A 144179-nucleotide genomic window follows, 5' to 3' on the forward strand; every position below is an offset into this window, starting at 1 on the left:
GCTCAGGAAAAAAAAAAAGAAAGAAAGAAAACCAAGTCCACAGGCAATGCATATATTGAAGGACTGATATAATTAACATAAAGGGGTCAGTACAACATGGAAGTAAGTAAAATTCTTATATGTAGAAAAGATAGGAATAATATAATCTGGAGTAGTCAACAGTTTTTAAAGAAATTGGAGGATGTAAAGAAACATTGTGTCTGAACTTATACATACATATGTAAGAATACATTTTAAAAGATTGAGGGAATTCCCTGGTGGTCCAGTAGTTAGAACTCCATGCTTCCACTTCCGCTGGCACCTTTTCCATTCTTTATCAGGAAACTAAGATCCCCTGGGCTGTGTTGTGACTAAAAAAAAGAAAAGATTAATTGAAGTAAAGTGACACAATATTTTTCCTTAAGATGTTTGTTTTTGTCATGTTTTCATTTGTTTATTTACCATATATAAGATATGCAGATGACACCACCCTTATGGCAGAAAGTGAAGTGGAACTAAAAAGCCTCTTGATGAAGGTGAAAGAGGAGAGTGAAAAAGTTGGCTGAAAACTCAACATTCAGAAAACGAAGATCATGGCATCTGGTCCCATCACTTCATGGCAAATAGATGGGGAAACAGTGTCAGACTTTATTTTTTTGGGCTCCAAAATCACTGCAGATGGTGACTGCAGTCATGAAATTAAAAGACGCTTACTCCTTGGAAGGAAAGTTATGTCCAACCTAGATAGCATATTGAAACAGAGACATTACTTTGCCAACAAAGATCCGTCTAGTCAGGGCTATGGTTTTTCCTGTGGTCATATACGGATGTGAGAGTTGGACTGTGAAGAAAGCTGAGCGCCTAAGAATTGATGTTTTTGAGCTGTGGTGTTGGAGAAGACTCTTGAGAGTCCCTTGGACTGCAAGGAGATCCAACCATTCCATTCTGAAGGAGATCAGCCCTGGGATTTCTTTGGAAGGAATGATGCTAAAGCTGAAACTCCAATACTTTGGCCACCTCATGCAAAGAGTTGACTCATTGGAAAAGAATCTGATGCTGCGAGGTATTGGGGGCAGGAGGAGAAGGGGATGACAGAGGATGAGATGGCTGGATGTCATCACCAACTCGATCGATGCACATGAGTCTGAGTGAACTCGGGAGTTGGTGATGGACGGGGAGGCCTGGCATGCTGTGATTCACGGGGTCGCAAAGAGTCGGACACGACTGAGCGACTGAACTGAAACTGAACTGAACTAATAACAATTTTTGAGTATAGCAGAGCCAGTCAAGAAAATTGATAGCAATAATGGTATACTTTCAGTGCAAAGGAAATGCAAAAAAAAAAAAAAAAACCTGTAAGCAGGATCTTCAAGTACTAGAAATCAATACTGCTATAGTCATTGATCATCACAGGAATCATACTGTAACTCTAAAATCCGGTTTTGAAAAATCATCGTAATACTCATTCTACAAAGACAAACCAACTCAGTGCATTTGCACAGGTTAAATAAATATGAAAGGGAAATACATTTAAAATAACTGATATTCTTTTAATTAAATTATACATCCAGAATAGTTCCCACTTGGGAAAGATGACTATATATGCATATTAACACAAATATTCAAGTTCCAGGGGGGAAATTGTGAGGAATATTAGAATGAAGAGATCTAATGTATGAGAGAGAATTTAGAATTGACTATAGTATGTAATTATGTGTCACTGGCAATTTTTGAAGATACAACCTGTGAATAGTTAGAGAATATATACCAATCTCTGCCTTAGGTTAATATATATGTGCATATATATGCTAATGAATATTTAGTTAAAATACATTTTCATTTTATACATATTCATTTAGGTTAATTTATATACATTTAGGCTAATTTATAAATATTAAAGTTATATATTTATACATACAATGGTTAATACCTGTAAGTTAATTTATATTGCTCTATTCATATGTTTTAAGTTCAATTATTTTGTTTTTGTTTCATATGTAGATTTGACAAGGCTCACAGAGAGTAAGGGCTTCCCTGGTGGCTCAGCTGGTAAAGAATCTCCTGGCAATATGGGAGACTTGGTTTCCATCGCTGGGTTGGGAAGATTCCCTGGAGAAAGGAAAGGCTACCAACCCCAGCATTCTGGCCTGGAGAATTCCATGGACTATATAGTCCATGGGGTTACAAAGGGTGACCTCAGACAAGACTGAGCGACTCCCACTTTTCACAAGAGTAATGAGGAACCAGTCAAGGGAAATAGAATTCATCCTCTTGGGATTGACCCACAATTACAAGTTGTGATTTTCCTGTTTCTCTTTTTCAGTTACACATTGAGCCTGATGGGGAATGTAATCATTATCCTCCTCACCCTGCTGGATATTTGCCCCAAACTCCAATGCATTTCTTTCTTTGTAGTTTCTTGTTTTAGAAATCATATTCATAACAGTATGTATTCCCAGATACCTGGTCATCATGGTGACTAAAGAAAAAAACATTTCATATAATTGTGCAGCTCAATTGTTCTTCTTCCTTTTATTGTGAGTTGCAGACTATTACTTTCTGGCTGCCATGTCCTATGACTGCTATGCTGCCATCTGCAAACCACTTCATTACCCAGTCATCATGAACAGCAAAGTTTGTTATCAGCTTGTATTCAGATCTTGAGTAACTGGATTCCTCATTATCTTTCCTCCGTTTATCATGGGACTCGAGCTGGATTTCTGTGCTTCCAAAGTAATTGATCACTTTATGTGTGAAATGTCTCCTATCCTGCAGATATCCTGCACAGATACACATGTTCTGGAATTGATGTCTTTTAGCTTAGCTATGGTAACACTTGGGGTCACATTGGTATCAGTGATTCTTTCTTACATTTACATCATTAAGACCATTCTGAAATTCCCTTCAGCACAGCCAAGAGCCAATGTTTTTTCCGCCTGTACTTCCCACCTGACTGTTGTCTTTCTGACATATGGAAGCTGTATCTTTATGTATGTTAAACCATCTACAAGAGAACAGGTAACTGTATCCAAAGGTGTAGCTTTGTTGTGCACTTCAGTTATCCCTTTACTAAATTCCTTCATTTACACCCTAAGGAACCAATAGGTGAAAGAAGTCTTCTGGGACAGGTTACAAAAGATCCTGCGTTGCTCAAAAAAACAGTTATTTAAAGGCCACAAGGCATAATATTATCACAACAACAACAAAAATATGTTTCATGCATTTGTTCTGGTCACGTTTTCCTACTTGAATACTTATTTCATAGAGGACATTCTCATCAAGAATCTTATAGCTCAGCTTCACCCTTATACTTTATTCTTTCTAAGGAAAACATTCCATCCTGCTATAATAATTTACTCTCTCAAGTCTGTAATTTAAGTGTTAAATATCATCTCCTTATGGCTTATCAGTGTCTAAAAATCATGACTGAGTAAAATATGCTTTGTGTAAGTGTGAGGCTCTGAGAGTGGCTCAGATGATAAAGAACCTGCCTGCAATGCAGGAGATGCAGGTTTGATCCCTGGATTGGTAAGATCTCCTGGAGAAGGCATCTGGTCCCATCACTTCATGGGAAATAGATGAGGAAACAGTGGAAACAGTGTCAGACTTTATTTTTTTGGGCTCTACAATCACTGCAGATGGTGACTGCAGCCATGAAATTAAAAGACACTTACTCCTTGGAAGGAAAGTTATGTCCAACCTAGATAGCATATTCAAAAGCAGAGACATTACTTTGCCAACAAAGGTCCGTCTAGTCAAGGCTATGGTTTTTCCAGTGGTCATGTATGGATGTGAGAGTTGGACTATGAAGAAAGCTGAGCGCCTAAGAATTGATGCTTTTGCACTGTGGTGTTGGAGAAGATTCTTGAGAGTCCCTTGGCCTGCAAGGAGGTCCAACCAGTCCATTCTGAAGGAGATCAGCCCTGGGATTTCTTTGGAAGGAATGATGCTAAAGCTGAAGCTCCAGTACTTTGGTCACCTCATGCGAAGAGTTGACTCATTGGAAAAGACTCTGATTCTGGGAGGGATTGGGGGCAGGAGGAGAAGGGGATGACAGAGGATAAAATGGTTGGATGGCATCACTGACTCAATGGACGTGAGTTTGAATGAACTCCGGGAGTTAGTGATGTATAGGGAGGCCTGGCGTGCTGCGATTTATGGGGTCGCAAAGAGTGGGACACGACTGAGCAACTGAACTGAACTGAACTGGAAAAGGAATGGCTGCCCATTCAGATATTCTTGCCTAGGAAATCCAATGGACAGGGGAGCCTAGCAGGCTATAGTCTTTGGGGTCACAATTAGTCAGACATCACTGAGCGACTAACACTACCCCACCTTTTTTTCCTGTTTATGTGTATCTTGCTGTGTGTAATTTATTTTATATTTATTTATTTATTTATTATTTTTTAACTTTCAATATTGTATTGGTTTAATTAAATATATATTTATCATGTATCTATCTTATTCCCAATACTGTGAGGGGCTCATTCCTTACTTTAAGAAGCTTGCATTATATAAAACAAAACAAATCAAAACTGTTCTGTATTGCTATCCAGTATATAACTAGTGTTGCAACAAATATTGACAAAAGTATTAAGGGACATATTGGGTGGCTTCTGAGTAATCTTGGAGTTCAGGAAGGGATTTCAGGAGACAGTGAAAATTATGCTAATTATGCTGTCCCTAAACATATATAGAAGGACAGTATACTGAGACAGAAGTATATGCAGATACCAGAGAAGTGTTAGAGAACCACATGCATTTAGAGAATTATTACATGCAATGCTTAGACCAGGATTTTGAGATATTCACCCTGTTCAATAAAGGCTTAAGCACATACACCACATGGAACATTGCACAGAGTATTTTTATGCCTCTAATTCTCTACATGTAAGGTAGTAGTAACGTAACCAACATCTCACGGTTCAGTAAATATATAGTATTAGAAATACCTAGCACTCAGTAAAAGAAAAGGGTTTTTCTTAAACAATTCAAAACACACACACACACACACACACACACACACACAATATTGTAAGGCAATCATCATCCAATTAAAAATAAATTTAATAAAACTGTTTAAGCTATTACTTGTATGTTTTTAAAAAATGGTAGTAACAACATGAAGGGTCTTGTTTGCTGGAATAGTCTTCTGGACTGAAAGTTGATGTAACAATTAATTTAAAATGATTGTATATAAGAACCACTTAGATAGTCTCATAATATGATTTCAAGGTTTTATTCCTAGTGAGTCCAAGGCATTATGTATAGGAAACCATCCATACAACCTCAATTAATATACACTCAGGACATTTTGAGGTGCGTTTCATTAACTGATATTTCCACAAAAAAAAAAGAGAAAGAATCATCGAAATTACATGTAAGATGTAAGATGTAAAATATTGACATTTCTTGCTTTGGGGAAGTTACTCCTGAAAATGATGTTGTATATGACTAATATTAAGGCAAAAGGAGCAAGTGAGGGAAATATTTCTCTTAACTCTGGAAAAGTTTTGAAGTTTAGTATATAAATATGACAGTGGCTCTACAACACAGTCAGAGATACTTAGGGAAAAAACAATGAGAAATTTTATTAAACTTATTATTTGAGGGGTAATGGTGCAGGGGGAATATAAATCCTCCTTGTTCATTCCCCATTTCCACTCTCAGACAATATATATTGAATAAATTTAAAGAAGCATTTTGTAATCATCTCATAAAGTGTTAATCACACAGAAATTATGAAAAAAAGGCATATTTATCCATGAAGGATCAGATTTCCCAATTGAACGAAGATGAATTAACTGAAAGATATTTTAGATGTTTTACTGTAATAATTCCTATTTTCTATGTTCCTCCCTAAGTAGATATGGGTTTTGCCTTTGGTCTAATTGTTAAAAATATTGTTAATAGTTAATTAAGTCATCCGATTATAATGTAGGGAAATGATATATTACCATGTTTTCCATCACCCACAACTCCTCTTTCTAACAAGCCACTACTCCCCTCAGAAGTTATGGTTTTATGTGGTCTTATTTTAGTGTGTGCATATGTGTGTGTGACCTGTCAGTAAATTTCCTCTCAAAAAGCCAAAGCAAGGAGAATAATATTTTATTTTATATGTTTGGGAGTACTGTCATAGGTTTTAACCAGGAGCTAAATTATAACTGTTTACTCTATTGCTTCTTAATATTGTACTGAGAATCAGAGCTGTCTTATCCCCAGATATTGAAAGTTTCTCTCCAAAAGACAGAACCTTCACTGTTGAGAATGTAACATGGGAAAGTTGACATTCTCATATCTCACGCCCCAGAATTTCCTCCACCCACTTTCCCAATAACCCAACCAAAGAGACTTTCTTAGTTAAATCATATCAGCGAACTACATTGTCATTTCATCCTAAAGTGGACTCCTTACTTTACATTTTCCACCAGACCTCTTATGAGCATGTTTCACATGGAAAAGTTGAAGTGTGAGATATCAGATCAATAGCTTTGACCTGATCATATCACTCTACAGTTACAGTAATTTTGATAATTAAACTTAGCTTTTCAGATGGAATAACAAAGAAATAGACAATTAAGATTACCGTTAAAGTGAGATATACCAAGATATACAAGTTGAAGAATAAAAATCTATTTTTCATCTCAATAGACACAGAAAAAGTTTTTCCACATATTCTTTAGATCCATCCATGTTGCTGCAAATGGCAGAATATCACTATTTTTTCATGGTTACATAATACACCATTTGTAGCAACATTGAATGGACTAGAGATTATTATACTTAGTGAAATAAGTCAGATAAAGATAAACTTGTATGATATCACTTATGTGGGCAATCTAAAAATCAAATTATACAAAGTACATAGCAAAACACAGATATAGAAAACAAACTACTGGTTATCAATAGGGGGCAGGAAGAGGGTAGTGGCAAGATATGATTATGTTATGGATATTAAGAGATACAAATTTCTATGCATAAAATACATAGGCAGCAAGGATATTTTGTACAGCAAAGAGTTTTATAGCTATCTTGTAAATCTTTTAAAGAACTATAATTTGTAAAAACTAAATTATCACACTGTATACAATAGAGTAATATAATATTGTAAATCCATTGTATTTCAATATAAATATTTTCACTTTTTAGTTAAGATAATTCTCTCATTTCCTTACAGAAAAAAAAAATTGACCCTCCAATATTAATTTTATTATACTGTGATGATTATGCCCCTGGGGCAAAAGAGCATAGAGAAAGAAAAGGTGAAAAAGAGACACAGAAACAGAGAGTGAGACAGAAGAAAAAGAGAGAGATTGGACTGGAGGACCAGATGAGAGAGATTAGATTTTAGCCAGATGAAATTCTATTTTTCTGAGAATTTCTTAATCAGCTTCATCCTTATACAGACTTCATTATCTGAGGGCCTGCATTGTATCTTTATATGTATAAATATAGCTTCTCTTGATCTTTATTATATAAATATTTTATCATATATATGGATTTATTTTATCTCTGAGAAAAGTAACCCCATTAATCTCAGATTACTTTCCTTGGACCATGTAGACAATTTGTGATAAAAGACTTCCATTACAAGGACAACAAACTTACCTTCATTTTTATTATTATCATTGACTTCATCATTAACATTACCACATTTCTAAAATATTCAAGTGTATGTATAAAATAAATTTAAATTTCATACTAACAAACAGAAATATCTATATATTTTTCCAGTTTTTAATGTATCATTAAAATGAAAAAAAATATTTGTTATAGACAGCACTATATTCTCACTTTATATTCAACTCCTTTACCCTACTGTGTAGGATACAAAGGATAGATACCTGAAAAGTTTATTTTGAAGATTCAAAATCAAACATATCCATTGAAAACTGCCAGTGACTAATGTGTGGTGAAATGAGATATTTTCCAGATGAGATAAAACTCTAGGTATGAGATGAAAAATTATGGGGCTCTAATATATAACCTTGTGTTGTTGGAAGAGGGTGTTTGCTATGACCAGTGCTTTCTCTTGGCAAAATTCTATTAGCCTTTGCCCTGCTTCATTCCGTACTCCAAGGCCAAATTTGCCTTGGATAATTCTGTCGTTTTTCAAATTGCATCCAAGTACTGCATTTCAGACTCTTTTGTTGACCCTGATGGCTACTACATTTCTTCTAAGGGATTCCTGCCCACAGTAGTAGATATAATGGTCATCTGAGTTAAATTCACCCATTCCAGTCCATTTTAGTTTGCTGATTCCTAGAATGGCGACGTTCACTCTTGCCATCTCCTGTTTGACCACTTCCAATTTGCCTTGATTCATGACCTAATATTCCAGGTTCCTATGCAATATTGCTCTTTACAGCATTGGACCTTGCTTCTATCACCAGTCACATCCACAACTGGGTATTATTTGTGCTTTGGCTCCATCCCTTCATTCTTTCTGGAGTTATTTCTCCACTGATCTCCAGTAGCATATTTGGCACCTACCTACCTGGGGAGTTCCTCTTTCAGTATCCTTTCATTTTTCCTTTTCATACTGTTCATGGGGTTCTCAAGGCAAGAATACTGAAGTGGTTTGCCATTCCCTTCTCCAATGGACCATATTCTGTCAGACCTTTCCACCATGACACGTCTGTCTTGGGTGGCCCCACATGGCATGGCTTACTTTCATTGAGTTAGACAAGGCTGTGGTCCATGTGGTCAGATTGGCTAGTTTTCTGTGATTATAGTTTCAGTGTGTCTGCCCTCTGATCCCTCTCACAATACCTACCAACTTACTTGGATGTCTCTTACCTTGGACATGGGGTATCTCTTTATGGCTGCTCCAGCAAAGTGCAGCCACTGCTCCTTACCTTGAACGAGGTCGCCCCTCCTGACACTGAACATGGAGTAGCTCCTCTCGACACTCCTGCGGCCATGCAGCCACCACTCCTTGGACTTGGGATGGCTCGTCTCAGCCGCCACCCCTGACCTCAAGCGTGGGGTAGCTCCTACAGGCAAAAACAAGACCAGGAGCGACTGTGGCTCAGATCATGAACTAAGGAGGTGCCAAATTCAGACTTAAATTGAAGAAAGTAGGGAAAACCACTAGACCATTCAGGTCTGATCTATATCAAATCCCTTATGATTATACAGTGGAAGTGAGAGATAGATTTAAGGGACTAGATCTGATAGACAGAGTACCTGATACCATCAATGGAGGTTCATGACATTGTACAGGAGGCAGGGATCCAGACCATCCCCATGGAAAAGAAATGCAAAAAAGCAAAATGGCTCTCTGAGGAGGCTTTACAAATAGCTGTGAATAGAAGAGAAGTGAAAAGCAAAGGAGAAAAGGAAAGATATTCCCATTTGAATGCAAAGTTCCTAAGAATAGCAAGGACAGATAAGAAAGCCTTCCTCATGGATTAATGCAAAAAAATAGATGAAAACAACAGAATGGGAAAGACTAGAGATCTCTTCAAGAAAATTAGAGAGACCAAGGGAACATTTCCTGCAAAGATGGGCTTGATAAAGGACAGAAATTGTATGGACCTAACAGAAGCAGAAGATATTAATAAGAGGTGGCAAGAATACAAGCAAAAACTGTATAAAAAAATCTTCATGATCAAGATAATCACAATGGTGTGATCACTCACCTAGAGCCAGACATCCTGGAATGTGAAGTCAAGTGCGCCTTAGAAAGCATCGCTACAAGCAAAGCTAGTGGAGGTGATGGAATTCCAGTTGAGCTATTTCAAATCCTAAAAGATGATGCTGTGAAAAGTGCTGCACTCAAAATGCCAGCACATTTGGAAAACTCAGCAGTGGCCACAGAACTGGAAAAGGTCAGTTTTCATTCCAATCCCAAAAAAAGGCAATGGCAAAGAATGCTTGAGCTACCACACAATTGCATTCATCTCACACGCTAGTAAAGTAATGCTTAATTCTCCAAACCAGGCTTCAGCAATACATAAACTGTGAAATTCCTGATGTTCAAGCAGGTTTTAGAAAAGGCAGAGGAACCAGAGTACAAATTGCCAACATCCTCTGAATCATCAAAAAAAGATGTGAGTTCCAGAAAAACATCTGTTTCTGCTTTATTGACTATGCCAAAGCCTTTGACTGTGTGGATCACAATAAACTGTGGAAAATTCTGAAAGAGATGGGAATACCAGACCACCTTACCAGCCTCTTGAGAAACCTATATGCAGGTCAGGAAGCAACAGTTAGAACTGGACATGGAACAACAGACTGGTTCCAAATAGGAAAAGGAGTACGTCAAGCTTGTATACTGTCACCCTGCTTATTTAACTTATATGCAGAGTACATTATGAGAAAGGCTGGGCTGAAAGAAGCACAATCTGGAATCAAGATTGCCAGGAGAAATATCAATAACCTCAGATATGCACATGACTCCACCATTATGGCATAAAGTGAAGAACTAAAAAGCCTCTTGATGAAAGTGAAAGAGGAGAGTGAAAAAGTTGGCTTAAATCTCAACATTCAGAAAACGAAGATCATGGCATCTGGTCCCATCACTTCATGGCAAATAGATGGGGAAACAGTGGAAGCAGTGAATTTATTTTTCTGGGGTCGAAAATCACTGCAGATGGTGATTGCAGCCATGGAATTAAAAGATGCTTCCTCCTTGGAAGCAAAGTTATGACCAACCTAGACAGCATATTCAAGAGCAGAGACATTACTTTGCCAACAAAGGTCCGTCTAGTCAAGGCTATGGTTTTTCCAGTGGCCATGTATGGATGTGAGAGTTGGACTATAAAGAAGGCTGAGCACAGAAGAATTGATGCTCTTGAACTGTGGTGTTGGAGAAGACTCTTGAGAGTCCTTTGGACTGCAAGGATATCCAACCAGTCCATCCTAAAGGAGATCAGTCCTGAGTGTTCATTAGAAGGAGTGATATTGAAGCTGAAACTCCAATACTTTGGCAACCTGATGCAAAGAGCTGACTCATTGGAAAAGACCCTTATGCTGGGAACGATTGAGGGGACAAGGAGAAGGGGACAGCAGAGAATGAGATGGTTGGATGGCATCACTCACTTGATAGACATGGGTTTGGGTGAATTCCAGGAGTTGGTGATGGACACGGAGGCTTGGAGTGCTGCGGTTCATGGGTTCACAAAGAGCCGGACACGACTGAGCAACTGAACTGATACATATATCATCAGAACAATTTTGAGGATACCTTCTACCACTCAGAGGACAAAGGCCTTTCCACATGTTCTTCCCACATGATTGCCATCTCCATCTCTTATGCCAGCTGCATTTTCATGTACATGAATCCATTAGCAAAGGACGGGGTCTCTTTGAGAAGGGAGTAGCTGTGCAAAATATCTCAGTTGCCCTCGTGCTAAACCTATTCATCTGTACCCTAGGAGTCAGCATGTCAAGAGAGCCTTCATGGACATGGCAAGGAAGAATGTACTTTTCTCAAGGAAATTAAAAAATAAAAGTCCTATTTCATAAATTAGAGGCATAATGAAATGCAATTAAATAAACTCAGAACTTTTCAAAATCTATTAATTTTCATATTGTCTCCAGAGTTATTTTTCATTACTCACAAATTCATTGACAGCAGCTTTGCAAGCATGTTATATACATTTTTTTTTTCTTTTCAAATTCCCATCCTTCTCTCATTCACTTACCTTCTTTTGGACTCAGCTTTTCATTCTGTGCTTCCTAATTAGTGCCAGGGGTAAAGTGTCCACTGCCAATGCAGGAGACTCAGGAGACACAGGTTTGATTCCTGGCTGGGGAAGACACTTTGGAGTAGGAAATGGCAGCACACTCCAGTATTCTTGCCTGGAAAATTCTATGAACAGAGGATCCTGATGGGCTACAGCCCATGCTGTCACAAAGACCTGGCATGACTGTGCAGCTGCACACATGTGTTCCACTCTGTAACTATGAAACTGCCATTTCCTTCTTTGAAACTTTTAAAATCCCATTTCTTCCACAATATATTTTGGGAAATTGAATTCAGACAGAAAGAGGCAGAGCAAGAATGCACAAGAGAGATTTCTTTCTAGAAATTCAGGAGACAGTAAATCATTCTAAATACTATTTTTAATTTACTATAGAAGATCATAAGCAAAATCTGACCATCTTATTAGAGTATTACATATATTATTCTCTCCCTACAATGGCCTACTTTGAAATTATGTGAAAAATAGCACAACTGAAAAATTAATGGAAATATAGATTCTTGAGAAATCAAAAATCTTTCATTACCCAACTTAAAATCTTCTCTGCCACGTAAGTTATCAATTTGAGAACAATTATGAATATATACTTTCAAGAAAACTGTGAAATTGTCCCTCTTTTGGGGAACACTTTAAGTAACACATAATTTCTAATAAAAGCCTGAAGAATTAAAAATTGTTGGAAATCATATATGATTATATTTGCTATAATTAGTTTTGTATTTAAATTAATGCTTGAAGTTAAGCTTTTTTTTAATCAATAGTTGACAGTTTTTACAACTTTCTTATATTAGTGGTTCTTTTGAGTTAATATCATACACATATAATGCATTCAATTACCTAATTAAATGACAATCTTAATGAATAGGGATAAAGATGCTGACATTGGCAAAATTTTACTGAATATAAATTTAAAATTTTCTTTTGTTAAAAATTTGTATGTTCACTCTGCTTTAAGCATTATAATTATTAGAATTTAGAAGATGATTATGCAAGATCATGCAACTCTGGCACTAAGTTGTTTTTTCTATTTTTGCTTTTCCATGAAGGCAAAATTTTAAATAATATTGAATGTTACCCAGTCTCAACTTACATTTTCTAACCTATTTTCTATTATGACTGTAATCCTAATTCATTGAGCCAAATTATTCCTGATATGCATACACTGTACTCAGTTGAAAGTTTATATCCATAATTGCTGAAAAACAAAGAAAACAACTTTAAACATTACTAAAACGTTTTCCAGTTTGGAAAGAGTCATGGAGCTACTATCTCCTACCTTCTTGTTGAATTAATAATTTCTACAGTGAATTAGAAATATTTTAAATAGTGAAGTTTATAATTCATTGATGATGTGGGTTCTTGATACCTGAATAAAAATATACCATAAACTAGCGAGTTATACTTCCAAGAATTAAAGGAACTGTAAATTTTATTACAAAAGATATGAAGGGGTTTACGCTGATATCAAATAATGTGGCTAACTCTACACAAACTCTTTAGTGGTTACTATAAAGGTCAATCAGTGTAAACATTTTAATTATCAGTATCGGAAGTCAACACAATTTGTGCCTAAAGGATACTATATTAATAATTTAGAATTTGCAGACCATAGTGTCCCTGATGAAATTATTCAATTCTCCCCCTCTGTCATACAAATGCAGCTATTAACCATATGTGAATGAAAGGGCTCAGATGTGCCCAATTAAACTTTTAACACAAATATGTGGTGGGCTAACTATGACCCATGGACAACAGTTTTTGCATACACTTTGGCAAGTATATTATTTCCTATTTAATATCAGTTAATTTGACTAAAATTTGAAAATTCAATAAAAGATGTAAGATTTTCAAATTTAACAGCAAATGTATTTCATTTATTTATTAAGAAGGTGAATGGGGACAACATAAATATTTATAAAAGAAAAGATGAGGCAAACATTTCGAACTCATTTTTGGACATTTATATTGCTTTTAATATCAAAAGATTAAGTGAGAAAGTCACCACCAATTTGACTCATAAATAAGGAAATAGTGTACTAAAAGAAATGATCAAAACTAGCATTTCATGTTACATGTGGCCTTATCCCAAAGATAATTATCTTTAGAGAATTTTTGTGGAATTTGTCTCATCAAAACACTAAAAATGAAAAACAAAAGTTGAAATGAAAATCATATATACAATGATAAAATTCAGTGACCATTCATGACTTTTTAAAGTTTCTTAGTAAAACAGAATAGAACTTTATTTCAGTAGCATAAGTAACCTGGCTAGATCATCACAACTAGATATGCTACATGTTCCTTGCCTGGCTCCAATTTGAACAAGTCAACGAAAAATGATGTTTTGAGACAATTGGGTATTAGGAGTATGTTCCCAGTGGCTCAGTGGCAAAGAATCCTCATGCCAAGGCAGAAGACTCAGGAGATAGGGGTTTAGTCCCTGGGTTTGGACGATCACCTAGAGGAGGAAATAGCAACCTCCTCCTGTGTTCTTACCTGGGAAACCCCATAAGCAGAGGAGCCTGGTGGGCTAGAGTCCGTGGGGTCACAAAGAATTGGACACAACTGAGCAAGTGAGCATGAATATGTGCAAGTGTGTGCAAGGTGATAAATGATACCAAAGACATTTTGCTAATTTAGCTAGCTTGGAAACTGCATCAGGATTAAGCAAAAAAAATATATATATATTTTAGGAATTCATACTGAAAATATACAGGTAAGAAAAAGTTTGCTATATAAGTTCTAGTTTAAAATACAACAAAATGTTTCAAAGCTTTTCAAAAAACAGGTAAAGCAATATAAAATAGCCTTCATATCTATTGAATCTGCTTAATTTGTACTTGAAACTATTTCTCCAGTTCTCTATCCTAGTGTATACTTGAAAATATTCACAATATAAGTTTACAGCACATATCATTTTTAATGTTTTAAATAGTAGCTGTATTCTTGGTAAAATCAGTTTTAAGATGCGAAGAATCACTATAACTGCTTTATTCAATACTCTGCTGGAGATTCTATCCAGGAAACTAGTTCAACAAAAATTGAAAAATATCAGAAATGAGAAAACAAAATAAACAACCAAAAGTCATTCTTTGCAATCAGCATGATTTTCCTTCTAGGACCTTACTGTATTTACACTAAATGTTTCTGAAACTGGAAAGTCTCCCTCTCCCAGATAATCACATGGTTAGCACCCATCCCTCCTTCAGATCTCTGTCCAAATATCACCTCAATAAAATCTACCCCACTGACACTATTCAAAATTATACTAGCTCCCCACTTCCAAGGCATTTCAGTTTTCTCTTCCTTTCCAAAACACTTATTATTATTACATTCATGCTTATTATCTACATTCTCTCCCATCCCTCACCCCATGAAAGCAGGGATCATTGTCCACTTTGTAGATGAACTGGTTCACTCCCAGCAGTGGTGTGCTGGAGCCTATCTGGACCACATCATGGGACCCAATTGTGCACAGGTTCTTGAAATCTGCCCCGGTAAGAGACTTTGCCTTTATATTTGAAGGGGATGGCAACCACTCCAGGATTCTTGCCTGGAGAATTCCATGGACAGAGGAGCCTGGTTGGCTACAGTCCATGGAGTTGCAAAGAGTCGGACACGACTGAGCAACTAACATTTTTTTATCCAAATAGTGATTCTTTTCATATTTTGTTTCTAAAACTCTTTAACACTCAGTTTTTAAGATTTTATTGAGTATTGGAGATTGAATATACACCAAAGTTATTTCAAATATTTATTCATTCAGAAATTTTTATTGAATATCCACCACTTGACTGACAGATGTTCTAAATGAGAGAATAGTAAATGTTTAACAACTGCCTCTCAGAGGTGAAGTTGAGGGGCTGATTTGTTGATTTTGTCAATTTCTAAATCTAAATCAAATTTTTGCGCACTCAACATGACCTGTTGTTTATGAAGTTACCTCATTTAGCTCAGTCATTTTTGTTTTTGACGCTTTCTTTTTAAAAATAATTTTACTTATTGATTTATTTTTGGCTGCACCGGCTTTCTCTAGTTGAGACACCGGCTGCTTCTGCTGCTGCTAAGTCACTTCAGTCGTGTCCAACTCTGTGTGACCCCATAGACGGCAGCCCACCAGGCTCCCCTGTCCCTGGGATTCTCCAGGCAAGAACAATGGAGTGGGTTGCCATTACTACTTATGGTGTATGAGCTTCTCATTACTGTGGCTTCTCTTCATGTGGAGCACAGGCTGTAGGTGGTAAGGGCTTCAATAGCTGCAACATGTTGACTCGGTAATTGCGGTTCCTGAGCTCTAGAGTATAGGCTTAGATTTTGTGGCAAACTGTCTTAGTTGCTTCGTGGCTTGAGGAATCTCCCCACTTCAGGGATCACAGCCGCGTCTCTAGCATTGGCAAGTGGATGCTTTACCACTGAGCTACTAGGGAAACGTAAGCACTTTCTTATTAATCCTCACAAAACTGATTCACCTGTGTCTTTTAATAATGCCTCATCAGCCCTCTGTTTACTTAACAAATTACCCTGAGAAAACAGGAAAGACAAGGTAAATCCAATTCCCTGTGTATGACATACATGGAGAAGAAATTTCTAAATCTCTTTTTCTCAAAGCAGCATTTGTAGGAAAATAGAACAGTCTCTGAAGCCTAAACAAAATATTACTTAAATTGCATGGATAAATAATCATAGAATTACAAAATTGTCATTTAAAATCTGTGCATTAATATAAATAAAATATTTTAACATAAGTAGAGCTTTTATTATGTGAAAAGGTGTAAGAAATATTTGACTAGTCACCCCAAGTACAACTGAGTTTGTATACAGAGCTTGGATAAGAGACAAAAATCAATTATGATTCACAGTATAATGAAATGTGCCCCAATTTTGCAATATCAGGAATGAAGGATATTGTGGGTCAAATATTAACAGTCGAACCACAGTGAGAATATAATCCTGAGAGCAATGAAACAGTTAAGTCACCATATTTGTTTTGAGAGTACAATTAAAACTAAATAAATTGCTAACTCAGCTCACCAACTCTGCAATTATATAATTATTGAAGTGATCAGACCATAAAATTTGAGACTAAATCATCAAGAAAAACCAGAAAGCAAGTATAATTTGTTATTATTCAGGTTAATGCATATTATTACATCTCATTTATGTGTTTTAAAGTCATATTTGCATATGAGTTTGTGAATTTAGGAAATTTTTGTTATTAAGGAGTTATTGGTGGTTTACTAACAAGAATGCTATTCATGGAGTCCTAAAGAAGCCGCATAGCAATAAGTATCGAGTTGTTCATTAATTTTTCCTAAATTAAATGGTTTTCATTTATAGAAATAAAACTATAAAAATAACATTCCTTATTTAAAGGAATATCTGCTTCCCAGTAAAGGTTTTGTCCATCTACTTATTCATTTGCTAAGGCAAAATTGTAAAACAAAAGAAAATAAGTGTGCATTGTATGAACTAAACTGAGTGTAGGCAATTATTTAATTTGGTAGCAGAAGTTACAGTTTCTTGTGCTTTTGGTCTTTTATCAGAAAAGGAAGAAATTAAGGCATTACATCAACCAAACCTTTATGAAAGTAAATTAGGAGAGAGTGCCACAAAATATTCCCATGGGTATCTACCTATATTCTAAAGTGATATATTACTATGCTGTGTTGTTGTTGCTCAGGTGGTTAGTTGTGTTTGACTCTTTGCACCCTCAGGAACTGCAGCATGCCAGTCTTCCCTGTCCCTCACTATTTCCTGAAGTTTGCTCAAACTCATGTCCACTGAATCTATGATGCCATGAGGCGTCTCATCTTCTTTTGTCCCCATCACCTCAGCCCTCAATCTTTCGCAGCATCAGGGTCTTTTCCAGTGAGTCAGCTCTTCCAATGAATATTCAGAACTGATTTCACTTAGGATTGACTGGTTTGATCTTCTTGCAGTCCAAGGGGCTCTCAGGAGTCTTCTCCAACACCACAGTTCAAATGCATCAATTTTTTGGCACTCGGCTTTCTTTATAGCCCACACATGACTAACATCCACACATGACTACTAGAAAAACCAAAGCTTTGACTAGATGGACTTTTGCTGGCAAATAATGTCTCTGCTTTTTAAAATGCTGTTGAGGTTGGTCATAGTTTTTCTTCCAAGAAGGAAGCGTATTTTAATTTCATGTCTACAGTCACCATCTGGAGTGATTTTACAGCCCCCCAAAATAAAGTCTGTCACTGTTTCCCAATCTATTTGTCATGGAGTGATGGGACTGGTTGCCATGATCTTAGTGTTCTGAATGTTGAGTTTTCAGCCAACTTTTTCATTCTCCTCCTCTTTCACATTCTTCAAGAGGCTCTTTAGTTCTTCCTTACTTTCTGCCATAAGGGTGGTGTCATCTGCATATCTGAGGTTATTGATATTTCTGCCCACAATCTTGATTCCAGCTTGTGCTTCATCCAGCCCGGCATTTTGCATGATGTACTCTGCATATAAGTTGAATAAGCAGAGTGACAATATGCAGCCTTGAGGTACACCTTCCCTGATTTAGAACCATTCTTTTGTTCCATGTCCAGTTCTAACTGTTGCTTCTTGACCTGCATACAGATTTCTCAGGAAGCAGGTCAGGTGGTCTGGTATTCCCATCTCTTTAAGAATTTTCCACAGTTTGTTGTGATCCACAGGGACTGTGGCTACAGACCATGGGTTCGTAAAAAGTCAGACACGACTGAGCAACTAACACACATACACACAAGCATGCAAGGTGATAATATACAGCCTTGAAGTACTCCTTTCCCAATTTTGAAACAGTCCATTGTTCAGTGTCCAGTCCTAACTGCTGCTTCTTGTCCTGCATATAGGTTTCTCAGGAGGCAGGTTAGATTGTCTGGTATTCCCATCTCTTTAACAATTTCCCACAGATTTACTATGTTCACTAGTCATTTAAACTAGTGAAAGTCACCTAAACAAAGTGGGCCTCAGTTATGCAAAATACAAAATGTGGAAGTAGGCATACATAAAGTCTGTATGCTTTCAAACTCTATTTATGTTATTTGCAAACTATACTGGTTTTTATATTAATGAGAAAAGGAGGAGAACCAATTTAAATATTTATGTACTTTTTATAAAGGAAGCTAAATATTTTAAAGAATACCTTGAACCAATTAAAATTTATTAGAAAAAAAAAGCCCTATTTAAGTGTTATCATAATAGTTTTATTTTATCCAAAGTCTATGATAGTGTATTTTGAAGAAGAAATAATGATTTTGAACTTCAGATAATATTCTTTCAGTTCAGTTCAGTTCAGTCGCTCAGTCGTGTCCGACTCTTTGCGACTCTTTGCCATGAATCGCTGCACGGCAGGCCTCCCTGTCCATCACCAACTCCTGGAGTTCAGTCAGACTCACGTCCATCGAGTCAGTGATGCCATCCAGCCATCTCATCCTCTGTCGTCCCCTTCTCCTCCTGCCCCCAATCCCTCCCAGCATCAGAGTCTTTTCCAATGAGTCAACTCTTCGCATGAGGTGGCCAAAGTACTGAAGTTTCAGCTTTAGCATCATTTCTTCTAAAGAAATCCCAGGGCTGATCTCCTTCAGAATGGACTGGATGGATTTCCTTGCAGTCCAAGGGACTCTCAAGAGTCTTGTCCAACACCACAGTTCAAAAGCATCTATTCTTTGGTGCTCAGCCTTCTTTACAGTCCAACTCTCACAACCATACATGACCATTGGAAAAACCATAGCCTTGACTAGACGGACCTTTGTTGGCAAAGTAATGTCCCTGCTTTTGAATATGCTTTCTAGGTTGGTTATAACTTTCCTTCCAAGGAGTAAGCGTCTTTTAATTTCATGGCTGCAATCACCATCTGCAGTAATTTTGGAAAGTTGAATGGAAATTGGAGAGAGTTCTGTAGGTGAATTTTGAATTTCATTCATTATCGTCATGAAGGATACTTTAAAAGTTTTGTATTCTATCCTCAAATGTATTTTCACCTTTTATTTCTTATAGGAAACACATCCATTTTCTGTTTGAATGGTGGGAAAAGATCAGCAATGAAAAACCACACAAGACCCACAGAATATATTCTTCTGGGGCTATCAGATGACCCAGAGCCTCAGATTGTGATTTTTATCTTTTTAATCATCACATATATATTAACTGTCACTGGAAATTTGACCATCATCATTCTCACCTTGGTGGACTCCCATCTACAGACACCTATGTATTTTTTTCCTCAGGAACTTCTTGAGAGGGTAACAGGCAGGAAGGCCAGGGATCTCCAAATGGAGGAAATATCCTGCAAGTGTCAGACATTTTTATCTCTCTTAAGCGGCAGGAGGAAACAAACTAGCAATATTTTTTTCCTTCTCTTTACAAATTTAAAGGGAGGTTTCTCTTAAAATACTGTGTTGCCATAATGACACCTGGTTTCACCTGAAGTTAGGTATTCTTGAGCCTAGAGATAATCAATGCCTTTTTCTTATGGAAATGTTTGTCTTAAGCTATGCTAATGTACTATGCCTTTACCCCAAACTCTGTCTCCAAGTAGGTTCCTCCTCTTGGCCCAGAAGCTACTTGACAAACCAGTATGGATATTGTTCCCCTAATCTGTGTAAATGAAACTATTTGTGTGGTGGTCTGCCCTTCTTCAAGATTCAAGTTAATCATTTTATGGCCCAGGATACACCATTTGGCGCCAAGATTATCCCAAAATGCATCTTATGGGTGAGGGGCCTGGTGCCATTCTGAATTTAAGACATTCCTTTCTTTCATTAACAGACTGCTAGTGACTATATAACATCCAGCTGAAGACTAGCAGGGGGGTACTCTTTATGCCCCCTTCTGATGCCTATGTCAGAAGCTTTCTCTATCTCCTTTATACTTTAATAAAAATAAAACTTTATTACACAAAAGCTCTGAGCGATCAAGCCTCGTCTCTGGCCCCGGATTGAATTCTTCTCCTCCGGGGGCCAAGAATCCCGGTGTATTTGCATGATTCAACAACAACCTTTCATTCTCTATATTAAAAATTTTCTTTATAACTCTCTGTATTCCTAGATTTCTGAGCACAATTATCACCAGGGACACAATGATTTCATACAATGATTGTACAGCTCAGTTGTTTTTCTTCATTTTCTTGGGTATCACTGAGTTTTATCTTCTAACTGCCATGTCCTATGATCGCTATGTAGCTATCTGCAAACCCCTGCATTACACAACCATCATGAACAACAGAGTCTGTGCACTGCTTGTCTTTTGTGCTTGGCTGGCAGGGTTCTTAAACATCTTCCCACCTGTTATTCTTTTTCTCTAGTTAGCTTACTGTGGTTCTAATATCATTGATCACGTTGCTTGTGACTATTTCCCCCTCTTGCAACTATCCTGCTCAGACACGTGGCTCCTTGAAGTGATTGGTTTTTACTCTGCAATAGTGATTCTGCTTTTTACTTTGGCATTAATAATTCTATCCTACATGTTCATCATCAAGACAATTCTGGGACTGCCTTCTGCCAGTCAGAGAAAAAAGGCATTTTCTTCATGCTCCTCTCACGTCATTGTCATTTCCATCTCTTATGGAATCTGTATATTCATGTATGCCAACCCTTTAGCAAAAGAAAAGGCATCCGTGAACAAAGGAGCATCTATTCTGAATGCTTCTGTTCCTCCTATGATGACCATTTATATATTCTCTGAGGAACCAGCAAGTGAAACAAGCCTTCAAGGAGACCATCCAAAAGGTTATCTTTACCCCTGGAAATGCAAGTTATTATATCAATAAAAGAGTAAAGTTCTTGTTAATGCTTTCTCTTACTCATAATCTGCCTAAACTCTTTCAGTACAGTTGTATGAATCCTTTTCATCTGTTCCCATGTTAAAAAATTCCCCACACTGAACCTAATTAACTGTATAAAGTTGAATATTACTTCAGAATTTTCTATAATTTTTTATTCAAATATATTTGGATGAAGTAAAGAACACAGGTTGGTGTTACAATTTTATAGGCCATTTAGTTTGATGAAAAGAATGTCAGAATTGATGTGGATTTCTGAAATTTTCTACCAGGTAATAGAAATGACATTATTAGGAATTTTTATTCTATCTGGAATTTTCATGAAATCAAACAACAACAATCACTAGAGAGTTGAAAATAAATATAAATAGCAACTTAAATATTTTTAAAGTTTAGAAACTGAAGTATATTTTAACTCTTTATACTATTATAATACTTTTATAATAATGAGGAGAGAGAAGAAAGAGGAGGGTAGAGTTAATATTTTTTCAGCAATTACTATATTCCAGGCCTATTCTAATTATTTTCTTCATATTGGCTCATTGAATCTTGTGAACAGCTTTATTTCATTTTCAGTCACTCATTCGTCATTTTCGTCAGTCATTTCGTCAGTCACTCATTTTCAGTCACTCATTTTACAGTCACTCATTCGTCATTTTCAGTCATTTGTGCTCTCATGGACTGCAGCACACGAGGCTCTGCTGTCCTTCACTAGCTCCCTGAGTTTGCTCAAACTCATTTCCATGATCTAGTAATGCCTTCCAAGCATCTCATCCTCTGTTGCCCCCTTCCCTTCCTGCTCTCAATTTTTCCCAGCATCACGGTCTTTTCCAGTGAGTACGCTCTTCACATAAGGTGGCCAAAATATTGGCGCTTCAGCTTCAGCATCAGTCCTTCCAATGAATATTCAGAGTTGATTTCCTGTAGGACTAACTGGTTTGATCTCACAGTCCAAAGGACTCTCCAGAATATTCTCTAGCAGCGTAGTCTAAAAGCATCAATTCTTGTGTGCTCAGCCTTCTTTCTTGTCCAACTCTCACATCCTTACATGACTACTGAAAAACCCATAGCTTTGACTATACAGATCATTGTTGGCAAAGTGATGTTTCTGCTTTTTAATACACTAAGTTCATCAAAGATTTTCTTAAACAATTTTCTGAGGTAACTGTTATTGATTTTCTATTGAAGATATTTTTACCTTATCTTTTCCTCTGGAAATGTTTCATATGACTGTTCTTATTTCACAGCCATGATGAAAAGGTAAAATTGGTGTTAATTTTAATTGGCAATAGAGAAGAACAAGAAAGAAAAGGGATCCAGATTGGAAAAGAAGTAAAACTTTCATTGGTGACAGCATGATACTATACAAAGAAAACTGTACAAATACCATCAGAAAATGACTAGACTAATCAGTTAACTTAGTAAGGTTGTAGGATACAAAATCAATATGCAGAAATCCATTGAATTCCAATACACTAGCAACAAAAATCTGAAAGAGAAAATAAATAATCAACTCCATTCATCAAAGCAACAATAACAATAAAATATCTAAGAATAAGTGCACAAAAGAGCTGTATAAAGAAAACTATAAGACATTGATGAAAGAAGTCAAAGATGACATAAACAGATGGAGAGACATACCAATTCTTGAATTGCAAGAATCAATGTAACAAAATGGAAAGCCCAGAGATAAACCCAAGCACTTTTGGGCACCTTATCTTCGACAAAAGAGGCAAGAATATGCAACAGAGGAAAGACAGCCTCTTCAATAAGTGGTGCAGGGAAAACTGGACAGCTATGTGCAAAAGAATAAAATTAGAACACTTCCTTACACCATTCACAAAGATAAACTCCAAACGGATTACAGACCTCCACCTCTTTACGTTTCGGTAGTAAAATCAAGTAGGACCTTATTACAGAGAAGGCAATGGCAACCCACTCCAGTAATCTTGCCTGGAAAATCCCATGGATGGAGGGGCCTGGTGGGCTGCAGTCCATGGGGTTGCTAGGAGTCGGACACGACTGAGCGACTTCACTTTCACTTTTCACTTTCATGCATTGGAGAAAGAAATGGCAACCCACTCTAGTGTTCTTGCTTGGAGAATCCCAGGGATGGGGGAGCCTGGTGGGCTGCTGTCTATGGGGTCACACAGAGTCGGACACGACTGAAGTGACTTAGCAGCAGCAGCAGCAGGAGCAGGACCTTATTAAACTTAAAAGCTTTTGCACAGCAAAGGAAATCATAAACAAGATGACAAAACAACCCTCAGAATGGGAGAAAATAGTTGCAAATGAAGCAACGGACAAAGGATCAATCTCTAAAAAAGCAACTCATGTAGTTCAATAACAAAAGAACAAGTCATTGACACAATGAGCAGAAGACCTAAATGGATGGCTATTTCTTCAAAGAAGATATACAGATGGCTAATAAACACATGAAAAAATACTCAACTTCACTTGTCAAAACTACAATGAGGTAAAACCTCACGTCGGTCAATATGGCTGTCATCAAACAAATACTGGAGAGGATGTGAAGAAATGGGAATCCTCTTGCACAGTTGGTGGGAATGTGAATTTATAGAGCCACTATTAAGAAGAGTATGGTGATTTCTTTGAAAAATAGGAATAAAACTTCCATATGACCCAGTAGTCTCACTACCGGGCATATATTCAGAAAATCACAATTCTAAGACACAGATACTCCAGTGTTCACTGCAGCACTATTCACAATAGCCAGAACATGAGAGCAACCTTGATGCCCATCGGCAGATGGAATGGATAAAGAAATTGTGGTAAGCACATGGACAGAGGAGGCTGTCAGGCTATAGTCCTTTGTGACTCTAGCGTCACAAAGAGTTGGCCATGACTGAGCACAAATGCACAACCATAAGCTGGGTTATAAACTGGTTCATAACAAGCCAAGCACCCACATAAAGGAACAAACTGGAAACAAATATAGTGAGGTAGATAAACCTAGAGCCTGTTATAGAGTGAAGTAAATCAGAAAGAGAAAAACAAATATTGTATATTAACACATATATATGGAATCTAGAAAAATGGTACCTATGAACCTACTTTCAGGGCAGCAATTAGAGACACAGACGTAGAGAACAGACCTGTGTACATAGCGGTGATGGTTGGGAGAGGGTGGGGCAAATTGAAAGGCGATAATTGAAACTCATACATTAAAATATATAAAACAGATAGCCAATGAGAAGTTGCAGTACAGCACAGTGAGCTTAACCCCAGCCTCTATGACAACCTAGAGAGGTGGGCTGGGGTAGGAGGTGGGAGTGAAGTCAAAAAGGAGGAGACATATGTATACTTATGACAGACTCATGCTAACATATGGCAGAAACCAACACAACATTGTAAAGCAATTATCCAACATTAAAAAACATTGAAAACTAGTATTCAGCATGATTGAATATTTCCTGAATTTCTATAAAGAGTGTTTCCTGTCAAAATCAAAATACAGGTCTCTCTCAGGTGTTGCTGCTCTGCCTTTTACTGTCTGTCCTAACTTTGTAAGAAATATTGTGAAAACATGGAATGAAAAAACATTTCAAAGATGGAAATGAGGTGAGTTCCAAGGTTGAATGGAATGATGAGCCCAAAGGAAGGGTAATACATGAGAGAATGATGAGAATTTGTATGGCAAAAAATGTATATACTATATTTGGTAGTTCAATTCAGTCATTCACTCATGTTCATTTCTTTGCAACCCCATGGACTGCAACAGGCCAGGCTTCCTGGTCTATCCCCAACTCTTGGAGCTTGCTCAAACTCATGTGCATTGAGTCAGTGATGCCATCCAACCATCTCATCCTCTGTCGTCCCCTTCTCCTCCTGCCTTCACTCTTTCCCAGCATCAGGGTCTTTTCCAGTTAGTCAGTTCTTTGCATCAAGTGACCAAAGTATTGGAGCTTCAGCGTCAGCATTAGCCCTTCCAATGAATATTCAGGATTGATTTTCTTTGGGATTGACTGGTTTGATCTCATTGCAGCCCAAGGGACTCTCAAGAGTCTTCTCCAACACCACAGTTCAAGAGCATCAATTCTTTGGCACTCAGTATTCTTTATGGTCCAACTCTCACATCATACATGACTACTGAAAAAAACCATAGCTATAACTAGATGCATCTTTGTTGACAATGTCTGCTTTTTAATATGCTGTCTAGTTTGGTCATAGCTTTTCTTCCAAGATGCAAGTGTCTTTTAATTTCATGTCTGCAGTCATCATCTGCAATGATTTGGGGGCCCAAGAATTTAAAGTTTGTCATTGTTTCCATTGTTTCCCCGTGTATATGCCATGAAGTGATGGTACCGGATGCCATGATCTTTGTGTTTTAAACGCTGAGTTTCAAGCCAGCTTTTTCACTCTCTTCTTTTACTTTCATGAAGAGGCTCTTTAGTTTCTCTTCACTTTCTGCCCAAAGGATTGTGTTATCTACTTATCTAAGTTATTGTTATTTCTCTCATCAATCTTGATCCCATCTTGTGCTTCATCCAGCCTGGCATTTCGCATGATGTACGCTGCATATAAGTTAAATGAGCAGGGTGACAATATACAGCCTTAGCGTACTCCTTTCCCAATTTGGTACCAGTCTATTGTTCCATGTCCAGTTCTAACTGCTGCTTCTGGAATGGCATACACATTTCTCAGGATGTAGGTAAGGTGATCTGGTATTCCCATCACTTTAAGAATTTTCCACAGTTTGTTGTGATCCACACAGTCAAAGGCTTTGGCATAGTCAATAAAGAAGAAGTAGATATTTTTCTGGAACTTTGTTGAATTTTCTATGGTCCAACGGACGTTGGCAATTTGATCGCTGGTTCTTTGACCTTTCTAAATCCAGTTCTAACATCAGGAAGTTCTCAGTTAATGTGCTGTTGAAGCCTCATTCAGAGAATTTGACCATTACTTTGCTAGAGTGTGAGATAAGTGCAATTGTGTGGTAGTTTGAACATTCTTCATGGTGGAGAGTTCTGACAAAGCGTGGTGCTCTGGAGAAGGGAATGGAAACCACCTCAGTATTCTTGCCTTGAGAAACGCAGGAACAGTATGAAAATTCAAAAAGATATGACACTGAAAGATGAACTCCCCTGGTTGGTAGGTGCTCAATATGCTACTGGACAAGAGTGGAGAAATAACTCCAGAAAGAATGAAGAGATGGAGCGAAAGTGAAAACAAGGCCCAGTTTGGATGTGACTGGTAATGTAACTAAAGTCTGATGCTGTAAAGAACAATATTGCATAGGAACCTGGAATGTTCGGTCCATGAATTAAGGTAAATCAGTTCAGTTCAGTTCAGTTCAGTCGCTCAACCATGTCCAACTCTGCGACCCCATGAAAAGGTAAATCAAAAGTGGTCAAATAGGAGATGGCAAGAGTGAACATCAACATTTAAGAATCAGAGGATTAAAATGGACTGGAATGGATGAATTTAACTCAGAGGACTTTTATATCTACTACTGTGGGTAAGAAGTAGAAGAAATGGAGTAGCCCTCATAGTCAACAAAGGGCTAGTGTGAAATACAGTACTTGGGTGCAATCTCAAAAAAGACAGAATGAACTCTGTTTGTTTGCAAGGCAAACCATTCAATATCACAGTAATCTAAGTCTATGCCCCGGCCAGTAATGCTGAAGAAGCTGAAGTTGAATGGCTCTATGAAGACCTACAGGACCTTCTAGAACTAACACCCAAAAAAGATGCCCTTTTCATCATAGGGGACTGGAATGCAAAAGTAGGAAGTCAAGAAATACCTGGAATAATAGGCAAATTTGGAATACAGAATGAAGCAGGGCAAAGCCTAATCGAGTTTTGCCAAGAGAACACACTGGTCATAGCAAACACCCTCTTCCAACAATGCAAAAGAAGACTCTACACATGGACATCTCCAGATGGTCAATACTGAAATCAGATTGATTATATTCTTTGCAGCTGAAGGTGGGGAAGCTCTATGCAGTCAGAAAAAACAAGACTGGGAACTGACTATGGCTCAGATCATGAGCTCCTTACTGCCAAATTCAGACTTCAATTGAAGAAAGTAGGGGAAATCACTAGACCATTCAGATATGACCTAAATCAAATCCTTTATGATTATGCAGTGGAAGTGACAAATAGATTCAAGGGAATAGATCTGATAGAGTGCCTGAAGAACTATGGATGGAGGTTCGTGACATTCTACAGAAGACAGTGACCAAGAACATCCTCAAGGAAAAGAAACGCAAAAAGGCAAAATGGCTGTCTGAGGAGATCTTACGAATAGCTGAGAAAAGTAGAGAAGCGAAAGGCAAAGGAGAAAAGGAAGGATATATCCATGTGAATATAGAGTTCCCAAGAATAACAAGCAGAGGTAAGAAAGCCTTCCTCAGTGAACAATACAGGGAAATTGAGGAAAACTAGAGAATGGGAAAGACTAGACATCTCTTCAAGAAAATTAGAGATGCCAAGTGAATATTTCATGCAAAAATGGTCACAATAAAGTGCAGAAATGGTATGGACCTAATAGAAGAAGAAGATATTAAGAAGAGCTGGCAAGAATACACAGAAGAACTATACAAAAAAGATCTTAAGACCCAGATAACCATGATGGTGTGATCTCTCACCTAGAACCAGACATCCCTGGAGTCTGAAGTCAGGTTAGCCTTAGGAAGCATCACTATGAACAAAACTAGTGGAGGTGATGGAAATCCTGTGGAATTCTTTCAATTCCTAAAAGATGATGTTGTTAAAATGCTGCACTCAATATGCCAGTTTTCATATCCAATCCCAAAGAAAGACAATTCCAAAGAATGTTCAAACTACTGCACAACTGCACTCATATTTGGTAAGGTGCTAGCAATAAAAGTATGAGCACTGAAAAATACTTGCAGGGAGACTATGTAAAAATTAATAGACTTTGAAAGCCCTGGTTTTTATTTGATTGCTCATTGTTATGCCTCTAATTTATAAAACAAGGCTTTTATTTTTTCATTTCCTGAGAAGAGTACAGTCTTCCTGGCCAAGTCCATGAAGGCTCACTTGACTTTCAGATTCCTTAGGGTATAAATAAAGGGCTTCAGCATGGGGATAACTGAGGTGTTTAGCACAGCCACTCCCTTGCTCAAAGGCACCCTGTCTTTTGCTGATGGATTCATGTACATGAAAATGTAGCTACCATAAGAGATGGAGGTGACAATTTGTGGGAATAACACGTGGAAAAGGCCCTTGTCCTCTGAGTGGTGGAAGAGATCCTCAAAATTGTTCTGATGATATATGGATAGGACAGAATTATTAATACCAAAGTGAACATTAGGGTAAACACAGCAGTAGGAAGAAAGCCCATCATCTCTAGCAATTTGGTGTCTGGACAAAAAATGTGTGAAAGGGGAAATAATCACAAGTAAAATGATCAATAGCATAATCAAGTTGTCTGAACAGCATGAGTGATGAGAAAATGATTAAGGATGAAGTCAACCAAGAAGCCAAGACAAGTAGTGTGCAGAGTCTACTATTCATGGTGCTCATGTACTGCAGCTATTTGCAGATGGCAATGTAATGGTCAGAAGACTTGGCAACCAGTAGGCAAAACTCAGTGACTCGTAAGAGAATGGAAAAAAAAAAAAAGAGAGAGAGAGAGAGAGAGAGAGAGCCATACAATCAGTAAAAGAAAAGGTTTTCTCTCCTGTAGTAATGGTGATAAGGAATTTGGGTACAGTGACAGTTGTGGATGACACCTCTAATATGGAGAAATTTCTGAGGAAGAAATACATCAGGGTCTGTAGGTGAGCATCCATCAGGGTTAGGGTGATTAATGGTCAGGTTTCCAGTGATACTGAGCATGAAGGTGGTGAGTAGAAAGATACAGCTCACAACGTGAAATTGTGGGTGATCTGACAGTTCCAGAAGGATAAACTCTCTTATTTCTATGTAGTTTCTCCTTTTCATCTTCCTTTGAGTATCCTTCAGGGTAAAACACAAAGAGACTAAAAGAAAAGCAAACTATTCACAGATAGCACTGGAATTTATTTCTGGAAGGGCTATGCCATACTAATTTAACTTGGGAGATCTTTGAAACAACTTATCTTTAAAGATTTTTTTTTAACATATGCCAGTGTGTGTTTTTCATAGAATATTTATTTTATTCTTGTTTCATTTTTTTCTTATTTTATTTTATTTTTATTATTATTTTACTCTACAATATTGTATTGGTTTTGCCATACATCAACATGCATCCACCATGGGTGTACATGTATTACCCATCCTGAACCCCCCTCCCACCTTCCTCCCCATACCATCCCTCTGGGTCACCCAGTGCACCAGCCCCAAGCTTCCTGTATCCTGCATCGAACCCGGACTGGCCATATGACCCAGCAATCCCACTGCTGGGCATACACACCAAGGAAACCAGAATTGAAAGAGACACGTGTACCCCAATGTTCATCACAGCACTCCTTATAATAGTCAGGACACGGAAGCAACCTAGATGTCCATCAGCAGATGAATGGATAAGAATGCTGTGGTACATATACACAATGGAGTATTACTCAGCCATTAAAAAGAATACATTTGAATCAGTTCTAATGAGGTGGATGAAACTGGAGCCTATTATACAGAGTGAAGTAAGCCAGAAAGAAAAACACCAATACAGTATACTAACGTATATATATGGTATTTAGAAAAATGATAATGACAACCTTGTACGCGAGACAGCAAAAGAGACACAGAATATTTATTTTAAAATAACTATTTCACTGATTGAAATGGGTTAAAAATATGCTTAAAATTTTTATTCAAATCACATACTTTAAATGCGAAGAGCAGGAATTCTAACCTAGGCTCTTCTATGTATATGAAATACTGAAATAGAAATGCTATCTATTGATCTTTTAAATCCTTTCCTAAAATATGTCTTTCCCAATGGGAAACTCCTCGTCTTTTCTTCAAATTCAGTTAGATTGCATTATTTCCTAATCTTTTACCTGATTTATTATATTATTATTTTGCTAGTTAATTTAGAAAATCCAAATATGTCAGGGAAAAGGTCACTCAAATGGGTCCGTCTCCCAAATGAAAGTCATTGGACTTAAATCTTCAACAATATGAAAGACTTCTAAGTTCTCACTCTGACTCACACCCACCTTCCTAACTTCTGACTCCTTACCTGAATCATACCTAATGGATTCACTATTGTGACCATCTCGAGTATTGGAGCCAGGGTTTATGAACTCTGAAATCTAATGCCTGATGATTTGATGTAACAAAGATGTAATAATAATAGAAATAAAGTGCACAATATGCAAAATGAGCTTGAACCGTCCTGTAACTAGCCTCTACCCAGGTCCTTGGAAAAGTTGTCATCTGCTAAACTGATCCCTGGTACAAAAAGTTGGGGAACTTGTGTACAGACTCCAGAGTACAGAGGAGGCAGAGTGGATTTTTCATAGACTGCATCTGTGTCATTGGCTAAGGAAACTAAGTTGTATGAATATCTAAAATCAAACATAAAACATTATCTTTCAGAGAATATTTTTTTCTTCAAAATCTCTGCCGTCTAAATATTATTATTCTCTCTATATGTGTGTGTATATTCTTTTTTTTCTTCTTTTTAAATTAAATTTATTTATTTTAATTAGAGGCTAATTACTTTACAATAATGTACTGGTTTTGCCATACATCAACATGCATCTGCCACAGCTGTACACATGTTCCCAATCCTGAACCCCCCTCCCACCTCCCTCCTGATACCATCCCTCTGGATCATCCCAGTGCACCAGCCCCAAGCTTCCTGTATCCTGTATTGAACCAGGACTGGCAATTCGTTTCTTATATGATATTATACATGTTTCAATGCCATTCTCTCAAATCATCACCTCCCCCTCCCACAGAGTCTAAAAGACTGTTCTATACATCTGTGTCTCTTTTGCTGTCTCCCATACAGGGTTATTGTTACCATCTTTCTAAATCCCATATATATGCATTAGTATACTTTATGGTGTTTTTCTTTCTGGCTTACTTCACTCTGTATAATTGGCTCCAGTTTCATGTATATTCTGCTTTCTATCCTATGTTTTATTTTTATATTTTCCTTTTTTCTACATTGATATTCACTTAGTAAAATCTCTATTTTGTCAGTATATTGGTATAATTCTTAAATAGCAATGAAAGACTTTTACTTTGTCTTGCTGTTTAACAGTAACAAAAATAACAATGCATTTATTTTAAAAGGTCAATAAATTGACCCAGTTATTTTCAAGATCACTCATTCTGTGAATTCTCTTTGAATGGTAAAATTTACATTTCGGTATTAGAAGACAACTTTCTGCAATAGAATATTTAATTTCAAGATATAGGTTTATTGATTTGTTGTATGTGCATGCTTAGTTGCTCAGTTCTGTCCAGCTCTTTGCAAACCTATGGACTATATCCCATCAGGCTCCTCTATTCATGAGATTCTCCAGGCAAGAATACTGAAGTGAGTAGCCATTCCCTTCTCCAGGGGATCTTGCTGACCAAGGGATCTCACTGGGTCTCCTCCAATGCCAGCAGATTCTTTACCATTTGAGCCACCAGGGAAGCCTTTTTTTTTTTAGTATGTAATGCATCATAATATTGTGAAAATTCTCAGTGTTTTTTCTCTTCTACAAGCCTGAGCTTTTCATTCACTTTACTGTATAAGAAAACTATAGCTACTCTCGATTTAGGGAAAATTCCAACTGAGATGAATGGTGGCCAATTCTACTGGGAAATCATGTGATGTTTAGGAGAAAATGAGTATATCCTTTTGCTAATCCTCAAAGATCAGAGGAAAACAATATCTTGAAACTTACAGAAACAGAAGGCTTTACATTGTCTGTAGACAAGTTCATGGCAAATCAATATTTGATAAATATTCATTAATGCAAGTGTAAAAGTCATTGTTCTCAATTAACAACACTCTTCTCTAATTAACTGCTGTACATAACTCTGATCCTTAAACCATTTCAGAATGTGAAGTGTCAACCATTCTTGGGATGTTTTTGATAAAGCAATGAAGAATATACCCAAGTCTTTAAGACCTCATTTCAGACTTAACCTTCCTTAGGACTTATCCACACTTTTCCCGCTATTCCCATGAAATTTAGAATAACGAGCTTCATATTCCTTTCTCTCCCTTAAGATTTCTAATGTCTTATATATCTCATGGTGAATCAGGCTTGTGGTTCATTTAGGGTGAAAATTAACCTATCCAATAAACTACTGCTTGCCAAAGGAAGCGGGGGTGAGGGGTGGTGTGTAATTGGGACTGGCATATATACATTGTTGATCATTATTCTTTATTGTTCATTTCAGTCGCATCCAACTCTTTGTGTTCCTTTGGACTGTAGCCTACTAAACTCTGTCCATGAGATTTTTCAGGTAAGAAATACCGGATTGGGTTGCCATTTCCTCCTCCAGGCAATCTTCCTGACCCATGGATTGAATCTGTGTCTCCTGTGTCTCCTGCACTGCAGGCAGATTCTTTATCTACTGGGCCATTGGGGAAGCCATACACTATTGTTGAGTAATTATTATAAATTACTAACAAATCTAATTATTTTCACATAGTATCTCTAGAGTTGTTTTTCATTTCTCATACTTTTATTGCTAGCTCTTGCCAAGGATGTTAGATACTTTTTTTTCCCCATTCCCATCCTTCTCTCATACACTTCCCTTCCTTCAGGCTAGTCCTTCCACTCTATAACCATGAACTGACCTCATAATTCTTCTTTGAAATGTTTTTAATTCCACGTTTTTGGACAGTATTTCTTAAAAAATTAAAGATAGAAGAGGCAGAGCAAGAGCACTCAAGAGAGACCTGTGTTTTATGATTTCACCAGAAAACACTCTTTCTAGAATTTCAGGAAATACTAAATCATGTAAAACACTATTTTTAATTTACTCTACAATGACCATATGAATAATCTGTTCATCTCATTAGACTATTACATATACTCTCCTCTGCATATTGTGGCCTACCTAGTAGTTACATGAAAACAATACGACTAAGAACATAATGTAATTATATTTTCTGAGAACTCAAAAACTTTCCTCTTTACTCAGCTTAAATCTTCTGTGCCATATAATTTATCAATATGAATATATACATTTAGCAAAACTGTGAAATAACCCCCTTTTTGGAAATATTTAACTAACATATATGCTGTAACAATTCTTAAAGAAAGGTTCAAGAATGAATATTACCAGATACCATATATGACTATATTTTTTGTGGCCAGTTGTATATTTAAATAAATGATTGATGTTATGCTGATCTTTTCAATAATCAATAGCTAAGAGTTTCTGTAACTTTCTCATATTTGTGGCTATTTTGAGGTAATATCTTACAGATAAAATTCATTCAATAATCGGCTTAAATGACAAACCTAATTAGTAGGGATAATGAAACTCACATTGGCAAAGGTATTTGAGGCTAAAGAAAAATTGTAAGTTCACTGTATTTTAAGCACTAGAAAACTGCATTACTTTGGAAAATGTATTGATTAAAATTTATAAAACGTTCATACAAGATTATGCTATTCTGACACTGAATTTTTATTTTTTTATGTTTTCCCTGAAGTCAAAACTTGGAATAATAATGAGGGATACTCAACCTCATCCTACATTTTTAAAACATTTATCCAGAAAGAGTATAATTGTAATTCACAGAGCTAAATTCTTCCTGATATTCATGTACTATTATCAATTGAGAGACAGAAGTCCAAAATTTACTGAAAAACAAATAAAATAACTTATTAAAAAATACTGAGGTGATTTTGACTTAGTAGGAAAGTTGTGGAATTACTATTTCCTCCCCTCATACTGAAACATTTATGATTTCCTAGCTTAATAGGAAATATTTGAATATACTGAAGTTTAGACTTGATTGATGATTGTGAGTTCTTGATACCATAAACTATAGTCTGGGAATTAAAAGAAGTATAAATGAATTGCAAAAGAGGAGTTTATGCTGATATTATCAGATAATGGAGCTCTCCACATAACTCTTACAAACTCCTTAGTGGTTAATATAAATGTTTGCAATCTGCATGTAAACATTGATTATCAATATCAGAGGTAAACACAAATTTTCTGTAAAAGGGCAATATATCAATAATTTAGAAAAAAAATAATAATTTAGAATTTGCAGACCATAGTGCCCCTGTTGAAACTATTCAACTCTCCATTTTTGTAATACAAATGCTGCTATAAGCATTGTGTGAATGGAAGGGCTCAAGTCCAATAAAACTTTTTGTTTTTTCTTTGTAATGCTATGTTACATTATCTTTTTTTTTTTTTTTTTTTACTTTACAATATTTTATTGGTTTTGCCATACATTGACATGGATCCACCATGGGTGTACACGTGTTCCCCATCCTAAACCCCTCTCCCACCTCCCTCCCCATACCATCTCTCTGGATCACCCCAGTGCACCAGCCCCAAGCACCCTGTATCATGCATTGAATCTGGACTGGCAATTCGTTTCACATATGATAATATACATGTTTTAATGCCATTCTCCCAAACCATCCCAGCCTCACCCTCTCCCTCAGAGTCCAAAAGACTGTTCTATACGTCTGTGTTTCTTTTGCTGTCTCGCATACAGGGTTATTATTACCATCTTTCTAAATTCCATATATATGAGTTAGTATACTGTATTGGTGTTTTTCTTTCTGGCTTACTTCACTCTGTATAATAGGCTCCAGTTTCATTCACCTCATTAGAACTGATTCAAATGCATTCTTTTTAATGGCTAATATTCCATTGTGTATATGTACCACAGCTTTCTTTAACAAAAATAGGAACTGGGCCAAATTTGGCCCATAAACCTTAGTTCACTCACCCCTGTTTTAGACTTTTGCCATAAACATTAACCCATATGCTATTTTCTTTGTTTAATATGGGCTAATTTGATTGAAATGTGAAAATTCAATAATAGATGTAAGTTTTAATTTTAACTCCAGCTCTTTTTATTATGAAGGTAAATTAGCATAATCTTATAAATTATTTCCAGAGGAAAAGATGAGACAAGCATTTCTAACTCAGTTTTGGAGATTTTTATTCTTGATATCAAAACATAATGTAAGAAATTAAATATCATCAACAATTTGAACCCTAAAAGATAAAGTACTAAAAGTATCAAAACTAGCATTTCATATTACATATGATTTTATCCCAAAGGTAATTTATCTGTAGAAAGCTTATTTGTGGAATCCGTTACATTAAAGGATTAAAGATGAAAATCAAAGGTTGAAAAAAGAAAATCACATATCCTTGAACAAAATGCAATGACCAGTCATGATTCTTAACAGTCTCTTAGTAAAATACAACAGAATATTTTTTTCTTGGTAGCATAAATAACCTGATGAGATCATCACAACTAGATACGCTATATGTTCCTTGTTTAACTCAATTTGAACAAGTTAAGGCAAAATAATATTTTGGGACAACTGGGTACCTCTGAGTATTGCAAGATGATAAATAATACCAAAGACCTTTGGTTAATTTTACTAGCTTGAAAATTGCATCATGGTTAAGCAAAAATCAAACATGTATTTTAGAAATTCATACTGAAAATATACAGGGATGAAAAAGTACTCTATTTCAGTTCTGGTTTAATATATATTAATAAAATTATTTAAAGTTTTAAAAAGAGAGTTAATGCAAATATTTTAAAAGCTCTCACATTTATTGAGTCTGCTTGATCTGTAAATGAAACTTATTTCTCCAGTTCTCTATCTTAGTGTATATTTGATAATATTCATAAGTTAAGAATGATAGCTAACAATTTTAATGTTTTAAACAGTAGCCAAGTCTTGATAAAATCGGTTATAAAAGGAGAACTATCACCATAACTCCTTTCATTTAGTACTCTGTTGGAAGGTCTATCCAGGGAACTATCATAAGAAAACTAAATATATATAAAAGTATTGGAAAGGAAGAAACAAATGTGCCATTCATTGCAAATAACACAATTTTCCTCCTAGGGCCTTAGTGTCTTACACTAAATATTTCTTTTACTGGAAAGTCTCCTTTCCCAGATATTTGCATGGTTAGCACCCTCCACTCCTTTAGGTCTCTGTTCAAATGTCACCTCAATGACAAACATCCACCCCAATGACATTTTTTAATATTACAGTATCTCCCTACTTCCAAGATTTTTCAGTTTTCTCTTCTTTTACAAACTACTCGTTAACATATGATATACCATATATATAGTTTACTAGTCAATTATGTTCAGGTTTATTGTCTGTATTCTCTTACATCCCTCACCCCATGAAAGCGGGGACCCTTATCTACTTTGTAGATGAACTGATGCACTCCCAGCAGTGGTGTGCTGGAGCTTGCCTGGACCACATCCTGGGAGCCAATGGTTGCAAGTCTGTTCTCACCTCTGAGCTCAGTAAGGGTACACTGATAGCTTGAAATCTGCCATGGTGAGAGACTTCACCTTTGTGTATCCAACTAGTGATTCTTTTCATATTTTCTTTCTCAAATTCTTTACCAATAATACATGTTGCAATCAGTTGTTAAGGTTCTGTTGACTAACAGGGATTGACTCTGCACATAAATTATTTAAATATGTTTATTTATTTTACATTTATTGAATATCCACTGCATGGCTGACAGATGTTCTAAATGAGAAGGACTATTGATTTCTGGTAAATGTTTAAAAACTGCCTCTCTGGAGTTGTACAAATACAAATCTATTTGTAGAGACTCATTGTTTCTATGATCCAAACTCAAAATTCAAGGGAAATAAGCACACTAACTCTCTTAAGGGTAAATCCAGAATTTCTGGGAGAAAAAGTATATTCCTTAAACATAATCATACAAGTGAAGTGAGTGAAGTGAAGTCTCTTAGACGTGTCCAACTCTATGCTACCCCATGGCCTGTAGCCTACCAGGCTCCTCCCTCCATGGGATTCTCCAAGCAAGAATACTGGAGTGGGTTGGCATTTCCTTCTCCAGGGGATCTTCCTGACCCAGGGATAGAACCCAGGTCTCCTGCATTCCAGGCAGATGCTTTAACCTCTGAGCCACCAGGGAAGCCCCAATCATGCAAGAGTCAAATCTAAATTAAACTTTCATGCACTCAATATCACATGCTGTTTCTGAAGTTGCCTCATGTATCTCAGTCATTTTGCCTTTTTACATTTTTGTATCCATATTTACAAAACTGACTCACATGTATCTTTTAATGATGCCTCATTGGCGCTCTCTTTGCTTAGATTCCCCTGGGCTAACAGGAGACAGATAAAATAAATCCAGTTCCATGTGTATGACATACATAGAGAAGAACATTCCTATTTTCTGTTTTTCAAAGAAGAATTTGTAGAATATGTTAGGCTCTGAAGCCTAAGGAAAATGTTACTTAAATTGTATAGATAGATTATCATAGAATTACAAAATATTCACATAAAATCTTTGCATTAGTACAAAGAAAATGTCTTAGTAAGTAGTATTTCATATTATATGAAAAGGAGCAAGTGTAAGAAGTACTTTATGAGTCTGCCCAGGTGTAATTAAGTTTTTACACAGAGCTTGGGTAACAGACAAAGAGCAACTATGCATTGCATTATAATGAAAATATTCCTCAAATTTGTAGCAGCAGGAATGAAGGATATTGTGGGTCAAATATTACCAGTCTAAACATAATGAGAACTATAAACCTTGAGAGCCATGACAAAGTTAAATCACCATACTTGATTTGAGAGTACAAAAGAAACCAAATAAGTTGCCAACTCAATTCACCACCTCTGAATTTATCTAAATATGGAAGTAATCAGACTTTAAAATTTGAGACTAAATCATCAAGAAGAACCAGGGAGTAAGTATCTTTGTTATTTTCCAGTATAATAATATGATTCCTTCTCATTAAAATGTTTTAAAATAGTATTTGTTTATGGGTTTGTGAATTCAAAACCTTTTTGATATGAAAATGTGATTATTTACTAACAAGAAGACTATTTATAGAGTCCTAAAGAACCAGCACAGCAATAAGTCTAGAGCTTTTCATTAACTTTTCTTAAGTTAAATGGTTTTCTGTTACAGAAATGAAATGACATTCTCTATGTAAAGGAATCAGAGAAGGTAATGGCACCCTACTCCAGTACTCTTGCTTGGAAAATCCCATGGACAGAGAGGCTGTTAGGCTGCAATCCAAGGGGTCGCTAAGAGTCGGACACGACTGAGCACTTCACTTTCACTTTTCACTTTCGTGCATTGGAGAAGTAAATGGCAACCCACTCCATTGTTCTTGCCTGGAGAATCCCAGGGATGGGGGAGCCTGGTGGGCTGCCGTCTATGGGGTCCCACAGAGTCAGACATGACTGAAGTGACTTAGCATAGCACAGCATGTAAAGGAATATCTGTTTCCCAGTAAAAGTTTTGACCATCTACTTGGTCACTTTCTAAAGCAATATTGTAAAACAAAAGAAAACTGATGTGCTCATTGCATGAACTAAACTATTTTTACACAATATTTATTTCAGTAGCAGAAGTTACACTCTCTTGTCCTTCCGGCCTTTTATCAGAAATAGAAAACAATGATGTGGGAAAGGGTTGCATCAACCAAACCCATAAGAAAGCAGAGAACACCAAAAAAATATTCCCATGGAAAACACATATTCTAAAGTGAGATATTTACTATGTACACGAGTCATTTAAACTTGTGAAAGTTTCCTAAACAAGTGGGCCTCAGTTTTTCAAAATATAAATGTGGAAGAGGGCTACATAGCCTCTGTAAGATTATAAACTCTGTATTTAGATTATCTACAAAGCATACTGGTTTTTATAATACTGAGGAAAGGAGAAGAATAAATTAAATTTTTATCATATTATCACCAAAGAAGCTAAATATTTTAAAGAATAATTTGAAGTCTTAATAAAGAAAATAGTAGAAGAAATGTCCCAGTTTAAATGTTAACACGTAACTTTTATTTCATCCATGGCCTGTGAGAGTGTATTTTTGAAGATGAGAGCTCAATATTTAACTTCAGATAATATTCATTACTTGAATGAAAGGTTGAAAGGAAACTGGAGAAGTTACTGTATGGGAAGAGAGGTTTTCAATGTCAAACACTACTTCATGATGGAAGCTTTAAAACTTTTGTATTCTATCCGCAAATATCTTTTAACGTTTTTTATGTCCTATAGGGAGAGCATAATGGAGAAGGAAATGACAACCCACTCGAGTACTCTTGCTTGGAAAATTTGATTGGACAGAGGAGCCTGGTAGGCTACAGTCCATAGGGTTGCAAAGAGTCAGACATGACTGAGCAACTTCAGGGAGAGCATACATTTTCTGTTCTAATGAGAGAGAAAAGAATCAGAAATGAAAAACCACACACGACCCACAGAATTCATTCTTCTGGGGCTATCAGATGACCCAGAGCTTCAGATTGTGATTTTTCTCTTTTTAATCATCACATATATATTAAGTGTCACTGGAAATTTGACCATCATCATTCTCACCTTGGTGGACTCCCATCTACACACCCCTATGTATTTTTTCCTCAGGAACTTCTCTATATTAGAAATCTCCTTTACAACTGTCTGTATTCCTAGATTTCTGGGCACAATTATCACCAGGGACAAAGCAATTTCATACAACAATTGTACAGCTCAGCTGTTTTTCTTCATTTTCTTGGGTATCACTGAATTTTATCTTCTAACTGCCATGTCCTATGATCGCTATGTAGCTATCTGCAAACCCCTGCATTACACAACCATCATGAACAACAGATTCTGTGTGTTGCTTGTCTTTTGTGCTTGGCTGGCAGGGTTCTTAAACATCTTCCCACCAGTTATTCTTTTTCTCCAGTTAGATTACTGTGGTTCTAATATCATTGATCACTTTACTTGTGACTATTTCCCTCTCTTGCAACTATCATGCTCAGACACATGGCTCCTTGAAGTGTTTGGATTTTACTCTGCAATAGTGATTCTGCTTTTTACTTTGGCATTAATAATTTTATCCTACATCTTTATCATCAAGACAATTCTAAGACTGCCTTCTGCCAGTCAGAGAAAAAAGGCTTTTTCTACATGCTCGTCTCACATGATTGTCATTTCCATCTCTTATGGAAGCTGTATATTTGTGTATATCAACCCTTCAGCAAAAGAAAAGACATCCTTGATGAAAGGAGTAGCAATTCTGGATACTTCTGTTGCTCCTATGATGAATCCGTTTATATATACACTGAGGAACCAGCAAGTGAAGCAAGCCTTTAAGGATACCATCCAAAAGTTTATCTTTTTCTCCAGTAAATGCAACTAACTGTAGCATTAAAAAATGAAGTTCTGGTCAATTATTTCTTCATTCATATTCTCTCAAAACTCTTTCACTACAGTTATATGATTCCTTTTTATTTATTTCTATTCTGAACTTCCCCACACGTTGAACCAAATAAATTGAATAAAGCTGAATATTGCTTCAGAATTTTCTGTAAATTTTTTTATTCGTATGTATTTGACGAAGTATAAAATGTTACAACATAAGCCATTTTGTTTGAGAAAAAGAATCTCAGGAATAATGTGGATTTCTGAAAACTTCACTCTTCAGTTCAGTTCAGTTCAGTTCAATAACTCAGTCGTGTACGACTCTTTGCGACACCATGAACTGCAGCACGCCAGGTTTCCCTGTTCATTACCAACTCCTGGAGTTCACTCAAACTCATGTCCATTGAGTCGATAATGCCATCCAGCCATCTCATCCTCTGTCGTCCCCTTCTCCTCCCACCTTCCTTCCTTCCCAGCATCAGGGTTTCTTCAAATGAGTCAGTTCTTCACATTAGTTGGCCAAAGTATTGGAGTTTCAGCTTCAACATCAGTCCTTCCAATGAAGATTCAGGAATGATTTCCTTTAGGATGGACTATTTGGATCACTTTGCTGTCCAAGGAATTCTCAATAGTCTTCTCCAACACAACATTTCAAAGCATCAATTCTTCAGCACTCAGCTTTCTTTATAGTCCAACTCTCACATCCATACATGACTACTGGAAAAACCATAGCTTTGACTAGATGGACCTATTAGTCATACTACCTTATTTTAAATAAGAAATAATATATGGGTCAATGTTTAGGAAAATTCTAAGACAGGAGGTTGGTGGACAATCCATTGCTCACTGGGAAATTTGACCCACCACCTATTTTTGTTAAAAGTTTTACTGAACACACCTGAGCCCTTTCAGTTACATGTTGTTCATAGCTGCATCAAAAATAAAGACAGGAAGAACCGAGTAATTGAATCAGGGACACTATGCCTACAAATCCTAAATTATTAATGTATTACCCTTTTACAGAAAAAGTCTGTGTTGATCCCTGCTATTGATAATCAAAATGATTATACTGATAGCAAACATTTAAACTAAACACTGAAAAGTTTGTATAGAATGATGTAGAGAGCTGCATTATCTGAAAATATCAGCGTAGGCTCCTTCATAAATTTTGTAAAATTTTTACAGATCTTTTAATTCCCAGAAGTAACCTATCTACTATTTATGGTATATTTTTATTGAGTGAATAAGAACTCCCAACCCTCAATCAAGTCTAAACTTCAGTATTTTCACATGCTTCCAATCAAGCTTAGAAATTATAAATGTTTCAGCATGAGGGAAGGAGAAAGTAATGGCATGACTTCCCTACAACGTGGAAATATCAGTATTATTTTTGTAAGTTGTTTTTCTTGTGTTTCATCAAATGATAGATCTAAGACTCTCAATTGAATATGGTATGTGAGTATCAGGAAAAACTTGCCTCTGAGTTATGGTTACAGTCTTTGTCTAATAATGGTTTAAAAGTGAGGGATGTGTTCCCTATCCTGAACACATGTATACCTGTGGCAGATTCATGTTGATATATGGCAAAATCAATACAATATTGTAAAGTTAAAAAATAAAATAAAAAAAAAAACAAAAAAAAAATGAGGAATGAGTTTGAGTACCTTTCATGATTATATAAATTTTTGACTTCAGGGAAAACAGAAACGAAAAAGTGTTCAGGGTCAGAATTGCATGATCTTGTATGATTATTCATATATATTCTAATCAGTACATTTTCCAATATGATAATGCTTAAATAAGCATTTTTAACAAAAACCCTCAAGTTTATATATGGTAAAACTTTGCTCTTGTTACCTTCTTTACTCCTATTGATTAGGCATATCACTTAAAGAGGCAGTTAAAAGAATTGTATGTACAAGCTATTATCTCAGAATAGTCACAAATATGAGAAAGTTATAACACCCCTTAGCTACTGATTATCAAAAGATCAGCTTAATATCAAGCTTTTATTTAAATATACAACTGACCACAGTAAATGTGGTCATCTTTGGTATCCAATAATATTTATTTTGTCAGCTACAAATTGGCACTTGCCATGAGTGCTTGCCATCTGCCTCTGCAAGGGTTAAATCATGTGCTGTGCAGCTACTGATGTTCAACACCGCCTGAAGGAGTTCTGTGTGGAGAGCAGGAGTGAGGCACTTTATGCTCTGGGAAAACTGGCAGGACAGGCCTTCAGATAGTTAAACACCCTCAGGAGCTGATTTTATGAGCCCAATTCTTGTATCTCCTCATATCAACAAAAACACTAAAATTCTTCATGGTGACGATTGTTTCTCATAACTAGCAGACTTTTCATGAGACGAGCAGAAACTTTCTACAAAAAGAAATGTGCTTGAATACATGTACTCCCTTTTTGCCAAATCACATATATACTGTCCTTCCCCTATACCTCTTTAGATCTGTTTCTCACAGATATCTGAGGTCTGTCTCCTGGATTGCAATCATCATATTGCCCCAATAAAATTTAACTTGCAACTCTCACATTGTGTATTATTTTTATAATTTCTTCAGGCATTTTAAAAGAACTATTATGATACATATGTTAATTTTAGAGTTCCCCAAAAAGTGGAGGCTATTTCATAGTTTTCCTTAATAGCTTTCATAGTTTGCTTCACTATAATAGTCTTTGAGTTGATAAATTATACAGCACAGAAAATGTTAAACTCACTAATGAGAAAAGTTATTTGATTTCTCAAGAAAGTGTAATTACACCATTCTTTTAAGTTGTACTGTTTTTCATGTAGTTACTAAATTGGCCACAGTATGAAAAGGAGAGTATATGCAATGTTCTAATGAGACTGTCAGATTATGTTAATTGTCCTTGTGTGGTAATAAAAAATAAGGTTAAACATGATACAATATTTACTCAGTTACTGAAAAGAGTAATTCTGGTGAAAGCACAAAATGCTATTCTCTCTTGCATTTTGAAATTTCACCAGAAGAAAAGTGCATGAGAGAAGGTTTGCAATCTGAGTGGAAAAAAATGTGTACGTATGTACACATATGAAGAGTTCAAATTTAAATGGCAAAAATAAAATAAACATATGCAAATATCCTTAGTAAACTGCTGACAATAAAAATATAAATGATGAAAATGAATCTAGGGAGGCTGTGTGGATATTAACAAATTTTGAAAAACCAGGATTTTAATTTAATTGCTCTTCACTCATATGCCTCGAATTCATGAAACAGGGACTTTTATATTTTCATTTCCTTGAGAAAAACATAGTCTTCCTTGCCATGTCCATGAAGGCTCTCTTGACTTGCTGATTCCTAAGAGTGTAGATAAAGGGGTTCAGCATGGGTGCTACTGAGGTATTTAGCACAGCCACTCCCTTGCTCAAAGAGACCCTGTCTTTTGCAGATGGATTCACATACATGAAAATGCAGCTGCCATAAGAGATGGAGATGACAATCATGTGGGACGAACATGTGGAAAAGGCTTTTGTCCTCTGAGTAGTAGAAGGGATCCTCAAAATTGTTCTGATGACATATGTGTAGGACAGAATTATTAATGCTAAAGTGAACAAGAGGATAAACACAGCACAGGAAAACCCCAGTATCTCTAGGAATTTGGTGTCTGAACAAGAAAGGTATAATAAAGGGAAATAATCACAAGTAAAATGGTTGATAACATTGGACTTACAGTAATCAAGCTGTATGAAGAACATGAGTAGTGGGAATATAATTAAGAATGAAGTCAGCCAAGAGGCCAAGACAAGCAGCGTGCAGACTCTGTGATTCATGATGGTCATGTAATGCAGTGGTTTGCAGATGGCAATGTAGCGGTCATAGGACATGGCAACCAGAAGGTAAAACTCAGTGACTCCCAAGAAAATGAAAAAAAATAACTGAGTCATACAATTATTAAAAGAGATGGTTTTATCTCCCGTAATAATGGTGGCCAAGAACTTGGGAATAGTGACAGTTGTGAATGAAACTTCCAATATGGAGAAACTCCTGAGGAAGAAATACATGGGGGTCTGGAGGTGGATATCCAGCAGGGTCAGGGTGATAATGGTCAAGTTCCCAGTGATGCTGAGCATGTAGGTGATGAGCAGAAAGACAAAGATCACAACCTGAAGTTGTGGGTCATCCGACAGTCCCAGGAGGATAAAATCTCTTATTTCTGTGTTGTTTCTCATTTTACTTCTTCTTTTAAGTAACCGTCAGAAGAAAACACAAAGGGAAGACACAGAAAAGGGGATTGTCCATGTATAACAATGAGATTTGTCTCTAAAAGTAAACTTACTATGCCATGCTAACATAATTCAGGAGATTTTTAAAAGCAAGTTAAAAAAAATAGGTAACTTACTTTAAAGTAAGTTTTTACCATATGCCAGTATGTGTGTTTCACATAGAATATTTCTTTATCAAATCCCTGTTTTACAGGTTGCAATCAGAGTAGAAATAATTTTAAAAAATCTTATCCAAATCACATACCTGAATTGAAAAGGGAGGGATTATCACCTAGATCTTTCCAAAACCTAGGAAATACAATAAAATAAATGCTACCTGTTGACTTGTAAAATGCCCCACCCCCCACTCTTAGAGGATTCCCTCCTGTTGGGAAAGACTTCGTCTTTTTTCAAGCCCCATAAAATCATCCTATCCTAGTTTGTGTCAGCTGGTTCCTTGTGCTGTTATTCTCTACTGTAATATAGAAAACCTAAATGTGTCAGGAAAAAGTCAACCAGTGAATATGTCTCCAAAATAAAAGTCATTGGAATGAAATCTTTAATAACATGACAGATTTCTAAGTTTCCACTCAGACTCATATTAACTTCCCAACCTCATACTCCTCTTCTGAGGCCCCAGTTAATAGAATAAAGGAATGCAGATAATGGATTTGCTTCAGCAGTCTTCTCAGATATTAGACAGTCTAGAGAGGAGGCAGAGTGGATGTTTGGTAGATTGCATCTGTGTTATGAGTTAAGGAAACCAAAATGTGTTGTTCAGTCTCCAAATCATGTCCGACTCATTGTGACCCCGTGGACTGCAGCATGCCAGACTTCCCTGTCCCTCACTATCTCCCAGAGTTTGCTCAAGTTCATGTCTATTGCATTGGTGATGTCATCCATGCCATCATGCCATGGTGATGCCATTCCTCTGACGTCCTCTTCTCCTTCTGTCCTCAATCTTTCCCAGCATCATAGTCTTTTCCAATGACTCAGCTCTTGGCATCAACTGGCCAAATTATTGAAGCTTTAAGTAGATAGCAGCAACGGAGCTGCTCTGGTACATCAGTCAGCTCAGTTCAGTTCAGTTGCTCAGGCCTGTCCGACTTTTTGCGATCCCATGAATTGCAGCATGCCAGGCCTCCCTGTGCATCACCAACTCCTGGAGTTCACTCAATCTCACGTACATCGAGTCAGTGATGCCTTCCAGCCATCATCCTCTCTCATCCTCTTCTCCTCCTGACCCCAATCCCTCCCAGCATCAGAGTCTTTTCCAATGAGTCAACTCTGCATGACATGGCCGAAGTACTGGAGTTTCAGCTTTAGCATCATTCCTTCCAAAGAAGACCCAGGACTCATCTTTAGAATGGACCGGTTGGATCTCCTTGCAGTCCAAGGGACTCTCAAGAGTCTTCTCCAACACCACAGTTCAAAAGCATCAATTCTTCAGTGCTCAGCTTTCTTCACAGTCGAACTCTTATATCCATACATAACTACTGGGAAAACCACAGCCTTGACTAGATGGAAGTTTGTTGATTCCTATGCAGCTCTGCTACATAGGAAATCTCAAACCAGAATTAGGTCATCTATGAATGGTTTAGCACCAGGTTCCCTACAAATTGGGGTGCTGTGATGGGTGATGGGGTGACTACCTTTCTGCCTGCACCCAGTCCCAGGATGAAGGGCTCTCTGCACCTGACCCTGGTCCCAAAGAACAGGGTGGCGCTCCCTTAGGGACCCCGGGGGAGGCCTGCCAGCAGGGATGTTGAGGGACCAGCTATCCAAGGCCAATCAAGGCTCCTGTGATGCTGACATATCATTCTGCATGGGCAGGACTCTCACTTAGAGGTATTCAGTCATAATCCCACAGATGGTTGCTTCACTCCATTGGCTCTTCAGCTAAGCTCTCAACCAAAGTATATGGATATCTGAAAACAAACATTACCTTCCAGAGAATATTTTTTCTTCAAAATTTATGCCATCTAAATGTTACTAGTATTTTCTGTCCGTTTCTGTTTCTCAGAAGTGTCCAACACTTTGCAGCCCCATTGACTGTAGCCCACCAGGCTCCTGTGCCCATAGAATTTTCCAGGCAAGAATACTGGAGTGCAGGTGCCATCTTCTACTTCAGGGGATCTTCCCCATTCAAGTATTGAACCCAAGTCTCTTGCAAATCTTGCATTGGCAAACAGATTATTTACCAACTGTGCCACCTGGGAAGTATCTACATTAATATTCCCTTAATAGAATCTCTATTTTGTCAGTGTATTAGTATAAACATGAAATAGCAATGAAAACCTTTATTTTTTCATTCCATTTAACGGTAATAATAATGAATTTATGTTAAAAGGAAGCTGAGTTCCCTCAATAAATTCAGGCAACCCAGAATTTGATAAATATTTACAAATACAAAAGTCATTGTTCTCAGTTAACAAAAATCATCTGTAATTAACAACTGTGTCTAAGAGTCATACATGACTGAGCGACTGAACTGAACTGAACTGATGACTCTGATGTGTAAACCACTTCTGGAATGTGAGGTTTTGACTATTCCTGGGATGGTTTTGGTAAAGTAATGAAGAATATATCCAAATTTCTAAGACATTATTTCCAAGTTTTTTTTTTTTTTTTCCTTACAACTCATTCAAGCATTTTTTTCCCTTAGTCCCATGGAACTTAGGATAACAAGTTACATATTCCTTTCTGTCCCTTCCTTTGTAATGAATTCTAGTGTCTTGGATAAGGGCTTCCCAGGTGGCACTGGTGGTAAAGTACATGCCTGCCAATTCAGGAGACATAAGAGATGTGGGTTCCATCTTTAGGTTGGGAAGATGCCCTGGAGGAAGGCATGGCAATCCACTCCAGTATTCAGCCTGGAGAATCCCCATGTACAAAGGGGCCTGGCAGGCTACAGTCCATAGAGTCTCAAAGAGTCAAACACGACTGAAGTGACTTAGCAACAGTGTCTTGGATCTCATTGTCGAAACAGACATGTAGCTCATTGAAAGTGAAAATTAACCTATATGATAAACAAATGCTGGCCATTGTGTTAAATAAGATAACTGGAAGTGATTTTCAGGACACATATGCTATTCCATAGTAAAGTGTAAGCATGGCTTCTTTGAGAAAAGATCACTAGCATTCCCCAAATTCACCAATTTAAAAAAGTGACAATATTTAAATGTTTAGTAAAGATTACTTTCCTTATTTTATATAAATTGTGAGACACAAGTGGGAAGCTCTCTAAACTCCACAATATAATTGGAAACAAATTAGCTTCTCACATTCTCTATGTGTACTGAATTTTCTCTTCATAACTTTAAGACTCCTAAGGAAATCGTAAGTAATTCTATGAACATATATATCCTCAAGGCAGTTTTCACCCTTTGCATAGGACATAGTATTCCACTTCTTTATCTTTTCCTTTCGCTTGAGGATCTTTTTCTTGGTGTTAGGTTTATAAGCTAGAACAACTTGTCACAGAAGAAAACAGAATATTTATTAAATTTGATATCTTGGGTAATTTTCTCTAGAATGATTCATTGCACTCCTGATTGTGTTTGCTGACATCTAATACCATGGAAAAACATTATCATGACTGTAAGGGGAAAAAATAAAAACAACTCATAAGAGTCAATTTAGACTATTTTCAAATTATTACTTTATGACTGCCTTTGCTAGTCCTACAATTAGTTCAGAGTCCTGTTTCTCTCAGTCCTCTAATTAAAAAAAAAAAAAAGTCCTTGTTTCTTTTTAATGGAAAAGGGAAATCAAATCAAAGCATCAATAAGTATGAATAGGAATAATGAAGGGAAAACTGTAAAGACCTAAGTCACTCTCAAAATCTGTATAATTTCCTAGAAATGTTGCTTCTCTCCTAATTGTCTCAGTTTTAACTATTATCTATGTCTGAAGATAATTTTTAAATTAAAAAGGAAATAAATTCTTATAAAAATATGGCATCAGGACTTAACTTTAGTTAAAAACGTGTGAGACTATTAGGGATTTGTATTCCAAGAGAAATTATTAAAAATACAACTCTCTGAGTTATAGGTTTCTCTTCCACTATGAACATGACTATAATATTTCAAGGAATTATTATGAGGGCTAATTTAATTAAAAGAAAAGGAAATTATATAAAAGTTTTAAAGCATGCATTCCCAGAGTAAATACTATTTTTATTATTATTCCTAAAAGTAAAATCAATTATTACCTTTGAGGAAGATGATCCCAATATAAAAAATAATAACCATTTTTGAGGAAACTCATTTGAGAGACAATGCTAAGAGTTATGCAGTTATCAAACACCTCAGATATGCAGATGACACCACCCTTATGGCAGAAAGTGAAGAGGAACTAAAAAGCCTCTTGATAAAAGTGAAAATGGAGAGTGAAAAAGTTGGCTTAAAGCTCAATATTCAGAAAACGGAGATCATGGAATCTGGTCCCATCACGTCATGGGAAATAGATGGGGAAACAGTGGAAACAGTGTCAGACTTTATTTTTCTGGGCTCCAAAATCACTGCAGATGGTGACTGCAGCCATGAAATTAAAAGACGCTTACTCCTTGGAAGGAAAGTTATGACCAACCTAGATAGCATATTCAAAAGCAGAGACATTACTTTGCCAACAAAGGTCCGTCTAGTCAAGGCTATGGTTTTTCCAGTGGTCATGTATGGATGTGAGAGTTGGACTGTGAAGAAGGCTGAGCACTGAAGAATTGATGCTTTTGAACTGTGGTGTTGGAGAAGACTCTTGAGAGTCCCTTGGACTGCAAGGAGATCCAACCAGTCCATTCTGAAGGAGATCAGCCCTGGGATTTCTTTGGAAGGAATGATGCTAAAGCTGAAACTCCAGTACTTTGGCCACCTCATGTGAAGAGTTGACTCATTGGAAAAGACTCTGATGCTGGGAGGGATTGGGGGCAAGAGGAGAAGGGGAATACAGAGGATGAGATGGCTGCATGGCATCACTGACTCGATGGACGTGAGTCTGAATGAACTCCGGGAGTTGGTGATGGACAGGGAGTCCTGGCGTGCTGCGATTCATGGGGTCACAAAGAGTCGGACACGACTGAGCGACTGATCTGATCTGATCTGATCTGAATAGACTCATTACAATAGCTTTGTGTAATGTTTGAATAACCTAACAATGAGAGGCTAAATATTAAAAAAAATCATATAGCTAGTAAGTGGTCAATTTGGTATTCTAAATTCTTTCTGCTTGAACTGAAGCATGTGTTATTTATCAAACATATATTCAATGAGGAGGACCAAACTCAAAAAGCAATTTTCTAACAATGAATAAATAATTATTAAGACAAACAGAAAGTATTAATGTGCTCATTCTTCATAACCCTTGATATTTACAGAAAGGGAAAGCAACTCCAAATTATTCATCTCCATGTAATGAAAAGTTAAGCTAAGAATGTATATATCCATGCTAAGAAAAAGTTATCATTGGCTTTTACTTTACAGTCTTACCTCTTTTTGTAGAAATGAATCACTTCAGGTGACTGAAGCTATTTTAAAAACCTGGTCACTATTTCAATTTTAGGCTAAGATATCGAACATTTCTAAGAATGCTCTATCTCAACACATTTGAAATTACCTTATTTCTATAGATAAATTTCCTTGATACATGTTACATGGAAGCCAGGGGAGCAAACACAGTGAAGGAAAGCAAGATATGGAGTTACTGTGGTCCTTTCTGGATGTGATTTCTATATGAATTTTAACCTGCATGAGGCAAATGTTGCTTTATCCACCATATGGCTAAGGCTCATGGGAAATGCTCCAGTGAATCAAATGTGACAACAGGGCCAAGAGGAAATACACTAAGGATTATAAACATATTATCAACATTTATATCACTACTGAAACAGAAAACTTTGCAGATAATATCCAAACAGATAGAAAAGCATGAGAACTAAGGCAGAAGCATATGGATTATTTTGCTTACTAGCTATGTGAAGATATCTAAATGTACAGGATTTTGGAAGGGATTTCCTGAATATCCTAAATCACCATTTCTCTGAAGAATAGACCTTTTCCCCCTTGCTGACTAAAATACTGTGATGAATGAATCTTATGAGTAAACATCACATTTTCCTTTCTTATGTGATAAAATGTCTCTATAAAGTTGCTCTCTGTGCTACTAAATAAAAAAAATTAAAAATCAAATAGAGCACAATAAAAACAAGAATGAGAAAAAATATCATACTCAGTGAATTCCAATGAAATTTATGAGAAATTTTGGATTAAATACACTTTAAACTGTTCGAACTCTTCAAAAACACTTTTCGGGTTATTTTTCCATAATACTGATACTAATCGTTGAGAAAGATCTACCAGAGGTCCTGTTTTCATCTGATTGATTGTCAGTGTTCCAGTAATTACTGAAAGCACAAAATCTATTTTATAAGAATTTACAACTCAGATTCCTTTTAATCTAATTTTAGAAAGGACAGAAAATGAAATGAACCTCATCTATTGACTCAATCACTATTATTCATTCAACAAACATTTATTGAGATTCTTCTAGCTTTAGGTACTATAGGAGCACTAGGGACAATACAGGATCAAAACAGATATGACCCAAACTTTAATCAGCTTACCAAGGAATCTCCAAACACAAATATAGAAGATACTGTCGTGGTCTGTGCACAGGTTGGAAAAGAATTTCCAGACATATAGAATAAGAGGGAAATAAAGTTTATTAGAGTGGGAGATGCTGATAAGGAGAGATACTACACTTGATCTTAGCCAAAAGCCTGAGAAGCAATAGACTTAGGGACATGGGAAGAGGGGAGGAGAAGGTGATAAGTATGGAAAGAGTAACATGGAAACTTACATTACCATATGTAAAATAGATAGTCAAGGGGAATTTATTGTATGGCTCAGGAAATTCAAACAGGGGCTCTGCATCAACAAGGGTGGGATTGGGAGGGGGTTGGGAGGGAGGTTCAAAAGGGAGGGGATATATGTATAGCTATGGCTGATTCATGTTGAGCTTTGACAGAAAACAGCAAAATTCTGTAAAGCAATTACCCTTCAATAAAAGAATAAATAAATTTTTTAAAAAAAGAAAGAAAAAAAGAATGAGAGACGCTGTTACAACAGTGAGCCAGCTCAAGGGAGAACCAACGTTGAACAGTCCTTAGTCCACTTTTATACCTGGGATAAAAGTACAAGAAATGGGATAGGTATCTTGAGGGTCACTTGCTGATTGAATGAGCCATGCATACTGGGTAGGGAAGAGTAAGGCAAATACCTTCCTTGTGTGGGGTAGGAGGGGAGACAGGTTATACTGCTCAGGAGGACCTGAAATTCGTTAATAGTTATGACATGGGGGAGGGAAGGACCATGTGTGTCTGCTTTTTCGTTCCTGCATTCCAAGACCCTCCTTGGATTTATCTGCTTTTTAGTCCCTGGGCCACCACATTCCTCCCTTCCTTTATTTTTAGGGCCAATTCTTTGGCCCCTGTTCATACCCTGTTCATGTCTAACTATCTACCTATTGCCCTTCTTAAACATTTGGGAACTGAGTCTCAGGAGAAGAGGAACGATGACCACTCTGGCTTCTTCAGGCTGTACAGGGGTGTCATGGGGCTCTGGGTTCCCTTTGCCTGCTTCTTTGTCAGGGTGCATTTATGGAGGGAGATGAGAGTCCATGGAATGATAAGGTGATTTGTTTCAGCATTGTCTTTGGGTTGGTCAGAGGATATTCTTGTTGTACTACCACTTGGAGATTTCTTGTATTCTAGAAGAAACAAACTTAACAAAAAAGTTAAAGGTATATGGCCCAAACATTAGAAGAAGTAGGAAAGCTCCTCAGGGGCTAGCCAGGAGAACCAGGGCCAGACATTTTTTCGTGACAATAGTGTTTCTCTAGGTACAAGAAGATGCAAGAATTTGGGCTCATAAAATCTTTACCTGAAAACATCTGACTATCTGAAGGCCAGTTCTTCTGGGCTTTTCCCAGAGCACAGAGTGCCTTATTTCTGATCTCCATCCTGAGCTCCTTTTAAGGGGTGTTGAAGGTCAGCAGCTTGCAGTAGTCATGATATAATCTTTGTAGAGGCAGCTGGCAAGTGCCAACTGCCAGTCAGCAGGGTCCACATATTTGACCATGCTTTGGGTGCATTTCATGCCCATTGTGCCCCGCAGTGCTGGGAAGGCTCATTCCAGGTCCAGGGAAGATTTCATTGATTGGCCACTCAGGGTGCTGTTATTGGACCAGGTCTTGTGAGCAGCAAGAGTCTCTGGACCATACCTGTCTTACTAGCCTCTTGGTCCAGGAAAATAGTCCCTCTTGTTGCTTCTTCCCATATCTAGAGTTACACTATTACAATCATTGATCTCATGGAACTGCTTATCAGCACTTTATCACAGGCTCAGTCACACATTTATTAACATAAGAAACAATCTTCTGATACAAGAGACATAGAAAATAGTACAGTTAACAGCTGTTAATAAAGTCACAAACAAGAATTTAAGTCAAGAACTTTCATTAGGTATAGCCCAGCATACCCTGGGTCATCTGACTTGGTTAAATGAGTATAGACAGGTGTGACTCTCCTTGTTGTACATTGAAAGGTTGGCTATTGAGATAAGCTTAAGAAACAAACTTAAAGTGTCCTTTTTAATAACTTAATTAAACCCTTATCAATATAACATAACAGTAAGGAACTCTCAGAAGTGAGTCGTAGTAAACACACACCTTAATTAACAAAACTAGAACTTAATATTAAGTGAAATGCATTTTTTTTTTCTCATTGTGAGGGCATTAACCCTGTAGCCAGGGAAGGCTTTAACCCATCAAATAAAAATGAGTTTTGTCAGGGAGCGTGAAAAATCCAAGCTGCCTTCTTGGATTTCCCATAGCCCTGACTCTTTGATATACAGCTATTGTTAACCCATTTTTAATTCTCTAATTTAGGAGTAGACTATTGCCATGTTTTAAGGACATCAAATAGCAAAAGTCTAACAGTGAAGCATTATTTCTTATAGAAGCAGAATGAGCTTTTACATGTATCATAATCTTTAATAATTCTTATTTACTTTACCAAAGTAACAAAAGATTTAAAAAACAAATAAAATACTTAAAGGCAAAGAAATTCATAATCTGTTATTGAAAGCTTCAATCTAAGAAAACTTTGCTCTCTTAACATAGAGAATTGGCTAAATTCCAGCCTGTTACCAGTTTACCAGATAACAAACAAACAAAAGTTTTTATTGCTTACTCTTAGAAAAGTCTTTTCCATAAATCTTGAAATAGCTGTATTCTTGCAAAGGCATCACAGTGAAACCATAGAAGGCATGTTAAAAATCTGATTAAATTGCAATTGACAAAGTAGCCTGGCCATTGCTGTGATATGTAACACTAATATGATAACTAGAATTATAATTGAGCACATTTTTATCAGGGCATATCACATCTATACGAATTCTACATAATTTTAGGATATATATATATATCCTAAATACATATATATTTACTAATATATATATTAGTAAATCAACCATATAGTATGACCTGGAAAGATTTATAATCCCTTCAACAATATTTCCCATATAACCTAACATGTCTAATGAACCCAGGTGGTTTAATAGCTCTTTGGGTTGTCTCAGGGGCCCTCTGAAGCATCCCAAAGTCATGCTCATAAAATATGTGAGTTGCCCCCAAATCTCTTGGTGGACTTGATCATGATGAAGTCCTGAACAAATCCAACTCCAAAATACTGTAATGACGGTTGAACCGCCACTTGATGTAGGTAAAAACACCAAGTTACAAGGGAAAAGAAGAAACAGAAAATAACCCAATCAAATAAAATAAACCTCAAAAATTTTACCCTAAACAAATGGAGGTTTTTAAACATTTGACAAAGACCTCAAAATAACCATCATAAATATTATCACTAAATTCAGGAAAGTGGCAGTGTTTTAGTTTTATTGAAATTATTCTGAATTATTTGAATGAATTTTTTTCCAAAATAATAGAGAACATGTGAATTATATACAAATTACATGATATCATGATCAATATTTACCTTCAAAACATGTATTGAATTTCACAAAATAAATATCTTGACATTAAAAGTCTGATGCACGAGTACGTATCTCTTTGGACTGAATTTAGCATATGCCGACTAAAAAAATATAGTCACAACCTGAAAGAAGAGAGCTATTTTATTTGATGGGAATGTTTAGGACTCTGAGCCCAGTAAACAGCACCTCAGTAGCTCTGAGAAAACTGCTTCAAGAAGACAGGAGAGGGAGTCAGACTATATACAGTTCGCAACAAAGAGAGCAGGCAGTCTGAACACCAAAGATCAGGTATCAAATTAAGAAATTTAACATTCTAGGTATGGGAAGATGCAACCTCTAGGTCCACTGAATTAATTCCTTTCATAAACACCTCAGCTGCTACTGCTACTGCTAAGTCGCTTCAGTCGTGTCCGACTCTGTTTGACCCCATAGATGGCAGCCCACCAGGCTCCCCCGTCCCTGGGATTCTCCAGGCAAGAACACTAGAGTGGGTTGCCATTTCCTTCTCAGCTATCTGGGGCCAAATCCGGTTCCCTTGTTCACCTTAAAGAGTTGCAAGTGGCTACTTCTTGCATCACCCCCAGGTACTCAGCAATCACCATGAGGGAATGAGACTCTACTGGTTCTCAGTTTTGGGAGCTCTCATTCACATTTGGAGACCAGAAATTGCTGATGGCTGTGACGTTTCTTGTTTGTTGATATGGCAGGAGATATTTTCACTTCACACATAATATCACACAGAATATATAGATTCTTTAAACCATAGGAAATACTAATGTCCATCTTGAAAATACACAGGAAATTACACACTCATTTTGAAACTCTATATTTGAAGTACAAGGTGGTATAGGATCTTTTCAAGGACTGTTGAAGAGAATTAAAGCCATCTTTCACATTGTGCTATGTATTAAAGAAATACATTTCATTTTTACAAAAGTTCTGCATGAGAAATAACCTTATTATATTTTTAAATGTCAAAAAATAATACACTGGAGAAACAGGAATGGAAGTAGAAGCAGCAGACTGGGAAAATAATATATTAACTGTCAGGTGGCATGTTAAGAGACTATAAAGACCAACCATAGTTATACAGACTTTAAGGAATTTCAGGAATTAACCAAACTGCCCTTTAAAGTTGACCAAAAAATCATTTATTGGCAGAAAAGACTGCTTTATAGACCATGTCTTTGAAGGCTTGTTTCACTTGCTGGTTTCTCAGGGTGTAGATGAAGGGGTTCAGCATGGGGGCCACAGAGGTATTGAGAATAGCTACTCCTTTTGTCAATGATGCCTTTTCTTTGGCTGAGGGATTAGCATACATGAATATACAGCTTCCATAGGAGATGGAGATGACAATCATGTGAGAGGAACAAGTGGAGAAGGCCTTTTTTCTCTGACTGGCAGATGGGATTCTCAGAATAGTCCTGATAATGTACATATATGACAAAATCACTAAGGCCAAAGTGAATAGCAAGGTAACCAAAGCAGAGTAAAAACCAATTATTTCTAGGAACCATGTATCTGAACAAGACAATTGTAAAAGGGGAAAATAGTCACATGCAAAGTGATCAATGACATTGGAAGCACAGTAATCCAGCTGGAGGAGAAGCATAAGGGGTGGGAAAATGGTCAGAAACCCACCGAGCCAAGCACAGAGCACAAGCAGGCTGCAGAGTTTCCTGCTCATGATGGTTGTGTAATGCAGGGGCTTGCAGATGGCAACATAGCGGTCATAGGACATGGCGGTTAGAATGTAAAATTCAGTCACCCCCATGAAAATAAAGAAAAATAGTTGGGCTGCACAATTGTTGTAAGAAATAGTCTTGTCTTTGGTAATAATTGCCCCCAGAAATCTAGGGATGCACACAGTAGTAAAGGAGATTTCTAAGAAAGAGAAGTTTCGGAGGAAGAAATACATTGGTGTCTGGAGATGGGAGTCCACCCAGGTTAGGGTGATGATGGTCAGGTTTCCAGTGACACTTAATACATATGTGATTAATAAAAAGAGGAAAATCACAATCTGAAGCTCAGGATCATCAGAAAGGCCTAGAAGGACAAACTCTGTGATCACTGTGTGGTTCATTTCTTTCTCTTTTTCCCTTCTTTTAAATATATTTAGATAGAAAGTGTATTAAAAGGAAGTGATGAAAAATATAATTCATGATGACCAATATCATCATTTCTAAAAGCATTGTATCTAATTCATGCCAATATTGTTTTCTTTTAATACCTTATTTACAATTTTTCTTAAAATGTATTTGTGGGTCATGTTTTATATAATAGTTCTCTTATTCTAAATCTAACAGGAAAAGTTAGGAAATCTTTATATGAGTCATATTATTCAGAGATGATAAATGAATTTGATACTTTTTGCTTTGTCTAGTTTATGCAAGTCCTTGCAGTTTTGTTGGGATAATCCTATAAAACATACATCATTTTTTGTCAGGTATCAGAAAACACTGCCATCTAAAAGAGAAGTGGATGATCTTAATTCCATAATAAGATATAAATGAAACTTAAAAGAATAAAGTAACAACACCTTTTATGGAACAAGAAATCAATTCACGATTTTCTTAGCAAATAAAATAAACTTTAAAATATTTAATGATTAGATAATTTAATTACCAGCTTTATTTTTAAAATTTAATTTTATTTTTAATCTTTACAATATGATATTGGTTTTGCAAATTGGGGTTTATGAATGTAATTATCAACATGAATAGGCTATAGGTATTAGATATTACTTACAAGAAAATATAATTATTTTATATATTAAATATCATTCACTTAATGGTTTATCTGATAATTCCTTTGAAATCATTAATGTTTGACATTCTCTAAGATTTTCTATGTATATATGTATAGAAACTTTATATATATAGAAGACTGTGTATATTTTTGAGCTTAAAAGGATATGCAGTATTTATCAATTTTTTATTTTGCACTGAAGCACGAACTGAAAAATAACTACTTGCCTCAGATAGTAGCAGCTCCATTACCCAGACTTCAGCCCAGTATATTTTCCATTTGAACATCGTTGCTTCTCAGCTATTAAACTTTATGAACAACTGTTTTATTCCCTTGGAGTTCTACCCCATATTTATCTTTTACATGAAGTGACTAATCCAAAAGGATATTCCAGAAATGTAGAGGAAAACCTCTCCTATTAATCCAAAGCCATTCAGCTGATTCCCAGCTCCACTGGATGTATCTATCATTCTGCATATCTGGTTTGCTAAAATCATAATAGCTCCCTTATCTTATTTTAGATATTCACATTTCTGCTGTGAATAATAGAAGATAAATCATCACTAGTCTGCCAGACACTAGTAAACATCACACAAATCAAATTTGATTATTTTTTATCTATTTTATGATGATTCATGAAAAATAAAAATGGAATATCAAAAACCTTAAGAAGATATGGAACTTCTATCATCCTCTTCAATAACGTTGGTCTAGAAGTTTAAGGGAGGAATATTTAAAGTGAGAACTGCAAGTGACATGGCAACGTGGGGTATTAAGAGTGTAGAGTCTTAAACTAGGATCTGGCATTTAGTTGCACTAAATGCTCAAATATTCAAGTTTAGCTGTTGTGACCTATGAAGAGAGACCTGTGTTGATCTCCTGGGAACAAAGGCCAGGCGACAGCTGTGCTATGACGTGGAACGTCAGGGATTTCTGGAAGCTACCATTGGTGTTCTCAGAGCCTCTTGACTCTCTTCTATAGTGAATCTCTCTTGGGAATGTTGATGTTCATCCCACAGAAGAGTTCAATGAGGACTTCTACAAAATAATACTTTTTTCATTTATCACAATTATTTACTATTTTTGAGTAATAAAATAGATGTGAAATTACAAAAATAGCACTCAGTCAACTTTAGTTTTAGTCATATTCTTGGCACATGAAAGTTTTCTACATATACACTTCATTACTTATCCTTAGACTTCATTATTGTTGGAGCTTCAAGGTTCTCTCATAATTCTAAGTTATATAAGAACTTTATTAAATATTAAGAGTAACAAGGGAAAAATAACATACAAGGGAACTTCCATCAGGTTATCCACTGACTTTTTAACAGAAACTCTACAAGCCAGAAGGGAATGGCATGATATATTTAAAGTGATGAAAAGAGAAGTACCTACAATCAAGAATACTCTACCCAGCAAGCCTCATTCAGATTTGATGGAGAAATCAAAAGCTTTTCAGATTAGCAAAAATTGAAAGAATTCAGCACCACCAAACCAGTTTTACAACAAATGCTAAAGGAACTTCTCTATGCAGGAAACAAGACAAGGAAAAGACCTACAAAAAATAAACCCAAAACAATTAAGAAAATGATAATAGGATGATACATATTGATAATCACCTTAAATGTAAATGAGTCAAATGCATCAACCAAAAGACATAGACTGACTGGGTGGATGAAAACCTGTGCATGTATGTACTTCCAAATACTATATCTTTCTGCTTAACCTCCCAAACAGTATGGAATCATTTTATATTATTAGATTAATCATGTTCCCATTACAGCTTGCAATTGCATTGATCCTTAAATGCTCTCTGGCTAATGATTGTGAAAATTGAAAAACATCTTTTACTATTGTGATTATGTAACTATTACTCCTTAATATCATTGTATCATGATTGGGCAACAATAGAATTCTATATCATCAACACTAACATTTAATAGGAAAACCTATAATCACCTTTTAAAATAAAGATGCATATCTGAAATATCTTGGAATTTTTTGAAAAATACAAATGCCCAGGTATTGCTTTTTTCCTCCAAAGCTCCAGATACGATTCTAAGGAGCAGCCATGTTTAAGAAGAACTGGACCACAGGATGATCTTTTACTTTTATTTAGTTGGTTTCACTTTTTCTATTTCATATTCAGTGCTCCCGTCTCATTTAGCTTTTGTTTTCAGATTTCTCCATCTCTTCTACTTTTTTTTTTATGTCCTTTCTCAAGCTTTCATCAAGCATAGTAGAACAGTTTTCATATACATATATATATAAATAGTATTTGTAGGGTATATATATATAGATATACACACACACATATATATATATCTCTCTTAGAAAATTTATGAATTTTTTTCCTAAATAAAAATTTGACATTTTGACTCAACTTGACTTCATATTAATAAAATTCTATATTTCTAATTATAAAAATAGATATACAACAAGCAACAAAGTTTTATTATATCACATAGGGAACTTTAAACAATATCATGTAATAACCTATAATGGAAAATAATTTGAAAAATAATATATGTGTATATGTGTAACTGAATTACCTGGCTTGTACCTGAAACACTGTAAGTCAACTATACTTCAATAAAGTATATATGCTAAGAAATTTTAAAAAAGAAATGGAGCTTTATGGTACTCAAGGATGAGATTCTGCAAAGTATTTTAAGATCACTATAGAAAATTATTCTACACTATAAAGTCTTTTAAGCGTGTAAAAGACTATGTAAATAATCAATAACATGTCACAGACCATAACAACATTTACTGAGCTTAAAAAGAGATTAGAAACTCATATATATATATATATATATATATATATATATATATATATATATAAATTCTTTACATTATTAATAGTACTTCTGATAATAATGAGAAGGAGAAAAAGAAAGAGGAGGGTAGAGATAATTTTTTTTCAGCAATGACTATAGTCTGGGATAACCCAGAGGGATGGTATGGGGAGGGAGGTGGGAGGGGGGTTCAGGATTGGGAACACATGTATACCCGTGGCAGATTCATGTTGATGTATGGCAAAACCAATACAATATTGTAAAGTAATTAGCCACTAATTAAAATTAAAAAAAAAAAACAAACAAAAAACTATAGTCCAGACCTAAATCCCAGGGACAGGGGAGCCTGGCAGGCTGCCGTCTATGGGGTCGCACAGAGTCGGACACGACTGAAGCGACTTAGCAGCAGCCACAGCAGCAGCAGACCTATTTTAATTGTTTTTTTCATATTGCCTCTTCGAATACTGCCAACAGCTTTATGAGGTACCTGTAAATGTTATTCTCTTGCAGAAACATTTATCTTATCTTTTTCTCTGAAAATATTTTATAAGATTGTTGCCCAATTGGTCAAAGTTTATGGGAAATTTTAAGACAGCAAGTGGATAGACTATCTATAGCCTATTGGGCAATTTTGGCTCATGAACTATTTTCATTAAAAGCTTTATTAGACATGCTTTAGGCCTTTCATTTACATGTTGTTCATAGCTGCATCCACACTACAGAGAGGGACAGTTAGTTACCTCAAGGACTCATGGTCTACAAATTCTAAATTATTAATATATGACCCTTTTATAGAAAAAGTATGTCTTGACTGGTGATATTGATAATCAAAATGCTCATACAGATTGCAAACATTTATAATAACCACTAAGGAATTTGCATAGTGCTATGTAGAGAGCTGTATTATCTGATAATATCAACATAAACTCTCTCATATCTTTTGCAATAATTTTACAGTTCTTTTAATTACCAGAACTACACCTCTCTACAGTGTATGGTATATATTTTGAGTCATTAAGAAGTCACAGTTATCAATCAAGTCTAACTTCAGTATTTTCACATTTCCAATTAAGCTTAGAAATTATAAATGTCCAACATGAGGGGAGAAAAAAGTAACTGCATGATTCCCTACAGTGTGGAAATCTCTTCAGTATGGTTTATAAGTTATTTTCTTTGTGTTTCAACAAATAATGTATCTAAGACTCTCAACTGAGAATAGTACGTGAATATCAGAACTTAGTTCAATGAATTATGATTACAGTCTTTCTATAATAATGGTTTAAAAGAGTAGGATGAGTTTGAGCACTCTCCATTATTATTTCAATTTTTTTAAAGATTTTTTTAAATTTTATTTAACTTTACAATATTGTATTGGTTTTGCCATATATCAATATGAGTCTGCCCCAGGTATACATGTGTTCCCCATCCTGAACCCTCCTCCTTCCTCCCTCCCCATACCATCCCTCTGGGTCTTCCCAGTGCACCAGCCGCAAGCATCCAGTATCGTGCCTCGAACCTGGACTGGCGACTCGTTTCATATATGATATTACACATATTTCAATGCCATTCTCCCAAATCTTCCCACCCTCTCCCTCTTCCACAGAGTCCAAAAGACTGTTCTATACATCAGTGTCTCTTTTGCTGTCTCATATACAGGGTTATTGCTACCATCTTTCTAAATTCCATATATATGCGTTAGTATACTGTATTGGTCTTTTTCTTTCTGGCTTACTTCACTCTGTATAATAGGCTCCAGTTTCATCCACCTCATTAGAACTGATTCAAATGTATTCTTTTTAATGCCTGAGTAATACTTCATTGTGTATATGTACCATGACTTTCTTATCCATTCATCTGCTGATGGACATCTAGGTTGCTTCCATGTCCTGGCTATTATAAACAGTGCTGTGATGAACATTGGGGTACACGTGTCTCTTTCAATTCTGGTTTCCTCAGTGTGTATGCCCAGCAGTGGGATTGCTGGATCATAAGGCAGTTCTATTTCCAGTGTTTTAAGGAATCTCCACACTGTTCTCCATAGTGGCTGTACTAGTTTGCATTCCCACCAACAATGTAAGAGGGTTCCCTTTTCTCCACACCCTCTCCAGTATTTATTGCTTGTAGACTTTTGGATTGCAGCCATTCTGACTGGTGTGAAATGGTACCTCATAGTGGTTTTGATTTGCATTTCTCTGATAATGAGTGATGTTGAGCACCTTTTCATGTGTTTGTTAGCCATCTGTATGTCTTCTTTGGAGAAATGTCTATTTAGTTCTTTGGCCCATTTTTTGATTGGGTCATTTATTTTTCTGGAGTTGAGCTGTAGGAGTTGCTTGTATATTTGTGAGATTAGTTGTTTGTCTGTTGTTTCATTTGCTATTATTTTCTCCCATTCTGAAGGCTGTCTTTTCAGCTTGCTTATAGTTTCCTTTGTTGTGCAGCAGCTTTTAAGTTTAATTAGGTCCCATTTGTTTATTTTTGCTTTTATTTCCAATATTCTGGGAGGTGGGTCATAGAGGATCCTGCTGTGATGTATGTCGGAGAGTGTTTTGCCTATGTTCTCCTCTAGGAGTTTTATAGTTTCTGGTCTTTCGTTTAGATCTTTAATCCATTTTGAGTTTATTTTTATACATGGTGTTAGAAAGTGCTCTAGTTTCGTTCTTTTACAAGTGGTTGACCAGTTTTCCCAGCACCACTTGTTAAAGAGATTGTCTTTAATCCATTGTATATTCTTGCCTCCTTTGTCAAAGATAAGGTGTCCATATGTGCGTGGACTTATCTCTGGGCTTTCTATTTTGTTCCATTGATCTATATTTTTGTCTTTGTGCCAGTACCATACTGTCTTGATGACTGTGGCTTTATAGTAGAGACTGAAGTCAGGCAGGTTGATTCCTCGAGTTCCATCTAACTTCTCTCGTGCCTTCTATGGGAATTCCCTGAGCATGATATTGTATCTCATTCTTCTTTTCATTGTTCTCTATTAAACTTTTGAATAATTTATTTTATACTTAATAGCTTAGTGCACCACTTTATGGGGACATTTTATTACACAAGAAAGGAAATGTAGTGTTTACACATAAGATTCATTCATCCCAATATTTCAGTCAGCAAGGTCAAGAAATGTCTGTACTTTAGGGAAACCCTGATGTACCAAATTCAGAAAACCTCTTCCAAAAATTTTGCAAATCTTCCATATGTTTCTGCCCTACTTCTCATGCTTTTCTACCTCTTTGGACATTGTCCACCAAGTTTTCTAATTCAATAGTGGTACAAATATTAATAACATATGTATAATCCTTAGAGTATTTTCCTCTTGGCTCTGCTGGCACATTTGATTCACTGGAGTACTTCCCATGAGCCATGGGCATATGTTGTGGTAAAACTGCATGTGGCTCATGCAGGTTAAAAATCCATATAAAAATCATGTCCATAAAGAACCACAGTAATGATATCTTGCTACACTTCACCATTTTTTTCTCCCATGCATGGCTACAAAGCAAAATGCACCAAAGAAAAAAATAGCTACAGAAAGTAGATAATTGCAAGTGTGTTGAGATAGTGTATTTTTACAAATGCTAAATATCTTAACCTAAACTTGAAGTAGTTACCAATATTTTTTTAATAGTTTCTGCCTCTTAATGTGATGCATTTGTAGAAATAGAGGTAAGATTGTAAAGTAAAAGCCAATGCAAACTTTCCTTTCCTTAGCACTGATTTAATAATCCTTAGCTTAGCATTTCATCAGGTGAAATAAATAATGAATAATTTGGGGTTGCCATTCCTTCCTGTATATATAAAGGATTCTGAAGAATGAGTCTTTTTATGTTTCATGTTTGTCATACTAATTTATTAATTTTCAGAAAATTATTCTGAGTTCAGTCCTGCTCATTGAAAAATGTCTGATAAATATCACATGCTTCAGTTTCAGGAGGAAATAGTATAGAATTCCAATTTGACCTTTAACTAGCTGTATGGTTTTGTTTATAATAATTAATCTCTCATTGTCAGTTTCTTCAAAGGTAACATAAGGTTATTGCAATGAATCAATGAGGTCGATGAGATAAATACATAAACAGTACTGGCCTCAAATAAGTTTCCTCCAGAATGGTTGCTATTGTTTTATAGTGGGACCATCTTCATCAAATGTAATAATTGATTTTATTTGTAGGAATAATAAAGAGAACAGGATTTACTGTGTGTGAATACATGCTTTAAAATTTTATATAATTTAATTTTACTTTTAATCATTAGCCATCACAATAATTCTATGAAATATTACCCTCATTTTTACAGTGGGGAAGAAAAAAAAACATATTACTCAGAGAGAGTTGTATTTTTAATCCAGATCTCTTGGGATGCAAATCCCAAATAATCCCACACAAAATAATTTAAATTAAGACCTAATGCTATATTTTTATAAGAATTTCTTTTCCTGTTTAGGTTAAAGATTATCTTCAAATATAGATACTAGTTAACAAACAGATATTTAGGGAGAAATAGAATATCTCTACAGAGAAGGCAATGGCAACCCACTCAAGTACTCTTGCCTGGAAAATCCCATGGATGGAGGAGCCTGGTAGGCACAGAGTTGGACATGACTGAAACAACTTAGCAGCAGCAGCAGCAGCAGAATATCTCTATGGAAACCCACAGATCCTAAAAGTGATATAGGTGATTACATTTTTTTCCTTCATTATTCCTAATCATATGGGTTTGTGTGTTGATCTGACTAATTTGATTTGACTCCCCTTTTCCATTAAGAAAAAGTAACTTGCCTTTTTTCAGAGGAGTCAGAGAAACAGAATTCTGAACTAACTGTAGGACTATTCAAAAATAGTCTTAAGGTAATAATCTGAAAATACTCTAAATTGACTCATGAATTTTTTAATACAGTCATAATGAAGTTATTATACGGTTAGATGTCAGCAAGCACAGTCAGCAGTGAAACAAATCATTCTAGAAAAAAAAAATTAGGGTTGTTATAAATCCAAACTATTACCCAAGATATAAAATTTAACCAATATTCTGCTCTCTTCTATGACAAATTGTCCTAACTTATAAACCTAACACCAATAAAAAGATCCTTAATTAATAGGGAAAGACAGATAATTGGAATTCTGTGTAATAATGCCAGAGCTTCCCACATAGCTCAGTGATAAAGAATCAACCTGCCAGTGCAGAAGATTCAAGAGATCCAGGTTCTTGATCTGGGGTTGGAAAGATCCCCTGGAGGAGGAAACAGCAACTCACACCAGTATTCTTGCCTGGGAAATCCCATGGACAGAGGGGCCTGGAGGGCTACAGTTCATAGGGTTGCAAAGAGTTGGACATGACTGAGCACGTATGCAACTTTATTAATACTGATGGTGCAAACTCTCTTGAGTTTATATTTGTTCATAGCATTACTTATGACTTCTTAGGAGTCTTAAAAGTTAGGAATAGTAAAATCAGTACATATAGAGAATGTGAGAAGCTAATTTATGTTTCCAGTTATATTGTAGAATTTTTGGAGCTTCCCACCCATGTCTCACAATTTAGATAAAATAAGGAAAACAATCACTCAATCCTTAATAGACATTTACATATTGTTGCTTTTTCAAATAGTAGCATTTAAGGAATGCTGGTGATCTTTTCTCAAAGAAGCTATTCTTACAATTTACTATGAAATAGCAGATGTGTCCTAAAAATCATTTCCAGTTATTTTATTTAACCCCAAATTTTATTTAACTCAATGGCAAATATTTGCTTTATATAGGTTGATTTTCATTTTCAAAGATCCACAAGCCTAATTTGACACTGAGCTATCCAAGACACTAGAATTCATTAAAAAGAAAGAGACATAAAGGAACATGAAGCTTGCTATCCTAAGATCCTTGGGACTAGAAAAAACGTGAATGAGCCATTAGTAAGGAAAGTATGAAATGATGACTTAGAGACTTGGATATATTTTTTATTACATTACCAAAAACATCCCAGGAATGGTTGACAACTCACATCCCAGAAATGATTTACAGATTAGAGTCATAAATAGCTGTTAGTTGCAGAGGATTGTTCATTGAGAACAATGACTTTCAAATTTTAAATATCTATCAAATACTTGAGTTGCCATACATTTGCCTAAGAAATTATGCTTGAAAGGCTTGCTTTTCTTACAAGTGCTCTTAAACGTTTTTCTCTAGTCATTGAGGATTAGCAAAAGGATAGGTTCATTTTAATGTGAACATCACATTTTTTCCCAGTGTGCTGGCCACCATTGACCTCAGTTGGAATTTTCCCTAAATCAGCAGCAGCTCCACTTTCTGCTATACAGAGGAGTAAATGAAAAGAAAGCTCAGGTTTGTAGAGAAAACAAACAAACAAAAAAAAAGTGAAAATTTTCACAATGTTACAATAAATTACATGCTACAAATCAACAAACCTACACCTTAAAATTAAATATTCTATTGCAAAAACTTCTCTCCTGACACTAGAATGTAAAAGCTACAAGTCAATGAGAATTCACAAAATGAATGATATTGAAATTTGTTATTGTTGTTATTCAGTCACTAAGTCATGTCCAGCTTTTTGCCACCCCATTGACTGCAGCATGTTAGGCTTCCCTGTCCTTCACTATTTCCTAGAGATTGCTCAGATTCATGTGCATTGAGTCAGTGATTGTATCTAACTAACCATTTCACCCTCTGCCGCCCCATTCTCCTTTTGCTTTCAATCTTTTCCAGCATCAGGGTATTTTTCAATGAGTTGGCTCTTCACATTAGGTGGCCAAAGTATTGCTGCTTCAGTCACCAACATTCCCTCCATTGAATATTCATGGTTGATTTCCTTTAGGATTGACTAGTTTGATCTCTTTGCAGTCCGACGGACTCTCAGGAGTGTTCTCCAGCACCATCATTTGAAAGCATCAATTCCTGGGCATTCAGCCTTCGTTATGGTCCAACCCTCACATTCATACATGACTACTGAAAAACCTATAGCTTTGACGATATGGACCTTTTTGGTAAAATTATATCTCTGCTTTTAAATATGTTGTCTAGGATTGTCATAGTCTTCCAAGGAGCAAGCATCTTTTTATTTCATGGCTGCAGTCATTGTCCTTAGTGATTTTGGAGCCCAAGAAAGAAAAATCTGTCACTGCTTCCACTTTTTCCATTTTCATTTGCCATGAACTGATGGGACTGGATGCCATTGTCTTAGTTTCTTAAATGTTGAATTTTAAACTAGTTTTTTCACTCTCTTCTTTCATCCTCATCCAGATGCTCTTTAGTTCCTCTTCACCTTCTGCCATTAGAGTGGTATCGTCTGCATATTTGAGGCTGTTGATATTTTTCCGGGCAATCTTGATTCCAGTTTGTGCATCATCCAGCCTGGCATTTCACATGATGTACTCTGGGGCTTCCCTGGTGGCTTAGAGGTTAAAGCGTCTGCTTGCAACGTGGGAGACCTGGGTTCAATCCCTGGGTCAGAAAGATCCCCTGGAGAAGGAAATGCCAACCCACTCCAGTATTCTTGTCTGGAGAATCCCATGGAGGGAGGAGCCTGGTAGGCTACAGACCATGGGGCTGCAAAGAGTCGGGCACAACTGAGCTACTTCACTTCACTTCATTCTGCATAGAATTGAAATAAGCAGGGTGACAAAATACAGCTTGGATGTATCCCTTTCCCAATTTGGAACCAGTCCGTTGTTCCATGTCTGGTTCTAACTGTTGCCTGTTGACCTGCATACAGGTCTCTCAGCAGACAGGTAAGGTGGTCTGGTATTCCCATCTCCTTAAGAATTTTCCACAGTCAAAGACTTTACTGTAGTTAATGAGGCAGATATTGAAATTAATTGGTTAAATGATTTCTGCTACTGTTAGTTATGATGACAAAATAAAGACTTCATTGCTCTTTCATGGACTATACTAGTAGCCTGACAAAATAGAACTTCTTTTTTTTTTTTTTTAATTTATTTTTTTTTCTCTAATTTTACTTTATTTTTAAACTTTACATAATTGTATTAGTTTTGCCAAATATCAAAATGAATCCGCCACAGGTATACATGTGTTCCCCATCCCGAACCCTCCTCCCTCCTCCCTCCCCATACCATCCCTCTGGGCCGTTCTATTAAGGGAATATTAATGTAGATAAAATAAAAATATAATGTTAAAATCAGAATATACACATATAGATAGAGAGAGAATGCTAATAGTATGTAGATAGAGAGGTTTGGAAGAAAAAAAAATGTTCTCCAGAAGGTAATGCTTTATTTTAGATATTGACATACTTTGGTTTCCTTAGCTCATGCCACAGATCCAATATACTTAATGGCCACTCTGCCTCCTTTCTACTCTTGACTATCTAATATCTGAGAAGACCACCAAAACAGATACATGACCTGGATTCCTTTATTCCATTATCTGGGCCTTCAGATGGGTAGGAGGTTGAGAAGGTGAGTGTGAGTCTGACTCAAAACTTAAGAAATCTGGCATGTAGCTCAAGATTCATCTTCCATGATTTGCCTATTGGAAACATATGCACTGAATGGCCTTTTTCCTGACACATTTGGCTTTTCTATATTACACTAGGAAACAATCATTATACGAGAAACTAGGTGACAGACATTAGGATAGGATGATTTATGGAGGTTGAAGAAAAGACACAGAATACCCCGATAAGAGGGGATCCTGTGGAGACACTTTTAAAGAGTCAAGAGGTAGCTTTTCTCCTCCTGTATTTCCTAGGTTTGAGAAAAACATAGATTTTAATCCTTGCTTTTCATGTGAAGGATATATTGTTTTTATAAGATTTTTAAAAATATTTTTAGCCTGATGCCAATTTGTAAACTAGAGATTTTATAAAGTAACATTCTATGTGAAACACAAATCTGACATATCATAAAAACTTACTTCAAAACAAGTTATCTATTTCATTAACTTTTAAACAATCTCCTGAATTATGTTAGCAGGGCATAGTAGGCTTCCTTTCAGAGCCAAATCCCAGTGCTATACATGGATAATCCCCTTTTCTGTGTCTTCTGTTTGTGTTTTCTCCTGGAGGTTACTCAAAAGAAGAAGGAGAAAAAATGAGAAACTACACAGAAATAACAGAGTTTATCCTCCTGGGACTGTCAGATGACCCACAACTTCAGGTTGTGAGCTTTATCTTTCTGCTCATCACCTACATGCTCAGCATCACTGGGAACTTGACCATTATCACCCTGACCCTGCTGGATGCCCACCTCCAAACCCCCATGTATTTCTTCCTCAGAAATTTCTCCTTATTAGAAATTTCATTCACAACTGTCAGTATACCCAAGTTCCTGGCCACCATTATTACAGGAGATAAAACCATCCCTTTTAATGATTGTATGGCTCAGTTATTTTTTTTAATTTTCTTGGGAGTTACTGAGTTTTATCTTCTGGCTGCCATGTCCTATGACCGTTACATTGCCATCTGCAAACCGCTGCATTACTTGACCATCATGAATCACAAAGTCTGCACACTGCTTGTCTTGGCATCTTGGCTGACTTCATTCTTAATCATATTCCCATTAGTAATGCTCTTCCTACAGCTTGATTATTGTAAGTCCAATGTTATTGACCATTTTAGTTGTGATTATTTCCCTTTATTATACCTTTCTTGTTCAGACACCAAATTTCTAGAGATAGTAGGGTTTTCCTGTGCTGTGTTTATCCTCTTGTTCACTTTAGCATTAATAATTCTGTCCTACACATATATCATCAGAACAATTTTGAGGATCCCTTCTACCACTCAGAGGACAAAGGCCTTTTCCACCTGTTCTTCCCACATGATTGTCATCTCCATCTCTTATGGCAGCTGCATTTTCATGTATATGAATCCATCCGCAAAGGACAGAGTGTCTTCGAGCAAGGGAGTGGCTGTGCTAAACACCTCCATAGCTCCCATGCTGAACCCCTTTATCTATACCCTAAGGAATCAGCAAGTCAAGCGAGCCTTCATGGACACAGCAAGGAAGACTGTATTTTTCTCAAGTAAATGAAAAATAAAAGTCCTGTTTTATGAATTAGACCCATATGATGAAAAGCAATTAAATGAAAATCTAGGAATTTCAAAACCTCTTAATATTCACACAGCCTCCCTAGATTCATTTTTAATCATTCATATTTTTATTGCCAGCAGTTTATCAAGGATATTTGCATATGTATATTTTCTTCTTGCCATTTAAACTTGAATTCTTCATATATATATATATATACACACATCATATACACAAATATATGCTTATACAGTATACAGTTTTTTTCCATTCAATTTGCAATCCTTTTCTCATGTACTTTTCTTCCTTTAGGGCTGGTTTTTCTAGTCTGTAACTATGGGAGTGATTTTATTTCCTTCTTTGAAACATTTTTTTTATGGTAATAGAAAAATTAGTTTTTTTATATAAATTAATTTCATTATTTCACACTAATTTTTAGAAAATTAAAGTCAGAAAGAGGCAGAACAGGTGCTCACAAGAGAGAATAGTGTTTTACAATCTCACCAGAAATCAGGTTTTCTAGAAATTAAATGCATATTAAATCATATTTAATCTTATTTTTAATTTAGTACACAGAGACTATAAGCATAATCCGACAGTCTTATTAGAATCTTGCACACAACCTCCTCTTCATACTGTGGCCTACTTTGTAACTATGTGAAAAACAGTACAACTAAAAGAAAAATGTAATTACATTTTCTTGAGAAATCAAAAAACGTTTCCCATTATGGAGTTTAACATTTTCTGTGCTGTTGTTCAGTCACTCAGTCATGTCCAACTCTTTGCGACCCCATGGACTGCAGACTCCCCGGCTGCAGAAGACTGCACCCAGGTTTCCCTGTTCCTTACTATCTCCTGGAATTTGTTCAAACTCATGTCCATTGACTCGATGATGCCATTCAAACATCACTATATTATTCTTCAATTCAAAAAACTATTATAATGAATAGTTGCTTAGGGAAAATTATGATATAGATCCTGCTTTGGGGAAATGCCAATTTTAACATATATATAATAACTATTCTTTTAAGAAGCCTGAAGAAACTGGCAACTTAAAAACTTGAGAGCTGTGTGTTAAGTTTTTAGGTGGGCAATATGAGCAGCCCAGGAGACAGTGTCTCAAATAACTCTGAGAAACTGTTCCAAAGACGTACGGGGGAAAGATAGTGTATATGTGATTTTGATATACAGTTAAGCACACATTTATTTTAGAATTTCTCCTGGTCTTATGAAGCTTCTGCCAGTCATGAGAAACAATTTGCTGAAGAATTTTAGTACTTTTCTAGATATGAGGAGATACAAGAATTGGGCTCATAAAATCAGCTCCTGAGTGTATCTAACTATCTGAAGACCTGTCCTGGCAGTTTTCCTGGAGCAGAGAGTGCCTCATTTGTTCTTTCAACCCTCAATCCTCAGGGAGTGTTGAAGGTCAGCAGTTGCAGCAGCACATGATTTAATCCTTTTAGAGTTTATATGGCAAGTACCCAACCAACTGCCAATTTGTAGTTGCTGGATACCAATATGACTACATTTGCTATGGTCGGTTGTATATTTAAATAAATGCTTGATATTAAGCTGGTCTTTTGATAATCAATAACTAAGGTTTTCTTAAATAACTTTCTCATATCTGTGGCTATTTTGAGATAATAGCTTATACATACAATTCTTTTAATTGTCTCTTTAAGTGATATGCCTAATCAGTATTAGAGAAACTAACAGTACCAAAGTTTTACTATACACAAAACTGAGATTTTCTTGTTAAAAATGCTTATTTTAAGCAGTAGAGTATGATATCATATGGAAAATGTACTGATTAGAATTTATATGAACAATTGTACAAGATCATACAATTCTGGCCCTGAACATTTTTTTCTGTTTTCCATGAAGTCAAAAACTGAAATAATAATGGAGAGTGCTCAAAATCATCCTACACTTTTAAACCATTATTATAGAAAGACTGTAATCATAATTTATTGAACTAAGTTTTGATATTCTTGTACTATACTCAGTTGAGAGTCTTAGATACATCATTTGCTGAAACACAAAGAAAATAACTTATAAACCATACTGAGGCGATTTCCACACTGTAGGGAAATCATGCAGTTACTTTTTCTTCCCCTCATGTTGGACATTTATAATTTCTAAGCTTAATTGGAAATGTGAAAATACTGAAGTTAGACTTGATTGATAACTGTGACTTCTTAATAACTCAAAAAAAAATTATACCATAGACTGTAGAGAGGTGTAGTTCTGGTAATTAAAAGAACTGTAAAATTATTGCAAAAGATATGAGAGAGTTTGTGTTGATATTATCAGATAATACAGCTCTCTACATAGCACTATGCAAATTCCTTAGTGGTTATTATAAATGTTTGCAATCTGTATGAGCATTTTGATTATCAATATCACCAGTCAAGACATACTTTTTCTATAAAAGGGTCATATATTAATAATTTAGAATTTGTAGACCATGAGTCCTTGAGGTAACTAACTGTCCCTCTCTGTAGTGTGGATGCAGCTATGAACAACATGTAAATGAAAGGCCTAAAGCATGTCTAATAAAGCTTTTAATGAAAATAGTTCATGAGCCAAAATTGCCCAATAGGCTATAGATAGTCTATCCACTTGCTGTCTTAAAATTTCCCATAAACTTTGACCAATTGGGCAACAATCTTATAAAATATTTTCAGAGAAAAAGATAAGATAAATATTTCTGCAAGGGAATAACAATTACAGGTACCTCATAAAGCTGTTGGCAGGATTCGAAGAGGCAATATGAAGAAAACAATTAAAATAGGTCTGCTGCTGCTGTGGCTGCTGCTAAGTCGCTTCAGTCGTGTCCGACTCTGTGCGACCCCATAGACGGCAGCCCACCAGGCTCCCCCGTCCCTGGGATTTAGGTCTGGACTATAGATTTTTTTTAAGTTATTTATTTTAATTAGTGGCTAATTACTTTACAATATTGTATTGGTTTTGCCATACATCAACATGAATCCGCCACGGGTGTACACGTGTTCCCAATTCTGAACCCCCCTCCCATCTCCCTCCCCATACCATCCCTCTGGGTTATCCCAGACTATAGTCATTGCTGAAAAAAAAAATTATCTCTACCTTCCTCTTTCTTTTTCTCCTTCTCATTATTATCAGAAGTACTATTAAAAATGTAAAGAATTTATATATATATATATATATATATATATATATATGAGTTTCTAATCTTTTTCTAAGCTCAGTAAACATTGTTATGGTCTGTGACATGTTATTGATTATTTACATAGTCTTTTACATGCTTAAAAGACTTTATAGTGTAGAATAATTTTCTATAGTGATCTTAAAATACTTTGCAGAATCTCATCCTTGAGTACCATAAAGCTCCATTTCTTTTTTAAAATTTCTTAGCATATGTACTTTATTGAAGTATAGTTGACTTACAGTGTTTCAGGTACATAGCCAGGTAATTCAGTTACACAAATACACATATATTATTTTTCAAATTATTTTCCATTATAGTTTATTACACGATATTGTTTATAGTTCCCTGTGTGATATAATAAAACTTTGTTGCTTGTTGTATATCTATTTTTATAATTAAAAATATAGAATTTTATTAATATGAAGTCAAGTTGAATCAAAATGTCAGATTTTTTATTTAGGAAAAAATTCATAAATTTTCTAAGAGATATATATATATATATACACCCTACAAATACTATGTATATATATGTATATGAAAACTGTTCTACTATGCTTGATAAAAGCTTGAGAAAAGGACATAAAAAAAAAGTAGAAGAGATGGAGAAATCTGAAAACAAAAGCTAAATGAGATGGGAGCACTGAATATGAAATAGAAAAAGTGAAACCAACTAGATAAAAGTAAAAGATCATCCTGTGGTCCAGTTCTTCTTAAACATGGCTGCTCCTTAGAAACGTACCTGGAGCTTTGGAGGAAAAAAGCAATACCTGGGCATTTGTATTTTTCAAAAAATTCCAAGACATTTCAGATATGCATCTTTATTTTAAAAGGTGATTATAGGTTTTCCTATTAAATGTTAGTGTTGATGATATAGAATTCTATTGTTGCCCAATCATGATACAATGATATTAAGGAGTAATAGTTACATAATCACAATAGTAAAAGATGTTTTTCAATTTTCACAATCATTAGCCAGAGAGCATTTAAGGATCAATGCAGGAACCTATTAATATAAAATGATTCCATACTGTTTGGGAGGTTAAGCAGAGAGATATAGTATTTGGAAGTACATACATGCACAGGTTTTCATCCACCCAGTCAGTCTATGTCTTTTGGTTGATGCATTTGACTCATTTACATTTAAGGTGATTATCAATATATATCATCCTATTATCATTTTCTTAATTGTTTTGGGTTTATTTTTTGTAGGTCTTTTCCTTGTCTTGTTTCCTGCTTAGAGAAGTTCCTTTAGCATTTGTTGTAAAACTGGTTTGGTGGTGCTGAATTCTTTCAATTTTTGCTTATCTGGAAATCTTTTGATTTCTCCATCAAATCTGAATGAGGCTTGCTGGGTAGAGTATTCTTGATTGTAGGTTCTTCTCTTTTCATCACTTTAAATATATCATGTCATTCCCTTCTGGCTTGTAGAGTTTCTGTTAAAAAGTCAGTGGATACCAATTTTACTCAGAGAATGGAAACTTCTGTAATGCCTATCAATATGCTGAAAACCACTTTTCTGTGGTTTCCAGAACCCAATATATTTTGGGGAATATTGATGTAAGAAGAAAAGTCAGATTTGCCACAATGACTGCTTTTCTATAAAGCAGTTGGCTTACTTCATTACTGATGTAAAATTTCAGGATACTTTTTTAAGAGTATGTGATTAAGAACAGTAGTTTTGCAAGGCTAAAATATAAACTAAAGAACTTACGCATTCCTTTTCAAGCTAACAGTTCTGATATATGTGCCATGGGGTTTGGTTCAATATTAGAATGCGTGTTGCTTGTGAGTTCCTGCAGTTCTGTGCTCCCATGATTTAGAGTAAGGTTAGTCTTGAGTATATTTTTGCAGCAATAAAATAATATTTTGTGGAAAAAAAAAAAGTCAGTGGATAACTTGATGGAAGTTCCCTTGTAGGTTATTTTTCCCTTGTTACTCTTAATATTTAATAAAGTTCTTATATAACTTAGAATTATGAGAGAACCTTGAAGCTCCAACAATAATGAAGTCTAAGGATAAGTAATGAAGTGTATATGTAGAAAACTTTCATGTGCCAAGAATATGACTAAAACTAAAGTAGATTGAGTGCTATTTTTGTAAGATTTCACATCTATTTTATTACTCAAAAATAGTAAATAATTGTGATAAGTGAAAAAAGTATTATTTTGTAGAAGTCCTCATTAACTCTTCTGTGGGATAAACATAAACTTTCCCAAGAGAGATTCACTATAGAAGAGAGTCAGGAGGCTCTGAGAACACCAATGGTAGCTTCCAGAAATCCCTGATGTTCCACGTCATAGCACAGCTGTCGCCTGGCCTTTGTTCCCAGGAGATCAACACAGGTCTCTCTTCATAGGTCACAACAGCTAAACTTGAATATTTGAGCATTTAGTGCAACTAATTGCCAGATCCTAGTTTAAGAATCTACATTCATAATACCCCACGTTGCCATGTCACTTGCAGTTCTCACTTTAAATATTACTCCTTTAAATTTCTAGACCAACATTATTGAAGAGGATGATAGAAGTTCCATATCGTCTTAAGGTTTTTGATATTCCATTTTTATTTTTCATGAATCATCATAAAATAGATAAAAAATAATCAAATTTGATTCGTGTGATGTTTACTAGTGTCTGGCAGAGTAGCGATGATTTATCTTCTATTATTCACAGCAGAAATGTGAATATCTAAAATAAGATAAGGGAGCTATTATGATTTTAGCAAACCAGATATGCAGAATGATAGATACATCCAGTGGAGCTGGGAATCAGCTGAATGGCTTTGGATTAATAGGAGAGGTTTTCCTCTACATTTCTGGAATATCCTTTTGGATTAGTCACTTCATGTAAAAGATAAATATGGGGTAGAACTCCAAGGGAATAAAACAGTTGTTCATAAAGTTTAATAGCTGAGAAGCAACGATGTTCAAATGGAAAATGTACTGGGCTGAAGTCTGGGTAATGGAGCTGCTACTATCTGAGGCAAGTAGTTATTTTTCAGTTCGTGCTTCAGTGCAAAATAAAAAATTGATAAATACTGCATATCCTTTTAAGCTCAAAAACATACACAGTCTTGTATATATATAAATTTTCTATATATATATGCATAGAAAATCTTAGATAATGTCAAACATTAATGATTTCAAAGGAATTATCAGATAAACCATTAAGTGAATGATATTTAATATATAAAATAATTATATTTTCTTGTAAGTAATATCTAATACCTATAGCCTATTCATGTTGATAATTACATTTATAAACTCCAATTTGCAAAACCAATATCATATTGTAAAGATTAAAAATAAAATTAAATTAAAAAATAAAGCTGGTAATTAAATTATCTAATCATTAAATATTTTAAAGTTTATTTTATTTGCTAAGAAAATCATGAATTGATTTCTTGTTCCATAAAAGGTGTTGTTACTTTATTCTTTTAAGTTTCATTTATATCTTATGATGGAATTAAGATCATCCACTTCTCTTTTAGATGGCAGTGTTTTCTAATACCTGACAAAAAATGATGTATGCTTTATAGGATTATCCCAACAAAACTGCAAGGACTTGCGTAAACTAGACAAAGCAAAAAGTATCAAATTCATTTATCATCTCTGAATAATATGACTCATATAAAGATTTCCTAACTTTTCCTGTTAGATTTAGAATAAGAGAACTATTATATAAAACATGACCCACAAATACATTTTAAGAAAAATTGTAAATAAGGTATTAAAAGAAAACAATATTGGCATGAATTAGATACAATGCTTTAGAAATGATGATGATATTGGTCATCATGAATTATATTTTTCCTCACTTCTTTTTAATACACTTTCTATCTAAATATATTTAAAAGAAGAAAAAAGAAGGGAAAAAGAGAAAGAAATGAACCACACAGTGATCACAGAGTTTGTCCTAGGCCTTTCTGATGATCCTGAGCTTCAGATTGTGATTTTCCTCTTTTTATTAATCACATATGTATTAAGTGTCACTGGAAACCTGACCATCATCACCCTAACCTGGGTGGACTCCCATCTCCAGACACCAATGTATTTCTTCCTCCGAAACTTCTCTTTCTTAGAAATCTCCTTTACTACTGTGTGCATCCCTAGATTTCTGGGGGCAATTATTACCAAAGACAAGACTATTTCTTACAACAATTGTGCAGCCCAACTATTTTTCTTTATTTTCATGGGGGTGACTGAATTTTACATTCTAACCGCCATGTCCTATGACCGCTATGTTGCCATCTGCAAGCCCCTGCATTATACAACCATCATGAGCAGGAAACTCTGCAGCCTGCTTGTGCTCTGTGCTTGGCTTGGTGGGTTTCTGACCATTTTCCCACCCCTTATGCTTCTCCTCCAGCTGGATTACTGTGCTTCAAATGTCATTGATCACTTTGCATGTGACTATTTCCCCCTTCTACAATTGTCTTGTTCAGATACATGGTTCCTAGAAATAATTGGTTTTTACTTTGCTTTGGTTACCTTGCTATTCACTTTGGCCTTAGTGATTTTGTCATATATGTACATTATCAGGACTATTCTGAGAATCCCATCTGCCAGTCAGAGAAAAAAGGCCTTTTCCACTTGTTCCTCTCACATGATTGTCATCTCCATCTCCTATGGAAGCTGTATATTCATGTATGCTAATCCCTCAGCCAAAGAAAAGGCATCATTGACAAAAGGAGTAGCTATTCTCAATACCTCTGTGGCCCCCATGCTGAACCCCTTCATCTACACCCTGAGAAACCAGCAAGTGAAACAAGCCTTCAAAGACATGGTCTATAAAGCAGTCTTTTCTGCCAATAAATGATTTTTTGGTCAACTTTAAAGGGCAGTTTGGTTAATTCCTGAAATTCCTTAAAGTCTGTATAACTATGGTTGGTCTTTATAGACCATATATTATTTTCCCAGTCTGCTGCTTCTACTTCCATTCCTGTTTCTCCAGTGTATTATTTTTTGACATTTAAAAATATAATAAGGTTATTTCTCATGCAGAACTTTTGTAAAAATGAAATGTATTTCTTTAATACATAACACAATGTGAAAGATGGTTTTAAGTCTCTTCAACAGTCCTTGAAAAGATCCTATGATACCACCTTGTACTTCAAATATAGAGTTTCAAAATGAATGTGTAATTTCCTGTGTATTTTCAAGATGGACATTAATATTTCCTATGGTTTAAAGAATCTATATATTCTGTGTGATATTATGTGTGAAGTGAAAATATCTCCTGTCATATCAACAAACAAGAAACGTCACAGCCATCAGCAATTTCTGGTCTCCAAATGTGAATGAGAGCTCCCAAAACTGAGAACCAGTAGAGTCTCATTCCCTCATGGTGATTGCTGAGTACCTGGGGGTGATGCAAGAAGTAGCCACTTGCAACTCTTTAAGGTGAACAAGGGAACTGGATTTGGCCCCAGATAGCTGAGAAGGAAATGGCAACCCACTCCAGTGTTCTTGCCTGGAGAATCCCAGGGACGGGGGAGCCTGGTGGGCTGCCATCTATGGGGTCAAACAGAGTCGGACACGACTGAAGCGACTTAGCAGTAGCAGTAGCAGCTGAGGTGTTTATGAAAGGAATTAATTCACTGGACCTAGAGGTTGCATCTTCCCATACCTAGAATGTTAAATTCCTTAATTTGATACCTGATCTTTGGTGTTCAGACTGCCTGCTCTCTTTGTTGCAAACTTGTATATAGTCTGACTCCCTCTCCTGTCTTCTTGAAGCAGTTTTCTCAGAGCTACTGAGATGCTGTTTCCTTGGCTCAGAGTCCTAAACATTCCCATCAAATAAAATAGCTCTCTTCTTTCAGGTTGTGACTATATATTTTTAGTCGGCATATGCTAAATTCAGTCCAAAGAGATATGTACTCATGCATCAGACTTTTAATGTCAAGATATTTATTTTGTGAAATTCAATACATGTTTTGAAGGTAAATATTGATCATGATATCATGTAATTTGTATATAATTCACATGTTTGCTATTATTTTGGAAAAAAATTCATTCAAATAATTCAGAATAAATTCAATAAAACTAAAACACTGTCACTTTCCTGAATTTAGTGATAATATTTATGATGGTTATTTTGATGTCTTTGTCAAATGTTTAAAAATCTCCATTTGTTTAGGGTAAAATTTTTGAGGTTTATTTTATTTGATTGGGTTATTTTCTGTTTCTTCTTTTCCCTTGTAACTTGGTGTTTTTACCTACACCAAGTGGCGGTTCAACCACCACTCCAGTATTTTGGAGTTGGATTTGTTCAGGACTTCATCATCATCAAGTCCACCAAGAGATTTGGGGGCATCTCACATATTTTATGAGGATGACTTTGGGATGCTTCAGAGGGCCCCTGACACAACACAAAGAGCTATTAAACCACCTGGGTTCATTAGACACATTAGGTTACATGGGAAATATTGTTGAAGGGATGATAAATCTTCTCAGATCATACTATACGGTTGACTTACTAATATATATATATATATATATATATATATATATATATATATATATATACTAAAATTATGTGGAATTTGCATAGATCTGATATACCCTGATAAAAATGTGCTCAATTATAATTCTAGTTATCATATTAGTGTTACATATCACAGCAATGGCCAAGCTACTTTGTCAATTGCAATTTAATCAGATTTTAACATGCCTTCTATGGTTTCACTGTGATGCCTTTGCAAGAATACAGCTATTTCAAGATTTGTGGAAAAGACTTTTCTAAGATTAATCAATAAAAAATTTTGTTTGTTTGTTATCTGGTAAACTGGTAACAGGATGGAATTTAGCCAATTCTCTATGTTAAGAGAACAAACTTTTCTTAGAATGAAGCTTTCAATAACAGATTATGAATTTCTTTGCCTTTAAGTATTTTATTTGTTTTTTAAATCTTTTGTTACTTTGGTAAAGTAAATAAGAATTATTAAAGATTATGATATATGTAAAAGCTCATTCTGCTTCTACAAGAAATAACCCTTCACTGTTAGACTTTTGCTATTTGATGTCCTTAAAACATGGCAACAATCTACTCCTAAATTAGAGACTTAAAAATGGGTTAACAATAGCTGTAAATATGAGTCAGGGCTATGGGAAATCTATGACGGCCGCTTGGATTTTTCAGGCTCCCTGACAAACCTCATTTTTATTTGATGGGATAAAGCCTTCTCTGGCTACAGGGTTAATGCCCTCACAATGACAAAAAAATTCTATTTCACTTAATATTAAGTTCTAGTTTTGTTAATTAAGGTGTGTGTTTACTACGACTCACTTCTGAGATAGTTCCTTACTGTTATGTTATATTGATAAAGGTTTAATTAAGTTATTAAAAAGGACACTCTAAGTTTGTTTCTTAAGCTTATCTCAATAGCCAACCTTTCGATGTACAACCAGGAGAGTCACACCTGTCTATAGTCCTTTAACCAAGTCAGATTACCCAGGGTGTGCTGGGCTATACCTAATGAAATTTCTTGACTTAAATTCTTGCTTGTGACCTTATTACCAGCTGCTAGCTGTACTATTTTCTATGTCTCTTGTATCAGAAGATTGTTTCTTATGTTAATAAATGTGTGACTGAGCCTGTGATAAAATGCTGATAAGCAGTTCCATGATATCAATGATTGTAATAGTGTAACTCTAGATATGGGAAGAAGCAACAAGAGGGACTATTTTCCTGGACCAAGAGGCTAGTAAGACAGGTATGGTCCAGAGACTCTCGCTGCTCACAAGACCTGGTCCAATAACAGCACCCTGAGTGGCCAATCAATGAAATCTTCCCTGGACCTGGAATGAGCCTTCCCAGCACTGTGGGGCACAATGGGCATGAAATGCACCCAAAGCATGGTCAATATGTGGACCCTGCTGACTAGGAGTTGGCACTTGCCAGCTGCCTCTACAAAGATTATATCATGACCACTGCAAGCCGCTGACCTTCAACACCCCTTAAAAGGAGCTCAGGATGGAGATCAGAAATAAGGCACTCTGTGCTCTGGGAAAAGCCCAGAAGAACTGGCCTTCAGATAGTCAGATGTTTTCAGGTAAAGATTTTATGAGCCCAAATTCTTGCATCTTCTTGTACCTAGAGAAACACTAATGTCATGAACAAATGTCTGGCCCTGGTTCTCCTGGCTAGCCCCTGAGCAGCTTTCCTACTTCTTTTAATCTTTGGGCCATGTACCTTTAAATTTTTTGTTAAGTTTGTTTCTTCTAGAATACAAGAAATCTCCAAGTGGTAGTACAATAAGAATATCCTCTGACCAACCCAAAGACAATGCTGAAACAAATCACCCTATCATTCCATGGACTCTCATCTCCCTCCATAAATGCACCCTGACAAAGAAGCAGGCAAAGGGAACCCAGAGCCCCATGACACCCCTGTACAGCCTGAAGAAGCCAGAGTGGTCATCGTTCCTCTTCTCCTGAGACTCAGTTCCCAAATGCCTAAGAGGGCAATAGGTAGATAGTTAGACATGAACAGGGTATCACAAGGGCCAAAGAATTGGCCCTAAAAATAAAGGAAGGGAGGAATGTGGTGACCCAGGGACTAAAAAGCAGATAAAACCAAGGAGGGTCTTGGAATGCAGGAACGGAAAAAGCAGACACATATGGTCCTTCCCTCCCCCATGTCATAACTATTAACGGATTTCAGGTCCTCCTGAGCAGTATAACCTGTCTCCCCTCCTACCCCACACAAGGAAGGTATTTGCCTTACTCTTCCCTACCCAATATGCATGGCTCATTCAATCAGCAAGTGACCCGCAAGACACCTATCCCATTCCTTGTACTTGTACCCTGGGTATAATAAAAGTGGACTAAGGACTGTTCAATGTTGGTTCTCCCTTGAGCTGGCTCAGTGTTCTAACAGCGTCTCTCATTCTTTTTTTCTTTCTTTTTTTAAAAAATTTATTTATTCTTTTATTGAAGGGTAATTGTTTTACAGAATTTTGCTGTTTTCTGTCAAAGCTCAACATGAATCAGCCATAGCTATACATATATCCCCTCCCTTTTGAACCTCCCTCCCAACTCCCTCCCAATCCCAACCCTTTTGATGCAGAGCCCCTGTTTGAATTTCCTGAGCCATACAGCAAATTCCCCTTGACTATCTATTTTACATATGGTAATGTAAGTTTCCATGTTGTTCTTTCTCACCCTTTCCTCCCCTCTCCCCATGTCCCTAAGTCTATTGCCTCTCAGCCTTTTAACTAAGATCAAGTGTAGTATCTCTTCTTATCAGCATCTCCCACTCTAATAAACTTTATTTCCCTCTCATTCTATATGTCTGGAAATTCTTTTCCAACCTGTGCACGGCCCACGACAATATCTTCTATATTTGTGTTTGGAGATTCCTTGGTAGGCTGATTAAAGTTTGGGTCATATCTATTTTGATCCTGTATTGTCCCTAGTGCTCCTATAGTATGTAAAGCTAGAAGAATCTCAATAAATATTTGTTGAATGAATAACAGTGATTGAGTCAATAGATGAGGTTTATTTAATTTTCTGGCCTTTCTAAAATTAGATTAAAAGGAATATGAGTTGTAAATTCCTGTAAAATTACTAGATTTTATGCTTTCCTTAAACACTGTAACACTGACAATCAATCAGATGAAAACAGGACCTCTGGTAGATCCTTCTCAACAGTTAGTACTATTATTATGGAAAAAATACCTGAAAAGTGTTTTGGAAGAGTTTGAACAGTTTAAAGTGCATTTAATCTAAAATTTCTCATAAATTTCATTGGAATTCACTGAGTATGATATTTGGTCTCATTCTTGTTTTTATTATGCTCTATTTGATTTTTAATTTTTCTTTTATTTAGTAGCACAGAGAGCAACTTTATAGAGACATTTTATCACATAAGAAAGAAAAATGTAATGTTTACTCATAAGATTCATTCATCATAGTAGTTTAGTCAGCAAGGGGGAAAGGTCTATTCTTCAGAAAAATGGTGATTTAGGATATTCAGGAAATCCCTTCCAAAATCCTGTACATTTAGATATCTTCACATAGCTAGTAAGCAAAATAATCCATATGCTTCTGCCTTAGTTCTCATGCTTTTCTATCTGTTTGGATATTATCTACAAAGTTTTCTGTTTCAGTAGTGATATAAATGTTGATAATATGTTTATAATCCTTAGTGTATTTCCTCTTGGCCCTGTTGTCACATTTGATTCGCTGGAGCATTTCCCATGAGCCTTAGCCATATGGTGGATAAAGCAACATTTGCCTCATGCAGGTTAAAATTCATATAGAAATCACATCCAGAAAGGACCACAGTAACTCCATATCTTGCTTCCCTTCACTGTGTTTGCTCCCATGGCTTCCATGTAACATGTATCAGGGAAATTTATCTATAGAAATAAAGTAATTTCAAATGTGGTGAGATAAAGTATTCTTAGAAATGCTCAATATCTTATCCTAAAATTGAAATAGTGATCAAGTTTTTAAAATAGCTTCAGTCACCTGAAGTGATGCATTTGTACAAAAAAAGGTAAGACTGTAAAGTAAAAGCCAATGACAACTTTTTCTTAGCATTGATTTATACATTCTTAGCTTAACTTTTCATTACATGGAGATGAATAATTTGGAGTTGCCTTTCTTTCTGTAAATACCAAGGGTTATGAAGAATGAGCACATTAATACTTTCTGTTTGTCTTACTAATTATTTATTCATTGTTAGAAAATTACTCTTTGAGTTTGGTCCTCTTCATTGAATATATGTTTGATAAATAACACATGCTTCAGTTCAAGCAGAAAGAATTTAGAATACCAATTTGACCATTTACTAGCTATATGATTTTGTTTACAATTTAGCCTCTCATTGTTAGGTTATTCAAACATTACACAAAAATATTGTTATGAGTCTGTTAGATAACTGCATAAATCTTATCATTGTCTCTCAAACGAGTTTCCTCAAAAATGGTTATTATTTTTTATATTGGGATCATCTTCCTCAAAAGTAATAATTGATTTTACTTTTAGGAATAATAATAAAAATAGTATTTACTCTGGGAATGCATGCTTTAAAATTTTTATATAATATCACTTTTCAAAAAAAAAAAAATATCACTTTTCTTTTAATTAAATTAGCCCTCATAATAATTCCATGAAATATAATAGTCATGTTCATAGTGGAAAAGAAACCTATAACAACCTATACAACTCAGAGAGTTGTATTTTTAATAATTTCTCTTGGAATACAAATCCCTAATAGCCTCACACATTTTTAACTAAAGTTAAGTCCTGATGCCATATTTTTATAAGAATTTATTTCCTTTTTAAGTTAAAAATTGTCTTCAGGCATAGATAATAGTTAAAACTGAGACAATTAGGGGAGAAGCAACATTTCTAGGAAAATATACAGATTTTGAGAGTGACTTAGGGCTTTACAGTTTTCCCTTCATTATTCCTATTCATACTTATTGGTGCTTTAATTTGATTTCCCTTTTCCATTAAGAAAGAAACAAGGACTTTTTTTTTTTTTTTTTTTAAATTAGGGGTCTGAGAGAAACAGGACTCTGAACTAATTGTAGGACTGGCAAAGGCAGTCATAAAGTAATAATCTGAAAATAATCTAAATTAACTCTTATGAGTTTTTTTTTTTCCCCCTTACAGTCATGATAATGTTTTTCCATGGTATTAGATGTCAGCAAACACATTCAGGAGTGGAATGAATCATTCTAGAAAAAGGTTAGGGTTGTTATAAAACCAGGCTATTACCCAGTATATCAAATTTAATAAATATTCTGTTCTCTTCTGTGACAAGTTATTCTAGCTTATAAACCTAACACCAAGAAAAAGATCCTCAAGTGAAAGGAAAAGATAAGGAAGTGGAATACTATGTCGTATGCAAAGGGTGAAAACTGCCTTGAGGATATATGTGTTCATAGAATTACTTACGATTTCCTTAGGAGTCTTAAAGTTATGAAGAGAAAATTCAGTACACATAGAGAATGTGAGAAGCTAATTTGTTTCCAATTATATTGTGGAATTTAGAGAGCTTCCCACTCGTGTCTCACAATTTATATAAAATAAGGAATGTAATCTTTAATAGACATTTAAATGTTGTCACTTTTTTAAATTGGTGAATTTGGGGAATGCTAGTGATCTTTTCTCAAAGAAGCCATGCTTACACTTTACTATGGAATAGCATATGTGTCATGAAAATCACTTCCAGTTATCTTATTTAACACAATGGCCAGCATTTGTTAATCATATAGGTTAATTTTCACTTTCAATGAGCCACATGCCTGTTTCGACAATGAGATCCAAGACACTGTTGCTAAGTCACTTCAGTCATATCTGACTCTTTGAGACCCTATGGACTGTAGCCTGCCAGGCTCCTTTGTACATGGGGATTCTCCTGGCTGAATACTGGAGTGGATTGCCATGCCCTCCTCCAGGGCATCTTCCCAACCTAAAGATGGAACCCACATCTCTTATGTCTCCTGAATTGGCAGGCATGTACTTTACCACCAGTGCCACCTGGGAAGCCCTTATCCAAGACACTAGAATTCATTACAAAGGAAGGGACAGAAAGGAATATGTAACTTGTTATCCTAAGTTCCATGGGACTAAGGGAAAAAAAAGCTTGAATGAGTTGTAAGGAAAAAAAAAAACTCGGAAATAGTGTCTTAGAAATTTGGATATATTCTTCATTACTTTACCAAAACCATCCCAGGGATGGTTAACACCTCACATTCCAGAAGTGGTTTACAGATCAGAGTCATCAGTTCCGTTCAGTTCAGTCGCTCAGTCATGTATGACTCTTAGACACAGTTGTTAATTATAGATGATTTTTGTTAACTGAGAACAATGACTTTTATATTTGTAAATATGTATCAAATTCTGGGTTGCCTGAATTTATTGAGGGAACTCAGCTTCCTTTTAACATAAATTCATTATTATTACCGTTAAATGGAATGACAAAATAAAGGTTTTCATTGCTATTTCATGTTTATACTAATACACTGACAAAATAGAGATTCTATTAAGGGAATATTAATGTAGATACTTCCCAGGTGGCACAGTTGGTAAATAATCTGTTTGCCAATGCAAGATTTGCAAGAGACTTGGGCTCAATACTTGGATGGGGAAGATCCCCTGAAGTAGAAGATGGCACCTGCACTCCAGTATTCTTGCCTGGAAAATTCTATGGGCAGAGGAGCCTGGTGGGCTACAGTCAATGGGGCTGCAAAGTGTTGGACACTTCTGAGAAACAGAAATGGACAGAAAATACTAGTAACATTTAGATGGCATAAATTTTGAAGAAAAAATATTCTCTGGAAGGTAATGTTTGTTTTCAGATATCCATATACTTTGGTTGAGAGCTTAGCTGAAGAGCCAATGGAGTGAAGCAACCATCTGTGGGATTATGACTGAACACCTCTAAGTGAGAGTCCTGCCCATGCAGAATGATATGTCAGCATCACAGGAGCCTTGATTGGCCTTGGATAGCTGGTTCCTCAACATCCCTGCTGGCAGGCCTCCCCCGGGGTCCCTAAGGGAGCGCCACCCTGTTCTTTGGGACCAGGGTCAGGTGCAGAGAGCCCTTCATCCTGGGACTGGGTGCAGGCAGAAAGGTAGTCACCCCATCACCCATCATGGCACCCAATTTGTAGGGAACCTGGTGCTAAACCATTCATAGATGACCTAATTCTGGTTTGGGATTTCCTATGTAGCAGAGCTGCATAGGACCCAACAAAATTTCATCTAGTCAAGGCTGTGGTTTTCCCAGTAGTTATGTATGGATATGAGAGTTGGACTGTGAAGAAAGCTGAGCACTGAAGAACTGATGCTTTTGAATTGTGATGTTGGAGAAGACTCTTGAGAGTCCCTTGGACTTAAAGGAGATCCAACCAGTCCATTCTAAAGGAGATGAGTCCTGGGTGTTCTTTGGAAGGAATGAGTCTAAAGCTGAAACTCCAGTACTTTGGCCATGTCATGCAAAGAGTTGACTCATTGGAAAAGACTCTGATGCTGGGAGGGATTGGGAGCAGGAGGAGAAGGGGACAACAGAGGATGAGATGGCTGGATGGCATTTCTGACTCAATGGACGTGAGTTTGAGTGAACTCCAGGAGTTGGTGATGGACAGGGAGGCCTGGCATGCTGCAATTCATGGGGTCGCAAAGAGTCGGACAGGCCTGAGCAACTGACCTGAACTGAGCTGACTGATGTAGCAGAGCAGCTCCGTTGCTGTTATCTAATGAAAGGTTCAATAATTTGGCCAGTTGATGCCAACATCTGACTCATTGGAAAAGACTATGATGCTGGGAAAGATTGAGGGCAGAAGGAGAAGAGGACGTCAGAGGCATGGCATCACCATGGCATGATGGCATGGATGACATCACCAATGCAATAGACATGAACTTGAGCAAACTCTAGCAGATAGTGAGGGACAGGGAAGTCTGGCGTGCTGCAGTCCACAGGGTCACAATGAGTCAGACACTATTTGGAGACTGAACAACACATTTTGTTTCCTTAACTCATAACACAGATGCAATCTACTAAACATCCACTCTGCCTCCTCTCTTGACTAATATCTGAGAATACTGCTGAAGCAAATCCATTGTCAGGATTCCTTTATTCCATTATTTGGGGCCTTAGAAGAGGAGTATGAGGTTGGGAAGTTAATATGAGTCTAAGTGGAAACTTAGAAAACTGTCAGGTTATTAAATATTTCATTCCAATGACTTTCATTTTGGAGACATATCCACTGGGTGACTTTTTCCTGACACATTTAGGTTTTCTATATTACAGTAGAGAATAGCAATACAAGGAACCAGCTGACACAAACTAGGATAGGATGATTTTATGGGGCTTGAAAAAAGACGAAGTCTTTCCCAACAAGGAGGGAATCCTCTAAGAGTGGGGGGTGGGGCATTTTACAAGTCAAGAGGTAGCATTTATTTTACTGTATTTCCTAGGTTTTAGAAAGATCTAGGGGATGACCCCTGCTTTTTCAATTCAGGTATGTGATTTGGATAAGATTTTTAAAAATTATTTCTACTTTGATTCCAACCTGTAAAACAGGGATTTGATAAAGAAATATTCTATGTGAAACACACATATTGGTATATGGTAAAAACTTACTTTAAAGTAAGTTACCTATTTTTTTTTACCTTGTTTTTAAAAATCTCCTGAATTATGTTAGCATGGCATAGTAAGTTTACTTTCAGAGACAAATCCCATTGTTATACATGGATAATCCCCTTTTCTGTGTCTTCCCTTTGTGTTTTCTCCTGATGGTTACTTAAAAGAAGAAGTAAAATGAGAAACAACACAGAAATAAGAGAATTTATCCTCCTGGGACTGTCGGATGACCCACAACTTCAGGTTGTGATGTTTGTCTTTCTGCTCATCACCTACATGCTCAACATCACTGGGAACTTGACCATTATCACCCTGACCCTGCTGGATATCCACCTCCAGACCCCCATGTATTTCTTCCTCAGGAGTTTCTCCATATTGGAAGTTTCATTCACAACTGTCACTATTCCCAAGTTCTTGTCCACCATTATTACGGGAAATAAAACTATCTCTTTTAATGATTGTATGACTCAGTTATTTTTTTTTTCATTTTCTTGGGAGTCACTGAGATTTACCTTCTAGTTGCCATGTCCTATGACTGCTACATTGCCATCTGCAAACCGCTGCATTACTTGACCATCATGAATCACAGAGTCTGCACGCTGCTTGTCTTGGCCTCTTGGCTGACTTCATTCTTAATTATATTCCCATTACTCATGTTCTTCATACAGCTTGATTACTGTAAGTCCAATGTTATCAACCATTTTACTTGTGATTATTTCCCTTTATTATACCTTTCTTGTTCAGACACCAAATTCCTAGAGATACTGGGGTTTTCCTGTGCTGTGTTTATCCTCTTGTTCACTTTAGCATTAATAATTCTGTCCTACACATATGTCATCAGAACAATTTTGAGGATCCCTTCTACTACTCAGAGGACAAAGGCCTTTTCCACGTGTTCGTCCCACATGATTGTCATCTCCATCTCTTATGGCAGCTGCATTTTCATGTATGTGAATCCATCTGCAAAAGACAGGGTCTCTTTGAGCAAGGGAGTGGCTGTGCTAAATACCTCAGTAGCACCCATGCTGAACCCCTTTATCTACACTCTTAGGAATCAGCAAGTCAAGAGAGCCTTCATGGACATGGCAAGGAAGACTATGTTTTTCTCAAGGAAATGAAAATATAAAAGTCCCTGTTTCATGAATTCGAGGCATATGAATGAAGAGCAATTAAATTAAACTCCAGGTTTTTCAAAATTTATTAATATCCACACAGCCTCCCTAGATTCATTTTCATCATTTATATTTTTATTGTCAGCAGTTTACTAAGGATATTTGCATATGTGTATTTTATTTTTGCCATTTAAATTTGAACTTTTCATATATGTACATATATATATACATACACATTTTTTTTTTCCATTCAGATTGCAAACCTTCTCTCATGTACTTTTCTTCTGGTGAAATTTTAAAATGCAAGAGATAATAGCATTTTGTGATTTCACCAGAATTACTCTTTTCAGTAATTGAGTAAATATTGTATCATGTTTAATCTTATTTTTTTATTACCACACAAGGATAATAAACATAATCTTACAGTCTCATTAGAACATTACATATACTCTCCTTTTCATATTGTGGCCAATTTAGGAACTATGTGGAAAACAGTACAACGGACAAGAATGATGTAGTTACACTTTCTTGAGAAATCAAATAACTTTCTCATTACTTAGTTTAATATTTTCTGTGCTGTATAATTTATCAACTCAAAGACTATTATAATGAAGAAAACATGAAAGCTATTAGGGAAAACTATGAAATAGCCTCCACTTCTTGGGGAACTCCAAAATTAGCATATGTATCATAATAATTCTTTTAAAATACCTGAAGAAATTATCAATTAAAAACAATACACAACGTGAGAGTTGCAAGTTAAATTTTATTTGGAGCAATATGAGGATTGCAATCCGGGAGACAGACCTCAGATATCTGTGAGAAACAGATGTAAAGAGGTATAGGGGAAGGACAGTATATATATATGATTTGTTAAAAGTGGAGTACATGTATTCAAGCACATTTCTTTTTGTAGAAAGTTTCTGGTCGTCTCATGAAAAGTCTGCTAGTTATGAGAAACAATCATCACCATGAAGAATTTTAGTGTTTTTGTTGATATGAGGAGATACAAGAATTGGGCTCATAAAATCAGCTCCTGAGGCTGTTGAACTATCTGAAGGCCTGTCCTGCCAGTTTTCCCAGAGCACAAAATCCCTCAGTCCTGCTCTCCACACTGAACTCCTTCAGGCGGTGTTGAACATCAGCAGCTGCACAGCACATAATTTAACCCTTGCAGAGACAGATGGCAAGCACTCATGACAAGTGCCAATTTGTAGCTGACAAAATAAATATTACTGGATACCAAAGATGACCACATTTACTGTGGTCAGTTGTATATTTGAATAAAAGCTTGATGTTAAGCTGATCTTTTGATAATCAGTAGCTAAGGGGTGTTATAACTTTCTCATATTTGTGACTATTCTGAGATAATAGCTTGTACATACAATTCTTTTAACTGCCTCTTTAAGTGATATGCCTAATCAATAGGAGTAAAGAAGGTAACAAGAGCAAAGTTTTACCATATATAAACTTGAGGGTTTTTGTTAAAAATGCTTATTTAAGCATTATCATATTGGAAAATGTACTGATCAGAATTTATATGAATAATCATGCAAGATCATGCAATTCTGGCCCTAAACACTTTTTTCTTTTCTGTTTTCCATGAAGTCGAAAATTTATATAATGATGAAAGGTACTCAAACTCATCCCTTATTTTTTTTTGTTTTTTTTTTTTAATTTTATTTTATTTTTTAAGTTTACAATATTGTATTGGTTTTGCCATATATCAACATGAATCTGCCACACGTACACATGTGTTCAGGATAGGGAACACACCCCTCATTTTTAAACCATTATTATACAAAGACTGTAACCATAACTCAGAGGCAAGTTTTTCCTGATATTTACATACCATACTCAATTGAGAGTCTTAGATCTATCATTTGATGAAACACAAGAAAAACAACTTATAAAAATAATACTGAGTATTCCACATTGTAGGGAAGTCATGCCATTACTTTCTCCTTCGCTCATGCTGAAACATTTATAATTTCTAAGCTCACAGTATTTTCACCATGTGAAAATACTGAAGTTTAGACTTGATTGAGGATTGTGAGTTCTTATTCACTCAATAAATATATACCATAAATAATAGATAGGTTAGTTCTGGGAATTAAAAATCTTTAAAAATTTTACAAAATTTATATAGGAGCCTACGCTGATATTATCAGATAATGCAGCTCTCTACATCATTCTATACAAAATCTTTGGTGTTTAATTTAAATGTTTGTTATCAGTATAATCATTTTGATTATCAATAGCAGGGATCAACACAAACTTTTTCTGTAAAAGGGTAATACATTAATAATTTAGGGTTTGCAGGCATAGTGTCCCTGATGCAATTACTCAGTTCTTCCTGTCTTTATTTTTGATGCAGCTATGAGCAACATGTAAATGAAAGGGCTCAGGTGTGTTCAATAAAACTTTTAACAAAAATAGGTGGTGGGTCAGATTTCCCAGTGAGCGAAGGATTGTCCACCAACCTCCTGTCTTAGAATTTTACTAAACATTGACCCATATATTATTTCTTATTTAAAATAAGGTAGTATGACTAATAGGTCCATCTAGTCAAAGCTATGGTTTTTCCAGTAGTCATGTATGGATGTGAGAGTTGGACTATAAAGAAAGCTGAGTGCTGAAGAATTGATGCTTTGAAATGTTGTGTTGGAGAAGACTCTTGAGAGTTCCTTGGACAGCAAAGTGATCCAAATAGTCCATCCTAAAGGAAATCATTCCTGAATCTTCATTGGAAGGACTGATATTGAAGCTGAAACTCCAATACATTGGCCACCTGATGTGAAGAACTGACTCATTTGAAGAAACCCTGATGCTGGGAAAGAAGGAAGGTGGGAGGAGAAGGGGACAAGAGAGGATGAGATGGTTGGATGGCATCACTGACTCAATGGACATGAGTTTGAGTGAACTCTGGGAGTCGGTGATGGACAGGGAATTCATGGTGTCGCAAAGAGTCGTACACGACTGAGTTATTGAACTGAACTGAACTGAACTGAAGAGTGAAATTTTCAGAAATCCACATTATTCCTGAGATTCGTTTTCTCAAACAAAATGTCTTATGTTGTAACATTTTATACTTCATCAAAAACATATGAATAAAAAAATTTACAGAAAATTCTGAAGCAATATTCAGCTTTATCCAATTTATTTGGTTCAACTTGCGGGGAAGTTCAGAATAGGAATAAATAAAAAGGAATCATATAACTGTAGTGAAAGAGTTTTGAGAGAATATGAATGAAGAAATAATTGACCAGAACTTTATTTTTTAATGCTACAGTTAGTTGCATTTACTGGAGAAAAAGATAAACTTTTGGATGGTATCCTTAAAGGCTTGCTTCACTTGCTGGTTCCTCAGTGTACATATAAACGGATTCATCATAGGAGCAACACAAGTATTCAGAATTGCTACTTCTTTCATCAAGGATGCCTTTTCTTTTGCTGAAGGGTTGATATACACAAATATACAGCTTCCATAAGAGATGGAAATGACAATCATGTGAGAGGAGCATGTAGAAAATGCCTTTTTCCTCTGACTGGCAGAAGGCAGCCTCAGAATTGTCTTGATGATGAACATGTAGGATAGAATTATTAATGCCAAAGTAAAAAGCAGAATCACTATTGCAGAGTAAAATCCAATCGCTTCAAGGAGCCATGTGTCTGAGCATGATAGTTGCAAGACAGGGAAATAGTCACAAGTAAAGTGATCAATGATATTAGAACCACAGTAATCTAACTGGAGAAAAAGAATAACTGGTGGGAAGATGTTTAAGAACCCTGCCAGCCAAGCACAAAAGACAAGCAACACACAGAATCTGTTGTTCATGATGGTTGTGTAATGCAGGGGTTTGCAGATAGCTACATAGCGATCATAGGACATGGCAGTTAGAAGATAAAATTCAGTGATACCCAAGAAAATGAAGAAAAACAGCTGAGTTGTACAATTGTTGTATGAAATTGCTTTGTCCCTGGTGATAATTGTGCCCAGAAATCTAGGAATACAGACAGTTGTAAAGGAGATTTCTAATATAGAGAAGTTCCTGAGGAAAAAATACATAGGTGTCTGTAGATGGGAGTCCACCAAGGTGAGAATGATGATGGTCAAATTTCCAGTGACACTTAATATATATGTGATGATTAAAAAGAGAAAAATCACAATCTGAAGCTCTGGGTCATCTGATAGCCCCAGAAGAATGAATTCTGTGGGTCGTGTGTGGTTTTTCATTTCTGATTATTTTCTCTCTCATTAGAACAGAAAATGTATGCTCTCCCTGAAGTTGCTCAGTCATGTCTGACTCTTTGCAACCCTATGGACTGTAGCCTACCAGGCTTCTCTGTCCAATCAAATTTTCCAAGCAAGAGTACTCGAGTGGGTTGCCATTTCCTTCTCCAATATGCTCTCCCTATAGGACATAAAAAACGTTAAAAGATATTTGCGGATAGAATACAAAAGTTTTAAAGCTTCCATCATGAAGTAGTGTTTGACATTGAAAACCTCTCTTCCCATACAGTAACTTCTCCAGTTTCCTTTCAACCTTTCATTCAAGTAATGAATATTATCTGAAGTTAAATATTGAGCTCTCATCTTCAAAAATACACTCTCACAGGCCATGGATGAAATAAAAGTTACGTGTTAACATTTAAACTGGGACATTTCTTCTACTGTTTTCTTTATTAAGACTTCAAATTATTCTTTAAAATATTTAGCTTCTTTGGTGATAATATGATAATATTTAATTTATTCTTCTCCTTTCCTCAGTATTATAAAAACCAGTATGCTTTGTAGATAATCTAAATACAGAGTTTATAATCTTACAGAGGCTATGTAGCCCTCTTCCACATTTATATATATTTTTTAATTTAATTTTATTTTTAAACTTTACATAATTGTATTAGTTTTGCCAAATATCAAAATGAATCCATCACAGGTATACATGTGCTCCCCATCCTGAACCACCCTCCCTCCTCCCTCCCCATACCATCCCTCTGGGTCGTCCCAGTGCACTAGCCCCAAGCATCCAGTTGAAGCCCACTTTGTTTAGGAAACTTTCACAAGTTTAAATGACTCTTGTACATAGTAAATATCTCACTTTAGAATACGTGTTTTCCATGGGAATATTTTTTTGGTGTTCTCTACTTTTATGGGTTTGGTTGATGCAACCCTTTCCCACATCATTGTTTTCTATTTCTGATAAAAGGCCGGAAGGAAAAGAGAGTGTAACTTCTGCTACTAAAATAAATATTGTGTAAAAATAGTTTAGTTCATGCACTGAGCACATCAGTTTTCTTTTGTTTTACAATATGCTTTAGAAAGTGACTAAGTAGATGGTCAAAACTTTTACTGGGAAGCAGATATTCCTTTACGTAGAGAAGGTCATTTCATTTCTGTAACAGAAAACCATTTAACTTAAGAAAAGTTAATGAAAAGCCCTAGACTTATTGCTGCGCTGGTTCTTTAGGACTCTATGAATAGTTTTCTTGTTAGTAAATAATCACATTTTAATATCAAAAAGGTTTTGAATTCACAAACCCATAAACAAATGCTATTTTAAAACATTTTAATGAGAAGGAATCATATTATTATACCGGAAAATATCAAAGATACTTACTCCCTGGTTCTTCTTGATGATTTAGGCTCAAATTTTAAAGCCTGATTACTTCCATATTTAGATAAATTCAGAGTTGGTGAATTGAGTTGGCAACTTATTTGGTTTCTTTTGTACTCTCAAATCAAGTATGGTGATTTAACTTTGTTTTGGCTCTCAAGGTTTATAGTTCTCATTATGTTTAGACTGGTAATATTTGACCCACAATATCCTTCATTCCTGCTGCTGCAAAATTTGAGGAATATTTTCATTATAATGCAATGCATAGTTGCTCTTTGTCTGTTACCCAAGCTCTGTGTAAAAACTTAATTACACCTGGGCAGACTCATAAAGTACTTCTTACACTTGCTCCTTTTCATATAATATGAAACACTACTTACTAAGACATTTTCTTTGTATTAATGCAAAGATTTTATGTGAATATTTTGTAATTCTATGATAATCTATCTATACAATTTAAGTAACATTTTCCTTAGGCTTCAGAGCCTAACATATTCTACAAATTCTTCTTTGAAAAACAGAAAATAGGAATGTTCTTCTCTATGTATGTCATACACATGGAACTGGATTTATTTTATCTGTCTCCTGTTAGCCCAGGGGAATCTAAGCAAAGAGAGCGCCAATGAGGCATCATTAAAAGATACATGTGAATCAGTTTTGTAAATATGGATAAAAAAAAATGTAAAAAGGCAAAATGACTGAGATACATGAGGCAACTTCAGAAACAGCATGTGATATTGAGTGCATGAAATTTAATTTATATCCTGCAACTTTACTATATTCATTGATTAGTTCTAGTAATTTTCTGGTGGAGTCTTTAGGGTTTTCTATGTAGAGGATCATGATATCTGCAAACAGTGAGAGTTTTACTTCTTCTTTTCCAATTTGGATTCCTTTTATTTCTTTTTCTGCTCTGATTGCTGTGGCCAAAACTTCTAAAACTATGTTGATTAGTAATGGTGAAAGTGGGCACCCTTGTCTTGTTCCTGACTTTAGGGGAAATGCTTTCAATTTTTCACCATTGAGGATAATGTTTGCTGTGGGTTTGTCATTTATAGCTTTTATTATGTTGAGGTATGTTCCTTCCATTCCTGCTTTCTGGAGAGTTTTTATCATAAATAGATGTTGAATTTTGTCAAAGGTTTTCTCTGCATCTATTGAGATAATCATATAGTTTTTATTTTTCAATTTGTTAATGTGGTGTATTACATTGATTGATTTGCGGATATTGAAGAATCCTTGCATCCCTGGGATAAATCCCACTTGGTCACGGTGTATGATCTTTTTAATGTGTTGTTGGATTCTGATTGCTAGAATTTTGTTAAGGATTTTTGCATCTATGTTCATCAGTGATATTGGCCTGTAGTTTTCTTTTTTTGTGGCATCTTTGTCAGGTTTCGGTATTAGGGTGATGGTGGCCTCATAGAATGAGTTTGGAAGTTGACCTTCCTCTGCAATTTTCTGGAAGAGTTTGAGTAGGATAGGCATTAGCTCTCTCTAAATTTTTGGTAGAATTCAGCTGTGAAGCCATCTGGACCTGGGCTTTTGTTTGCTGGACGATTTCTGATTACAGTTTCAATTTCCATGCTTGTGATGGGTCTGTTAAGAATTTCTGTTTCTTCCTGGTCCAGTTTTGGAAAGTTGTACTTCTCTAAGAATTTGTCCATTTCTTCCACGTTGTCCATTTTATTGGCATATAATTGCTGCTAGTATTCTCTTATGATCCTTTGTATTTCTGTGTTGTCTGTTGTGATCTCTCCATTTTTGTTTCTAATTTTATTGATTTGATTTTTCTCCCTTTGTTTCTTGATGAGTCTGGCTAATGGTTTGTCAATTTTATTTATCCTTTCAAAGAACCAGCTTTTGGCTTTGTTGATTTTTGCTATGGTCTCTTTTGTTTCTTTTGCATTTTTTTCTGCCCTAATTTTTAAGATTTCTTTATTCCTACTAACCCTGGGGTTCTTCATTTCTTCCTTTTCTAGTTGTTTTAGGTGTAGAGTTAGATTATTTATTTGACTTTTTTCTTGTTTCTTGAGGTATGCCTGTATTGCTATGAACTTTCCCCTTAGGACTGCTTTTACAGTGTCCCACAGGTTTGGGGTTGTATGTTTTCATTTTCATTCATTTCTATGCATATTTTGATTTCTTTTTTGATTTCTTCTGTGATTTGTTGGTTATTCAGCAGTGTGTTGTTCATCCTCCATATGTTGGAATTTTTAATAGTTTTTCTCCTGTAACTGAGATCTAATCTTACTGCATTGTGGTCAGAAAAGATGCTTCGAATGATTTTAATTTTTCTGAATTTACCAAGGCTAGATTTATGGCCTGGAATGTGATCTATCCTGTAGAAGGTTGCATGTGCGCTTGAGAAAAAGGTGATATTCATTGTTTTGGGATGAAATGTCCTATAGATATCAATTAGGTCTAACTGGTCTATTGTATCGTTTAAAGTTTGTGTTTCCTTGTTAATTTTCTGTTTAGTTGATCTATCTATAGGTGTGAGTTGGGTATTAAAGTCTCCCACTATTATTGTGTTATTGTTAATTTCTCCTTTCACACTTATTAGTATTTGTCTTACATATTGCGGTGCTCCTATTTTGGGTGCATATATATTTATAATTGTTATATCTTGTTCTTGGATTGATCCTTTGATCATTATGTAGTGACCTTCTTTGTCTCTTTTCACAGCCTTTGTTTTAAAGTCTATTTTATCTGATATGAGTATTACTACTCCTGCTTTCTTTTGGTCCCTATTTGCATGGAAAATCTTTTTCCAGCCCTTCTCTTTCAGTCTGTATGTGTCCCCTGTTTTGAGGTGGGTCTCTTGTAGACAACATATGTAGGGGTCTTGTTTTTGTATCCTTTCAGCCAGTCTTTGTCTTTTGGTTGGGGCATTCAACCCATTTACTTTTAAGGTAATTACTGATAAGTATGATCCTGTTGCCATTTACTTTATTGTTTTGGGTTTGAATGTATACACCATTTTTGTGTTTCCTGTCTAGAGAATATCCTTTAGTATTTGTTGGAGAGCTGGTTTGGTGGTGCTGAATTCTCTCAGCTTTTGCTTGTCTGTAGAGCTTTTGATTTCTCCTTCATATTTGAATGAGACCCTTGCTGGGTACAATAATCTGGGCTGTAGGTTATTTTCTTTAATCACTTTAAGTATGTCTTGCATTCCCTCCTGGCTTGAAGAGTTTCTAATGAAAGATCAGCTGTTATCCTTATGGGAATTCCCTTGTGTGTTATTTGTTGTTTTTCCCTTGCTGCTTTTAATATTTGTTCTTTGTGTTTGATCTTTGTTAATTTGATTAATATGTGTCTTGGGGTGTTTCGCCATGGGTTCATCCTGTTTGGGACTCTCTGGGTTTCTTGGACTTGAGTGATGATTTCCTTCCCCATTTTAGGGAAGTTTTCAACTATTATCTCCTCAAATATTTTCTCATGGTCCTTCTTTTTGTCTTCTTCTTCTGGGACCCCTATGATTTGAATGTTGTAGCGTTTAATATTGTCCTGGTGCTCTCTGAGACTGTCCTCATTTCTTTTAATTCATTTTTCTTTTTTCCTCTCTGATTCATTTATTTCTACTAACGGACAGGGAGGCCTGGCATGCTGTGATTCATGGGGTTGCAAAGAGTCGGACATGACTGAGCGACTGATCTGATATGATCTGATCTTCTGATTCACTAATCCTATCTTCTGCCTCTGTTATTCTACTATTTATTGCCTCCAGAGTGTTTTTGATCTCATTTATTGCATTATTCATTATATATTGACTCCCTTGCATTCCTGTACCCTAATAATGAGAAAACAGAAAGAGAAATTAAGGAAACAATTCCATTCACCATTGCAATGAAAAGAATAAATACTTAGGGATATATGTACCTAAAGAAACTAAAGACCTATATATAAAAACTATAAAACGCTGGTGAAAGATATCAAAGAGGACACTAATAGATGGAGAAATATACCATGTTCATGGATTGGAAGAATCAATATAGTGAAAATGAGTATACTACCCAAAGCAATTTATAGATTCTATGCAATCCCTCTCAAGCTACCAACAGTATTCTTCATGGAGCTAGAACAAATAACTTCACAATTTGTATGGAAATACAAAAAACCTCGAATAGCCAAAGCAATCTTGAGAAAGAAGAATGGAACTGGAGGAATCAACCTGCCTGACTTCAGGCTCTACTACAAAGCCACAGTCATCAAGACAGTATGGTACTGGCACAAAGACAGAAATATAGATCAATGGAACAAAATAGAAAGCCCAGAGATAAATCCACGCACATATGGACACCTTATCTTTGACAAAGGAGGCAAGAATATACAATGGATTAAAGACAATCTCTTTAACAAGTGGTGCTGGGAAAACTGGTCAACCACTTGTAAAAGAATGAAACTAGAGCACTTTCTAACACCATACACAAAAATAAACTCAAAATGGATTAAAGATCTAAACGTAAGACCAGAAACTATAAAACTCCTAGAGGAGAACATAGGCAAAACACTCTCCGACATACATCACAGCAGGATCCTCTATGACCCACCTCCCAGAATATTGGAAATAAAAGCAAAAAGAAACAAATGGGACATAATTAAACAAAAAGCTTCTGTACAACAAAGGAAACTATAAGCAAGGTATAAAGACAGCCTTCAGAATGGGAGAAAATAATAGCAAATGAAGCAATTGACAAACAACTAATCTCACAAATATACAAGCAACTCCTATTATTTCAATTTTTGACTTCATGGAAAACAGAAAAAAAAATGTTCAGGGCCAGAATTACATGATCTTGTACAGTTGTTCATATAAATTCAAATCAGTACATTTTCCATATAATGTCATACTGTAATGCTTAAAATAAGCATTTTTAACAAGAAAATCTCAATTTTGTGTATAGTAAAACTTTGCTACTGTTAGTTTCTCTAATACTGATTAGGCAAATCACTTAAAGAGGCAATTTAAAGAATTGTATGTATAAGCTATTTTCCTAAAATAGCCACAGATATGAGAAAGATATTTAATAAAAACACCTTAGTTATTGATTATCAAAAGACCAGGTTAACATCAAGCATTTATTTAAGTATACAACTAAACGTAGCAAATGTAGTCATATTTGGTATCAAGCAACTACAAATTGGCAGTTGGCATGGGTACTTGCCATATAACCTCTACAAGGATTAAATCATGTGCTGCTGCAACTGCTGACCTTCAACACTCCCTGAAGGAGTGAGGGTAGAGAGAAGAAATGAGGCACTCTCTGCTTCAGGAAAACTGCCAGGACAGGTCTTCAGATAGATACACTCAGGAGCTGATTTTATGAGCCCAATTCTTGTACCTCCTCATATCTAGAAAAGTACTAAAATTCTTCAGCAAATTGTTTCTCATGACTGGCAGAAGCTTCGTAAGACCAGCAGAAATTCTAAAATAAATATGTGCTTAATTGCATATCAAAATCACATATATACTATCCTTCCCCCGTACCTCTTTGGAACAGTTTCTCAACTTTCTCAGAGTTACTTGAGGCACTGTCTCCTGGGTTGCTCATATTGCCCACCTAAAAACTTAACACACAGCTCTCAAGTTTTTTAAGTTACCAGTTTCTTCAGGCTTTTTAAAAGAATTGTTATTGTATATATGTTAAAATTGGCATTCCCCCAAAGCAGGGTCTGTATCATAATTTTCCCTAAGCAACTATTCATTATAATAGTTTTTTTTTTATGCTTTATTTTATTTTATTTTTTTAATCTTTGTAAAGTCTCTTTTATTTATTTTTTTAATTTTATTTTTAAACTTTACATAAGTGTATTAGTTTTGCCAAATATCAAAATGAATCCGCCACAGGAATATATGTGTTCCACATCCTGAACCCTCCTCCCTCCTCCCTCCCCATACCATCCCTCTGAATTGAAGAATAATATAGTGATGTTTGAATGGCATCATCGAGTCAATGGACATGAGTTTGAGCAAATTCCAGGAGACAGTAAGGAACAGGGAAACCTGGGTGCAGTCTTCTGCAGCTGAGGAGTCTGCAGTCCATGGGGTCGCAAAGAGTTGGACATGACTGAGTGACTGAACAACAGCACAGAAAATGTTAAACTCCATAATGGGAAACGTTTTTTGATTTCTCAAGAAAATGTAATTACATTTTTCTTTTAGTTGTACTGTTTTTCACATAGTTACAAAGTAGGCCACAGTATGAAAAGGAGAGTGTGTGCAAGATTCTAATAAGACTGTCAGATTATGTTTATAGTCTCTGTGTAGTAAATTAAAAATAAGATTAAATATGATTTAATATGCATTTAATTTCTAGAAAACCTGACTTCTGATGAGATTGTAAAACACTATTCTCTCTGTGTGTACATGCTCTGCCTCTTTCTGACTTTAATTTTCTAAAAATTAGTGTGAAATAATGAAATTAAAGGTGTTGCAAAGAAGGAAATAAAACCACTCACATAGTAACGGACTAGAAAAACTAGCCCTAAAGGAAGAAAACTACATGAGAGAAGGATTACAAATTGAATGGAAAAAAAAACTGTATACTGTATAAGCACATATTTGTGTATATGTGTATATATATGAAGAATTCAAATTTGAATGGCAAAAGGAAAATATACATATGCAAATATCCTTGATAAACTGCTGGCAATAAAAATATGATTGATGAAATATGAATCTAGGGAGGCTGTGTGGATATTAATAGATTCTGAAATTCCTGGATTTTCATTTAATAGCTTTCCATTCCTATGTGTCTAATTCATAAAACATGACTTTTATTTTTCATTTGCTTTAGAAAAATACAGTCCTCCTTGCCGTGCCCATGAAGATTCACTTGACTTGCTGATTCCTTAGGGTATAGATAAAAGGGTTCAGCATGGGAGCTATGGAGGTGTTTAGCACAGCCACCCCCTTACTCAAAGAGACCCTGTCCTTTGCTGATGGATTCATATACATGAAAATGCAGCTGCCATAAGAGATGGAGATGACAATCATGTGGGAAGAACACATGGAAAAGGCCTTTGTCCTCTGAGTGGTAGAAGGGATCCTCAAAATTGTTCTGATGATATATGTGTAGGACAGAATTATTAATGCTAAAGTGAACAAGAGAATAAACACAGCACAGGAAAACCCTACTATCTCTAGAAATTTGGTGTCTGAACAAGAAAGGTATAATAAGGGGAAATAATCACAACGAAAAAGGTCAATAACATTGGACTTACAGTAATCAAGTTGAAGGAAAAGCATTACTAATGGGAATATGGTTAAGAATGAAGCTACCAAGAGGCTAAGACAAGCAGTGTGCAGATTCTGTGATTCATGGTGGTCATGTAATGCAGCGGCTTGCAGATGGCAAAGTAACGGTCATAGGACATGTCAGCCAGAAGATAAAACTCAGTGACTCCCAAGAAAATGAAAAAAAAAAATAATAATAATAACTGAGCCATACAATCACTAAGAGATGGTTTTATCTCCTGTAATAATGGTGGCCAGGAACTTGGGTATACTGACAGTTCTGAATGAAATTTATGATAAGGAGACATTTCTGAGGAAGAAATACATGGGGGTCTGGAGGTGGATATCCAGCAGGGTCAGGGTGATAATGGTCAAGTTCCCAGTGATGCTGAGCATGTAGGTGATGAGCAGAAAGATAAAGCTCACAACCTGAAGTTGTGGGTCATCTGACAGCCCCAGGAGGATAAACTCTGTTATTTCTTGTAGTTTCTCATTTTTCTTCTTCTTCTTTTGAGTAACCTCCAGGAGAAAACACAAACAGAAAACACAGAAAAGGGGGTTATCCAAGTATAGCACTGGGATTTGGCTCTGAAAGGAAACCTACTATGCCCTGCTAACATAATTCAGGAGATTGTTTAAAAGTTAATGAAATAGATAACTTGTTTTGAAGTAAGTTTTTACGACATGTCAGATTTGTGTTTCACATAGAATGTTTCTTTATAAAATCCCTAGTTTGCAAACTGGCATCAGGCTAAAAATATTTTTAAAAGTCTTATACAAACAACATATCCTTCACATGAAAAGCAAGGATTATAATCTATGTTTTTTCTTAACCTAGGAAATACAGGAAGAGAAAAGCTACCTCTTGACTCTTAAAAAGAGTCTCCACAGGATCCCCTCCTATTGGGATACTCTCTGTCTTTTCTTCAACCTCAGTAAATCATCCTATCCTAATGTCTGTCACCTAGTTTCTCATATAATGATTATTTCCTAGTGTAATATAGAAAAGGCAAAAGTGTCAGGAAAAAGGCCATTCAGTGCATATGTTTCAAAAAGGAAAATCATGGAAGATGAATCTTGAGTTATGTGACAGATTTCTAAGTTTTGAATCAAACTCACAATCACCTTCTCAACCTCCTACTCATGTGAAGCCCCAGATAATGGAATAAAGGAATCCTGGTCATGTATCTGTTTTGGTGGTCTTCTCAGATATTATTAGATAGTCAAGAGTAGAAAGGAGGCAAAGTGGCCATTAAGTATATTGGATCTGTGTCATGAGCTAAGAAAACCAAATTGTGTCAATATCTGGTACTGCTGCTACTAAGTTGCTTCAGTCGTGTCTGACTCTGTACAACCCCCTGATGGCAGCCCACCAGGCTCTCCCGTACCTGGGATTCTACAGGCAAGAGTACTGCAGTGGCTTGCCATTTCCTTCTTCAATGCATGAAAGTGAAATGTTAAAGTGAAATCGCTCAGTCTTGTCTGACTCTTAGTGACACCATGGACTGCAGCCTACCAGGGTCCTCCATCAATGGGATTTTCCAGGCCAGAGTACTGGAGTGGGGTGCCATTGCCTTCTTCATGTCAATATCTAAAATAAAACATTACTTTCAGGAGAACACTTTTTTCTTCCAAATCTCTCTATCTACATACTATTAGCATTCTCTCTCTATCTATATGTGTATATTCTGATTTTTACATTATATTTGTATTTTATCTACAATAATATTCCTTTAATAGAAGTTCTATTTTGTCAGGCTACTAGTATAATCCATGAAAGAGCAATAAAGTCTTTATTTGTCTTCATAACTAACAGTAGCAGAAATCATTTAACCAGTTTATTTCAATATCTGAATCATTGACTACAGTAAAGTCTTTGACTATGTGGATCACAACAAACTGTGAAAAATTCTTAAAGAGATGGGAATACCAGACCATCTTACCTGTCTGTTGAGAAACCTGTATGCAGGTCAACAGGCAACAGTTAGAACCAGACATGGAACAATGGACTGGTTCCCAATTGGGAAAGGAATACATCAAGGCTGTATTTTGTCACCCTGCTTATTTCAATTCTATGCAGAGTGAAGTGAAGTGAAGTAACTCAGTTGTGTCTGACTCTTTGCCACCGCATGGACTGTAGCCTACAAGGCTCCTCCCTCCATGGGATTCTCCAGGCAAGAATACTGGAGTGGGTTGCCATTTCCTTCTCCAGGGGATCTTCCCGACCGAGGGATCGAACCCGGGTGTTCCTATTTGCAGACAGATGCTTTAACCTGTGAGCCACCAGGGAAACCCCAGAGTACATCATGTGAAACACCAGGCTGGATGATGCACAAACTGGAATCAAGATTGCCCAGAAAAATATCAACAACCTCAAATATGCAGATGATACCACTCTAATGGCAGAAAGTGAAGAGAAACTAAAGAGCCTCTGGATGAGGGTGAAAGAAGATAGTGAAAAAACTAGTTTAAAATTCAACATTTAAGAAATTAAGATCATGGCATCCAGTCCCATCAATTCATGGCAAATAGATGTGGAAACAGTGGAAGCAGTGACAGATTTTCTTTCTTGGGCTCCAAAATCACTAAGGACAATGACTGCTGCCATGAAATAAAAAGATGCTTGCTCCTTGGAAGAAAAGCTGTAACAATCATAGACAACATATTTAAAAGCAGAGATATAACTTTACCAAAATGGTCCATATAGTCAAAGCTATAGTTTTTTCAGTAGTCATGTATGAATGTGAGGGTTGGACCATAAGGAAGGCTGAGCGCCCAAGAATTGATGCTTTCAAATGATGGTGCTGGAGAACACTCTTGAGAGTCCCTTGGACTGCAAGGAGATCAAAACAGTCAATCCTAAAGGAAATCAACCATTAATATTCAATGGAGGGACTGTTGGTGAATGAAGCAGCAATACTTTGGCCACCTAATGTGAAGAGCCAACTGATTGAAAAATACCCTAATGCTGGAAAAGATTGAAAGCAAAAGGAGAATGGGGCATCAGAGGGTGAGATGGTTAGATACTATCACTGACTCAATGGACAAGAATCTGAGCAATCTCTAGAAAATACTGAAGGACAGGGAAGCTTAACATGCTGCAGTCAATGGGGTGGCAAAAACCGGGACACTACTTAGTGACTGAATAACAACAACAATAACAAATTTCAATATCATTCATTTTGTGAATTCTCATTGATTTGTAGCTTTTACATTCTAGTGTCAGGATAGAACTTTTTACAATAGCATACTTAATTTCAAGGTGTGGGTTTGTTGATTTGTACTGTGTAATTTATTGTAACATTGTGAAAATTCTCACAATTTTTTTTTTCTCTACAAACCTGAGCTCTCTTTTCATTTACTCCTCTGTATAGCAGAAAGTAGAGCTGCTGCTGATTTAGGGAAAATTCCAACTGAGGTCAATGGTGGCCAGTGCACTGGGAAAAAATGTGATGTTCACTTTAAAATGAACCTATGCTTTTGATAATCTTCAATGACTAGAGAAAAAAAGTTTAAGAGCACTTATAAGAAAAGCAAGCCTTACAAGCATAATTTCTTAGGCAAATGTATGGCAACTCAAGTATTTGATAGATATTTAAAATTTGAAAGTCATTGTTCTCAATGAACAATCCTCTGCAATTAACAGCTATTTATGACTCTAATCTGTAAATCATTTCTGGGGTGTGAGGTGTCAACCATTCCTGGGATGTTTTTGGTAATGTTATAAAGAATATATCCAAGTCTATAAGTCATCATTTCATACTTTCCTTACCAATGGCTCATTCACATTTTTTCTAGACCCAAGGATCTTAAGATAGCAACCTTCATGTTCCTTTATATCTCTTTCTTTTTAATGAATTCTAGGGTCTTGGATAGCTCAGTGTCAAATTAGGCTTGTGGAACTTTGAAAATGAAAATCAATCTATATAATAGCAAATATTTGCCATTGAGTTAAATAAAATTTGGGGTTAAATAAAATAACTGGAAATGATTTTTAGGACACATCTGCTATTTCATAGTAAATTATAAGAATGGCTTCTTTGAGAAAAGATCACCAGTATTCCCTAAATGCTACAATTTGAAAAAGCAACACTATGTAAACGTCTATTAGGGGTTGAGACATTGTTTTCCTTATTATCTAAATTGTGAGACATGGGTGGGAAGCTCCATAAATTCCACAATATAATTGGAAACAAAAGTTAGCTTCTCACATTCTCTATATGTACTGACTTTACTATTCCTAACTTTAAGACTCCTAAGAAGTCATAAGTAATGCTATGAACAAATATAAACTCAAAAGAGTTTGCACCATCAGTATTAATAAAGGTGCATACATGCTCAGTCATGTCCAACTCTTTGCCAACTCTATGAACTTTAGCCCTCCAGGCCCCTCTATCCATGGGATTTCCCAGGCAAGAATACTGGAGTGAGTTGCTGTTTCCTCCTCCAGGGGATCTTTCCAACCCCAGATCAAGAACCTGGGTCTCTTGAATCTTCTGCACTGGCAGGTGGATTCTTTATCACTGAGCCACGTGTGGAGCTTTGGCATTATTACACAGAATTCCAATTATCTGTCTTTCCCTATTAATTAAGGATCTTTTTATTGGTGTTAGGTTTATAAGTTAGGATAATTTGTCATAGAAGAGAACAGAATATTGGTTAAATTTTATATCTTGGGTAATAGTTTGGATTTATAACAACCTTAATTTTTTTTCTAGAATGATTTCTTCCACTGCTGACTGCACTTGCTGACATCTAATACCATGTAAGAACTTCATTATGAATGTATTAAAAAATTCATAAGAAGAGTCAATTTAGATTACTTTCAGATTATTACCTTAAGACTATTTTTGAATAGTCCTAAAGTTAGTTCAGAATTCTGTTTTTCTGACTCCTCTGAAAAAAGCAAACTTTCGTTTTCTTAATGGAAAAGGGGAGTCAAATCAAATTAGTCAGATCAACACACAAACCCGAATGATTAGGAATAATGAAGGAAAAAAATATAATCATGTAAATCACTCTTAGAATGTGTGGGTTTCCATAGAGATATTATATTTCTCCCTAAATGTCTGTTTGTTAACTAGTATCTATATTTGAAGATAATTTTTAACCTAAACAGGAAAAGAAATTCTTATAAAAATATAGCATTGGGTCTTAATTTTAATTAATTTGTGTGAGATTATTGGGGATTTGCATTCCAAGAGGTCTGGATTAAAAATACATCTCTCTCTGAGTTATATGTTTTTTTCTTCCCCACTGTGAAAATGAGGATAATATTTCATAGAATTATTGTGATGGCTAACTTGTAAAAGTAAAATTAAATTATATAAAATTATAAAGCATGCATTCCCACACAGTAAGTACTGTTCTCTTTATTATTCCTACAAATAAAATCAATTATTACATTTGAGGAAGATGGTCCCACTATAAAACAATAGCAACCATTTTGGAGGAAACTTATTTGAGAGACAATGCTGTTTATGTACTTATCTCATTGATCTCACTGACTCACTGAAATAACCTTTTGTTACCTTTGAAGAAACTGACAATGAGAGATTAATTATCATAAGCAAAAGCATACAGTTAGTTAAACATCAAATTGGAATTCTATACTATTTCCTTCTGAAACTGAAGCATGTGATACTTTTCAGACATATATTCAATGAGCAGGACCAAACTCAGAATAATTTTCTGAAAATTAATTAATTAGTTTGACAAACAGGAAACTTAAACAGACTCATTCTTCAGAATCCTTGATATATACAAGAAGAAATGGCAACCCCAAATTATTCATTATTTATTTCACCTGATGAAATGCTAAGCTAAGGATTAATAAATCAGTGCTAAGAAAAGGAAAGATTGCATTGGCTTTTACTTTACAATCTTACCTCTATTTCTACAAATGCATCACATTAAGTGGCAGAAACTATTTAAAAATATTGGTAACTATTTCAAGTTTAGGTTAAGATATTCAGCATTTGTAAAAATACTCTATCTCAACACATTTGCACTTATTTTCTTTCTATAGCTATTTTTCTTTGATGCATTTTGCTTTGTAGCCATGGGAGCAAAAATGGTAAAGGATCAGTCAGTCAGCTCAGTCGCTCAGTCGTGTCCGACTCTTTGCGACACCATGAATCGCAGCACGCCAGGCCTCCCTGTCCATCACCAGCTCCCGGAGTTCACTCAGACTCACGTCCATCGAGTCAGTGATGCCATCCAGCCATCTCATCCTCTGTTGTCCCCTTCTCCTCCTGCCCCCAATCCCTCCCAGCATCAGAGTCTTTTCCAATGAGTCAACTCTTTGCATGAGGTGGCCAAAGTACTGGAGTTTCAGCTTTAGCATCATTCCTTCCAAAGAAATACCAGGGCTGATCTCCTTCAGAATGGACTGGTTGGATCTCCTTGCAGGCCAAGGGACTCTCAAGAATCTTCTCCAACACCACAGTTCAAAAGCATCAATTCTTTGGTGCTCAGCCTTCTTCACAGTCCAACTCTCACATCCATACATGCCCACAGGAAAAACCATAGCTTTGACTAGACGGACATTTGTTGGCAAAGTAATGTCTCTGCTTTTCAATATGCTGTCTAGGTTGGTCATAACTTTCCTTCCAAGGAGTAAGCGTGTTTTAATTTCATGGCTGCAGTCACCATCTGGTGAAGGGTAGCAAGATATTATTACTGTGGTTCTTTATGGACATGGTTTTTATATGGATTTTTAACCTGTATAAGCCACATGCAGTTTTATCACAACATATGCCCATGGTTCATGGAAAGTACTTCAGTGAATCAAATGTGCCAACAGAGCCAAGAGGAAAATACTCTAAGGATTATACATATGTTATTAATATTTGTACCACTATTGAATTAATAAACTTGGTGGACAATGTCTAAATAGATAGAAAAGCATGAGAAGTAGGGCAGAAACATATGGAAGATTTGCAAAATTTTTGGAAGAGCTTTTCTGAATTTGATACATCAGGATTTCCCTAAAGTACAGACATTTCTTGACCTTGCTGACTGAAATATTGGGATGAATGAATCTTATGTGTAAACACTACATTTCCTTTCTTGTGTAATAAAATGTCCCCATAAAGTGGCTCACTAAGCTACTAAGTATAAAATAAGTTATTCAAAAGATTAGAGAAAAATGAAAAGAAGAATGAGATACAGTATCATGCTCAGTGAATTCCCATAGAAGGCATGAGAGAAATAGATTAAATACATTTTAAAGCCTTCAATATGTTCCAAGAATTTTCACAGGTCATTTTCCCTTAATGGTGCTAATTAAGTATCTACTATCCAGAGGCCTCTTTTAGTTTGATTGGTGTGCTGAGTTCTTGTAAATAATAAAAGCATAAAACCTAGGAAATCTGCAAAAATTTACAATTCAGATTCCTTTAATCTAATTTTCTTTTAAAATAAATTTATTTATTTTAATTGGAAGCTAATTACTTTACAATATTGTATTGGTTTTGCCATACATCAACGTGAATCCACTATGGGTGTACACGTGTTCCTCATCCTGAACGCCCTCCCACTACCATCCCCATACCATCCCTCTGGGACATCCCAGTGCACCAGCCCCAAGCATCCTGTATCATGCATTGAACCTGGACTGGCAATTCATCTCACATAAGATATTATACATGTTTCAATGCCATTCTCCCAAATCATCCCACCCTCACTCTCTCCCACAGAGTCCAAAAGACTGTTCTATCCAGCTATGTCTCTTTTGCTGTCTCGCTTACAGGATTATCATTACCATATTTCTAAATTCCATATATATGCATTAGTATACTGTATTGGTGTTTTTCTTTCTGGCTTAATTCACTCTGTATAATAGGCTCCAGTTTCATCCACCTCATTAGAACTGATTCAAATGTATTCTTTTTTATGGCTGAGTAATACTCCACTGTGTACATGTACCACTGCTTTCTTATCCATTCATCTGCGATGGACGTCTAAGTTGTTTCCATGTCCTGGCTATTACAAACAGTGCTGTGGTGAACATTGGAGTACACGTGTCTCTTTCAATTCTGGTTTCCTCGGTTTGTGTGCCCAGCAGTGGGATTGTGGGGTCGTATGGCAGTTCTATTTCCAGTTTTTAAAGGAATCTCCACACTGTTCTCCATAGTGGCTGTACTAGTTTGCATTCTCACCAACAGTGTAAGAGGGTTCCCTTTTCTCCACACCCTCTCTAGCATTTATTGCTTGTAGATTTTTGGATCGCAGCCATTCTGATTGGTGTGAAATGGTACTTCATTGTGGTTTTTATTTGCATTTCTCTGATAATGAGTGATGTTGAGCATCTTTTCATGTGTTTGTTAGCCATCTGTATGTCTTCTTTGGAGAAATGTCTATTTAGTTCTTCAGCCCATTTTTTTATTGGTTCGCTTATTTTTCTGAAATTGAGCTGCAGGAGTTTCTTGTATATTTTTGAGATTAATCCTTTGTCAATTGCTTTGTTTGCTATTATTTTCGCCAATTCTGCAGGCTGTCTTTTCACCTTGTTTTAGTTGCCTTTGTTGTGCAGAAGCTTTTAATTTTCATTAGGTCCATTTGTTTATTTTTGCTTTTATTTGCAATGTTATGGGAGGTGGGTCATAGAGGATCCTGCTGTGATTTATGTCAGAAAGTGTTTTGCCTATGTTTTCCTCTAGGAGTTTTATAGTTTCTGGTCTTATGTTTAGATCTTTCATCCATTTAGAGTTTATTTTTGTGTATGATGTTAGAAAGCGTTCTAGTTTAATTCCTTTACAAGTGGTTGACCAGTTTTCCCAGCACCACTTGTTAAAAAGATTGTCTTTTCTCCATTCTATATACTTGCCTCCTTTGTCAAAGATAAGGTGTCCATATGTGCGTGGATTTATCTCTGGGCTTTTTATTTTGTTCCATTGATCTATATTTCTGTCTTTGTGCCAGTACCATACTGTCTTGATGACTGTGGCTTTGTAGTAGAGCCTGAAGTCAGGCAGGTTGATTCCTCCAGTTCCATACTTCTTTCTCAAGGTTGCTTTGACTATTCGAGGTTTTTTGTATTTCCATAAAAATTGTGACATTATTTGTTCTAGCTCTGTGAAAAATACCATTGGTAGCTTGATAGGGATTGCATTGAATCTTTGATTGCTTTGGATAGTATACTCATTTTCACTATATTGATTCTTCCAATCCATGAACATGGTATATTTCTCCATCTATTAGTGTCCTCTTTGATTTCTTTCACCAGTGTTTTATGGTTTTCTATATATAGGTCTTTTATTTCTTTAGGTAGATATATTCCTAAGTATTTTATTCTTTTCATTGCAATGGTGAATGGAATTGTTTCCTTAATTTCTCTTTCTGTTTTCTCATCATTACTGTATAGGAATGCAAGGGATTTCTGTGTGTTGATCTTATATCCTGCAACTTTACTATATTAATTGATTAGCTCTATTAATTTTCTGGTGGAGTCTTTAGGGTTTTCTATGTAGAGGATCAGGTCATCTGCAAACAGTGAGAGTCTTAGTTCTTCATTTCCAATTTGGATTCCTTTTATTTCTTTTTCTGCTCTGATTGCTGTGGCCAAAACTTCCAAAACTGTGTTGAATAGTAGTGGTGAAAGTGCGCACCCTTGTCTTGTTCCTGACTTTAGGGGAAATGCTTTCAATTTTTCACCATTGAGGATAATGTTTGCTGTGGGTTTGTCATATATAGCTTTTATTATGTTGAGGTATGTTCCTTCTATTCCTGCTTTCTGGAGAGTTTTTATCATAAGTGGATATTGAATTTTTTCAAAGGCTTTCTCTGAATCTATTGAGATAATCATATGGTTTTTATTTTTCAATGTGTTAATGTGGTGTATTACATTGATTGATTGGTGGATATTGAAGAATCCTTGCATCCCTGGGATACAGCCCACTTGGTCATGGTGTATGATCTTTTTAACGTGTTGTTGGATTCTGATTGCTAGAATTTTGTTAAGGATTTTTGCATCTATGTTCATCAGTGATATTGGCCTGTAGTTTTTTTTTGTTTGTTTGTTTTGTTTTGTTTTTGTGGCATCTTTGTCAGGTTTGGGTATTAGGGTGATGGTAGCCTCATAGAATGAATTTGGAAGTTTAACTTCCTCAACTCTTACTCAAACTCTTTCAATTTTCTGGAAGAGTTTGAGTAGGATATCTGTTAGCTCTTCTCTAAATTTTTGGTAGAATTCAGCTGTGAAGCCATCTGGACCCGGGTTTTTGTTTGCTGGACGATTTCTGATTACAGTTTCAATTTCCGTGCTTGTGATGGGTCTGTTAAGATTTTATATTTCTTCCTGGCCCAGTTTGGAAAGTTGTACTTTTCTAAGAATTTGTCCATTTTTTCCAAGTTGTTCATTTTATTGGCATATAATTGCTGATAGTAGTCTCTTATGATCCTTTGTATTTCTGTGTTATCTGTTTTGATCTCTCCATTTTCATTTTTAATTTTATTGATTTGATTTTTCTCCCTTTGTTTCTTGATGAGTCTGGCTAATGGTTTGTCAGTTTTATTTACCCTCTCAAAGAACCAGCTTTTGGCTTTGTTGATTTTTGCTATGGTCACTTTTGTTTCTGTTGCATTTATTTCTGCCCTAATTTTTAAGATTTCTTTCCTTCTATGAACCCTGGGGTTCTTCATTTCTTCATTTTCTAGTTGCTTTAGGTGTAGTGTTGGGACAGGGGGTCCTAAGATGGTGGACGAATAGGACAGGGAGACCACTTTCTCCCCCAGAAATTCATCAAAAGCACATTTGAACGCGAGTAAATTCCACAAAACACCTTCTGAATGCCAGCAGAGGACATCAGGCACCCAGAAAAGCAGACCATTGTCCTTGAAAGGAGGTAGGAAAAAATATAAAAGATAAAAAGAGAGGCAAAAGAGGTAGGGATGGAGCTCCGTCCAGGGAAGGGAATCTTAAAAAAGAGAGAAGTTTCCAAACACCAGGAAACACTCTCACTGCCGAGTCTGTGGCGAGCCTTGGAACCATAGAGGGCAACATAACCAGGAGAAAAAATAAGTAAATAAAACCCACAGATTACGTGCCAAGGGTAACTCCCCCAGTGGAGAAGCAGTGCAGATGCCTGCATCCACCACTAGCAAGCTGGGGTTGGTCAAGGAGACATGGGCTACATTGCTTAGAGTAAGGACCGGGCCTTAATGCTCCAAGGGCAGTCTGAGGGAACTAACTTGGACTAACAAACCAGACTGTGGGATAGCCACCTCGCAAAAAGCACTAAGCTAAGACACCGTCAGGCCCACTCACAGAACAAAGAACTGAGCAGAGATAGCCCGGCCCAGACAGGCGAGGGCAGCCAGAGCCGAAAGGGGGCAATCACGGCCCCAGAGAGGCATCATCTACCAAACTGCAAGAAGGCTTTGTTGCTAACCAAGACTTTTTCAGATTCTGGACAGTCAACATCCTCCTGAGAAGATGTGCCGGTTGTACACCCAGCAAACCAAGCAGCAGGGACAGGGGAGGCCATAAGTCCCAGCGACCTTTAATCAAATTTTAGAAATGACCAAAAAAATCTCCACATCTTTTGACTCAATCATTGTTATTCATTAAACAAACATTGAGAACCTGCTGTCTTAGGTACTATAGGACACTGTAGATACAATAGAATCAAAATAGATATGAACCCACCTTTAGTCAGCTTGCTGAGGAATCTCCAAACACAAATCTGAGGATAGACATCCTCAGTAAAGATTGAAGAGGCCCGCAGAGTCTCTAGGTGGACTGAGTAGTGATGGTTTCCCCTGAACAAATCCAGCTTTAAAAGACTGAGAGAGGTGGCTGTTTTATCAAATGTGTACATAACAACATAAGTTTACAAGGAACATAAAGAAGAGAAAGTGATGCAAATAAAATGAATCTCAAAAAATAGACCCTAAGTAAATGTAAGTTTAAGAACACTTGACAATGAATTCAAAGTAATTGTCATAGACATGAGTATTAAGTTCTGGAAAGTGGCAGTGTTTTAGTTATATTACAATTATTTTTAATTATTTGATTCTAAATATAATTTACTATGTATTTTTATGGAATTCACATATAAATTCTATAAAAATACATAATATCATGATCAATATTTACCTTCAACATATATATATTGAGTTTCACGGAAAAAAAAAAAAAAACTCTAAAAGTGCAATGCACGAGTACATATTATCTCTTTGGACTGAATTTCGTGTACTATCACACAGAATACATTGCTTCTTTACACCATAGGAAACTATCAGTTTTCACCTTGAAAATACATAGGAAATTACACACTCATTTTGAAACTCTACATTTGAAGTACAGTCTGGTACTTCATTGGATCCTTTCAGGGACTGATTTACAGAACTAAAATGATCTTTTCACAATGAGCTTTGTCTTAAAGAAATATATTTCAATCTACAAAAATTCTGTAGGAGGAATAACTTTATAAAATGTCAATAAGCAATGCACTGGAAAAGCTTAGCTTGGAAGTAAAAGTAACAGATTGGGAAATATATTAACTGTCATGTGGCAGGTTACCAGAATAGATGGTTAGGAATTTCAGGATTTAACCTGATTGTTCTTTAAAGTGTCCTTTATTTTTGACCAAAAAAATATATATTGGCAGAAAAGACTGCTTTATAGACCATGTCTTTGGAGGCTTGTTTCACTTGCTGGTTTCTCAGGGTGTATTGAGAATAGCTATCCCTTTTGTCAATGATGTCTTTTCTTTGGGGAGGGATTAGCATACATGAAAATGAACCTTCCATTAGAGATGGAGATGACAATAATGTGAGAAGAAGTAGAGAAGGCCTTTTTTCTCTGACTGGCAGATGGAATTCTCAGAATAGTCCTGATAATGTATGTATAGGACAAAATCACTAATGCCAATGTGAATAGCAAACTAACCAAAGCAAAGTAAAAACCCATTACTTCTAGAAGCCATGTATCTGAACAAGACAATTGTAAAAGGGGGAAATAGTCACACAAAAATTGATCAATGACATTGGAAGCACACTAATCCAGCTGGAGGAGAAGCATAAGGGGTGAGAAAATGGTCAGAAACCCGCCCAGCCATGCACAGAGCACAAGCTGGTGGCAGAGTTTCCTGCTCATGATGGTTGTATAATACAGGGGCTTGCAGATGGCAACATATGACAATGGCAGTTAGAATGTAAAATTCAGTCACACACCCTTGAAAATAGAGAAAAATAATTGGGCTGCACATTTGTAAGAAATAGTCCTGTCCTTGATGATATTTGCCCCCAGAAATCTAGGGATGCACACAACAGTAGAGGAGACTTCTGAGAAAGAGAAATTTTGGAGGAAGAGATACATGGGCATCTGGAGATGGGAGTCCACCCAGGTTAGGGTGGTTGTAGTCAGGTTTCCCAGTGACACTTAATACATATGTGATAAATAAAAAGAGGAAAATCACAATATGAATATCAGGATCATCAGAATGGCCTAGGAGGACAAACTCTGTGGTCACTGTATGGTTCATTTTTCTCTCTCTCTTTTTTTTTCTTTTAAATATACTTAGGTGGAAAGTACATTAGAGTGAATAGATGAAAGGTATAATTCATTGTGACCAATATCATCATCATTAATGCAGTTCTAAAACTTTCTCTATAATTCATGTCAATGGTATTTTATTTTGATTATCTTATTTGCATTATTACTTAAAACATATTTCTGGATCCTGCTTTACATACTAATTCTATGATTCTAAATCTGGGAGATAATAGGAAATCTTCATACAGTAAATTGAATTATAGAGAGATGATAAGTGAAATAAATAAATGCTTTTTTGCTTTGTCCAATTAAATCATTGTAGTTTTGTTAGAATAATCCTATAAAATATACGTTTTTCTTTTTTTCTGTTATCTATTTGTTAGAAGACACTACCACCTAAAACAGAAATGGATGATCTCACTTCCTTCACAAGATCAAAATGAAACATAAAAATCTAAAGTAACAACCCAATACTTTTATGATACAAGAAATTAATGATTTATGTAGCAAATAAAATAAATGTTTAATGATGAAATAATTTAGTTACTAATTTTATTTTATTCATATTTATGAATGTAATTATAAAGATAATATGAGAATACTGTATATATTTTACATATGTATTTACAATAAATAGAATAACCTAATTATTTTAATAAGGGACATATTCACTTATTCAATGATTTGTCTTATAATTCCATTGAAATCCTTAATATTTGGCATACAAGACCACCTGACCTGCCTCTTGAGAAATCTGTATGCAGATCAGGAAGCAACAGTTAGAAATGGACAGGGAACAACAGACTGGTTCCAAATAGGAAAAGGAGTACGTCAAAGCTGTATACTATCCCCCCGCTTATTTAACTTATATGCAGAGTACACCATGAGAAACACTAGACTGGAAGAAACACAAGCTGGAATCAAGATTGCCGGGAGAAATATCAATAACTTCAGATATGCTGATGATACCACCCTTATGGCAGAAAGTGAAGAGGAACTAAAAAGTCTCTTGATGAAAGTGAAAGTGGAGAGTGAAAAAGTTGGCTTAAAGCTCAACATTCAGAAAACGAAGATCATGGCATCCAGTCCCATCACTTCATGGGAAATAGATGGGGAAACAGTGTAAATAGTGTCAGACTTTATTTTGGGGGGCTCCAAAATCACTGCAGATGGTGATTGCAGCCATGAAATTAAAAGATGCTTACTCCTTGGAAGGAAAGTTGTGACCAACCTAGATAGCATATTCAAAAGCAGAGACATTACTTTGCCAATAAAGGTCCATCTAGTCAAAGCTATGGTTTTTTCCTGTGGTCATGTATGGATGTGAGAGCTGGACTGTGAAGAAGGCTGAGTGCTGAAGAATTGATGCTTTTGCACTGTGGTGTTGGAGAAGACTCTTGAGAGTCCCTTGGCCTGCTAGGAGATCCAACCAGTCCATTCTGAAGGAGATCAGGCCTGGGATTTCTTTGGAGGAAATTATGCTGAAGCTGAAACTCCAGTACTTTGGCCACCTCATGCGAAGAGTTGACTCATTGGAAAAGACTCTGATGCTGGGAGGGATTGGGGGCAGGAGGAGAAGGGGACGACAGAGGATGAGACGGCTAGATGGCATCACTGACTCGATGGATGTGAGTATGAGTGAACTCCAGGAGTTGGTGATGGACAGGGAGGCCTGGTGTGCTACAATTCATGGGGTCGTGAAGAGTCGGACACGACTGAGGGACTGAACTGAACTGAACTCAACTGATGATGTGCTAGGAATGTACATGTGGAAACAGTTTTATGCTTTAGCTTAAAATGATATGCAGTATTTATATACTTTTCATTTTGCACCGAAGCATAAATTGAAAACTCCTTGCCTCAGATCTTAGCAGCTCTGTTACCCATATTGTAGCCCAGTGCATTTTCTGCTGGAATATCATTGTCTCTTAGCTATTAAGCTTTATGAAAAAAGATTGTATTCCCTTGTAGTTCTGCTCCACATTTTTCATGTGCATGAGATGACTGATTCAAAGGGATATTCCAGATATGTATAGCAAAGCCTCTCCTATTTATTCACACATCTTTAGTTACTTCCCAGCTCTGCTGCATATATCTTTCTGTGTATTTGGTTTGCTAAAAATTGTGAAAACTCCCTTTTCCTTATTTCATATATTCATACTTCTGCTATTAATAATAGAATTCAAAACCATTGCTTCTCTGCTAGACACTATCAAATATCGCAGTAATCAAATTGGATTTTTTTTCTCTGTTTTATGATGATTCATGAGAATAAAAATGTTCATAAACCTTAAGAAGATGTAGAAATATACTATCCTCTTCAGTAACATCGGTCTAGAAGTTTAAGGGAGAAATATTTACAGAAAGAATTGTAAGGGATATGGAAACATTTAGTTTTACAAGTATAGATTCTAGGACTAGGATCTGAGGTGCCTCTGGTTGCACTGAAAGCCAAATACTCAAATCTAGTTGTTTTGACCTATGAATAAAGACATGTGTTGATCTCCTAAGAACAAAGCAAAGTCCAGGCTACATCTGTGTTATGCTGTGGACCATGGGGGATTTCTGGAAGACACACTTGGTGTTCTCAGTAACCTCCTGACTCTCCTTTATAGCAATCTCCCTTGAGAATGGTTATGTTCATCCCACAGAAGACCTCAATGATGACATCTACAAAATGATCATTTTCATTAATCACAATTATTTATCTCATGAGTAATAAAATAGATGTAAAATCTTACAAAATAACACTCTTAACCTATTTTATTTTTAATTTTTATATATGAAAATTTTCTACATATACAATTTTTTTGCTTATCCTTTGACTTTATTACTTTTGGCATTTCACAAAACAAGGTTATTTCACATTTCTAAGTTATATGATAACTATTATAATGCACATAATGTCCTCACAGTTTTTAAAAATTGCTGTTACGTGGGTTAACTGAGTCCTCACTATCAATAGCAATATTTAATTGCAGTGTCAATTTTGTCCATCTTATTGTTCATCTTGGCCTTTGCATGTCTTTATCATGTCTTTGACATACTAGTGAGAAATATCACGAAATACAATCTTTTGTTTCTTTCAGGTTCTAGTCAGTGAATTATTGTTCTTTATTTCCTTTGTTGTTGTTTTTATTCTTCCCCAAGACTTTGATAGTGAAAATTATATGTAATCAGCTAATAATATGCCATACATTGTTATATAATTATTAATATATAAGTAACACATATCATATAATAGCTACTTTATATTAAATACAGTTAGATATTTCAATGAAATAACTTTATTTAATATAAAGAATGCAGTATTGAATTAATATAATAAAATAATAATAGAGTCACTAATGCAGAACTATGTCACTGCTGGGGGGAACTCTGCATGAGAATTATTTACAGGATGAGAGGCATTAGGAAAGAGTACAAAGAAAAGTAAAAGAAAATAGCATAACTCGTATCTGTGACAGAACATGTATTGTTTTTATTTAACTCAGTAAAGGAGCATTTTGGCAGATGTGTCTCTATATCAAAATGATTGATACCTTTGTCCATTTCATCTTTTGTTCAACTCTATTGAGACACAATTGATATATAACATTGTGTAAGTTTAAAATGTACATGTTGATTTTATACATGTATATATTGTGAAATGATTATCACAGTGGGTTAGTAAACATATCCATCACTCACATAGTTCCTATTTACTATTTTTGTTGTGAGAGCATTTAAGATTACTCTCAGCAATTTTTAGTTATATAACACAGTTATATATCACACATTCTGATATCAGCTTTGTTGTGATAGGGATATGATGAATGTGTTTACCCTAAGAGCTAAATTAACAAGCAACAAGGAACTCTATATTATTCATGAAGGACACATGCACAGTAGTGCTTCACTAGATTAAACCCTCATCTTCATGATAGAGGCTTAATCCAGGTTTAGATCTGGGGATTTTTTTTTTTCTTTTGCAGTGATACTCCAGAAATATGCTGAATTGATTTTTTTCATCCTTAATATCCATTATTGATCAGTGGCTGGAGCCGTTATGTTTTGTAGTACAAAATGGCTCTATTATTTTTAATCTGCTTTTCAATAAGAATTTTGCACCATAATACAGAACTTAGTTGGCAAAGTGATGTCTCTGCTTTTTAATACACTGAGTTTGTCATAGCTTTTCTTCCAAGGATCAAGTGTCTTTTCTATCCATGGCTGCAGTCACCATACACAGCCAAAAATAATTTGGAGCCCAAGAAAATAAAATCTGTCACTATTTCTACTTTTTTCCCCATCTATTTGCCATGAAGTGATGGTACTAGATGCCATGCTGTTAGCTTTTGGAATGTTGAGTTTTATGCCAACTTTTTCACTCTCCTTTTCCACCCTCAACAAAAGGATGAAACATTATACTCAAATTAAAAACTGAAAACTTTTTATTCTAAAATTAGAAACAAGCAATGAGGCCCTTATATTCAATATAGTACAGAAAGTACCTGTCACAATAATTGGGCAAAATTGATCAATCAGTAAACCAGTCATCTCTATTTGCAGGTGACATGATTTATAATAGAAAACTCTACACAGTTTGTAAAAAAGTTTTAAAGTTGCAGAACATAGAATCAACATTAAAAATGTAACTTGCATTTTACACTATCAATAAGCTTTCTGAAAAAGAAGTTAAGTAAAAAATGCAAGTTGCAATAGTACTAAAAGGAATAAGACATTTAGGAATAAACTTAACTAAAGAGGTAGAAGATACATACACTGAAAAATGCAAAACTTTGATGAAACTAAAGGCATAAACACATAAGAAAACATTCAGTACTCATGGATGAGGAAAATTATGTATATGTCCTGCTCCCCAACAAAATCAACAGATTCAGTGCAGTCTTGTCAAATACCAATGGCAATATATTTTTTACAGAAACAGAAAAAAACATTCTAAAATTTATAAGGAATCACAAAAGACCATGAATAGCCAAATAAATATTGAGAATAAAACCTAAAGCTGGCTTCCAGGTTTCAAAATATATTGAAAGCTATGATAATTAAATTGATAGAGTACTAGCATAACAATAGCCATCTTAACCAATTACACAGCATGGGGAGCCCAGAAAACACTCAGGTACATACAGTCAAATGATCTTTGAAGAGGGTGCCAAAAACCCACGGAGGGGAAAATACAGGCTTTTCAAAGAGGGTGACTGAAAACCAAAGACTAATAATTTAAAAGAAAAGGAACAAAAAAAAAATAAAATAAAAATAAAAAAAAAATAAAAGAAAAGGAACATTTAAAGAAACTGTAAGTAAACATCTCATAGTAGTATTTGCAGAAGAGAGGAAAGTTTTTCAAATATGAAAAGACTTGCAGAAAAGCATTGAAAATATGACTGCTTTATATAAAAGTGTGAATGTACATAAAGGAGCCCAATGTTAAGCTAATTATTGAAAACAAATAGTGGTTATAGGAAAACTGGGCATCTACATGCAAAAGAAGGAAATTCTACCCTTATTTTACACTGTACACAAAATCAACTCAAAACAGATTAAAGCTTAAATGTAAGACATAAAGTTTTAAAACCCTTTAGAAGAAATCATAGCAGAAAAGCTGCATGATATTGGACTAGGCAATGATTTAATGGATATGACCCCAGGAGCATAGGCAACCAAAGTAGATAGAACGGTGGGATTACATGAAAATAAAAAGCACTTTCACCACCAAACAAGAGTTGACAAACAGCAGAGTGAGGCGACAATCTATAGAATAGAAGAGAATATTACAAACACTGTATCCGACAAGGGATTAATGTCTAAAATATGTGCACAAGTCTTACAACTCAGTAGAACAAATCCAGGACAAACCCCCAAAACCTAATAATTAATAAAAGGACTGAAGACTCAAGTATACATTTTCCCAAAGAAGACATACAAGTATAAGGAGATAAATGGCCAACAGATATATGCTAGATGCTTCATGTCACTGATGTTCAGAGAAAGGAAGATCAAAAGAACAATGTTAACTCACCTCACACCTGTTAGGATGGCTGTTATCAAGATGATAAAAGACAAGTGTTGATGACCGTGTGAAGAATGTAGAATCCTGATACCTTGTCGGTGGGAATGCATGTTGTGCAGCCTCTATGAGAAACAGTACAGATTTCCTTCAAAATTTAAAAATAGAACTATGTTATCTAGCAACCCCATTTCCAGATATGTATCTAAAATAACTGAAATCAGGGTATCTAAGTAATAGCATTGTCATGTTCACTGCAGCGATATTCACAATTGTTAACATATGGAAACAAACCCAAATGTCTAGGGAAGGATGAATGGATACAGAAAATACAGTAAATGTATTTAATGGGATAGTATTGGACTAATATTCAGCCTTAAAAAAGGAACAATATCTCAATATATAGAACAGCACAGATGAAGCATGAGGGCCTTATGCTAAGTATAATAAGCCAGTCATAAAATGTTAAAAACTGCACAAATTCACTTAGGTGATAAACCTAAAATTCTTAAACTCATAGATTCCGATAGTGGAATGGTAGTTACCAGTGGGTAGAGGCAGAGGCAAATAAGGATATTGCTAATCAATTCACATAAAGTTTGTTATAGTTAACAATACTGTATTGTGTCTTTAAATTTTAAGTGGATAAATATTATATTAAGAGTTCTTATCACCTCAAAAGTATAATTGGTATATATCTGTAGTGGTTATATATGCAGGATAATATTAATAAACATTATTATAATTTATTGATAGCTAATTATGTTATATGCTTTACAAATTCATTTTCATTTCTATCAGTTCAGTTCAGTTCAGTTGCTCAGTCATGTCCGACTCTTTGCGACACCATGAACCCCAGCACGCCAGGCCTCCCTGTCCATCACCAACTCCTGGAGTTCACTCAGACTCACATCCATCGAGTCAGTGATGCCATCCAGCCATCTCATCCTCTGTTGTTCCCTTCTCCTCCTGCCCCCAATCCCTCCCAGCATCAGAGTCTTTTCCAACGAGTCAACTCTTTGCATGAGGTAGCCAAAGTACTGGAGTTTCAGCTGTAGCATCATTCCTTCCAAAGAAATCCCAGGGCTGATCTCCTTCTGAATGGACTGGTTGGATCTCCTTGCAGGCCAAGGGATTCTCAAGAGTCTTCTCCAACACCACAGTTCAAAAGCATCAATTCTTCGGCGCTCAGCCTTCTTCACAGTCCAACTCTAACATGACCACAGGAAAAACCATAGCCTTGACTAGATGGACCTTTGTTGGCAAAGTAATGTCTCTGCTTTTCAATATGCTATCTAGTTTGGTCATAACTTACCTTCCAAGGAGTAAGCGTCTTTTAAATTCATGGCTGCATTTCTGTAGTAAGTTATATATACCTGGCTTACCTGAACTTACACCTGACTTACTGATGGGGAAATATATACTTAGAGGTTATAGTAACCTTAAGTTTCTCAGCTATTCACCTTATTTAACATAAAAATTGTATTTGAGATAGGATTGAAAGAAATGGAGAACCCACTCTTAACTTCCCTTTAACATTTAAATCCCCTTCAATTCTCCATCACTCGCATCCTCACCCCTCCCTTTTTTAAAAAAAGAAAACCTGTGGTATATCTCTCAAGAGTGTGTATCTCTTAATGATTATTAAGAATGTTGCACCACTACTTAGGTTTGTATTTGCTATTACAAAAATGTGCCTTATATAAATGAGGGTATTTTTTGGTATCTGTAATCACTTCACCTACACACACACACCCACCTTTCCAAATACTTTAGGCACCTATTAAGGCCTTAATAAGTGGAAGAGTATTTTAGCACATGAAATCCTAATTTTCTATAAAAAGAGGAGATTTTGCTTTGTTATGAAGATTTTAGCTTCTACAAAACTTAAGTGATTTTTTTGAGTTTTTTTTTTTACTTTACAATATTGTATTGGTTGTGCCATATATCAACATGAATCCCTGACAGGTATACACGTGTTCCCCATCCTGAACCCCCCACCCTCCTCCCTCCTCATACCATCCCTCTGGGTCGTCCCAGTGCACCAGACCCAAGCATCCAGAATCGTGCATCGAACCTGGACTGGTGAATCGTTACATATATGATATTATACATGTTTCAATGCCATTCTCCCAAATCATCCCACCCTCTCCCTCTCCCACAGAGTCCAAAAGACTGTTCTATACATCAGTGTCTCTTTTGCGGTTTCATATACAGGGTTATTGTTACCATCTTTCTAAATTCCATATATATGTGTTAGTATACTGTATTGGTGTTTTCCTTTCTGGCTTACTTCACTCTGTATAATAGGCTCCAGTTTCATCCACCTCATTAGAACTTATTCAAATGTATTCTTTTTAATGTTGAGTAATACTCCAATTTTCATATGTAGTTTAAGGTATAAATAAACAAATAAATATTTTAGGGATTAAATAATTTAGATATATGCCCTGTTTCAAACTAGTACTGAACTTGGGAAGGAACTGTGTATATATTTCAGCTAGATCAGTAAATGTAGCTTACTTTTTGTGGAATTCGAGAAAGTGAACTTAATCCTACATATCTAAAATGGTTATTTCTTCACCATATTATACTACATATATGTGTGTCTACTGACGTCTATTGAGTTACTATGGGATGTGGAAATAAATAGTGATCTATCTAGCACTATAGATACAAAAGTACATATGTTAAAAGTCTATGTTTTTAATTAATGAAGAAATTGTTCAGTTCAGTTCAGTTCAATTGCTCAGTTGTGTCCGACTCTTTGCGACCCCATGGAATGCAGCACTCCAGGCCTGATCCATCACCAACTCCCAGAGACTACTCAAAGTTATGTCCATTGAGTTGGTGATGCCATCCAACCATTTCATCCTGTCATCCCCTTCTCCTCTTGCCTTCAATCTTTCCCAGTATCAGGGTCTTTTCAAATGAGTCAGCTCTTCGCATCAGGTGGCCAAAGTATTGGAGTTTCAGTTTCAGCATCAGTCCTTCCAATGAACATTCAGGACTGATTTCCTTTAACATGGACTGGATGGATCTCCTTGCAGTCCAAGGGACTCTCAAGAGTATTCTCCAACACCACAGTTCAAAAGCACCAGTTCTTTGGGGCTTCAGTTCAGTTCAGTTCAGTTGCTCAGCAGTGTCCAACTCTTTGTGACCCCATGAATCGCAGCACGCCAGGCCTCCCTGTCCATCACCAACTCCCGGAGTTCACTCAGACTCACGTCCATCGAGTCAGTGATGCCATCCAGCCATCTCATCCTCTGTTGTCCCCTTCTCCCCTTGACCCCAATCCCTCCCAGCATCAGAGTCTTTTCCAATGAGTCAACTTTTTGCACGAGGTAGCCAAAGTACTGGAGTTTCAGCTGTAGCATCAGTCCTTCCAAAGAAATCCCAGGGCTGATCTCCTTCAGAATGGACTGGTTGGACCTCCTTGCAGGCCAAGGGACTCTCAAGAGTCTTCTTCAACACCACAGTTCAAAAGCATCAATTCTTTGGCACTCAGCCTTCTTCACTGTCCAATTCTCACATACATACATGACTTCAGGAAAAACCATAGCCTTGACTAGACAGACCTTTGTTGGCAAAGTAATGTCTCTGCTTTTGAATATGTTATCTAAGTTGGTCATAACTTTCCTTCCAAGGAGTAAGTGTCTTTTAATTTCATGGCGCAGTCACCATCTGCAGTGATTTTGGAGCCCCAAAACATAAAGTCTGACACTGTTTCCACTCTTTCCCCATCTATTTCCCATGAAGTGATGGAACTGGATGCCATGATTTTCGTTTTCTGAATGTTGAGCTTTAAGCCAACTTTTTCACTGTCCATTTTCACTTTCATCAAGAGGCTTTTTAGTTCCTCTTCACTTTCTGCCATAAGGGTGGTGTCATCTGCATATCTGAGGTTATTGATATTTCTCCCAGAAAATTTGGTCCAACTCTCATATCCATACATGACTACAGGAAAAAACATAACTTTGACTAGACAGACCTTTGTTGGCAAAGTAATGTCTCTGCTTTTCAATATGCCATCTAGGTTGGTCATAACTTTTCTTCCAAGGAGCAAGTGTCTTTTAATTTCATGGCTGCAGTCACTATCTGCAGTGATTTTGGAGCCCCAAAAAATAAAGTCAGGCACTGTTTCCACTGTTTCTCCATCTATTTCCCATGAAGTGATGGGACCGGATGCCATGATCTTAGTTTTCTGAATGTTGAGCTTTAAGCCAACTTTTTCACTCTCCTCTTTCACTTTCATCAAGAGGCTCTTTAGTTCTTCTTCACTTTCTGCCATAAGGGTGGTGAAGAAAGTATTGGGACATACCTTATCAACGTGTGCCATAAATAATCTTTCAGTTTTTAAATGAAAATATTCACATTTTTCAATAAACTATACAGCATTTGGGAGAAGGCATTGGCAACCCACTCCAGTACTCTTGCCTGGAAAATCCCCTGGACGGAGGAGCCTGGTAGCTTGCAGTCCATGGGGTTGGTAGGAATCGGACGCGACTGAGCAACTTCACATTCACTTTCATGAATTGGAGAAGGAAATGGCAACCCACTCTAGTATTCGTCCTTGGAGAATCCCAGGGACAGGGGAGCCTGGTGGGCTGCCATCTATGGGGTTGCACGACTGAAGCAACTTAGCAGCATACAGCATTTAAAAACATTTCCCCAGATAAATAGTGAAGGGACTTCCCTGAGGCTCTAGTGGCTAAGAATCCATCTGCCAGTCAGGAGATACAAGTACAATCCCTGGGACAGGAAGATCCCATATACCATGGAGCAGCTAGTTCCCTCTGCCACAACTAATGAGCCAGTACTCTAGCGCCTACCAGCTACAACTACTGATGCCATGCACCACAATTATGGAAGTCTGCATGCCCAGAGCTGTTGCTCCACAACAAGAGAAGCCACTGTAAATAGAAACCCATGCACTGCAACAAAGAGTAGCTCCGTCTTGCCTCAATGAGAGAAAGCCCACAAGTAGCAATGAAGATTCAGTGCAGTCAAAAAATAAATAATAAACAGATAAATTTTTTAAAAACTATAAAATGGTCAAAAGACTTTCTGTCAAATATACTGTAAATGAAATTAATAAGATTATATTTCCCGTGTTGAGTAAACTAAATATCACATCCAATCTCAAAACAGGAATTTATATTAAACAATTTTTAATTTAAGAAGTTGCAACTAACAAAATGTTCATAAGAATGGGAGTCAGAAAGACATAAGAAAAGTTGTTTAAATTGAAAGAGAAATGTATAAACAAATATGATTTTAAACTCCTAGGAATAAAGAGAATAAACAAGATGGAATGGAAGCCATTTTGATTTGAATAACTTATTAAAATTCTTCACTATATATTTTTAAAAAAATTTCCTTGCAAAATGTCTCTAATTTATTATAACACATCATTTCATTTGCTTCTAAAAAATAGTCTTTTTTGCCATGTCCGTGAAGGCTTGTTTGACTTGCTGATTCCGTAGGCTGTAAATGTAGGGCTTCAGCATGGGGGCTACTGAGGTGTTTAGCACAGCCACTCCCTTACTCAAAGCAAGCCACTTACAGCCACTCCCTATCCTGTGCTGAGGTTTTAATGTACACAAAAATGCAGCTGCAATAAGAGATGGAGATGACAATCATGTGGGAAGAACATGTGGAAAAGGCCTTTGTCCTTTGATTGGTAGAAGAAATTCTTAAAATTGTTCTCATGGTGTATGTATAGGACAGAATTATTAATGCCAAAGCGAATATTAGAGTAAACTCAGCACAGGAAAACCCCATCATTGCGAGAAAGTTTGTGTCTGAACAAGACAGTTGAAGCAACAGAAAATAGTCACAGGCAAAATGGTCAATAATATTAGACCTACAGTAATCAAGGTTTAAGAGCAACATGAGTGCAGGGAATATGATTAAGAATGAAACTAGCCAGGAAGAGAAGACAAGCAGTGTGCAGACTCTGTGATTCATGATGGTCATGTAATGCAGGGGATTGAAGATAGCAATGTAACGATCATAGGACATGGCAGACAGAAGGTAAAACTCAGTGACTCCCAAGAGAATGAGAAAAAATAACTGAGCAATGCAATCATTAAAAGAAATGGTTTTATCTCCTGTAATAATGGTGGCCAAGAACTTGGATATACTGAGAGTTGTGAATGACACTTCTAAGTTGGAGAAATTTCTGAGGAAGAAATACATGGGGGTTTGGAGGTGGGCATCCAGCAGGATCAGGGTGATAATGGTCAGGTTCCCAGTGATGCTGAGCATGTAGGTCATGAGCAGAAAAACAAAGATCACAACCTGAAGCTGTGAGTCATCTGAGCCCCAGGAGGATAAACTCTATTGTTTCTGTGTGGTTTCTCATTCTTCAGTTGCTTGTTTGTTTTTCTCCTTCCAGGAGACCTACAAGAGAAATCACAAGGAATACACTAGAAGAGAGGATTACCAAATATCCTAGTGTCAGTTCAGTTCAGTTGCTCAGGTGTGTCTGAGTCTTTGCAACCCCTTGAATCACAGCACGCCAGGCCTCCCTGTCCATCACCAACTCCTGGAGTTCACTCAGACTCACATCCATCGAGTCAGTGATGCCATCCAGCCATCTCATCCTCTGTCGTCCCCTTCTCCTCCTGCCCCCAATCCCTCCCAGCATCAGAGTCTTTTCAAATGAATCAACTGTCCGCATGAGGTGGCCAAAGTACTGGAGTTTCAGCTTCAGCATCATTCCTTCCAAAGAAATCTGAGGGCTGATCTCCTTCAGAATGGACTGGTTGGATCTCCTTGCAGCCCAAGGGACTCTCAAGAGTCTTCTCCAACACCACAGTTCAAAACCATCAATTCTTCAGCGCTCAGCTTTCTTCACAGTCCAACTCTCACATCCATACATGACCACTGGAAAAAATCATAGCCTTGACTAGACGGACCTTTGTTGGCAAAGTAATGTCTCTGCTCTTAAATATGCTATCTAGCTTGGTCATAACTTTTCTTCCAAGGAGTAAGCGTCTTTTAATTTCATGGCTGTATTACTCAGCCATAAAAAAATAAGATAAAATTGGGTCATTGTAGTAACCTGAATGCACCTAGACTCTGTCATGCAGAGTAAAGTAAGTCAGAAAGAGAAAAACAAACATCATATTAACACGTATGTATGGAATCTGGAAAGATGTTACAGATGAGCCTGTTTGAAGGGCAGAAATAGAGATGCAGACATAGAGAATGGACATGTGAACACAGAGGAGGTAGGGCTGCTGCTGCTAAGTCACTTCAGTTGTGTCCAGACTCTGTGCGACCCCATAGACGGCAGCCTACCAGGCTACCCCGTCCCCGGGATTCTCCAGGCAAGAACACTGGAATGGGTTGCCATTTCCTTCTCCAATGCATGAAAATGAAAATTGAAAGTGAAGTCTCTCAGTCATGTCCAACTCTTAGCAACCCCATGGACTGCAGCCTACCAGGCTCCTCCATCCATGGGATTTTCCAGGCAAGATTACTGGAGTGGGGTGTCATTACCTTCTCCAGAGGCAGGGCTGGGTGATATGGATTGGGAGAGGACTGACACATATACACTACCATATGTCAAACAGAGAGCTAGTGGGAAGCTACTCTATAGCACAACTTGGTACCCTGTGATGAGCTAGAGATGTGGGATGGGGACAGTGGGATGGTGGCTTAAGGAACAGAGGATATATGTATACATGTATATATATGTATATACAAGTTGGTTCACTTCTTTGTACAGCAGAAATTATCACAAAATTGTAAAGCAATTATACTTCAATAAAAATAAAATAAGCCAGCAATATAAGGCATTTTTCATCTGTAATTGAAATACTTGTAATGTTAAAAGTTCTTTTATAGGTACTGACAACTAGTTTCTATGGAAAATGCTTTAAGACAATGATTTTTAAACTAAACATACTCTAATTTGAGCAATAACAATAATGGTTAATCTCTGCTACAATTAGTTTTAATTTCATTAGATAATGTATTCACAAATAAACTGGTAGTATTAACAAAAAATACACTTACAAAAAAAAAAAAGCACCTACTTATGAAGATTCTCAAGAAATTTCTGCTGTCTATTCATTTCTGAAGCCAAAATTCAACATTTAAGCTTTGTCAAAGTGGAAAATTCTGGGTCAGAACTTAGGTGTTTAGCTCCGAGCACGGAAATCTTATTCCCTAAGAAGCACAATGAATCCACCATTTCTCAAAAAATATGTGAAACACAGGTTTGAATAATCTCATATGTTATTTTGGTTAAGATTTCCTGCCTTAACTGTGGACAATCATAGATTACATCTTATGTGTAGTGTTAATCATCATCCAGAGCCCTCAACATTTGCATACAGTTTTGAGTATGCAGTAAAAGAAAAGAAAGAAAATTCATAATCATACCAGAGGGAGATTCAGAGAACAGAAGCCATGAAAATAACAGAAATAAAAAGAGATTCAAGAATATCCACACATATTTACCTTACAGTTTGAAAATAATGAGAAATAATTTCAATGAAGAGCTAATTACCAATGTAAAATAATTGGTATGAAGAGTCCAAGGAATACTTAGCCAATAATTAGAAGTAGACAAATAAAGGTTCATGAAAGAAGACAACAAGAAACATAGAAGGGAACAGCTACCCAATCCAGTATTCTGGCCTGGAGAATTCCATGGACTGTATTCCATGGGGTCACAGAGTTGGACACGACTGACTGACTTTCACTTCACTTCACAGTGGTTATCAGGAATTTATAGACCAGTGGGGATGAGATTCTTTAGAAGGAGAAATTTCAGAGGAAAAAATATATTAAAATGTTTAGGAAAAAATTCAGCAGGATCAAGAGGATAACCTCTCAATCATAGTCTATATTATTACTCTTGCAAAATAGAAACAGGAAAATAACAATTTACAATACGGTCAATCTGTCAGTCTAAGCTGAATGAACTCTATTTCCAGTCATTGGTTCTCAATTTTCTTTTATGTATTTACTGAAACCACATGATAACTAGTGAAAAGTAATATTAAACTGACAAGCTAAGAAAGAAACTTTTTCAGAATCCTATTTGTAAGCAACTATTTTTTTCTGCATAAGTATCATATGATACAGTCATGCAGCAAATTGCTTTTGAGATCATGATATTCTAAGAGTTCTTTCCTGTTAAATATTTTGTATAGTCCCTATTTGCCAAAACACATTTTTTAAAATATTTCCAGTGTGACTCCTACAATAGGAATGTTTTAAAGAGTCAAGGCATATGACTTTTGAATTATACTTTCTAATGATATTAAAAGAATAGCTGTAATATATGCTAAAGAGCTTCCCTAGTAGCTTAGTTGATAAAGAATCTGCCTGCAATGCAGAAGACCTGGGTTCAATTCTTGGGTCAGGAAGAATCCATGGAGAAGGAAATAGCAACCCACTCCATCATTCTTGCCCAGAGAATCCTATGGACAGAGGAATCTGGCAGGCTACAGTCCATGGGGTTGCGATAGTCAGACATGACTTAGTGACTAAACCACCACCAATATATTCTAAATGTTTGTTGCTCAGCTGGTAAAGTATCTGCCTGCAATGCAGGAGACCTGGGTTCGATCCCTGGGTTGGGAAGATCCCCTGGAGAAGGGAAAGGCTAGCTACTCCAGTATTCTGGCCTGGAAAATTCCCATGGACTCTAGTCCATGGGGTCACAAAGAGTCCTACTTTCTCTTAAGAAGTTCTACCTAAATTTGACAAGCTGTGCTACATATTCAGGACAATTAAAAACAACAATAACACTATTAAACTACTGGGGAATCAGAATTCAGAGGTCAGTGCTAATGGGAGGTGATATATCATAGACTATTAGAAGTGGTAGAGAAGATTGAGAATATAATTTTAATCTGCCTGCAATTGGGAAGAGAAGACCTCAATAATGCTAGGTCCTTATTAGGAGTGTGAGTGTATCTTTTATGGTAAGTAACTATTGAAAATATTGAAATGAAGCATTTCAGAGAACTCTAATGAAAAATTAATGGCTCAACTGGAAGGCAATGTATTTTTAATCAAACTCTATCTTGGTTAACACATAACAGAATCATAACTTGAGAATATTGAGAGATTCTTAATCTTCTCCTATGTTAGACTGTCTCAATATGGAACATGCATACATATATATAACATATATATATATTATTTTCACTTATGTGCTCTTAAAACTTACAGAAGTTATATAATGCTCCATGATCATTATATCTATTTTCTCAAAATGGAAAATGTAGATACACAAATAATCAAGAGAAAATGTCATTATTTTACTCTTTCAAAAATACTATTTATGAATTAAATGTCTTTTAATGTTCACCTCATTACCAAGCTGAACAGAAATCTTTAAAATAATCCAATCAATTACATAATATATGTATATTTCTTACTGACTACATTTTATTCTCTTCTTTTAGATACTATTCAAATCAAGACCCATATTTAAAGTAAAAAAGAAGTAAAAAATATATTATGGTTTAATGCTTATATGTTTCTGGCAAAAAAATCATGTAACATACTGTGTACCTGTGAAAATTTTTTAATTAATTAATTTATTTTAATTGGCTAATTACTTTACAACATTGTGGTGGTTTTTGCCATACATTGACATGAATCAGCCTCTGTGAAAATGTTTTAATCATATTTCATATTTTAAAATTTTGGTCAAATATAGAAATTGCTTTGATGAATAAAATCCAGATTATTACCAATGAAGGTATAATAGGAATATTAAGCATAGGAATTTCAAAATTACTTAAGGAAGGAAAAATTCAGCTTATTCTACTAATTTTGTTTCATTGTTAGGAGATATAGGCATATATTTTTATGTCCATGTGTATGACACTCTTAAAGAAATGAATACATTTTGTTAGCATTGCTCTCCTTCATTTAACAGATATTTACAATCAGTCTCCAATTAGCTTCAGAAGTGTCCCAAGTTATTGAAGGGGGTGCTTATTGGGTATGTAAACATTGTATTTCATTTTTAATTTTAATTTTTAAAATAAACCAGCAAGATAATGCACTTTTCTTTCATAATTGAACTATTATAAAACTTAACAATTCTCAAATAGAAACTAAACAACTAGTCCCTATAGAAAGTGACATAGCAATCATTTTTTAAAATATTTCCTAATTTGAACAATAACATTAATGTTTAATCTCTGCTACACGTTTCTCTCAGCTCATTAAATAGATTATGCATGAATAAATTGGTAGTATTACAAAATGTAAATTAATGTTAATATTTAACCTCAGATATGCAGATGACACCACACTTAATGGTAGAAAGCAAAAAATAACTAAAGAGCCTCTTGAAAGTGAAAGAGAAGAGTGAAAAAGTTGGCTTAAAACTCAACACTCAAAAAACTAAGACTATGGCATCTGATCCCACCACTACATGGCAAATAGATGGGGAAACAATGGAAACAGTGACAGACTTTATTTTGGGGGCTCCAAAATCACTGAAGATCATGACTGTAGCCATGAAATTAAGAGACACTTTCTCCTTGGAAGAAAAGTTATGACCAATCTAGCTGCTGCTGCTGCTAAGTCGATTCAGTCGTGTCAAACTCTGTGCGACCCCATAGATGGCAGCCCACCAGGCTCAGCCATCCCTGGGATTCTCCAGGCAAGAACACTGGAGTGGGTTGCCATTTCCTTCTCCGATGCATTAAAGTGAAAAGTGAAAGTGAAGTCGCTCAGTCGTGTCCGACTCTTAGTGACCTCATGGACTGCAGCCTACCAGGCTTCTCCGTCCATGGGATTTTCCATGGGGAGGGAGGAGGGAGGAGGGTTCAGGATGGGGAACACATGTATACCTGTGGCGGATTCATTTTGATATTTGGCAAAACTAATACAATTATGTAAATTTTAAAAATAAAATTAAATTAAGAAAAAAAAAAGAATACTGGAGTGGGGTGCCATTGCCTTCTCCAACCAACCTAGACAGCATATTAAAAAGCAGAGACATTACTTTGCCAACAAAGGTCCATCTAGTCAAAGCTATGGTTTTTTCAGTAGTCAGGTATGGATGTGAGAGTTTGACTACAAAGAAAGCTGAGAGCCAAAGAATTGATGCTTTTGAACTTTGGTGTTGGAGAAGACTCTAGAGAGTCTCTTGGACTGCAAGGAAATCAAGCCAGTCAATCCTAAAGAAAACCAGTCCTGAATATTCATTGGAAGGACTGACGCTGAAGTTGAAACGCCAATACTTTGGCCACCTGATGTGAAGAGCTGACTCAGTAGAAAAGACCCTGATGCTGGGAAAGATTGAAGGCAGGAGGAGAAAAGGACAACAGAGAATGAGATGGTTGGATAGCATCACCGACACTATGGACATGAGTTTGAGTAAACTCGGGTATTGGTGATGGAAAGGCAATGGCACCCCACTCCAGTACTTTTGCCTAGAAAATCCCATGGATGAAGGAGTCTGGTAGGCTGCAGTCCATGGGGTCGCTAAACTCTGGCAGGACTGGGCAACTTCACTTTCACTTTTCACTTTCATGCATTGGAGAAAGAAATGCAAGCCACTCCAGTGTTCTTGCCTGGAGAATCCCAGGAACAGGGTAGCCTGGTGGGCTGCCGTCTATGGGGTCGAACAGAGTCTGACACGACTAAAGCAACATAGCAGCAGCAGCAGCAGCAGGGAAGCCTGACATGCTGCAGTTCATGGGGTCGCCAAGAGTCAGACACGACTGAGTGACTGAACTGAATTGAACTGAACCTAAACACAAATGTAATATAATATTTACATTGCTTGCTACATTAAATATAACTTACATAAAACTAGTTTATATTCCTGATAACTAAAACTCAAAGAGAAAAGAAACACTTTGAGAACTGGGATAACTACTTTCATATAATCAGAGGAAAAGGAAGAGATGAGAAAAAAGTTTCTATTGAAGAACATGAAGAAAATTAGCTTCATTGAAACAAGGCTTTTGTAAAAATAACGGTGAAAAGAGAGAAGGATGATTGTCAAATGTAATAAAAGGGAGGAAACTACAATTATATACACTATTATTATTATTATTATCGACACCTTCATTTATTTCCTTAATACATCATGCAATAACATATTCAATTGTTTGAAAAAGAAACAACTGTGTGTATTATATTCATGAAGGCTTTTTTCACTTGTTGGTTCTGTAAGCTATAGATGAAAGGACTCAAAAGTGAGGCAATAGAGGTATTGAGTAGTGCTATTCACTTTTAAAAAGATTCTCTTTGACTGATGGTTTAACATACATGAGGATGCAGCTATGATTAGAAAAGAATATCACAATCATGTGAGAAGAACATGTTAAAAAAGCTTTTTTCCTGTCATTAGTTGAAGGGATTTTCAGAATTGTTAATGCAATATAGGTACATGATGTGAATACCATTGATAATGGGACCACAAGAGTCATCAAAGCAGAAATGAATCCCATTGTCTCAGTGAGCTGTGTGTCTGAGCAGGAGATCTGCAGGAAGGTAGCTGGGTCACACATGAAATGATCAACAATGTTGGAAGCAAAAAAGGCAAGGTTTAGGGTTAAAAGGAGAGGTACAAAGATGATCAAAAAGCCAGCAATCCAACAACAGAAGATAAGAAGTGTGCAGATTTTACTGTTCATGATGGCTGTGTAATTCAGGGGCTTACAGATGGCAACATAGCAGTCATGGGACATAGCTGCCAGCAAGTAAAATTCAAATGCTCCAAGTAATAAGCTAAAAAACAACTGTGCAATACAACCATTATAGGAAATAGTTTTGTCCTCCATTTCCATAATAATTAGAAATTTAGGGATGCATGAAGTAGTAGTAGTTGTAGTCAGAGAAGGCAGTGGCACCCCACTCCAGTACTCTTGCCTGGAAAATCCCATGGACGGAGGAGCTTGGTAGGCTGCAGTCCATGAGGTCGCTAAGAGTCGGACACAAGTAAGTGACTTCACTTTCACTTTTCACTTTCATGAATTGGAGGAGGAAATGGCAACCCACTCCAGGGTTCTTGCTTGGAGAATCCCAGGGACAGGGAAGCCTGGTGGGCTGCCGTCTATGGGGTCACACAGAGCTGGGCACGACTGAAGTGACTTAGCAGCAGCAGCAGCAGTAGTAGTAAAGAATAATTCTAAAAAGGAACAATTCTGAAGAAAAAAATATACGGGGGTCTTGAGATGAGGATCCACCTTAGTGAGAGTGATGATGGTGAGGTTACCAATAATGCTTAACAAGTAGATGAGAAGTAGGAAGATAAATAATACTATTTTCATTTGTGGGTCATCGGTCAAACCTGCCAGGATAAACACTGTCACTCTTGTGTGATTTCCCATTAATGCCCTCTACTTTAGGAAGTCTACATAGAGAAAAAAAAAAAAGTGGTAAGGAAGAAAACAATGTTCCCATTTGGAAAATGAAAAGGGGGATAACTAGTGTCTAAGGTAGAGTTAGCAAATTGAAATTTCAGACGGGAGAAGTGAAAAGCAAAAGAGAAAAGGAAAGATATAAACATCTGAATGCAGTGTTCCAAAGAATAGCAAGAAGAGATAAGAAAGCCTTCTTCAGCGGTCAATGCAAAGAAATAGAGGAAAACAACAGAATGGGAAAGACTAGGGATCTCATCAAGAACATCAGAGATACCAAAGGAACATTTCATGCAAACATGAGCTCAATAAAGGACAGAAATGGTATGGACTTAACAGAAGCAGAAGATATTAAGAAGAGATGGCAAGAATACACAGAAGAACTGTACAAAAAACATCTTCACAGCCCAGATAATCACGATGGTGTGATCACTGGCCTAGAGCCAGACATCCTGGAATGTGAAGTCAAGTGGGCCTTAGAAAGCATCACTACGAACAAAGCTAGTGGAGGTGATGGAATTCCAGTTGAGCTATTCCAAATCCTGAAAGATGATGCTGTGAAAGTGCTGCACTCAATATGCCAGCAAATTTGGTAAACTCAGCAGTGGCCACAGGACTGGAAAAGGTCAGTTTTCATTCCAATCCCAAAGAAAGGCAATGGCAAAGAATGCTCAAACTACTGCACAATTGCACTCATCTCACACACTAGTAAAGTAATGCTCAAAATTCTCCAAGCCAGGCTTCAGCAATATGTGAACTGTGAACTTCCTGATGTTCAAGCTGGTTTTAGAAAAGCCAGAGGAACCAGAGATCAAATTGCCAACATCCGGATCATGGAAAAAGCAAGAGAGTTCCAGAAAAACATCTATTTCTGCTTTATTGACTATGCCAAAGCCTTTTACTGTGTGGATCACAATAAACTGTGGAAAATTCTGAAAGAGATGGGAATACCAGACCACCTGATCTGTCTCTTGAGAAATTTGTATGCAGGCCAGGAAGCAACAGATAGAACTGGACATGTAACAACAGACTGGTTCCAAATAGGAAAAGGAGTTCATCAAGGCTTGTATTGTCACCCTGTTTATTTAACTTATATGCAGAGTACATCATGAGAAATGCTGGACTGGAAGAAGCACAAGCTGGAATCAAGATTGCTGGGAGAAATATCAATAACCTCAGATATGCATACGACACCACCCTTATGGCAGAAAGTGAAGAGGAACTCAAAAGCCTCTTGATGAAAGTGAAAGTGGAGAGTGAAAAAGTTGGCTTAAAGCTCAACATTCAGAAAACGAAGATCATGGCATCTGGACCCACCACTTCATGGGAAATACATGGGGAAACGGTGGAAACAGTGTCAGACTTTATTTTTCTGGGCTCCAAAATCACTGCAGATGGTGCCTGCAGCCATGAAATTAAAAGATGCTTACTCCTTGCAAGGAAAGTTATGACCAACCTAGATAGCATATTCAAAAGCAGAGACATTACCCTGGCAACAAAGGTTCGTCTAGTCAAGGCTATGGTTTTTCCTGTGGTCATGTATGGATGTGAGAGTTGGACTGTGAAGAAGGCTGAGTGCCGAAGAATTGGTGCTTTTGAACTGTGGTGTTGGAGAAGACTCTTGAGAGTCCCTTGGACTGCAAGGAGATCCAACCAGTCCATTCTGAAGGAGATCAGCCCTGGGATTTCTTTGAAGGGAATGAGCTAAAGCTGAAACTCCAGCACTTTGGCCACCTCATGCAAAGAGTTGACTCATTGGAAAAGACTCTGATGCTGTGAGGGATTGGGGGCAGGAGGAGAAGGGGACGACAGAGGATGAGACGGCGAGATGACATCACTTACTCTATGGATGTGAGTCTGAGTGAACTCCGGGAGTTGGTGATGGACAGGGAGGCCTGGCGTGCTGCGATTCATGAGGTCGCAAAGAGTCGGACATACTGAGCGACTGATCTGATCTGATCTGAACGCACTGCTCCTTCATGTTATAAAAATGGTTAATGCCAGGAAGAACAATCCTTTGCATTTCCAGGGTATCTGGACAGTTGATTCAAAGTTTCCCTTCTAATTTCACCACTGAATAATATACGTGATCATATTAATTGTTGGTTGATTTTAAGTGAATAAATTCAAGGAAAATTAAGCAGACTATTAAAGCATAGAAACGTTTTTCCAGCCTTAATTTTGTACAAGAATTATGATAGAAGTCATTTTCTATTTTGCTTAAGAGGACCTGAATACATGTCATCACTTCATGTTTTGTATTTAACACACACACACACACACACACACACACACACACACACACACCCCTAGCTATCATCAATAAATAGGACTAGTACACTTTTGCCATTTTACTCAATCAAACTCAAATTTCTAATTAATGTTTCATTTACTTTCATGGCAAATGAGATCCACTTTTATGTATATGAATATGAGACATCAGGAATATACTTATTTGGTGTCCTTACTGGTATTTACATTCCTTGATATCTGTCACCATCCTCATCCTCTCCAATTTGTGTTCTTAAAAAAATATAAGCAAGAATATTCTGATGACCTGAATATACAACAAGAAAACAGCAGTTTTCCTCTACATGGTTTGACTCTAAGAGTAGGTCAGCTAAAGTGAAAATGGAAAAAAAAAAAAAAAGCAGGATTTAGGAATGGATAGAAATGCATAACTATGTACTCAGAAAATTATATGAGGTGTCATAATGAAAAGCAAGAGAAATATAAAGATGAAGTTTATGGAAACCTAGTAAGGTAAGCTGGATTTTTAGTGATAAGGCAGTGAATTTGAGGAAAGCTGTTAAAATTGTGTAAATAATAAGTAAAATTTAATAAAATTAAAACTGTAAATATTATTAAAATGTGCAACTTAGTATATAAAATTAATAAATAAAATTTCCAAGAAGAAAGTAGGTACCAATGAAATTTCTCTCCATCTACTTGTTATTTGCACTTGCCATTTTATTCTTTGTCTACAGCACAGACTAAAAACGATGACCAGTTTTGAGATCAACACACCTAAGAGATGAGGAGTAAGTATTTGATAAATTTCAAACACATAATAAATCTCAGAATTGTTGACAAAAGTTTACGAGGCATACATTTCCATATGATCAGAATAATAAAATGTATGGCTAACATGTAAGTTATGAAATATTACCAAGATATAACTATTTTCAATGACAGGCATATTTCAAGTGAGAGTGAATCATTCAGGGTTGTATAGCTAGCAACTGGGGAATGGGATGAAGAGCTGAAAGAGTATATTTTTAAAAATTGTCTTCTTAGATGTGGCAAAGTGTGTATAAATAGTTTTAAACCAAATATAGCATATTTCTTAAACAAAAAATGATTAATGATATCTCTAGGGAAATGTAACTTCCTTGGTATCTTCCTGATCAAACACATAAAATAATCAAGTTTTTGTGATGGGAGATAGAGAAGACAATGTTTTCTCTGTTTAGAATATCCAGGTTTATTTCTTTTTTATTTATTTTATTTTTTAACTTTACAATATTGTATTGATTTTGCCATATATCAACATGAGTCCGCCACAGGTATACACGTGTTCCCCATCCTGAACTCTCCTCCCTCCCTGTACCATCCCTCTGGGTCGTCTCAGTGCACCAGCCCCAAGCATCCAGTATCGTGCATCGAACTTGGACTGGCGACTCGTTTTATATTTGATATTATACATGTTTCAATGCCATTCTCCCAAATGATCCCACCCTCTCCCTCTCCGACAGAGGCCAAAAGACTGTTCTATACATCAGTGCCTCTTTTGCTGTCTCATATACATAGTATTTGTTACCATCTTTCTAAATTCAATATATATGTGTTAGTATACTGTATTGGTGTTTTTCTTTCTGGCTTACTTCACTCTGTATAATCGGCTCTAGTTTCATACACCTCATTAGAGCTGATTCAACTGTATTCTTGGCTGAGTAATGTATAATGGCTGAGTAATACTCCATTGTGTATATGTACCACCACTTTCTTATCCATTCATCTGCTGATGGACATCTAGGTTGCTTCCATGTCCTGGCTAATATAAACAGTGCTGCGATGAACATTGGGGTTCACGTGTCTCTTTCAGTTCTGGTTTCCTCTGTGTGTATGCCCAGCAGTGGAATTGCTGTGTCATAAGGCAGTTCTATTTCCAGTTTTTTAAGGAATCTCCACACTGTTCTCCATACTGTCTGTATTAGTTTGCATTCCCACCAAAAGTGTAAGGGGTTCCCTTTTGTCCACATCCTCTCCAGCATTTATTGCTTGTAGACTTTTGGATCGCAGCCATTCTGACTGGCGTGAAATGGTACCTCATAGTGGTTTTGATTTGCATTTCTCTGATAATGAGTGATGTTGAGCATCTTTTCATGTGTTTGTTAGCCATCTGTATGTCTTCTTTGGAGAAATGTCTAGTTATTTGGCCCATTTCTTGATTGGGTAGCTTATTTTTCTGGAATTGAGTTGTAGGAGTTGCTTGTATATTTTTGAGATTAGTTGTTTGTCAATTGCTTCATTTGCTATTATTTTCTCCCATTCTGAAGGCTGTCTTTTCACCTTGCTTTTAGTTTCCATTCTGGTGCAGCTTTTAAGTTTAATTAGGTCCCATTTGTTTATTTTTGCTTTTATTCCCAATATTCTGGGAGGTGGGTCATAGAGGATCCTGCTGTGATGTGTGTTGGAGAGTGTTTTGCCTATGTTCTCCTCTAAGAGTTTTATAGTTTCTGGTATTACGTTTAGATCTTTAATCCATTTTGAGTTTATTTCTGTGTATGGTGTTAGAAAGTGTTCTAGTTTCATTCATTTCCAAGTGGTTGGCCAGTTTTCCCAGTACCACTTGTTAAAGAGATTGTCTTTTCTCCATTGTATATTCTTGCCTCCTTTGTCAAAGATAAGGTGTCCATATGTGCTTGGATTTATCTCTGGGCTTTCTATTTTGTTCCAGTGATCTATATTTCTGTCTCTGTGCCAGTACCGTACTGTCTTGATGACTGTGGCTTTGTAGTAGAGACTGAAGTCAGGCAGGTTGATTCCTCCAGTTCCATTCTTCTTTCTCAAGATTGCTTTGGCTATTCGAGGTTTTTTGTATTTCCATACAAATTGTGAAATTATTTGTTCTAGTTCTGTGAAGAATACTGTTGGTAGCTTGATAGGGATTGCATTGAATCTATAAAATGCTTTGGGTAGTATAGTCATTTTTACTATATTAATTCTTCCAATCCATGCACATGATATATTTCTCCGTCTATTAGTGTCCTTTTTTTTTTTTTTTTCTTTCACCAGTGTTTTATAGTTTTCTGTATATAGGTCTTTAGTTTCTTTAGGTAGATATATTCCTAAGTACTCTTGCCTGGAAAATCCTATGGACAGAGGAGCCTGGTAGGCTACCGTTCATGGGGTCGCCAAGAGTCGGACAAGACTGAGCGATCGTTTTCACTTTTTACTTTCATGCTTTGGAGAAGGAAATGGCAACCCACTCCAGTGTTCTTGCCTGGAGAATCCCAGGGACGGCTGAGCCTGGTGGGCTGCCGTCTATGGGGATGCACAGTGTTGGACATGACTGAAACGACTTAGCAGCAGCAGCAGCAGCATTCCTAAGTATTTTATTCTTTTCGTTGCAATGGTGAATGGAATTGTTTCCTTAATTTATCTTTCTATTTTCTCATTACTAGTATATAGGAACCCAAGGGATTTCTGTGTGCTGACTTTATATCCTGCAAATTTACTATATTCATTTATTAGCTCCAGTAATTTTCTGGTAGAGTCTTTAGGGTTTTCTATATAGAGGATCATGTCATCTGCAAACAGTGAGAGTCTTACTTCTTCTTTTCCAATTTGGATTCCTTTTATTTATTTTTCTGCTCTGATTGCTGTGGCCAAAACTTCCAAAACTATGTTGAATAGTAGTGGTGAAATTCGGCACCCTTGTCTTGTTCCTGACTTTAGAGGAAATGCTTTCAATTTTTCACCATTGAGGATAATGTTTGCTATGGGTTTGTCATATATAGCTTTTATTATGTTGAGGTATGTTCCTTCTATTCCTGCTTTCTGGAGAGTTTTTATCATAAATGGATGTTGAATTTTGTCAAAGGCTTTCTCTGCATCTATTGAGATAATCATATGTTTTTTATTTTTCAATTTGTTAATGTGGCATATTACATTGATTGATTTGCAGATACTGAAGAATCCTTGCATCCCTGGGATAAAGCCCACTTGGTCATGGTGTATGATCTTTTTAATGTGTTGTTGGATTCTGATTGCTAGAATTTTGTTAAGGATTTTTGCATCAATGTTCATCAGTGATATTGGCCTGTAGTTTTCTTTTTTCGTGGCATCTTTGTCAGGTTTTGGTATTAGGGTGATGGTGGCCTCAAAGAATGCGTTTGGAAGTTGACCTTCCTCTGCAATTTTCTGGAAGAGTTTGAATAGGATAGGTGTTAGCTCTTCTCTAAATTTTTGGTAGAATTCAGCTGTGAAGCCGTCTGGACCGGGGCTTTTGTTTGCTGGACGATTTCTGATTACAGTTTCAATTTCCATGCTTGTGATGGGTCTGTTACGATTTTCTATTTCTTTCTGGTCCAGTTTTGGAAAGTTGTACTTTTCTCAGAATTTGTCCATTTTTTCCACGTTGTCCATTTTATTGGCATATAATTGCTGATAGTAGTCTCTTATGATCCTTTGTATTTCTGTGTTGTCTGTTGTGATCTCTCCATTTTCATTTCTAATTTTATTGATTTGATTTTTCTCCCTTTGTTTCTTGATGAGTCTGGCTAATGGTTTGTCAATTTTATTTATTCTTTCATAGAACCAACTTTTGGCTTTGTTGATTTTTGCTATGGTCTCTTTTGTTTCTTTTGCATTTATTTCTGCCCTAATTTTTAAGATTTCTTTCCTTCTACTAACCCTGGAGTTCTTCATTTCTTCCTTTTCTAGTTGCTTTAGGTGTAGAGTTAGGTTATTTATTTGACTTTTTTCTTGTTTCTTGAGGTATGCCTGTATTGCTATGAACTTTCCCCCTAGGACTGCTTTTACAGTGTCCCACAGGTTTTGGGTTGTTGTGTTTTCATTTTCATTCATTTCTATGCAAATTTTGATTTCTTTTTTGATTTCTTCTGTGATTTGTTGGTTATTCAGTAGCGTGTTGTTCAGCCTCCCTATGTTGGAATTTTTAATTGTTTTTCTCCTGTAATTGAGATCTAATCTTACTGCATTGTGGTCAGAAAAGATGCTTCGAATGATTTCAATTTTTTGAATTTACCAAGGCTAGATTTATGGCCCAGGATGTGTTCTATCCTGGAGAAGTTTCCATGTGCACTTGAGAAAAAGATGAAATTCATTGTTTGGGGTGAAATGTCCTATAGATATCAATTAGGTCTAACTGGTCTATTGCATCATTTAAAGTTTGTGTCTCCTTGTTAAT

General features: G+C 36.2%; 6 protein-coding genes and 5 pseudogenes across 6 annotated transcripts; 5 read left to right on the plus strand and 6 right to left on the minus strand.

The window, feature by feature from the left end:
- Window positions 1-19732: 19732 nt before the first annotated feature.
- LOC109558459 (olfactory receptor 6C3-like) lies at window positions 19733-39644 on the plus strand (annotated as a pseudogene).
- Window positions 39645-39811: 167 nt separating this feature from the next.
- On the plus strand, window positions 39812-40756 carry LOC109558461 (olfactory receptor 6C3-like). The gene has a single exon (XM_019959863.2). It carries the CDS (start codon window positions 39812-39814, stop codon window positions 40754-40756), a length of 945 nt encoding a protein of 314 aa, XP_019815422.2.
- A 3274-nt stretch (window positions 40757-44030) lies between these two features.
- Window positions 44031-44969, minus strand: LOC109558462 (olfactory receptor 6C1-like). Its single transcript, XM_019959864.2, has one exon. The coding sequence runs from the start codon at window positions 44967-44969 to the stop codon at window positions 44031-44033; it is 939 nt and encodes a 312-aa protein (XP_019815423.2).
- Window positions 44970-56198: 11229 nt separating this feature from the next.
- On the minus strand, window positions 56199-57134 carry LOC109558756 (olfactory receptor 6C3). Its single transcript, XM_070788724.1, has one exon. The coding sequence runs from the start codon at window positions 57132-57134 to the stop codon at window positions 56199-56201; it is 936 nt and encodes a 311-aa protein (XP_070644825.1).
- Window positions 57135-69661: 12527 nt separating this feature from the next.
- On the plus strand, window positions 69662-70600 carry LOC109558765 (olfactory receptor 6C1-like). Its single transcript, XM_019960094.2, has one exon. The coding sequence runs from the start codon at window positions 69662-69664 to the stop codon at window positions 70598-70600; it is 939 nt and encodes a 312-aa protein (XP_019815653.2).
- A 7074-nt stretch (window positions 70601-77674) lies between these two features.
- On the plus strand, window positions 77675-78607 carry LOC139182997 (olfactory receptor 6C3-like). Its single transcript, XM_070788725.1, has one exon. The coding sequence runs from the start codon at window positions 77675-77677 to the stop codon at window positions 78605-78607; it is 933 nt and encodes a 310-aa protein (XP_070644826.1).
- Window positions 78608-89074: 10467 nt separating this feature from the next.
- On the plus strand, window positions 89075-90015 carry LOC139182998 (olfactory receptor 6C1-like; annotated as a pseudogene).
- A 3286-nt stretch (window positions 90016-93301) lies between these two features.
- Window positions 93302-94246, minus strand: LOC139183036 (olfactory receptor 6C3-like). The gene has a single exon (XM_070788763.1). The coding sequence runs from the start codon at window positions 94244-94246 to the stop codon at window positions 93302-93304; it is 945 nt and encodes a 314-aa protein (XP_070644864.1).
- A 21321-nt stretch (window positions 94247-115567) lies between these two features.
- LOC109558463 (olfactory receptor 6C3-like) lies at window positions 115568-116357 on the minus strand (annotated as a pseudogene).
- Window positions 116358-127807: 11450 nt separating this feature from the next.
- LOC109558766 (olfactory receptor 6C1-like) lies at window positions 127808-128748 on the minus strand (annotated as a pseudogene).
- Window positions 128749-135482: 6734 nt separating this feature from the next.
- On the minus strand, window positions 135483-136714 carry LOC109558464 (olfactory receptor 6C3-like; annotated as a pseudogene).
- Window positions 136715-144179: the final 7465 nt, after the last annotated feature.

This window comes from Bos indicus, chromosome 5 (genome assembly GCF_029378745.1).
Source record: "Bos indicus isolate NIAB-ARS_2022 breed Sahiwal x Tharparkar chromosome 5, NIAB-ARS_B.indTharparkar_mat_pri_1.0, whole genome shotgun sequence".
Taxonomy (NCBI): domain Eukaryota; kingdom Metazoa; phylum Chordata; class Mammalia; order Artiodactyla; family Bovidae; genus Bos; species Bos indicus.

Coding starts and splice junctions, on each gene's coding strand:
- LOC109558765 (XM_019960094.2), top strand. CDS start 69,662: ATGAGAAACTACACAGAAATAACAGAGTTTATCCTCCTGGGACTGTCA.
- LOC139183036 (XM_070788763.1), bottom strand. CDS start 94,246: ATGAAAAACCACACACGACCCACAGAATTCATTCTTCTGGGGCTATCA.
- LOC139182997 (XM_070788725.1), top strand. CDS start 77,675: ATGAACCACACAGTGATCACAGAGTTTGTCCTAGGCCTTTCTGATGAT.
- LOC109558756 (XM_070788724.1), bottom strand. CDS start 57,134: ATGAACCACACAGTGATCACAGAGTTTGTCCTTCTAGGCCTTTCTGAT.
- LOC109558462 (XM_019959864.2), bottom strand. CDS start 44,969: ATGAGAAACAACACAGAAATAAGAGATTTTATCCTCCTGGGACTGTCG.
- LOC109558461 (XM_019959863.2), top strand. CDS start 39,812: ATGAAAAACCACACACGACCCACAGAATTCATTCTTCTGGGGCTATCA.